Source organism: Caenorhabditis remanei, chromosome X (genome assembly GCF_010183535.1).
Source record: "Caenorhabditis remanei strain PX506 chromosome X, whole genome shotgun sequence".
Taxonomy (NCBI): Eukaryota; Metazoa; Nematoda; class Chromadorea; order Rhabditida; family Rhabditidae; genus Caenorhabditis; species Caenorhabditis remanei.
In genome coordinates this window covers 11647239-11760907 of record NC_071333.1, presented here as the reverse complement: position 1 = coordinate 11760907, position 113669 = coordinate 11647239, and the positions used below count along the sequence as shown (strand labels likewise).

Here is a 113669-nt window from a genome sequence, read left to right as displayed (position 1 = left end):
ATCAGTCTTTTTTTCTCTCTTCTCGTTTCATGGATAAAATTGTTAAAAACAAGCACTAATTTCTAAAAGCAAACAAGAATGTCACAAGTAAAGAAAAAACTACCCAAAAAAAGACATGGTGGGCAAAATTCTTTTTTTGGGCGGCCGAATGGATTGGCAGGCAGTCTGTGATTGACACTGGCCCAATGTATATGGTTATGAGTCGTGTGCTCACTACTGACAATTCGGTTCATCTTGGTGTGTCCCAAAGGGCTCTTCCGGAAAAAGAAGAACCCAATGCATCAACAATGTGTTTGCAGAACCGACAATAGTGTGGTCTTCCTCATATTTTTTGGGCAAGATTAGCGACTACCAAAATAGTTTTTATTTATTGCTTGAATTATGTTTGTTTCAGGACGTCCGAACTTTAAACAAGACGTTGTATATTTTCCGTTTTCTTATACCAATTTGAAGCTTCTTTGACATTCAGTATCAAAATAATCAAAAGTTGATTTTTCTATTTTGGGCAATACATGGTAACACTTTCAAGTTACACGATGTATTTTTCAACTTTCTGCTAATTTCTGGCATTCATTTGAATTGTTGTTGAATAAATTTTACTTTTAAGCTCATCTGTTTTAAGTGGCATCTGTTATATGAATTTGAAATTGTTAGCAGATAACTGAGATTACACAACTGGTCCATATTTAGTGTTCTAACTTTAACCTTGTCATTTTCCCTCTTTTTTCTTCTTTTTTCTTTTACAAAAAAACTGATAGTTTCAAAAAAGAGGAATGCAGCAGAGCAACTTTCTGATAAATGAGTTTTTGTCAGACAACGACGGAAAGTATATAGACAAGAAACAATGTTTATTGCCAGTTCATGAGGTTCTCATAATAGAATTAGAGCGATAAGGAAAGGTCCGATCCAATTATTATAAATCATGATAACAATCGAAGTAACACTCCGCGCGTGATTGCTCGTCGTTCTGTACATTACGTAACCGATCAAATAGTGATTATCGTTACGCAAATTTGTCAACTTTATTCTTACCCTTGACCTCTAATCCATCATATCCTAAGTCTTCCGTTGAACGGGTAGATATACGCAACGTCTGTACAATAACGAGTAAAAAGAGTCTTTTTAGCTTTCCTGATTTTCTATTTTTGCTGGTTCATATTTTTCCCGCATCTTTGTTGTTTCTTCTATGTCAACTTACTAAATCATTCGGCAACACCTGCACATATTGTTAAAGTTGTGATGTGCTCTTCCTCTCGGAACAAAAAAGATAGAAACAATATTGATGATATAGAGGAGGAGAGGAGACAGGAAGATTGAACGATGGTTTTTAACGCAACCAGATGATAGACACAGTGCCTGGGAGCATTCTCTGCACAAAACAACAAGCTCAGTAGCTTTCTTCACAGCTGACCCGTGTCTGCCAGCTCGTTTCTTGCCTCGTTTTCATCGGGAGTCTCGCTTCAGCGGTGTTAAATTTATGACACTCATTTAACCGATTCACGATGTGTTAACGTTTGTTTATTGGACCCAATTAACATCAAGCATTGTATCGTTTAGTTTGTTTTATGTCTTAAATTTGGGATTTTGGATTTTGGTAATGATGAATTCCTCTAATAGAGTTAGTTACCTTATCCACTATTTACCATATCCAATGTTTAATTTTTTTTTCCTTTGCCTTGTTTACAATCTATTTGGAAAAGCATATGTAACTGGTGAAGCGATTACTTGTTATTCCGCATTTCTCAGGGTGACCTTTTTTCTGAAATATTTCTTATCCGAGAGTCACTTTCTAGTTGAAAACATTTCTCTACAGCGAAATCAATCCTTAGTCCCACGACCTCGTCATAAACATCACCACTTCTTGTGCAACTGACTACCAGATTTTTAGCGAATCCGCGTGGCAGCTGTAAAACCATCATAAACAGCCGGTGTCCGGTACCCCGACACCGAGTTCCTCCGCTGTTCTAATCAAACTTTTACAATCTGCTACTAACGAACGTCACTTGTACATTGAGCAACTTTTTCTGAGAAGTTCACATCTGTTGGTGTCGATGTCGAGACAGTTCATTTCGACATGTGTCTTTTTTTCCGATTCTTTTACATCCGTTTTTTTCTTATTGCGAGTGACTCTTCATTAACATTTGCATGGACGGGTGGATGGTACCAAGAATTAATACAATAGAATAACATTTGTTATGCAAAATACTTTATTGTGCTGTGTTCTATTCATTTTTTCTCTCTTCCTGATTTTTCATTTTTCTATACTGCTCCACCAATATGTGACGAGGGCTTACACACGTCGTGCTTCTTTATTCTTCTTTTTCTATTTCCCCACAAATGATACACTGTCGATAGGAGGGGTGAAGGGAAAGAGCTTCTTGGGACGGACTCGTCGTTCTCCCTCATCAATCACTGACAATGCACTCGACACAAACACGTTACAAGACACTCGCGGCAGCTTCCAGCCCATTTTGTTGAAATATGTGCTTTTGAAACGCAACATTCGGAATGGTTTGTCACAACAGTCCGCTGATTAATGGACTCTCGAAATGTGAGGGCAATTGGGTGCTAACGAGGCAAGCAAAGAAAACGGGCGGTGGAGGGAGGAGCAGTGGGTTAGGGATTGGATGCAATGATTGACTATCTCAACAGATGACCTGTTTGCGTTTGGCACCTGTCTCATTATGATCTCATAAATTTCAATTATTTCCGATTCATTCGCTAGTGTAAAATCACTATTTTATGAGGTTCTAATAATTTTCGAATTAGATGTGTTCCTCAACTTATTTACCTTCCCTGAACTTTTCTATTGTCTTTATCAACATTTCAATATTCAATTTCCATTACTCATATTTTGCATACAATTTTGATCAAAAGGTCCGATTCACTAAGAAGACCCGCACAATGGTAGAATATTCAATGCCAAATAATACAGAATGCGCGAGGCGGCTGGTTGGTGTCTTCTTCTCGGTTCATATAAGGCTCATCTGTTCAATCACCAGATGATCGATGTGTTTTTGTGGCCTTCGGCGTCAGTTTGGAGCACTTCACCCCTCTTCATTGAAACCTCCCTTCTTTCCTTTTTTTCTTACACACTATTCCTGTTGAAGTAGTGAAGGTATTGTTTCCCGCCGGTTATCACTCTCTATTTCTCTCGTTTCCCGTTTTTTTTGCTCTTATCACAGAACATTTATTGATGATTTATTGCCAACGAGTAGGCTATTTCTGCATTTTTATTAATTCATTTGTGGTTTCACTGCAAATACCAGCAAACCAACAGTTTATTGGTAAACCGAAGGTGTGCCCTTTTTCCGCGAAAAAGGAAGCAATCAACCTTCATCAAATGTACATTATTCAGTCATTTTTTCGGAGTTACGAAATTTACTTCGGAACTTTCACTTTATGACAAAAAATTGAATATCAGTTGAAAGATAACATTTACAAAATTAAATGTTCTCAGAGAGTTTTCCACAATATTTCAAACTTTTTAGATTGAATTCTAAATCGATTATGTATTTTGTCCAGCTTTTCACTTTCAAAGACAGAATAGAAATTAGTATACATAGTTTCTCATCTAACTGCTATTTGTCTTTCAAAGTTTCAAAAATCAAGGTTCCCTTGTTCCCCATATAACTACCAAAACGGAAGTGGGCGGAGCTAATGAGCTCTTCTCAACTCACAGTCAATCTCTTCCTCTTCTTCTTCTACTGTACTCCAAAACCACCCCTCTTTTCCTCCTCGTCCTCCCTCCTCTTCCCCTTCTTTCTTTCTTCCCTATCGTCTCACTTGCCAAGGGAGTCATAAATCGTGCAACATGTTTAGTAGGTGCCGGTTTGAAATATTGCCTCCGTTTTTCTCGAACCACCTTTTTCGATGCTCTTCTTTTTTTGAGAAACAAGAACTTTGATTCTTGCGACCTCCGCAGCAGTCTTCTCAGATAGATTTACGTATTTACTTAGGTAAGGAGAGGTCAGTATGGCAGAGCGCACTTCATCGTATGCAAATTTGCTTTTATGATCTCTTTCCCTCAGTTCTTTTGTAGATCTTCCTATACAATCACTCAAACACCTTTTTCCTCTTTTTCTCCTTTTCTGGGTCATTTTCCGGTTCTCTTCCATCAACAACTTGGGTACATTAGTATGGTATCACCTCTGTCCACTCATTTGTCGGATTATTATTTATACTGTTATCATTCAAAATGTGTCAATGTTGTAATACGTTCTTCTTTCCAACTTTGTCACTTTGTTAATCCCTTTCTATTATCTTTATTAACATCAGGATTTCAGGTAATGCTAAAACTACTCTTACCACTCATAATAGTCCCGATATTATGGCCATCTCTATACGCTGAGCCTATTGCAAGTAAGTTCCGGAAAATGAATCACAATTTAACCGTATAAGTCAAATGTCTTTCTTTTGAATTCCCATATGAATCAGTAAGATGGATGGGAGTTGAAATAGAGAAAACTCCACATCAATTTATGGCAAAATCAGATAAAAGTATACACATTATGTAGTGTAGTAGCTTCCGTCCCCCCATCCCAGTAGACACCAAATTTGCATGATATATGTCTGAAGAGGAAACAAAACAAATCTATGTCTTTTTAGGTTTTTTCGATGGCCTGGATAGTAGAAACGAATGCAAAGCAAGATTGGATAGACGGCTCACTGGATTTTCCGGACTCTTATACTCCCATTCAAAATACGGACAAGAACCATACAACACTAGTAGAAACTGTGTGCTTATGCTGGTAGCCCCAATTGGGTACAGTATCCGAGTCAGAGCAATTCATTTCGATGTTGCCAGTACGGAAAACGCGAGAAATTGTGAAAAAGATACTTTGCATGTCTTTGATGTAAGCCGAAAAAACAATACCGACAAAGTCGGCTAACTAAGTTTCTTTTCAGCATGAGACGACACTTGATCCGGAAAGCTACGCACCTGCTCGCATCGATGACATAACATCGCCAGGTCCGATCATCGGTTGGTTTCCTCCCTTTGACTTTTCCCGCCTTTTGTTGCGCAATCCCTAAATCCACTTGACATGAACATGGTCTCCCCCCGCCTTTCTACCCCCATTTTCTTTTATCCCATACCGATTCCTATGTTTTTGACTTCTCTCAGGTTTTCTGAGTAGACTGGTTTCACGTTCCCAGTCTCGATATTCTCAAATTAATTTGAAATCCCAAAAAGAGGGGGTAAGCATGAGACACTAATCCAGATGGCCAGATGCATCTTTTTGACCAGTTCGAATTGGATTGAGAGGGATAAGATGATGATCAAGTGGTGTACTTGGGTAATTGCAGGACAATTCTGTGGACACTTTGAGAATCGCATTTTGAACATGAGCTCACACAATGCGTTAACACTTTGGTGGCACTCCAATCAGAATGGTTCAAATTCAAAAGGATTCAAATTGCACTGGGGCGCGTTCAGAGTATCGAAAACTGGTAAGTAGAAACTCGAGAAACATCGAACAAAAGGATCTTTTTCACAATTTGTATTGGAAATTCCCAGGAGTCATTTTCATAACATCAACAAGAATATTATTACCTTCAGATCTACCCGATCCCTACACAAAGTAACATTTTCCAGGAAACTGCGTAACCGGAGAATTCTCATGTGGCAATGGAGAATGCATTCCCATCGAATCCGCCTGTGACCGTTTTGCTGACTGCTCAAACGGAGAAGACTTAATCCACTCTCGTCAGATGGCTGCCAATTGCCAGAGTAAGTCATACCACTTGATTCTTATCTGAAGGACAAGTCCTCGGATTTTGCATATGAAATATAAAAACGGAGCATATGCATATTGAGATCCTCCTCAATTAACTCAATGTTGCAGATATTGAACTGGACCCCTTGACAACTGTCAGTGGTGTTTTTGTCTTATTGTTCTCGGCAACAATCATCCTGTCACTCTGTGGACTCATCATGTTCATCTGCTGCCTTTGCAAGTGTCTCAAAAGCACAATTCCAATCAAAGGTAATTGCCATTATTCTGGTTTATATATAAACATGATTTCTTATTCCAGGTGCTACCTCTCACACCACTACAACTACTACAACCGCATCTGACTACAAACCAGAACCACCTCAGTTCTACCCACCATCCCCACCAAAAATGCCACCACCATCGGCTGCAAGCAGTTACACTCCAAGATTGCACCACTATTTGTCAGTTTGACTAAGTATCACTACTCATTCTGAATATAATTTTTCTAGTGAGGGCCCGTTGGTACCAAGTGAGGCAAACGCTTTCCATTCTGGCCGTCTCCAGAATCACTACAGCGTCAACAGCGACATCAACGGAGACTACACCTATGTTCGAAACGATGTTCACCGCAATCTTCTCTAGGAACTGAAACATTTCCTTATAATACTCATAGAAATGCAACTTTGTCTTCCCCATCACTTTAGTATTTAGTTGTCGGGTTATTCTTGAGCATACTGTTGTGGTCGAATTCTCCTCTTTCTTCTTATTTGAGCTTTGTCATTTTTCTCTTCTGTTTTTTTGTGTTTTGTCCCGTCATTTTTTAACTTTTCCGGTTACGATGTGTTTTTATGTATCAACTAGGGTTTGTCATATTCGCAAGGAATGTATGCGATGCTGTAACAATATGTTTTCTTAATCAATCGTGATCTACATATATCTAGCCGCCTGTAATTTATGATCTTTATTGTCTAATAAATGAGTATGGTATGAATAAAAAACATAACAAAATGATTAGAATGAATGGCTAGAACAATTGAGGAACATTACCCGCCTACATCTCTAAAATGAATATTGTATGAAAAAAAGAACAGAACGAATAAAATAAAATAGAACGAAATGATTATTAAATATGACTGGAACTACAACTATCTAGAAGTCTCTGAAGTAGCGAGAGTAGCATACTGATTGTCCGGTGGTACGTGCTGGAACATCTAAAACTGGCCAGATGCAACAGGTTGAAGCATCCTGAAAAGCATTTCTCTTGTTTACACTTTTCTCGTTTAGAATTACTGTGATACCTGTGAAAAGCTGACTTTCACATGTGCGTTGGTGTGAGTTCTGGACTGAAATTCCATGTAGTTGTGTGTTAATTCGCGACGCTCGCATTCCGCCAGAAAACGTGTTTTCCAGGTATCATCACAGTTGTGGAACGATAGATTAAAGAATGATGCGATTGGCAAGCCAAGCCATTCCTGAAAATATGTCGGTTTCTGACAACGACTTATCGCGGAAAAAACTGTCAACTTTCTCTTTTCTTAGTCACTTATCAGCAAATAAATAACATGTTTCCTAAACGAGTGAAAGTTGCCAAATGAAAAGACATCAGAAATTGAAATCATGTGAGGTGATATGGCTACAAACCTCAAGGAAATCGCAAGCTGCTTCGACAGTGACAGAATCCATTTCAGCAAGGAATGATCTCTTGTTTACTGCAACTTTCATATCGTTTTGAAGTTTTCTGAGAATGTCAGTCGTTGGAACAGAAGTTGAACCAGACGAAGCAATCCAACGGAAGTGGTCAAACTTGGCCGGGTTCAAAGTCTTCATATCAAACGATAATGGGAGAACGGAGTTATCCACAGTCAGATTCTGAAAAATTCAATATGTGAACAATGATTTCAAGCTGAAGTGGTCTCTCGAGGCATCAGACTTACTTCGCATTGTTTCAATGCCATATTGAAAAGTCCCTCAAAGGAGGATTTAGTATTATCAGATAACTGAACATTTGTGAACACCATCTTTCTGAAAAATGCCGAATTGTTGCATATCATACTTATTCTCCATCAGTACCTCAATTGAGACTGTCTTGTTTTGACCATCTCATTAAAGACCAACGTGAATGCTTGCTCAACACATTCTGAATCACATTCCTTGATATTCTCAAATTCCATCACAACGATTCCAATCTCCCTCCAATGTTTAAAGTCGAAATCGAACAGATTCTGTAATCGTTGACTTTTACTATCACATAATTTCATTTCGTGAAATTTGGTTTTTCTGCCAGCCATGCCTAATGCACGTTTTGCTGCTGTCAGCGTTTTTGTGTTCACCGCTAATCTCCTGATAGTTCCTCTAAGAATTTCAATTTCACGTTTCCCCCTATAGATCACTCTCTTCCGAGTTTTCATGTTGGTGTGACAAAAACTTTCGATTTATTATCAGGGTCATTGTTGTACTTTCACTTTCAGTCGATCACCAATCGGTACCGTGCTACTATGTGAAAGGCACGTGTACTGTCACTCTCACTTGGAAAGAAAAATCATGAAAAGAGCATAGAGTTACTGGAGAATCGGCGACAGAGAATGGTCAATATGCATGTTTCGTTGACAAAAAAAAGACGGAGAAAGTGATAATCTGAGGGCAACTCTGATAAGCACCAAGAAATGATAACTTTGGTTTGTTGTCGAGTGAAATGAAACGAAAATGCGCTTCACTCGGATGAAAGCGAATTGAGTGGGTGAATAGATAAGAAAAATGAGTTTTCCTGATAACTTTTACTTGGGGTTTTCTACGGGAAAGTTCTCACAAACAGATACTGTAAACCAGGAACTAACATATGGATGGTTGAAACTGCGCACCTGTGTGCATCCGTTGATATCTCCCGACTTCATATTGGCGATCATGATTCGTCCGTTTTCTGAGAAGATTTTGACAAGATATGCAACACGGGGCAAGTAGCAGTAGTTGGTTTTGATGACATTGTTGAACTGAAAAATACTCGCATTCAGGGAAATTCTATAGAGATATAACGGTACCATTTGGCAGACATTTCTGAGTTTCGGAATATCATGAGAGTTGACGTTTTGGAAGACAGATCTGAGCATTTCACAGGGAAGATGATGAATGGACATGGTTGGTCTGAAAAGAAAGAAATGAAATATGTAGAAGGTTTGAGTAAGATCGGAGCATCAGGTCATGCACTTCCTAGACCTCATGACAAGAAACTGTTTGTTTTCTTCCCATGGCAAAGTCATCTTGACGTAATTCATAATACTATAAAATAATCGGTTCCTGAAAGAAATACTCACCAAGGAATTGAATAAACGTGGTTGAAGAAAGTTATAAATTCGAAATAAGGTCGTTCCTCGTACGAGAACTCGCAACACTATCTGATCGCAATGTTATCAGTAGCTTTTATATTTTGCACCCTCTCTAAATAGTGCTGCATTTGCTGTTTCGAGACGGTTTTCAACGAAACGCGGAGAACACGCCTCATTTGTCTTAAAGAGTGAAAATGTAAGAGTTAGAAAGTTTGACAATCTATAATCAGATGTACTATGAGCGATTATTGTTGGTCAATAAAACAGAAAGTTCTGGAAATTCATGTATAAGTGGAGTGATCTTTGTATGATTAAGACCTCAAAAAGAAAAGGCAGAATTTTGTACAAACAGAGTTTTATTTCAGTTTTATCTCAGTTTTATCAGAGTTTTATCTCAGATGGAGTCACAACAGTTTCATTTCACCTCACAATCCACTCTACAGTAGTTAGTTCGTACTTATCTTCTGGTACACGTTGTACCATATCAGTAAATTTGCTTATCAAATCTGTAGTTTTTTTCTAAAGGTTCCATCGAAATGATAACAGCTACGTTCCAACCATTTGCTTTTTTTCTTCCATAATCATTCTTTATTTTTTTGTTGGGAACAACCACCATTGTCACTTTGCTCCATGCCCTTATCGGTCAATTTCAATAGACAATATTTTTAGAAAACTGTTTCCCGTGGAGTTGAGGCGACGAAACTTTTCGAAAAAAAATAATACTGTGTTGAAAAGTTCAAAAACATGATTATTTTGAAAAGTTAACTTTTTTGAGTTTTTTTTGTCTATTTTCACATGAAATGAACATTCAGGGGATTTCCCTGAAAACAAAAAACATCCGTGCTGGATATCTCATGTCCTTTGTTTTATACAGTAAACAAAAGAACGTTTTTCAATTCCCCTGGGTGTCTGATATCTCCTTTTTCGATATATCTATTTTCTCAAAGTTTCGAGAGCTGCCACATGTAATGTGACACACCTTGAAATGTGTGCAGATTCCCAAAAGGCAAAGTTTCATTTTCTTTTTTTTCTCAAAATTCACCTCTGAGATTTTGATGGATAAGACCCATGAGAATTAAGCTTGCCAGAAAAACGTTGTGAGTTTCAAGAAGTGTGAGAGCCACCGTATCCGTGCCAAGAGCACTTCACTTCATGAATAATATCGCGATGGTGTTTGAAACTTCCCCCTTATCTTCCTATCTATGTTTTTTTTCTTGCCGTTTCCGACAAAAATATAACAAAGACGGATGTGGGAGGCATGGAATTGGAAAAAAAAGTAGTGAAGGAGTGTGCTTTGAGTAAAAACGTGGTCACCCAGCTGATGCTTTTGGTTGGTTACTTGTTTGTGTGTTGTTGTTATTGTGGGTGGTGTGAAACTTTTCGGAAACTTTTGAAAGTGCTACTAGTTTATTCAGCAATAGAGAAGAAGAGACGAGTGGGGGCGGAAAGGAATGAAGTAACAACACGGAAAATGAGCTTAAACACGACAGGATAGACAGGACAGAAGAAATGAAATTATGAAATAGCAGATTTGGCGAATAGTTAAAAAAAAGAAGTGTTTTCAAATATATGTTTTTAATTATTTCTACATTTTGGATTTTAGGAGATTGCATTCATTCTTGCATCATTTTGACAAATTCGAAGAATGTGATCTTTCCATCCCCATTCAAGTCGGTGGCTTTGAACATATCTCCAATAGCAGCACGATCTTCCAAGTCGGCGGTGCTTCTAAGGATTTCCGCCATTTCGTCTGCAAAAAAGGAAATCAGTTTTTGCAGGAGCAGAGGAAGACAGAAAAACGTATAATTTGTCTTCTCCTTTCCTTCCTGGCACACAGTTTTTTAGGTGGAGCAAGATGGAATAGCGCGTTCTATCTCCCCGCAATTCTTTTCTATCTATCTCTTTTTTTTTGCTTTGCTCACTGAAATAAATGAACTTTGGGAGACCGAGAGCACAAACTTTGTGGATTGGCTTAAGCAAGTCGGCGGCAGAAAAAGTTTCAAGAAATGATTGTGTGTCCTCTCTCTAGAGGATTGAAAACGAAAACGAAGAAAGGAGTGGGTGAAACTAACAAACCTTCAGTGATAGCTCCGTCACCATCCGAATCGAACTTGCGAAACTGAACTTCGAGTTCGCGAAGAGTGGTTCTATGAATTGGTGGAGACTTCATGTAGTTGACGAACTCTTCCTTGCTGATTTTTCCAGTCTCTGAAATAGATATGCATAGTGAAAGGATGGAAATATCAAAGTATGAGTGCTTCTTGTAAACGATACTCCAGTGTTCTTTGTATTTCCGGAGCGCCCACACGTTTTTGGGACAAAGATCCTATGAAAGAAATTTAATAGCTCATCATGTCAATGTTTCTTATGACTTGACTCTATTCTTCAACAACACAACAAAAATCAGAGAAAATTGCCAATTCTTGGTCATTTCATACGGCCCATTACCTCTGGATCTAGCAGTTCAACGACCAAAAATGATGTGGGTAATGTGAACAATGAAGAAAAAAAAGACAAAAAAGTCAAGCCACCTAGGGGACTCGAACCCCTGACCTTAAGATTAAAAGTCTCACGCTCTACCAACTGAGCTAAGGAGGCCCACATGTCGGTTGGTTGTGTTTGTATACACACTCCGATAGATTGTAAAAATGTCAGCCGCGGAGAAGGTAGAGTGAAAACCACCCTCGGCGCTGGTGGACTCCCCCGTCTCTTCAATATGTTGGGGTGTGACATCACTGTGAAAGTGAAAACAGGTGAACTTACTGTCCGTGTCCATCTCTCCAAAGATGAAGTCCAATTCGACACGAGTTGGCTCAACATTGATGGTTCTCAGAAGAGCAGCAATCTCGTTACGTGAAAGACGACCGTCTTTGTCGACATCAAGAAGGTCGAATGTCTCAGAGAGTTCTGAAATGTGCATATATTACTTTGATGTCTTTTTTCCTCCCAAAATACACTTGTTCCCACAAAGTGTTTTCTAGTTTCAATAAGCTTTGCTCTAGGACTACACAAAATAAGAGCAAAATGAGGACGTACATGAATGAATAAATTCATCTTCTTTCCCATTTTTCTTCTGCATGAAAAACCCTTCATGTTCTAAAAATCACGTCTTCCCACTTTCTTTCTATTCAGAAATAGCCTTGGATGTATCGATGCGTCATAAAGTCACCAAATTTCAATTCGATTAAGAAGGTTTGATTCGAGACCTTTCCGGGGCATGGGACTCAATTCAATTAAAATAAACGTTTCTGGCGCGAGCAAAGAATTTATGGCTAGTTTGTGTGACGGCATCAACGATCACAAATTGAAAGATGGAATCGAACAGAGGCCTACACATCAGGTTCTGATTTTTTGAACCAATCCCGATTTCCAATTCTCCTGCTTTCGTTTTCTTCGTTTGCAAAAGAGCACCCATAAAACAAAAGGATGGCCATTTGCTCTTTTGGAACCTCCTCTGTTTCACCTATAGTATGGCATTGGATAGGCGCACTGAAGAATGTGCCCCTATGGAATTGCACTACGCCTACATCCTTTCTTTAAACTAAAAGAAGAGCTAAAGTGGGCAATGAAGATGAAGAATACTGTTAGGTTTAATTAAAACAAATGACCAAAGTACAAGCAAACACATTTTAAATGAGGTTTCTTAGTAGAAATTCAATTAACGTCGGCCAGTGTGTTAACTCGGGAAAAAAGTTCCATGCTAGATGTGTAGTATGATCTAACACCTACGTACCAGAAAGCACTTCCGTGTCTGAGAAATGCACCTTTTACAACTTGTCAATCCCTCCATTCTCAGATTTAAAATAGACGAATAAACGTCATTCAGAATGAGCGTAACACAAAATTCAACTGCTTCAGATTTCTGGTTCTCATCTGCTTTGAACTGATTTATGGTATTACTTTGTCCTCCCTCCGCCCACAAAAAAGTGTCCGCTATTAAAGTTATTTGCAGACCAAATTATAGCAATTTTGTGTGTTGCACACCCATTCTTCGCAAAAGTTTCCCAATTTGGAAGAAAAGAGTTTCCCATCTAGAGGCACACTGCAGAGAATGCGATGATTGGCAACACATTCTCAAAGTTGCCCTTCTTTGAGAGAAAAAGATAAAAGTTGGTGTTGAAGGGAATGACGACACTAAGTTTTTTTTGGGTAACTTGACACTTTATCTGAGTTATGACTTCCACATGTTCCGAGGGGTTAAGAGGAAGAGAAGAAGAGCACATTATATAAATCCACGTCGCAAGAAGAAGAGGAAAGGCTCAGTGAATTTGTTTATTTTAGATGTTCGTCTAGAACTACTACAAAGCACTATACAGAAAGAATAAGGAAGCTGAATAGAAGGAAGTATTAAAAATCAAACAACATTGTGATGAAGAATATCAAAATCATTAAAAGCAGCAAAATTTGGAAAACGGTGTGTTTGATATTTTATCCTTATTTTCAATTACTACAGTTCATAACCTCTTACAGAACATTGTCAAACTTTAAGTGATCGTGGCAATCAGTAGATTTTCTGTGCCCTACCACCAATGCACACTTGTATCGGTTTCTACTTACGGAGGTCATCCAACACATATCGTTGACAGATGATGTCGTGATTAACCGGGCTTGCAATAGCAGTCATTATTCAAATGATGAAGTGATATTCTCACTCAGGAAATACACTCACAAACTCAAAGGGAAAGTTTGAAGGAGCTGAGGGCAGATGCTCTTTTGAGTATGTGTCGTGCCTATGTTTTGCTCAGCGAGCTGTGAAAATGGGCGGAGACATTATAGGCGGAGAAGGCGCGCTCCTCCGTTAGGGGTCCGGCCGACCACGAGAAGCAAAATGCATGGATTTATTGGCTCATTGACACATTCTTTGAGCTGAATGTGGCAGGCAGAATGAGATGTGAAGCTAAGCATGAAATATAGGGCGAGGCTAGGTTAATGTCTAACATTGCTTCCGGAGCAAAAGTCAAGTGAACTTTTATAGAACAAAAGCTTGTTCCGTTTAAAGTAAATACACGAGTTATTGTCTAATTAATATTAATATTCCCTCTAAAATGAGGACATCTGTTCTTTTTCACCGACAACCCTTGTAGATGTCAAATTGTTTCGTATCTTTTCCCCACTCTCAAAAAACATAAATATCAAAGTGTGAACACCTACGCCTGTTGATTTTTTTCCATGTATACAAACTTAGTCATTCAGCATTCTCTCCGATGACATTATCAAAATGTTCTGCAGTGTTTCATGAATACTAACGCCTTGCTGACATTCAACAAAAGTTTGACAAGAGACAAGATGACGCCGGAAGGAGAAAGCGACGACAGCTGTTGTTGAAACAAAAATTTCTGTCTTCACGTTTCCCATCTTCCCATCAAGAAATGATGAATTAGTGCATTTTTGCGTTCTCTCAATAAATCCTCTGGCAAAAGATTACTTGGGATTGAGGTAGGGGGGGGGGGGGGGAAGAAGAGAAAGACAGAAAAAACATAAAAAGAAGTACTTTAGATGAAATATTGCGGCCTATTATTTTTATGTTAGTATAATCCACACATTGCAGAACTGAATCCAGATGGAAGGGAAAGATTACGGTTTCTAGTTTTTGCTCTGTGCTTTCTCTATCAGGTTGCCATCAACTGAACGTTTCTATTTATAGAGCTATGAAGTCCAAACAAAAGGATGATATAGAAAATAATATAAACTTACGATCTGGAGTCAGCGACGTCATGTTCTCTTTCTAACCGAAGTTTCCAAGTGACAAACGAGACAAATCTGCAATGCTGACGAAAATTGTGAGAATTTGAAGAGACAACTCAAGATTCGATTAAAAAGGCCTATTGAAAACAGGTTTAATGAGGTGTGATGGTGTACAGGTGGAGACCGCAAACCTCGTCATGAATCAAACCGGCGGTGAGGAAACGAAATTCAAAGGTGGGGACAAAAAGAAATACAAAGAAGGTCAGATGACACAATGACTCAATTCGAAAATTTAAACTAAGTAAATACAGGTTGTATAACTGGCGCGCGGTATCATAGGAATTTATACAATGACTGTTTATTGCGAAACATCCAGATGCGGTGACTCGAAGAATTGACTAAGAAAAACAAGAAAGTGGAGTTGATTGGTAAGAGAAGACTGATGTAGTTGAGATTGGGTAAGTAGCTCTAATTTCGAAACTCCACAATTCGGAAATTTGATTTCTTCAGTAGACCAGAAGACATCCAGTTGTGTTTTGAAGAAATTGGAGGGCATAAGAAAAACATAGGATATGTACTTTCTGAATTTGCCTTAAATAATTAATTATCCTGTGAATAGTTTGGAAGGGATGTGGCATTTTTCTTCACTAATGTGGTTTTTGCAATTCCAACTTTCCAGAAACTGATTCTCAACGATGATCCGTTTACCCTTGATCAATGCTTCCAAGTTTCATGCCACCCATGTCTTGCGATCGAATGTCCATCAGAAAATAACTGGCGGCGCATGGAGAGCTGTCACCCAAGCTGTCAAATCGCCGGTCTCGATTTCTTCTGTTTGCTTATTGATATTGGTCTCTTTTTGATTAAAAACAAGATTTGCTTCTCAATTCCAATAAACTATAATCTATCTTTTTTAACATCTGATTATCTATTTTTTGTTTCATCTGGTTTGCGAGACTTGAAAAATGTGGTCCAGTACCACTTTACCACGACAACGTCCTATGGACCCGCCGCCACCTCCTCCTCATAATAAATCTTCAACAATGCTGAGAAATCCAGCAAAATCAGTAGATGTGAATAGGTTACGATCGGATATTGAAATTGTAACATTATTTTTCGTAATTTTTGTAACAGTTTCTCTTTTCCAGCTTTCTCAGCAACTTGAAATGGTAAAAGCTCGTCTTGAATCAGCACTTGCTGAGCAAGATGAGCCCGATGAGAAAAGCTCGAAGAAAATGCTATCAAGGTTTTGTTATTTCTTTTTTCCAAGACGAACACTCTTATTATATTTATTTCAGAGACAATTCAATAGACTCGCGGCTGTCAACATCGTTATTTTCAACCGGATCAAGAGAATCTTGTGCTCATACTCCGGTACCTCAGCCTGAGCAGCCAATTGGTAAGGGTTCAAATAGAATGTTCAAAAATAGAAGATAATTTATAGCTGCATTTCGCAGTGGTTCCAATCTGTCGAAACTAAACAAGCCATTATCCATGTCAACATCACATTTGGTGAATGCTGTTAACGATGAGCCTGTTAACAAGAGGTGATTTTGAAAGCTAACACTTTTATTCTTACCAACAGTTTTCCTCAAATCAGGTTGTCCATGGCACTTCCATCTTCTTCTACTAGTGGATTCATCACATCCTTGAGAAGACGGGAAACTTTTACGAAAGTTGATGAGATTACCAAAGAAATAAATGCAAGAATCGGAAAAGTTAAAAGAACAGGTTTCGAACTGAACAATCAGAACATCATACAATTATCTAATTAAGAAAGTCTCTCGATTGGGATTAATAGACAACAAGGACCTCCGGTACCGCCGCCAAAACCAATGCGAACGTTTCAAGAACATACAAAGAAGCCAATTGAGCAACTTCAAACAACTACACTAGGGAGGTTTAACACAAACCAGAAATTTAAATGTATAACTATTGTGATAAAGGACAAACTCTGTGATTACAGTAATTTTTAGCTCAAACTTCATCATTTATGTCATCTTCAGTTGCTTTTCTCTCAATGTGTAATCACCGAGAATTTGTGGACGCTATCAACAAAAGATTCACCCAGGGACAGTGTTGGGTTAGTCAAGTTATTTTACATTTAGGTTTTAGTAAATCTTACGTTTCCAGTTTTCAAGAGGTGGACAGTTATTCTTTGTGAATCCTTTCAACACTGTCTCTTCTCCAAGATGCAATTTTTATTCGGTTATCCCTACAATCACGTCTTCTCTATTCGAATCAAAAAGCTCCACACTATTCCTAAGGTAACTAAAATAGTGGAATTATCCTTACAATCAATAATTTTCAGGGGAGTCTCTGGATCAGGTAAATCCCATGTTGCTGAACTCATATGTATGGACATTGTAAAAAGATTGGATAGTCAGGGCCAACTGAGTCAAATATTTAAAACGTCTCTTATAATCCTCCGACCTTTTCTCACCGCCAATAACCCTTATAATAATCAATGCTCGAAAGCTGCCCTTCATTACGTGTTCCAAACGAAAGAAAATCGTCTACATCGAATTTCTCTGTCTCACTTCCCAATTGAATCAATGAGCAGAGGATGTCGGGCAAATATATTTGCCGTTGTCGCAAATGACTTAAGTGACGCCGAAAAAGATAAATACAAAATTGCTGGTTTTCGATTACGAGAAACATGTTACAACTATGGAAGTTTTGATGAAATCAAGATTGCATTGAGTTCAGTTGGTGTGGATGTAGCAGATGTGCTGAAAGTAAGAGTTCCGTAGTTTATTCCGAATTGAAGTACGCATATTTTCAGATTATTTCTGCTTGCATTTTATTGAATAACATCAACTTCAAGACTGAAAGTACTGCATCAGAAATTGACAACATTGCAGGTAACCTGATTTTGTGAGATTTCCATAAAATCTGCGTTTCAGATTTGGAAGATGCTTGCAGTTTACTAGGAGTGTCTGCATTAACAATGTATAGATTTATGGTTTCTGATGCTCTGATAGATGTGAGTCTTATAAAAATTCCCTCACTTTTTACAAAATGTTTTCTAAGAGCCGTTTGATGAGAGACAGTCTGGTGACAGCACTATACTCAAGAACAGTGAAATATATCATTGACAAAATCAATCTTCTTCTTGATATTTATCCGGATTCCTATGATCGTGGAAGTGTGGTGACGGACTCTGGAATCAGTGTAGGAACTATCAATGAGAACAACCATATCATTCACATCATTGATATTCCCGGATACGTGAGGTCTACTCAAAATTCACTGAGCGAATTAATAGTGAACGCTACTAATGATATAGTACAGTGCACAGATTCAGATATGGCAAGTCAAAAGTTTTGTTCGAAACGAGAAAAATTGCAAAGTTTCCAGGTTCATGAATTATTAAAAACTGTAGAAGTTGCCACAAGAACCGGTGAGGATTGGACCGAAAAGTCAGTTGATGGATTAATGAAATTCAGCTAAAAACAAGATTATTTCAGCAAAACTCCAAAAATGATCAAACACTGCACTGACTCATTCGAGATTCATTATGACTTGAGACTGATGATTGAGAGAAACAGCAATTATGTTTCAAGGGAACTGGTGAGAATATTTGTATTATTATTTTATTCAATAGTCACCATATTCAGGTCAATATGTTTGATTTTCGAACGTGCACCTTTCCTTTTGCAGTCAATATTTTTGCACAAGATGTTGAGTCAATGATAATTGATGAGAATTATTTCCCAAGTGCAATTAATTGGCCGAATAATGGGAAAACTGTTATTCAAAATGTCATGGAGTCGATTAGAAAAATGAAAAAAGAGATATCAGAGACTAGTTGTCAACAGATAATTTGTTTGAAGGTTGGAGCCAATCTTGGATTTAGATTCTTACATTTTTTTTTGCAGTCAAATGACGCGTTGGAATATGCAAGAGTCCATGAAAATGGGTTAGGATATCAACTAAATTTATATAGAAGTGTAATGGCAAGTTCATGTATATCATCTAACAGGTACATAATTTGCACATTCAATTATTCATCCTTTTTTATTTAGAGTGAACTCAATTTGTGATCGTTCACCGAGTATTTCCACTGAAACTCCAAAAGTATCATTCCACCGACAATATGCAATTCGAGAAGGACGGAAGCATTATTTCCCACAAAGACGGAGTGTCGTCATTGATTTTCAAGGTATTCCAGTTAAGACACACGATTAATTAGTTTTTTGCATCCTATTTAAAACGACTTTCAATCGAAACAAATTGAACAAAATTTCAATCAAAGTTCAATTCCGAAGCCTTTCAAACAATTACACCAAAGAGAAATTGCAATTTGCACTTTTCAGATCCATCAACTGGAGTCATACTGCGTGCCGGTGAAATAGTGAAAGCGATCGGATTCTCTGGAGAATGCTATTTGGTAGAGAACGGACGACGAGTCAGAGCTTCTATCCCAATTTCGTTCACCGAGAAAAGTGTAGTTATAGCACATAATATGAATAATTAAATGTTTCCTGCGCAAATGTTTCTTTTCTTTCCGTTGAAATGCAAAAAATGTGATGTATCTTATACACGTGAAAGTTATTCTGGCTTTCATAAGAGATCATAGCCAAAAGATGGGCACACCACACAAATTGAGTTGGAAGACGAGAAAGTTATTGCATTATTTTATAGTTTTCATTCTGTTTTATGGTTATGTATTGTGACGAAGAAAAAAAAACTTTGTTACCCTTACGCTTGCATATAAGAACATCTCAATTTTCAACGGAAAAAAGTCTCATATTCTCTCCTAGGACCCATTCGAATCGTCTCATTTTCAGCGTGTAACCATGTTTTTAGCAATCTTTCGCCTTTTTTCTGCAGTTTTTCTTTTCTAGAAGACATACATTTCCTTCTTGTCGACATCATACTACTCAAAAATGTTCAAAGAAAACTCTGAAAAATTCACGATCCAGTCGCGTTTTGATTCTAGATTCTGTGAAATTTGACCGAATGGAAGTCTAAGTAGTTGGTATCTTTTTTTAGATTAATCTAAATGAGGAAGACGTGGTGAATCATACATTTGATAAGTAGTAGAAAATAAGAAATTAGGAATATTTCTTCCTCACTGTTTGATTGTGGCGGTGTCTTAGACCGGACAGATTTCATTTTGATCTTTACTCTCACTTCAATACTCTCCGAAATACTATTCTCGACCTTTCTCACTCACCAAGTACTTCAAAATAAAAATAACTTCGCAATGCATTTTTCTCTTTTTGGATTTTGATATTTTTCGATAAAGAATGACCGGATAAGATAATATTCCGAAAACATGCCTTCCTGGGATTTTATATTTTCTGAGTGAACGGAAATTACTTATGCTGTTTTGTTCAAAACAAAAAAGTACACCACTTCTTCACAAGGATTTCTAGAATCGTCCTATTTAAATTTCCGTTCGTCTTGTCTTTTTCTCACGGGTTGTTCCCACTTCTCAACCTTTTTTGATTTTCCTAGTGACACAATAATGAATGCATATCGTTCTCGCATATTTTCTCAAAAATCACTTGGAGAGTCTCACTGAAACAAAAAGTGAGACGACATTCGAAACTATGGCGGGGGACATCGACGTTTCGGAATAAAAGAAAAAGTTTTTGAATGCATAGCTGTCCCTCGGTTATTCCTTATTCTGATCGTTTGCTCACCCAAGATCGTCGATTGTGTCCTTCGACGAAACATTGATGACCTCCTGCCCTTTCTTTTCTCCCGTTTTGTTTTTTTAAACGACGTTTTCCAGAAATCAAAACAAAACCGGATGTTTGTCACTTGTTTCACACGTTCTATTTGTCGGTATCTCATTTTCTTATGGCTTCAACACATTTCTCGTTCCAATTTAATTTAGCTTAGGTCGGAAGAAACAGAATAGAGAAACAGACGAAAAAACACAGATTTTCTTGAAGTTCAAAAAAGGGTTTTCTTGTTTTTCCACTTCTTTGCTCTCAATTAGTAAAAAACATTTCAAGGAACTTCTACTTTGTCGCGGGATTTTGACACTTCAAATTGACTTGCTTCTCAGTAAAGTTAAAGATATTCTCATTTTTGTATTCTGTTTGTGTTCCCTACATTTTCAGTATTCAAGCAGTAATCCACCATAAAGTTTGACGACTTCTCTATCTTCTTCGGTCTTTAATCTGAGGCCATAATTCTTGTCTCAAGTTTCTCTTCCTCAGTTTCTCAACTTTTTACTATTCACAATTTGTTATATGGTAATATGATGTTTGTTTTACTCACGTTTTTGACGGAGACGTCATTCTGGTGAGAAGGACTTTTCTTCTCCGTTTCTGCTCAGTTTTCTTATTCTCCGTTACGCATTCTCAAAGTTTTTTTTTCTCTTTTTAGGAATCAAAATAAAAAATAATAATAGGAAAAACTTGTTGAAAAAAGTTTGAAGAATAAAAACTACTGCTCGAGTCCAAAAAAATGAAAAGAAGGTGGCGGTGGGTGGAAGGGTACCCAGTTACCAAAAACATGTCAACCGCATTCTCGTGTTCCTTTTTAGTTTTTATTTCTTTCTGGTCTTGCTGTTATAAAACTGCTCTTGATTGTTGAGTTAAAGAAAAACAAGCACAAATCAAGATTACTCATTCATCCGGAACCAACAATTGGAACAATCAAGTGTCTGTGTTCCGAACAATTCAAAAATAGTCGTTTTTGTTCTCTTCATCCAAAAAAAACGTAGGCCACCAAAAACTTGTGCTCTTCCATAAACTCCTCATAGATTGTGATATGTCAATTCGTTATTGCGTTGTAATTCAATGTTTGACATATCTTTTCATAACCATTCAAGCCGATCCATCATGAGCAAAGTTTTGCATTTGGTAGACACCATTTCCCATATTCCACTATTGCTGATCAAAAGTTTCTCATGGAAAAGTGCAATATATTCTGAACATGGGAGTTTGGCTTTCATTCGATTTCATTCAATGCCAGATTACTCGGAATCTTTTTTTCAATTGAATAAGCAAATTGAACTTTTGAATAGAACTTTTACGGAGATTGTAAATATTTTATGATCCAATGAGGAAAAACTGTTGATATCCTAAAAGTCTAACCGAAATTCAGAATTTTTCACATTTACCCAATTTCCTATCCCCTGACATCAAAAACGGAAAAATATGGTGAAATTACGTAAAGGCAAAAAAATATTCATAGCGAGAAAACCGAACGCGTGAAAAAAAACAAGATGCAAAGCGAAAATTACAAGATTACAAATAAGCCAGTAGTGTCAAGATTTCCTGTTTGAATTTTTTGCATCTAATTCTGAATAAATAGAAAAGTCTTTGTTCTTCTGTGGCTCAGAAATGAATTATTAATGTTTTGACTTGGATCAAATCTCATCGTGTTGCTTCGAGATCTTCCTTTTTCTGGTTTTGCTTACAAATGTTTCTTCTTAATCCTTCATTTTTCTTCTATTATTTTTTATTACACAAAAAGTCATAGTAATCGTTCTGATCTTCCGGTGAAAGAAATTTGACATTATCGAAACAAGTAAACGAGGTTTATCAATCATTCTAAATTATTTCCATTTTCCGCCTACTAATCAGCTATAAGTGCTCTTAACATGTCCACCAATTTATAATAAGTCACGAGACGTTGAAAAATTCAGTGGCATGAAACATATAGCTGGTGTCTGAACACTTGACAAATCGCTTATCGAAAACGTTTGGTATAAATGACATAGTTCTTTAATACTAATTGGATTAGAGTTGATTCCAATGAAGCTGTTTAATTCTATGTGACTCTTTTCTGTTGCTCTTATGTTTTCGTATTTTTTCTAAGAGACTGTGCTACAAGTGATGCCATTCTAGACAGTGTAAACCAGGAATTTCGAATTTTACTCACTAATGACGTGATTGTTGTAACAAAGGAAAAAAAGAAGCCATTTTATTCCAAACTAGGCGTTATCAAACGAGCCCATGATGTGTCACCTCCCACGTCTTATTCTAGAGAACATGTCAATATTCAATGGATCTTGTTTTGGCTTTCTCTTACCTTCATTTGGTTTTTACGCTCTAAATTTCAATTCATCTTTTTTTTACTGAGAATTGAATATGAAAACATGATTATTTTCAAAAAATTGGGTAATTCTTCTGTTATTCTGAAAATTTTCGAGGAAAAAATTCTTCAAAAAATTTTACGTCTTTGAACTTTATAAGGCGGTCCCATACATATGTATAGCATTTCAAAGAGTGAGACATGCGATCCTAGACGTTTAACCGGAAAACTGGGTGGTATACCTACCTTTGCTGGTTCGAAATTTATTATTTTCATGTTTCAAATGAAATTGTTGATCTACGTTCTTAACGCTTGAAAATTGAGAATGTATGTGTCATGTTTCAAACTAGAAAATATTACTTGTTTTTTTTCTCTCAAAAATGTACTCCAACGTGAATGATCTATTAGCAAGGAAAGTTTTTGGAGACGCGGCTTTCAAAAGATCTATAAATTTGGTTATAGGTATTTGCAACTACGTGGAGTTCACACAAATGGAACCGCCCAGTAGCGTAAATGCGGTTCGGAATTCCATGTGTAAAAGCTTATCCACATTAAAAGTTTGAGAACTCATAACTCGGGTCGCAAATACATTTAGCTGGTTTTAATATCAGAAATGGACTCCCCATAGTCAAAAGTACCTATAACCAAATGTATAGATAGTTTGAAAACCACGTCTCGAAAAATTTCCTATCAGCACAGAGAATGAGAGTTGTGGTTTTTTAAAATGATCGTTTTCTTTTTAATCTTGATTCCACAAATTTAGCTTAAGCTGTAGTTCAGAGTTTGATCATAATAACTAAGAGAGGAACTATCCAACAATAGGTCGTTCGTTTTTTTAGAAGTTCTTCTCGGAAATTGGGTTTTGTCAATGAACAATCTTGATCTCACATTCTAAAAAACATAATGGTATTCTGAAAACTAGTTTCATTTTGTTCCGTTGATCCTAGATATTTTTGGGGGTTCTATCAAAACAAAGCTGATTCAAAAATAATCTCAACCTACGTATAATCCTTGTCTTTTCCCCTTTTAAAATTCCAATTTCCTGTCCTACCTTCAACTCGATTCACCCTCTCCCACACCTCCGTCCGCCCACCTCCAAATAGCGAAAAATCCCATAATAGAAATAATCAGACTGTTACCGATGTATCAGTCATTCTTTTTCCATGCATACCCATAGTCTTACTCAGTATTCATCCCTTTTGGTCCTCGCTCTATTTTTCATTAACGTGAACATGTCAACCATTTTTTCTTGCTTCATTACAAGCCCCTAAACTCGCATCACTCCTCGTGTTTTTTCTCTCATTTCACATTTTTACAAATTTTACCACACTATTTATTTTCTTCCTGCTTTTGCGACAAATCTCCCTCACGTAGGTCCCTATTTTGTGGTCAACTAAGGACGTCACGTTTCTTCGGGTGGAGCGATGTGACGAACATTTGGTCAGGGGCATCTAATCTAGCCAATTTCAAAATGTTGTCTTCAGTTATCCAACATCCCATTATTCCTTTCTTTTTGTGATCCTTAAGAAAATATTGCGGAAGGGCGGAGTTAGACAGAAAAGAAGAATGTTTGAGGTGCCCTTCCACTAAAGTTCTTTTTATAGAAGTATATAGACTGCTAGTAGAGAATCTGAGCTATTTACACAACCTTGAACTTTCGTTCTTTTCTTTCAAAACTCTAATCAATCCCTGAGGCAAAACTCAAAACCCAGCCACTTCAACTTTCCCGTCTTTCTCAACTTTTTCCTTGTTCTATCCTTGTTTTTATTCTCGCCCACATCGCATTCTTGACTGCTTTGTTTTTTCTTATTATCTTCAATCTTAAATCCCATAATTTTACATTTTTTCTTATTTATCTGCTATTCCAAGAAGCCATAATCCATGAGAATCTCACAGTGTAAGCTGATGGTAAAATGGAATTATAATTTGCGAACGAATCTTTAATCACTACACAAAAACTCAAAATTTTACGACTTCATCTTCGAATCTTATACTCTAATCTTACCATGCCATCCACCTTATTATTTTCTTTTCACTGAACATTTGTTTTCAGATATTCATAGGCCAAATGGGAGATGAAAACTTCACTGACTGTCAGGTTTATTGGAAAGTCTATCCAGATCCATCACAAAGTATATACGCAATCGTTCCATTTCTATGCGTGTACCTTTTTCTCTTTTTTCTCGGACTATTTGGAAACGTGACTTTAATCTATGTCACTTGCAGTCACAAAGCTCTACTGGTAAGGAATGTTTTCAAAAGGGGGGGGGGGGGGGGGTCAGAGTCTAAATTTTGAACCCAAAGCTCTATAAATGGCACATCGTCTTGTTCTCTTTAAAATTCAATAAGTATCTCGGTGCGAACGGGTTAACGGGTTAACCGCACCCAGCTAACGAGAAAAAAAAACGTAGGAGGGATAGCTGTGTCTAGTTTCTTATTTCAAAAGTGACGTACGCAGGGGTAAACTAGGAAACTCACTTTTGTTAAAAAGGTCGTTTCCGGTTTTGGCAGGAGCCAACGTTGAAAAAAGTTGAGTTTAATATAAGGGGAGCTGAACTCAAAGTTCAAAATATTGTGAAGAGAATCATTTGATATATGTCTTGCAGAGCGTACAAAACATCTTCATTCTGAATTTGGCTGCTAGCGATTGTATGATGTGCATTCTATCTCTACCAATTACGCCAATTACCAATGTGTACAAAAACTGGTATTTCGGAAATCTTTTATGTCATTTGATTCCGTGTATTCAAGGTAATATAGTTTTTAGTTCAATGTCTTATGTTGGATAATTTCAGGAATTAGTATATTTGTGTGTACCTTCAGTCTTGGAGCCATCGCACTCGATCGGTATATTCTGGTAGTGAGACCTCACACGACCCCATTATCTCAACGTGGTGCATTTTTAACAACTGTTTTGTTATGGATTTTATCATTTGTTGTCACTCTCCCTTATGCTTTCAACATGCAAATGATTGAATATACAGTAAGTTTTCTGAAAGATGTCAAAGTATATTTTTTCGTTCAGGAAGAACATATTTGTGGTTATTTCTGTACTGAAAAATGGGAATCCGCAAAGTCACGGAGAGCCTACACCATGATTGTCATGCTGGCTCAGTTTGTGGTCCCATTCGCTGTCATGGCCTTCTGTTATGCAAATATTTTCTCGGTCCTTAGCAAACGGGCCCAGACAAAGATACGTAAAATGGTGGAGAGAACAAGTGCACTGGAGAGTTCATGTGCATTCCCATCGCACGGTCTTGAGCAATATGAAAATGAGGTATCAACATTTTTTATTTCTTTCACTCAAGTTAATGTGTTTTTCAAATTTTAGTTGAACGAGTTCCTGGACAAACAAGAAAAGGAGAAGCAAAGAGTGGTACTTCAAAACAGAAGGTACCGTAGCATTTAATCGCGCATGAACCTCACCAATAACTTTTTAGAACTACATCGATTCTTGTCACAATGGTGGTTTGGTTCGGAATAACTTGGCTTCCACACAATGTGATTTCATTAATAATTGAATACGACGACTCTCAACAATTCTTTCGGTTGTATGGAAGAGACGACTATGATATAAGTTACCTACTCAATCTATTCACTCACAGGTAACATTAACTTTAGAATAAATAATAAAACAAATTATTCTCAGCATTGCAATGTCAAATAATGTTGTAAACCCTGTGCTCTACGCATGGCTCAATCCAACTTTCCGGCAATTGGTAATGAAAACGTACTTTGGTGATCGCCGCAAGAGTGACAGGTTTGTTGCACCTTCAAACAATAGAAATGAAATAATGTATCATCCTTTCAGAATCATCAATCAAACATCGGTTTACAAAACGAAAATTGTGCATGACACGAAGCATTTGAATGGACGGGTTAAAAATGGTGATAGTTGTCGAGAGGCTTTAAAGCAAAGGGAACTCAATTCATGTTCAGAAAATTTGAGTTACCGTGTGAATGGTCAAACGAGAACTCCGACTCCTGATGTTCAGCTCAACGAAGTTTCAAGTCCTGAAATAAGGTATTTTCCCAGTTTCTATCCTGACAAAATCTTATGAAAACTATTTCAGTAAACTCGCAGCCGACCCGGATGAATTGATCGAGTTCAGCGTCAACGACACATTGGTCTAAACGTTTCTTTCTGACATATCGTTTTCTGATTTTTCATTATCACCATTTCCAAATACGCTTTTTTTGCTGACATAGTCATTTTCCTGATCTTTCTCAATAAATAATACATAGGATGCATATAAGTGTTTTGATGACGTACACCCAAAAATTGATGATATGTGATCTCAAAAGCTAAAGGATCGACTCGTGTTTTCACGAGAAGGAAACGAACCAAAGTGCTTCAATAGAAGATGATGGAGTTCGGTGATGAAATTTTCTGGGAGAATTTTTTCCCCGGAAAAGAATATTATACTGAAACTGAGTTCACCGCAAAGAATGATTTCATTCAAAATGTGACATTAACTATAATACAGAAAACTGGAAGAGGAACTTCCGGGACGGAATTGGGGTTGTGCTTAATTTTATCAGAAATGTGTAACCAGGAGAACATTACAGACGTAGATTGTGCCAAAAGTATCTCGTATATGAGCATGTCAATCCGACACCTAAAGAAATTTATTGGACCATAGTCAGTACAAGAATTTTCGCCTTATGCCATTACATCGAACGCGACAGTTTCTCAATTTTTAGATACGAACAATTATTGTTAGTTGATTCAGATTTATGTAATGTCAATCGTAACAATATCTCATAATTGTACACTGTCAGGTTAATCCGTGCAGTATGTTATTGCACACCTTCGTCTTGTTCCGGTTGCTAAGGATTAACACCTCAGGTGTTGGGAGAATACAGTATCCACACATCGTGGGGGAAGTGGCCCCTTTCCCTCTAAATCGCCTTGTGTCCATCAACGAAATTGAGATGTTTGAGAAAGGAAACGTCTTTCTTAGTCCATTATTGTTAACCATATTGCTAATTTGACGTTTATCCAGTATGCGCATGCCACACCATCCACGCACATCTCATTCCAATAACACGACCCTTTTAAGTAATTGAGCTGCAAAGATGACGCCTTTTACACATTTGCCTTCTTGATCCCCAAATTAGTTTATGAAAACATTGAAAGCATGTTTAACGTCTTCACACCAAGAAAAATAGGTCTCATAGTGGATAAGTTACTAAAAAACAAAGTTTTGGAAAATGTGCACTAAATGTCAGGTCCTAACCTTTCCAAATCGCAACATCTAAGATCTATTGCAATTTGAAACTCAAACTCACATTCAAACTTTTGATCTGCGTTTTTTGCATTGGAAATACTTTATATCTATTCCCATTTTTCCATTCGCCATTAATGAGCATACGTTTCATTGTTCCCATTAGTACAGACAATACCGTCATACATTTGCCGCCCCGTATCCTTCGACAGGTGTGTTTTCTCCCTGCATTACCACGTTTTTAACCATGAGAGATTGTATCTAAAACATTAAAAACAACACAATCTTTGACACCCCCTGTCGGTGAATAATTTACATCAAGTTATCGGTGCTCTTTGACTCCCATTCACACTTATACAAGTTCACAGTAGTCTCGTGTATTAAGAATGTTATTGTGAAATCTTGAAATGGCTGGTGAACTCATCAAAGATAAAACATGTGTTTTTGATGAAATGACCTTAGTCGATATATTGTCCTTCCTAGATACAATTATTGAAGCATGAAAATTTTATCTCCACTCTACTGACCAATAATTTAGAACCCATGTTCTCCTATCTTCGTTCTTGCATTACAACAGGAGTGATAATAAAATATCGAAAGTCTTCCAGGTAGCAACTGTAACGTGGAAAAAGTAATCTGTATACATGTGATGAGAGATGTGGTATTAAGTGTGATTGAAAAAGGAAAAATTCAGTTATTTTTTTCGAATCTCTTTTCTCACGATCAAAGTTTTTTCATCGTTTTTCAGCATCACGCAAAATACTTATTGCCTCCAAGTTTCACATTATTCAAATCATTTTCTCTTTTTTCCAATTACCAAAGCTGAGGTTATTTCTTAGAATCTAGAGAATTCAAAATGTCGGTATTTTTGACTTGCATTAAAACACTCATAAATTTTGATCTGGTCGCATGTTGCAAACCAAACCTTTATTGATTTACGGTCGTCGGGAAGAGCAACATTCCGAAAACTTTTGAATTCCTCTTCTCTCATTCTCACACCTTTCTAACATTTGTGTTTCCAACGTAACAGGTGTCCATTGCATACCGGAAATAGGAATTCCCATGACGGACCATCTAGTGTTTGCGCAATCTGGCGAACAAACTGTTCAACAGTTCTTTCGTCCACACTTTTGTATCGTATGACCACACCGAAAGGTACTAAAACAATGGGCTAGATTGCGCTAATGGAGTAAATTTGTTAAGCAAACACTTCCGGTCGTTATCCTTAGATGTAATGGAGAGTGTGAGATATCTCGACATCGCACCTCCCACAGTGTTGCCTTTCTCACTCGAAAAAAAACATTGTCGGATATGTGTGATTAAATCCATGTTGATGATACAAAAACCCTTTTCTATTAAGAATGTGTAAAAACATTTTCCAATTTCATTCTTCTTATTCACTCATCATCTTCATTTTGTCTGCTCATTTCTCTGAACGCCGTTACCATCAACCATTACGTGTGCATGTTTTTCCAACCATATTTTTCTATACAAATACGTCGTCCGTCCTTCAATACGACCAGTTTTAATGAGATTGTGTTGAATTATTTTCCTACTTGATACCAAATGAGCGCAGACGCGTCTTGGGGCGGCGGTAGTTGTAAACGTCGAGGGTTCCAATTACCGTATATCATGGAAGTGGGTGGAGCTGAGTCTGTTCATTCATTACGGCGGTTGGTTCTATTCGAGAGATTGACGCCTCATTGCCGTTACACTTGTTATTAAAGCGAATTTAATTTGATCCTGCTTCTCTATCCGCCTGAAAACATTTGATGTCTAGTTATACTTCAAGGAATCTCCGAGATTCTTGTTGAAGTGCATATAGTCATAGCAGTCCATATTCCATATGACTGATTGTTTCCGATTCACTTCCATTAAACTGATGTGACTTTTGATACAGACGGATGACGTCTTCTGATTCTTCTATTTTCCAAGTTAACATAGATACATGATAAGATATCAGAAATCTGTTCGATTAACAATTTAAATTTTTTAAATGAGAAACACATCAGCTGAGACGTTTGCATTTAAATGAGTTCCGCTTACAGTAACCAAAACACGATGATAGTCTGAAAACGGCAAAAGCAATTATTATTCCTGTCATTTGACTCTTGACTTCTCTGAATTCCAATTTCTTGTATTGTCAAGTGTTGCTCATTGAGCATGTATCCCCCCTTCATCCTTGTTTCCATTTCGTAGGCATCACCTCATTATTCCGATTACCTTGCCAAACGGCGCACTCTAAATTTGACACTGGCCACCTATAAGCCGCTGCTTGACCCGAGCTCACGCGTAGCAACACCGATCTAGAGTCGCGTCAAATTTCATCTAATCTTCATTTGTGCACTAAAAGCATAATTTATGAATTCTGAATAGTTTCAAAATTATTTGTATTCGGACCAGTTACACATAGATTAGCAGCTATACTTTCGAACCCAACGCTTGAAATCATCAATTGATCACCCACTTTAAAAACAACTGCTGTGCAGGCAGCGGAAGAAAAAAAACAGTCAATTGTTGTGATTAATGGTGTTAGTCAAACATAGTAATCCACTTAAACGAATTAGGCATCAAGTTGGTCGGGGCGTATCGCCTAGAAACATCTCTGCTTTGCTTTATCACTTAACACATTAGCAGAAACCATGATTGCAAAAAGAGGTTCGTCGGGATCTGCAGATTCATTCAAAACCATCATCTTGTCCGCTCCAAACTTTTGTTCAAAACGTTTTATTCCACTCTTCTCCAATATGTGTTCCTATGTAACTCCTCCCTATTCTTCCAAGCACCCATTTATCCGCCACCGCTCTTCCACTACCATATTCTTGATAGTTGGGCGGGGCGATTCGTTAGTGTTCTCGTTTAGACCTCATTTGACTTCCGACCGCTCATCCTGATGATTTCAGCTATGAATCTTCCAATTGATATGACGACGATGAGCTCACAAGAGCGTCTTGAGAAAATGTCTCAAATTCCAAAAATTGACCTTCTCGAAGAAGACGAAGAAGACGATGAGCAAAAACCAAACTTGGAGAACAAGATGAAGTTCAATATAAATGAATTATTGGAAGATGATCGGAAACCGTAAGTTCTATTTTTCAGTCTACATCTAACACTATTCTTCATTTTCAGAAATAATCAAAGTTCTCCATCTGCATCGTCTGAAGATAGTGTTAATGATAATGAACCGCAAGCTTTCAACTTCAACTTTGATCCTAAAATCAATCCGATAGCTGCCTTGTTTCAACTTCAACAGTCTTTCATAAACATTGGCAGTTCTCAGAATCAGATGATGTCTCCGCTGTCAATGTTTCCATTTATGGGTCTTCCAACCGCCGCTCAAATGATGCAATTCAAAAACTTGAGTAATGGAGGTCAGTTTACATTCGTCTATATTACACAACTTCCTTCTGTCCCCCACTTTGTAATTAGGAAAGTGTGAAAGGCTGGTCATTTACTAATTCCCCATATTTCTCACTGAACAATACAACTCTTATTTCATTTACCCCTATAATTTCACTTTGGTTTCTGGTCGGGTCGGCACTTCTTAGAAATCGTCACTCTTTCTACAGTTACTCTCATCCTCCAATCCATTGTTATTGTTTGGTCTCGAATTAGCCCAGTCCGGACTCATTAACAAGTTGAACAACGGTATTGGACGGGGTAGATGGGGGAGAGGAGGAGGATGTCGGCGGATGTTGTCTCTTTTCTTAGGATAAGAATCAGTCAGTCTGTGTTGAACTCGACTAATTACCTTTTGTTGAGTAACACCCATGCGGCCTACAATAACTCTTGAAAGGATGCGCCTGTTCGTGCTCAATCAGCAAGAGGTTATGGGTTAATAACGTGAGAAAACAACATCTCTTGCGCTCAGTTAAGCGTGTCAATGTTTGATACTTTACAAAAATACAATTCTGGTACAGTAAGGGAGTTAGAAAACGGAAATATCGAAATGTAGAGTAAGGTATATCAGGAGATCTACCAAGATAAAGTTTCATAAACGGTACCAGTTTCAATGAGATCACTAAATTTGTACCAGACAAAACGTGACATACAATGACGTTATTGATACCTTATTTTGATCATATCAGTAAGGTTACACTAATTTGTTTTGAATATCAAATATTCTTATCTATAGTCAATTTTAATGAGCTGCTTTCACTTCAACAAGAAAATCTAGACCATGCTTCAACGAACATTCTTAGTTGTCAATATTCGTAACGTAAGCGGATACACTTCTCGTAATCAAGTCGCATGGAAGAGATTCGTTCGAACGTACTAAACATCTTAATATAGACAAACTAATATGTAACTCTCCTCGTGTGTGTAATATTTGTGTGCCATTTCGACCGACATGCGTGTCCACGGTAATCCCGTCCATCAAGATAATTAGCGGGGGACCAGTGAGAAGATGTGTTATAATTGTAACCTGCCACTGAAAGAATATCAATGCAATACGTCTCACAATCTGCCAGAAATTAAATAATTACTTAGATATGCTTTTACAGACTTGAATGGTCAATCAGACAATGGAGAAGAAAAAGATGGGAAGAGTGAGGGAAAAGACGGCGAGACAAGAGACTCCACTGGAGGAAGTCCGTTGGAATCAGACGCGGAAGATGACGACGAAAGTGGGACATTCTAAATATTCAGACGTTATCCTCTATTAAGCTTTTTCTGTTTCAGTGGGCCGTGGCAGTGACGACGAGACAAACTCCAGTGATCCAAATCAGTCGAGAAAGAAGAAGACAAGAACAGTTTTCAGCAGAACTCAAGTTTCTCAACTGGAAATGATGTTCGATCTCAAAAGATATCTTAGCAGCCAGGAGCGTTCAAACTTGGCTCAAAAATTGCACTTGACTGAAACTCAAGTTAAAATTTGGTTCCAAAACCGGCGTAACAAGTTCAAGAGACAAGCTCAAACCGAGGACCCGAATGCTTCTCTTCAAATCCACAGAGCCAACATTTTCTCAATCCCACCAAACCAAGCAATTCCATCTCCGTAAGCAATTCTTCCACTTTTATTCATTAAAACCACTATCCTTCAGAATCCTCTCCATCCCAACCACAAGTGCAGGAGTCAACATGAGGAACATGATCCCATCTCCAATGGATGCTTCTACTGCCGCTGCAAGATTCTTGTTCGGATTCGGAACTCTTCAAGCACAACAGAACATGGCTGCCCAGGATCAAAACATGTGAAGACTATCCATCGAATCAATATTTCTTTAGAATCTCTCCCCCTGTGCAATCCAACATTCTTTTGAACCTCATCAACGATTATCTCAACTTGCATTAAATCACAGTCGTTTTATTTCCGATTACTTGCCTTACGCAGATTATCAATTACTTCCATAAAATAACCCAAGTAAATGTATTATTATGTGTCATTTTTTATTGTACATCCATCTCCTTTTCATCACATGATAATTCATTTGTTCTTCTTTTCTCTTTCTTACAGTATTCATATTTATTGTGCGGAATAAATATTCAAACAAAAAGATACTCGATTGGATGTCACTTCCGAACTCAAAAATTTAGAAAGTTAAAAAAGAGCGAATTCGGAGCTAAGCACATTTTGCTGCTCGAGAGCAATTGTTTTATATAAAAATCATAAGATTTTCTCATAAATCCTCTGGTTCAACACATATCGCGCAATAGGAAAAACTGGAAATAAATCCTTCATTTCCCGTTGGTCCCCTTCTATTCTTCTACTACCCTTCTTTTTTTCTACACGCCATATTCGAATTTAGTAGGTGCGCTGTGCCTCCAGACCGACTCCGACGTCCTTTTTTACTCACTACCATTACTTTTTTTTATCACCCATTCAACCCCTCACTGATTAAACACCATGACCCCTTCATCCTTTTATCTTTCAAATCTTAAGTGACATCACTAACACAATGTACTATTAGCCCGGCGGGCGGTGAGTTTGAATATCATTTACCCTGTAATAAATCATGGGAACCGTCACCTTTGATGAGCCGACACTTTTTGAATTTCTTTTTGGAGAGAGAAGAGACGCAGAAAGATTTTATAAAGACATTCAAAACTCCTGTATTTCCCTATTTTTTGTTTCAACAAAGGCAAATACGAAAAAAGGGAAAAAACGAAACCGAGAAACGTTTGTGTTTTCGTAAGGAAAATAGAAATTTCGTAATGATGCAAAATTTCCTCCGAAACAGTGAAAACAAGGTTGTTATGATTGGAAGGTTGAAGTCTGATATATTACTTTTTGAAATCTTTGTTGTGGAAGAAGAATAAAACATTCTCAGAGTTTGAAAACGATGTTTACTTCAAAGTGTGTAAAAGCCAAAGGGAACTTTATAGTATCTTGTATTTTTGAAAGAGTTGTGATTTCTGAGCCAGAATTATTCCTACAGTTTCGGTAGAAAATGCATTCTAAACGTGTTCTAAAGTCAAGCCAATTTCAAAATTTGTTGAATTCCTCGACTTCTAAACATTCAAAAAAAAAATTACAATTGAAAACTATGAACTTTGATATGAACAAGTACGGAAGTCTTCCCAAAGAGAATTGAAATTTACTCATGTACAGCGAGTTTAATAGAACAGCATTATAACGACACCGCGTCTATATTCAGAATTCATGAATATGATTATCCCGGTGTTCTTTCTCGGTTCTGAATAGAAACAGCGTGATTAGTAACTTCTAGATCAACAAAGAGAACATCCAAAAAAACTCTTCGTTTGATTTTAATGAGTTTCTGGAACTACAAAATTTCTCTCGGAAGTTATTGAAAAATATAACTGCATTCCGTTATAATATAGTATTTATGGTGCTTTATACACAGTTGTAGTTCCCATTTCACTGACTTTTCCATGCCGCACGTGACGTGAGCATACCCAGACGCGCTTATCAGATAATGTATTTGAAGACTCTACGTTGCTTATGGCAAAGTAGAATCAAAAGCTTGAGCTAAAATTTCAACCGACAAGAAGATATTTATGAGTTTTAATTAAAATTTCTTCTCTGAAATCGAAAAATGGTTCATTGAATAATAAATGGCTCAAGATTCATGTAGTTTTCTTTCATGAATATTAGTTAAACCCCTCTGTATTGTGAATGAAACCGCTTTAGAACTTCGGTTTCTCACTCTTCTCTCCTGCATGATTTCAGTTTTCAATAATTGATATCACGACCTCTGTATGAATATCTCTGATAACTCTCTTCCCTCCCTGTTTTGGTTTCATTTTTGGCAAGATCCATTCAATCTTTCCATATCTCATTGATCTTTTGGAGCTGGATCAATCCAGTCTTTGATTCCCTATCAATTGAATTTCTATCTGCAATTGTTGAATTAACTCAGGCAACTTTGTCTGAGGCAAAGGGCACCTTGCAACCAAGAAGAGAATTGGCTCTAGTCACCTCACACTACTGTGGTGGGTCACTAGGGGCGATTCTCTGCTCGGAAGAAGATTGGGTTTGAATATTAGAGTGGAGAAGAATAAAAGACGAATGATAAAATCCATCAGCTCGCCCCCTTTTATAGTGCGAGGGGCGGAGCTAGGGAGACCTCAGAAAGGAGTGGCGTCATGGCGAAAGTTTGTTTGCCTACTTTGTACATGGGCGGGCAGATCGATCAATGCAATGACCTTTTGATCATCAGACCTTTTTTGAATTTCTTTTCGAATATGGAAGTAGTAATAATGAGGGAGAGTAGATGATAACAAATGGGAAGACTGAAATCTTTATCACTGTTGAAAAAGAAAGAATAGTGTTTTCAGAAAAGGATAAATAGGGGTTTTAACAGACACGAACAATTTGGAAAAGATATCAGTTTTCAACATCTAATTCCAAATATCATTGACTTTAAATGAATTTTGATTTCATTATTAAAACATGAGAAAATCTGATCCTGAGCGTCTCACATTGAAGATCCGCTAAAAATCCTATCAAATCAATGATAGATTTATTTTGCGTTGTCTTTACCGATTGTTGTCTTTTTTCGCCGTCCTCAGATGCTATTTCACCCACTTGCCTTCATCAACTCTCTGCTTGACATACCATCAAAACTCTCTGCATATTTCCATCTTTTCGATGTGTGTGGTCGCCATCGATTGTTAGAATACAGCCGACGTTTTGTTTCTGCTATTCCCATTCGTTTCCCGCCGCTTCTCCGTTTTTGCTACCCAAACGCGAACTATTTGACAACAACCACACAAAATTTTCGCCTCGCCATCGATACATCAAAAACACATTTACGTACATTTGACCTGACAATGGCACATTTGGGTGTACTCGGTTTCTGTTTTCTTTTCTTTTCCCCGTTCATTCAATTTGATAAATTGCTCTACTCTTCGCTTCTCAAATGTTCAATTTTTTGTTTTCAGGTGTTCGAAAAAGTTTGATCCCGATAATGAATGTTCTCCACGAAGCACTTATACGGGAACTTATACGGCAGAATCTGGAGGAATTTGATGTTGGAATCAGACATCTGGAAGACGAATTCACTTCTGGAAGTGGTTACCATTCCGATCTATCCATCAACAGCAATGTGACTTCTTCTTCTTCAAGCGATGATCAACAATATTATTTGTATCGGGATGACGGAGTGGAGACTGTCGATGAGGTGTTCGAAACAGACGAGGAAGATATTATTGATCGAATGAATAGACTGGAACGTGGCATAGCCGGTGCTGAAAGCGACTCGCCAGACAGTCTCGATGATCACGAGTCACATGACGGATCCATGCAGGTGTCGTCTATTTGGAGTAATGAATTCACGTCCGATGACGAGTATCAAGACGAACTTATCTCTTTCAATCCACTAGACGATCACGATTCTGGATACGATGCTGACGAGGAGGATGAGGATGGAAACCCAGATGAACATTTTGTTCTTAACATTTTGCTCTGATAGCCATGCATTTAAGAATATTTAAATATATTAACAATTTGTTTTTTTGAAGTGTATTTTATATCGCTAATAAAAATGAGCAAAATCTAAGTGACATGGAAAAAATGACCACAAACATAATATACGGGCGGAATAGAAAAAACCGATGGTTTGGTTACAATTGAATTATAAATCGATAAAAATACAAGAAAAACAAGGGGAAAAACTTGAGAAACAAAAATTCGTTCAGAAAGACTGAAAGTTTAAATAGATTTGCAGTTTTGAACAAAAGTGAACAGAAGATCCATATTCGAAAATAGTTTGGAATAACTTTCTATTAGTTATAAACAGTTCAGGATTTTAAGCAGTAAATAATAGATGCAAGGGTTTGGAATGTAATTTAACATCTACTTTTTGCTTTTTTTTACTTGAAGCACTCTGCTTTTGTGGTCCTGAACTTTCTCTTTTTGGAGCCGTTTTCTTCGCCATCTTCTTTGCAATCGGTGCGGCCTGTCTCTGAATTCCAGATTTGGCCATTTTCTGATTTGTTGGTTTGGCCTTCTTTTGATCTTTCGGCTTTGCTGTCTCCTTCGTTTGCGGAGTATCCGTTGGCTCTACAGCCAGGTTCGCCGTCTGCTTTTTCTTCATATGTATTGGCTGAATGTCTTGTTTTTCGAAGCCTGGAGATCCCTTTTCAATTGCTTCTTTAATTTGAACTGAAAATTTTTTTTTTAATTGTTCACGTACCGATGGTTCACCTGGATTCATTCGTTTTGCATTGCCAATAGCCTGCAGTCTACTCAACAAATCGCAATTGAATTCTTTTTTTTCTTTTCGCAGTCTACTATTTGATTGTCCTTCGAGGAGTTCGATCAATCCTGCTCTGTCTTCTTGAGTCAACGAGATCAACTGTTCCGCAGAATAACCTTCAATTTCTTGGAAGATCTTCAATCTGAAATGATTCAATTGTGGTCAGCTCACTTGATCTAACTATTTCTTACATCTTTTCTGCTCTTGCTTTGCGCGCAAACGTTTGAGGCTTTACATGGTCATCAAATACAAAATAAACTTGAACGACTTTTGATTTTCTCTGAAATCATGAAAATTAACTTTGTTCCAGTACCAATGCAACTTACTGTTAGAGCGGTTTGAAAAAAGTACTTCGTACCAGTTGGGCATGAGTGCAGAAACACTTTTGTCTCCGTTGGCAAAACATACGGAACAATGTCGCTGTCGAATGGAATGCGAAGAACAAATTTTCTGGTAACAAAGAATCGCCTAAAAAACTTTATATTTTCAGATTTCTTCAACTGGTTTTTACTTGATCACAAAAGTCTCCATTCTTTGATTGTTTATAGATCGTTCGAGATCTTGCCACATTTCTCTCTCAAAGCAATTGTAAAGCGCGACGTAGTCTTTTTGTTCTTGGTTAGCGTGGTCAGCCAAGTAGTGTTGAGCCAACTCATCAGTATTCTTGCATTGTGTTTCGCATTTCAAGCACTTGATCGGAATAGTCTGAAAATGAATCAATATGCCAACTAAATCAGTTTTGCCAAAGTGTTCTTAAAGGGGTTTCCAGATACGCGTTTTCACCAAATGGTTTGAGAATAAAAAACATCATAATGATGCATTCACAGTTTTTATTTTCTAAGATCCATTGATTCCAGGATATAGTAAAACCTGTAATAAAGGCGTTCCCGCTAGCAAGAGCGCAAGAGATTTGAAAAAAACTTACTTTCAAAATATCGTTTGGTTCAGAACCGGCTTCCTCAACAACTATTTTCAAACGATGGCCATCTGCATTGAGTATTGCCTGGAACTTGCTGAGCTCAAGTTCTTTTCGATTGCCCGTTTGTTCTTCTGATTCGCCTTCCACGTTATTTCTTGATCTTTGTGAAAGTGATTCGAACTGATTTACAGATAACAGAGAACTGCGTAAGTTCAAATCAGATCCTCTTTCTTCAACTGAAGGAATTCGACGACTTGAAGATGGTTGCTGATTCTGTTGTTGAATCAAGCGTTCCTCCTCTATTCCTTGATCTTCCAAGTTTTCTACTTCGGAATTCTTGGAGTTGTGACGCTTGAACTCAGGTGGCTTTGATTGGCCATCGTCATCTTCCTCCTCTCGATCTCGTTTTTTACGAGTTTGAGCTCTTGTGCCTAAAGGCATTGTACCCGTAGAGACAACCTGAAAATGATGGTTTTGGATCATTCGAAAAGCGGAATCAAGATGCCTTATGAAGAAAACAAAAAGGCAATAAGTATAAAAAAACAGAAACAACGATATTATGTTTCTGCAGGAATTGAATGCAATTGGGTTGAAAGGAACTGCCAGTTATCTAGTAATGCAAATTGTCTTGGCTATTCACGATACAAAAGTAAGAGAGAAAAAGAGAGGAGGGAAGAAAAAAAGACAACACGAACTGACGACACGTTGCCCGTTCAAATGACACTGTGAGCAGAAATGGAGGCATCCGGCCAAAAGAAAAGATGAGGCAAAAGAAGAGAACCGAGACATGCAGACAAAAGAACAACACTGCCAGATCGTGATCATAAGCGTCTACACTCCGGTAATTCTGGTAACCGAATAAACGAGCGGGAAGGTATGAAGAGACGAGGGCAATCGACGGTGCATGCCACTGAGGCGGGGTCGCCTACTGCCGTCGAGACCGAAGCGCTCCACTACCCGCACGCTGGCCCGTCGATATATCTTCTTAGTATTCGTGGTTTGAAGAGGACGCGGACTAAGGGGCAGCGATTCGAATAAGCTTAATCTAGCATTCTGTGTGAAGCCGTTGCAAAAGAGAAAACTATGGAGGGTGAATACGCGGCATTGCATTCGGTTTTTTGTGATAGCAAAGTATCAGACGAAGCGGAGGAACCAGAGAGATATCTATCAGACAAGAGAGAGTAAAAAGAAAACAAGCGGCCTTGGGGTATTCTTTGCTAAATTATTGATTCCAACGACCAAAGATCGAATGTAGAAATGTTCTTAGAAGGGTCCTATTTGCATGTTGCACCTACTTTTGCTGGTGTCCACAAAAAATCAATGAGGCCCCTCCCGACTCAAAAGACGGCACGTCAGCAATAGGATACATTCTCTCTTGCAAAAGAGAAAGGGTTATTGCCGAGGTGCAGAGTAATGCGCGGGTGTCATCTAGCGTCATTCACAACCTGGCTAATCAATTTGATTAATATCACGCAGAAGCTTAGTCCTCAATTACATTACAACAAAAGTACAATGCTTGATATGTTTTTCCTTGAAGATGAAATTAGTCAACTTCATGTTTGAAAATACGAAGTGTCTTAATTTATCTTCATGAAGTAGTCTGAACGAGAATAGGGCTATGCTACATCACTGTTTGTCAGGATTGGAGAATGATTACTCTCCTGGTTAGTGCCCAAACAGTGATATCCTGCAAGTCTTCGAATGTTTCCATACATAGTTCTTAGCCAAATACACGAGATTACAAATCTTTCATGGATCAATTCACATACATAAGCGACCAGAGAAAATGTTTGATTCCCATCATCGTCAGAGCTAGGAAATAAATTTGACAATGATGATAATCCTTGAGAAAGTTAACACTCTATGGAATGAATGATACAATATTACAGTAAGAAGCAGATATTCAATCGTTAGGCTATATTTCATGTGAACAATAACTAGCTCAACTCGTTTGGCTCAATTCCCAAGCTCCCACCTGACTACGATTTTGTGGAAGAATATACGAAGAAGAAGAGGTCCAATGCAGAAAACAAAAGCTACTCTAATGACTAATGAAGCTTGAATTGAACTGAGTCGCTACGCAGGGAAATATGAGAAACAGAGATTGCTCACACTGGTGTTCAAATGAAAAGATGTTGCTGGAATTTCTTGTAAACTATCAGATACTCAGTCAAGTAAAAGACGAAATTCAACCGGTAAAGGCAGGGTTTATGCAAAGTTTTGAAAAGACTGAAAAAAAGTTTTATAAACTGATGGAAACATCTGAATCTTTGAAACTCTTACGAAAAAACAATAAACTTTGTTGGAGAATAGTTTGACTGATGAGTCAGGCAAATTGTGATAGTAGATTCATTCTTAGATAAATAAATTGTGCATCAGTTAAATAGTTTGAGTTTGATTGGATTGTTTAGAGTAGAATGAAAATATTAGTGGCAAATAATTCATTCAATTAGTGATGTGGTACAAACATGGAGAAAACACTGATCAATATTCCAAAAATGGTTAAAAGCTGATAAAATTATGAAGAGAAAAAGGCTGCGCCAAGGCATTCGAATTCATTTCGCGGGAGAATTAGAGGAGCGCTTTTGCATTGTTTCACAAATAGATCTAGCTGCTGGAGGAAATGTGAGGTATCTATTGTGGAGAGAAAAAGAGAGCATTGGGGTGAAGTGAACACACAGTTGGTTGACTGAGTTTAAAGACGTCTGGCCTTGAAGATATACGAATTATATTTATCTGATTTTGATCTAGTCTCAATAAACCGTGAGTTGAGCAGAGCTCTCTAATCACTACGTCGAGGGCTCGACAGAATTTTCTAGTTCATCAAAAATTAAAAAAAACGTTTTATCAGAAAAAAATACCAGGAGCAAAATCAACAAAGTAATCATTCGACTATGTTATTTAAAAAAATCTCAAACCATAAATTTCATACTTTGAAGAGGATACATCATTGATAAATATGAGTGTAAGAATGGAATGTGGAAAGAAACTAGGTATTTTTTGATCGCAAAAGAAAATACGAGTAAATTATTCAAACTATATAGAATATACAGTTTGGTTACATTCATGCTCATATCAACATCTCAAGTCATGAAATATTTGTTTTTGGTGATTATTCTTGATTTCTCTCTTGACACAAAATCGTGAAAAGTTTTTTACTATAATGATTCTGTAGTGACGCTCAACGATTGTTAACGCATTCCAGAACCGCAGCGTTCTGGGATGTGGAGTTTTAGATTGAGTTAAATAAGGTATAATCCTAGTAATTTTATCATTATTAGAAATTGAGAGATGTATGATCACTAATTTACAGGAGCTGAATAATGTTTACTCACGAAGTTCTTAATAAGACCTCGATGGAATAATTCAAACTAATTGTCGGAATGATCTATCGTTTTCAGATCAGCCAAATAAGAGATTATCTGCTAATGGTATTCATCGTTTTCAATAATCGGCACTGAACATCTAATTCTTTAACGTCTTTTAAAGCCTTGCGCGCAACCACGGAACCAGACGACTGTTATTGCCAAAAACTTCTTAACCCTAATTTATATCGATCAAAAACGCACAAATACGTCTTCAAAAACCCTCAATGCAAAATACTCATAGTCAGAATACAAATAGTCAGAGTTTTCCTGAAGAACCAGAGTTTGTAAGAAGCTTAAAAAATATTAAGGTATCGGGCATCTAAATTATCTTACATAGTTTTCAATACATCCAGAAACTGTTCTCAAAACAGTGAAATACGGCAAAAAGTATCACTGTACAGTATCGGCCACAGAAATATGAACACTCGCAGTTACAAGTACGAAATTAGCACTCTCCCATGATTGGGTAAGAAATGACGAGCTAAAAGAGTTATATGACTGTGAGGGACATTCATGAAACTCCACTTTAACAATTGACAATTTTTGTGAAATTTCTTCCAATATGGAAACTTTGTGTGGAACGCTGGAACCACTTATTTTTCTCCATTTTAGTAAAAACGGAGAAAAATGAATTTTTTTATAACAAACGTCTTTCTATGAAATCATTATACAAAAAAGTTGTCAACTACAAAAATGACGCTCCAGGATTGATCTATACAATCAAGGTGTGTGATTGAGAAATAATACAGATGAATTCGATCTAGCCATGGACAAATTCCTTGTGTTAGTGAGACTACATCGACTTTTTCGACTTCTTATTTTTTTAAACAAAGCACATGTATTTCATTTGAGAATTTAAACCAATAAGAATAGCAATTTTTAAACTCCGTCTCGAGTATTTTTAGAGCCACGATATGACTATGAAAGATTATTACAAAGTTTCGGAATGTCATCTAGTTATCCATATGTTTTGCGTTTGTCTGTTTTTTCAACCAATTTTTTATTTTGCTCACTAATATTTCCATCGGCTTGTAGCTTGCATGGCCATTCTCGTTTTTCATATAGTAGAACTTCTTCAACATTGCTTCGGCAATACCAATCTTATCAATGTTCTTTTATTCCTGTACTTTAAGGTTTCGCCGTTTGATTCTTCACGTTTTGCTATAAAAAATTTTTTCAACTTTCCATGAATAAAAATGCATATTTCATTCAATGTACGCTCTGTTCTTTTGAAGTTCACAAGCTAGTATAAAATGAGTTTTACAGATTTTACAATTCAAGTTGTTTTCATTGTAGTCATTCATACAAATTTAGCTTTCCTTTTTTGAATGCTTTCAAGTCCGGGCCATGTAGGCATCCATCTTTCCCTCCAATTATGAGAACATTACCTTAATTGTCCAAAAAAAAAGAGGCATTACCTCCCATCGAGAAAGGATTATACCTCAAACGTTGGACAACATCTGGGCTCTTGCGAGGGGTCAATCCGCAGTGGCGGCTTCTAAGAGACTATTTTATCTAGTCCATCAATCATAATTGTGGGACAATTGAATCCCTGTACACATTTTTGATTCCTTTCAAATCTCATTATATGAGAATCAGTTTAATGGTAGAATTGCACTCTTTTCGAAAGATTTCCTTTTTTTAGTTGGATAGTCTCCAAAAAGAGTATGTTGACAAAAAAGGAAAAAAAAAGTTCCAGGTGCAAGACCCACCAGCTGCGTTCTTGTACTAGTACCTTTCCGTCTCATCATTGAGTAAATGTTTTTAGGGACACGCCCCCATTCGACAACCATTATAACTATCAAAACATAATTCTGCTTCAAATCATGAGAAAAAAAATTTCTCATTATATTCTAGGATGCATACATATCCATGGTCTAACATGCAATACACATAATGATCATAATCGACCGAGATCTAATCGGTGACGATTGTGCAATTCATTCTCGCACGTCGTTTCTCACCCAACAAGCACCACAAGCAACACGTCAGATAAATACAATGTTTTGCGTTCTATCTTGATCTGCTCTATCATATTTTTTTCATTCTTTTTTTTTCATAATTCTCATCTATTCGTCATGATTTTCAAATTTCGACAACTTGGGGAAAACCAAAATTTCTGTTTCTATTAAAATGTTTCAATTCACTTCCGTGCATGTTTTCTCCCGCTTCGCCGAATCAAATGATAGGTTTTCGAGAGTGGATTAGCAGTTACTCAAGAGGCCGAGTTTGAATGGCTGGTAACCCATCTGCAAACAATACCAGTCGATGGTCCTGCACCTCTTTTATCGTACCGCTTCTGTTGTACTGTCTGTCCGTTCTCTACGCTGTCTCACCACATTCACAGCCCTAGTCTTTGTCGTAAACGAGCACTGTGTGTTTGTATGTAAAGGTATGAACGCCTTCTGTTTTATGGTGTGCGCTCGTAAATTTCCTCGGATCAAGTGAATGTTGGGAAACAATTCGGATTGTGTTCCTCTTTTTTTCTGTTCGTCTGATGAGTACTCTGTTTTGTTGGAAGTTTTTCATGGTTGGAACACAAATAGTTTTTGTCGAGTTGCCTTTTATCAACACGCTCGGTATTGCATATTAGTCAGCATCTTTTTTGGTGTGAACTACTTTTTTACGCCTAAAAATTATTTTGAAGAACGTTTTTAGTTGAAAAACGATGCTGTCTGCATCTAGCAATCATATCTTCATCTTCTGTTCTTTTCAATATTCATTTGAAAAAATGATGCCAGTTATCTCTGGACCATCACTTCCGGAAAAAAGAGTTCGGTCTTATGACAACCGAGAATTTGAAAAATTGAACCAGAGACAAACGGAAGCAAGAGTCTTGTGTTCAATGAGTAAAGACATTTCTCATTTTCTGCTTTGTTCGCCCTGCCACAACGATCAATCTTCGCGTTCACCAGCTGTGCACTAACCATCGTTTCATTTTTTTCTCACTAGTTTTTTTCCGTTTCCGATTCTCACCTGGCCTCCAATCGAATAATTGTTAAGGTTTGTTAGTGTACAACGTTAGTTTCTAAGGCGTTAAAATTTTTACGATTCTTCCTGACCGTTATCAAAATAATGGAATGTGGGAAATATTAGGCTATAATAAGAAACACTATTAAGGCAGGAAGTGTATATATTTTAGTGTTTTTCTGCATTTGTGTATTTTCATAGTGCTTCCTTCTAAATATAGAAACTAGCTTGCAAATCTAAAGTTCCGCCAAGTTTCATGTTCCCATCGTTGTTCTCCGTCACCGCCAATTTCACTTTTTGTCACCATCACTCAGTCCCTCCCTCTAAATTACGTCACCACAGTCTTCTTTCCAAGGAGAAAGACAGTGTGTCACGTTCTCGTATTCATTTCTTCTATATCCGCCCCGCCAAGACTTTATCACCTTTTCCATCCGACCGCCCACTTCCATCCGGCGAGCCCCTCATTTTTTTCGATTCCACTTGCAATCAGTTGTTCGAAGAGTGACAAGTGATGGGTGGAGAAGATAGATACAGACTATGACATAACTTGTGCTCCATACTTGCTGATAACTCTATTTGTCGATTGTACATTTTTTCTCGTTTCTCTCTGATTATCACACTATTTTGATCGGTTTGGCGTCAGAAACTCTGAAGTATTTTTTCAATCATATTGTCTCCTATTTTTCTACTGTTTTCAATTTTCTTTCACTATGTTTTTGGATTTCAGCATGAACTTTCGATGGCTCATTCTGCTGGTGTTATTATTTCGGACCGCTCTGTCCTCAGAAGAAGTTGTTGTCGTTGACATTTTGACCAACTCAACATCATTGGAGGAACCCACAGTGAGTTTATCTTCCTCGTTTTTCTATCTGTCCTCAATCTTCAACATGCCGAAATATAAATCTATGTCAGCTAATGACTGAGATTTATCAACAGAGTTTATCTAAGCAGGCGGACCCTTTCTATCTGTTGAGTCATTTCTCATTAGCTTCTGTCAACTTTCAATTGAATTGAATTGAATCACATTGAACTGAATTGCAAGGGAAAATAACACTTTTGATTCACCGGAAATCTCTATCAAAAAAGAATAAGATAACTGTAGACAAAAATGAAAAGTGATGAAACGAATGGAATGAACATTAATCTTCCTGTCATGACGATATTGGAGAGTCATAAATTTCAATTACACATGCGGCTTCTTTTTTTTGCTTCCGTAACTTGATTGATAACGCCGAATAGTGAAATATAACTGTGATAATTAATGATGATCGCAAGAAAACAGAGAAGTCAGGGCAGATTTTGATTTACTGATAGTTAGAATGAAAGTGACACTGTTTCGCTCAAGAATAGATGTGGTTCTGGCATTCCAAGAATAACAGAGTCGAACAATTGGTAAGTCAGAGACAATGTCATCGCCCATTTTTGGGGACTTCGAATTAGTACACGTTGGAATTGATACAAATATTTACCGAACGAAGAACAGACTCATTAATTAAGTGCTATGTGATTTAGGATGAATTCACATGTGAATGCGATGCAGAGGATTTGCTTGAAAAGGGAAACTACACGCTGACAGTAGAGCTCAGAAATATGCAAGTTCGACTCGTAGAGCCGTTCCGAGATGCCATCGCGTTTGTTGCAAGTGAGTTTGTTTGATTATGAAATGTTTTACAAAATAGAAACTTGTTAACCCAAGTAGTCCATAAAATCGAACAGTGACGGAGAAATAGTAATTTTGTAACCAGGTCTGTAATACCTTTCTAAAAGAAAACCTGGGTGAAAATGTCAAATGTTTTAGAGCTTATCATAATTTCCGATCATCTGGCTTGCTTTTTCCATTATTAGATTTTCAAACATGCAATTTGAATTTCAGGTGAGAAAACGCATCTTCTCGACTTAATCAAGTTTGTCACGCTTCGTGACATTCGATCTACCTACCCATTGCTTTTGAATTATACCGAATTCTACACAAATTTCGACGATCTGATTGGAACATTCAGAAATATTCTTACAACTGAAAATGTGAGACTAACTATTATAGAAGAGTCGAATCAGTATTATTTTGTTTCAGGCAATCTCACTTTCTGGTATCAAATATGAAGTCACCACTGCTGTTCAAAAATTTTTGAGCGCTCTTCTTCCTGATATGTTTTTATGTTTGTCAGTTGGAAAGTGTCGGACTGTGCCGCTAGAGTACCATAACTGCATGATGACTAGCACCGAGCATTGGTCTGAATACATTGGAAACACTCCGAACAAAATGGCGATGACGTGAGTATTCGTAACTTTTTATAAATTTCGAATGTAAATAATTTTCAGAATTGCCGATGCAATCTACCGGTATCGAAAAGTGGAGTTTGTTCTGGTTGATATGCATAAACAACTAATGAATGCACATTCTTTAACAGTGACTGACGGATGTCTCACAGAATACGTGACCACTCTTCCATGCAATTGCACAATGCTTGGAATTGTTCGATGCCAGTAAGAAATTATAGTTTCATAACATATTCGAATAAAATTATTCCAGCACATCATGCTCAGATTCTATGGAAACTTGTTTTGGAAAGTATTCTCGTGAATGGGCAGCAAAATTGCATTTGATGAAAAATATGACGAGCACGAAGAAGTCATTTTTAGAAGAATTTTTGACGGTAATCATCTTGAAATTAACGCAAAATTTTTTTGCGGCATCTTCATGTAAGGTTCACTCATCCGATAATATTTTACAGCTCAAAAAGACCATCTTCTCCGTCATACGACTTTTCATCGAACGAAAATCGTTTTTGTACGCCGAACAGGTGTTCAAATCTTGTGGACCGCTAGGAGAGATGATAATTCACCCATCAAAACATGTCGCTCAAATCCACTCGCCTGGACCGTTCGTTTCCCGAGCAGACAATGCCGTGAGAGAGGTTGGTTTCTGCTGTCGGCGAGCTCTTTGTGCAGTCCGTATTTATTGCATAATCACTCCGTTCCCTCCTTTTGATGTTTTCAACTTTCCAATTTTTTACAGCTTCAACTTTCGGCAAAGTCGTGGGACCGGTTTGGAAGAAAAATTTGTGATCATACAGGCGTTGTTCTGCATCCAGGATATTGCTTTGATGGAACCAAAGTAATTAAGTAAGTAGTCATGTTTTGTTGTCTGTTAGGAACAAAATATGAAGGGGTGCATGGATAAGGTAAACATTCGGAACACAAGCTGGTTGAACACCTGCTAATTAAGTAATGAGGATATGCTCATCTCGGCTCTTTTTGAATTTTACCGGATTGAGCAAATAATTTGGTTTTGAACAGGACAGGAGCGAAGTACCTTACATGATTTGACAAACAGCACGTTTATGTTCCCATGTTTAATAACTTATTTCAAATTTCGAAATTTCACAAATTTTCACTGGCAGAATCTTTGTTTGCCTTTACCAATTCTCAAAATGACACTTTCTAGAGACAAAGAGTTTTTTCTATCTTTTCCTGCCTATGTTGAGAGATAGATGACAGTGTTTATTTCCCAATGAAGGAATTTTTATTCATGTTCCCAGAGGGCAAATAGATGCATAAATCTCAAGATATGAATCAGGTGGTTTTACGATTGGTTGGTACTAACCAAGGTTGATGGCCGGTCATTCAAGTACTAGAAGTTTCTTATTGAATAGTGAATGAAGGGATAAGGGTCAAAAGTAGACATTGCATGCCACTCGAGAGCACATCTTCCTTTTTCTTCTCTCTCACGTAATTAACTATTTCATTACGCAGCTCACGTTGTTCATTGTCATAAAAGAGAGAAATTTGAAAAGAAGGAAAGGAAAAGATAATTGGAGATGGGCTTTTCAAAAGTGAAATAGTTCAATCAACCACGGAGAGACTGCATATTAGGTAGTTCCGGAGCTATTTCGAAAATGTTTCATTCATTTGAATTAATTAACCCTCCCCTCCTTCCACGTTCACCCTTTTGAAACCTGTCAATTTCAAATCGAAGTACTTTTTCCATCCTATCAGTGCTATCAAATGACCAGTAAAGGTTTGGTCTGTCAAAAAATTTACATGTCCGGCACCCGCCACTCACGAGATAGTGTATGAAACGTATGAAACGCAGACAATGGCTCATGCCGGTCGAAAAAGAATTGAGGGAAGAGGGGCGGGGCGACGGGAGGAAGACCGACGACGGCGCGGTCGGGTATGTTCAGCCAGTCGGTCGGAAACGAAGAAAGGGCCTCACCATGCACTCCCTACTGATTATTCTGACTTCATGTTTACTTTTAAATGGACTCGTTCAAACCGCCAAAAATTCCAGAATTCAACATGAACTGGCACCGATTACCAAAGATGTCCGACCGAAGTCAATGGTGAGTAGTTTCAATCTTTTTGGACTTTACACTCTTTTTCCAAAATCTGTTGTGGGGGTGTAAACGGTTTTAGCGGGAAAATGGTTTTTTGTTGATATACGACACCCCAATTTTTTAATCAAATTTTAGTTTAAAAGTGTATTGCACTTTGTCCGCTTGGCCACTTTTACATTGTTTTAAGTGCTTTTTGTAATTCCATTTTTTTAACAGCAGTTTTTTGCAGTTTTCTGCTGCAGTTAAAAAAAAGAAAAAGAACATTTTTTCTCCGAACTGAAAATGATATTAGTAAAAACTGGTTGCTTGAAAAATTCTAAATTCGATTTGAATACTCCACATGATGCTTCTCATGCTTGTTGCTCGCAATTGGGTTTAATTAGTCGTTGAATGTTTGTTTTACACCTTCTGCTTAATGTATATCCAATAGCCAATAGGGCACTTCAATACGTTCCGTACTATACATGTAAGGCATCTATATTTGTACATTTTCTCTGAAGGGCAAGCAAGAGGTGAAGCAGAAGCAGATCCATTTGTAAAACAACTCGAGTTTGATAAATGTCTTATGGCACGCGTGCCGTAACCCCCTATGGGGTTTTGTTGAATCATATCGCAACGCTCTCCTTTCCAATAAAATTTCACCATCTTCCTTGTCTCACCTTGAACATCCTCATTTTCACATGTGATAATGGGCTACGAGGTGAAAAAACAGAAGGAATTGGTGAATTTCTGAGATAGGTAAAGGTTGTGATTTGTCAACCGAGACGCAAAAAAGAATTCATTCCCTTTTTTTGACTTCAGTAGTTTTTTCTTTGTATCTGCGTTTTTTGTTGCATCTTATGGTGACACAAAAGAGCGTCTGATTGACTCAACGAACATGAAAAAGGGCCAAAAAAGGAAGCAAGCAGTGTTTTTTTTTCCAGCTGTCATGTCCGTGACAACAAGTGCTTGAGAACAAGAAGCATCATAAAAATGTCCAAGTTGTCAGCACCATTTTTACGATTTCAGTAGTGGTCCCTTCAGTTTCAATGCGTACTGAGTCGCCACTAAGAAAGGAGACAACAAACTGGTCACCCGAAAATCCCCAAGAGTATCGTTTGCCACCGCGGCACTCGAAACCCACACAAAACTCTTTTATGTACTCCATGAGAAGACTTTGATAATTCGTAGAGACCCACAAAGACAATGTGTCAGAAGTGAATGATGATTTTGTACATCTTTGCGGATATAGAAGGGAGATGAGAACATGAAAACGAGGAGGACCGGAAATTGCGAAATGGCATATTAATGCTACGATTCACTCGGCAAAAAAGCGTCTGCCTTTGAATAGCTAACTAGCAGTTATCTTGAGATCCCGAGAAAACAGAGCTTTGTATGTTTCCCTTAGATGGATTCGAAATTTTGAAATATTTGAAGAACATTTTTCTTGAAACTTTAAAACTACTGAAAATTACTTGGAACTTCAAAAGTATCGGGAACTCGGACACGTTTTCTTGTAACGTATAGTTTCTTGTTGTTTTCTTCTACATAATCCATTTCCATTCTCTCAGAAACAAGTCAAGTCAGCCTGAACCAACGCGTTCTTTGTTTTCTTGTCCCATTTCGTTTATAAATTAGTTCTCCCCTTCTCCTCCTCCATTTCTGGCCTTTTTCTCATCTGTCCATCTTAGTATTGTTTCCTCGTCTTCCATTTTTTGTTCAAGATTCTGACTTCAGGGAATCATTTTGATGTGTCCCTTCTTTGAACATACACCGCCGCACGTCAAAAAGACGAACAAGTTCGGAGCATGAAAGCGCAAGGGCACAAATAATTGCTGTGTGCCTGCGCCCATTAAAAAAAAAGAATTGGTGGGAGAGGATAAGGCGCGCGTGAGGAACAAGAGAAGAAAGAAAAATGAGTGGCCCATATATACGTATAGTTGTTTATAATTTATGAGGGCCACCGCTTCAGGAAATCTCTTGCTTTCCTTTTTTTCTGTTTTTTCATATTGTGCTCATTGAAAGTGCATTGCAGAAGACAGGATTAAAAGTATTACATTGTTAAACAATGAATTGTTGAACATTACACAACTGAGAAAAACACAACACAGCTCCAGTAGTTTGTTTGCATTGTTTTAGCCTTTTTGTAACATTTTTGGCATTTAGAGTCGAATAATTTGAGGCAATTATTCATTGCTTCCAGCTAAGGACCAATTGAAAAGAGTGCAAACATTGAGTCACAAACCACCCTCCAAAATCTTTTGGGCTCTTTTCTTCTCAAAAGGGTACCCTTCCATCCATCATTAAAAAGAGGGATCACTTGACACACTTAAGCTCTTTTTTTCTGCTTCCCATGCCAAGGTGACACGAAGAAACTAGTAATTTCGGATAGCACATGAAGATTTTCTCTTTTTTTTTGGCTATTCCTAGAAGTATCATGACATGCTAAGTATCCAGATGGTCGCGCATTTCGTTTTTCAATGTCGAGATAAGATCTGACAGCACTCACTGAAGTTCATTAACCGGGGGCATTGAAGAATAGGGAAGTGTGGGGATGTGAAGAATGAAAACACCTTGTTTAATGAGGTCGCAAGGTGATATATTCGTGAAATTCATTGGGTGGCCAGTTGATTTAATGACTTTTTTGGTTAATTGCAGATGGACTGGATCGAGAAAAAGAATGAGAAGAAAATTGCTGTAGAAGGGTCGGCTAGTCCGTTGTGGGATGATGAGGACTCTGATGGATTTGAAGGATCGGGATCTGGAATGCCACCAAATATTATTAACAGAAATCCAGTGAAGGCTGTAATTCAACAAGATCATCCTAAAAATATTGGTACGTTTTTCAATTAGAAAGATTTCTTATGCTCCAAAACTAAAGCTCTCACCCTGGACGCTTATATAGATTTTTGTGTCATATACCCAAAGGACAATGACTTTACCAACAAAGCCAGTCGGACCCATTTTCTCATTCTTTCTTTTCTCTCGGCGCTCTCGCTTACACTTAATCCCGGAAAATTACCTCGTAGCGCACTTTTTGACCACAACTTTTACGAGCCGAAATAGTAGAAGATGAATAGAATACAATGGGATGAGAGAAAAATGGGAACGAAATGAGAAGAACTATTAAAATTTACAACTGTTAATTTCAGATCTTTCAACAAACCCGAAAGGACCATCAGTTATTGTCACAGAGCAAGGAGTGCAACCAGATGGCTCATCGACTCTCACTATCTTCACTTCTCTTATCTTTATTGCAATTATCAGGCTCTTCTGAGTCACTATTTTCCTTGGTTATTAGTCTCCGTTCTCCGTTAGTGATAGTCAAACCATCCCGGTCGTGTTCGTGCCCTTTTCCTTTCCTGTCATTTTTGTGCTCATCGTCACCAAAGTTTTCAAACCTCCGACCAATACTTGATGCCACGTTTTATGGGTATTACAATTTGTTCTGTTTTCTCCACTTCTCGAAGTTTTTTATCAGGTTTTGGCTTGTGAATCAACCTCGGGTCAGATTCGCAGTCAGATTATTCCAATTCTGGTTCCCGATTTCTCTTCTTTCCAAGTTTTATAAGCCTATCGATTCGCTTTTGTACCTCATTATTAAAATAATAATTCATTGTTCTTATTATCCAACACCAAATTTGTATTCCCATCAATGCATTTAATAAAATTAATAGTGAGTAAAATATTTAATTTCCTTTCGTTCGGTTTCAATCTCAAAAGTGAGAATCTCAGATGGACGAATTGTGAACGATCCGGTTTTAGATACAGCAGATCCTGAAACATTAGTGTGGTGTACCGTTTGAGATCCGGATGACTCACTTAAACTTCCTTTTTGTTTATTAGCTCCCAGCAGCAATGGTTTGAAGGAGAGAATGTCCAAGTTTGCAAACAAGTTCTATAAAACATTAATTAATTATTCTTAAATAGTTGTTATAATACCTTCGGATTAAAACTTTCAGCAACTGCGAATTGCTTCGATTCAGGTCCATCGTTATGATAAATATGCTCGAATCTAACCAAACTATTCTTCTTGTGCCATCTCTCCAAGGTGAGAAGATTAAGATACAAAGGTAACTCTTGTGTAAGTCCGGAGTACTCTAATTTTCTATTAAACTCAAACTTTTCTGAATTTTTAGAAAATGCCAACACTGGTTGGTGGAAGTTTTCAGAAACAAGTGGGCGAAGTTGAACAGCAGAAGCCTGTGAAATCAGTTTATGTTTTTCGTTTGTCCCAATTCCAATAGAATCAGATTACCTTAACATCCGTGAATAAAACAATATGCTTGCCCATGGCTACAAGACCATTGCCGTCTTTTCCAGGTTCGTCTAAAGCTTCTTCAACTCCAAAGTGATCATCATAAAAACAACGGCGATGAAGCTTAATTTGTTACTCAATAGTTAGATGATGATAAAAACGGTTACCATAATTTCAACCACACCATCTGTTGCCATCATTCCTTGGGCTCTGTCAGTGATCAAACTAAACTGATCATTACCATCTTTGATGTATCCAAAACTAGTTAGTGGGTAGTAATTTCCTGCAATTGGTTCAGTATCCAAATAATCAAAGGAAGTAGCTCCACCAAAGCTAAAAAACATAAAGTTATAAAAAATTCAGCATCAAAACCTACAATCTCTTCATAACTTGGCGACCATTGGAATCAGTGAACGATACGTTCTTTGACTGTACATCGGTGATGTATCTTGTGATGAACTCTTTGGTAATAGGATTTCTGGAATCGAATCATTATTTTTAAATTTTTTCCCTATTCATCAAACTTGGTCTCCTTTGGAATTGGTCCGACAATCCATTCGAACTCCAAGTAGTTCTTTCCTTTTGGAAGTCGAATCTGTTGAGAAATCCAGGGGTTCACCTTCTGTCTCACTTCATTCGTGATGCCGCCCTATAATATCGATTAATACAGTGTTTGATAAGATACCAAAAGTTTACCGTTACAACTTCTAAGGCAATTTTTGATGTGAATGCAATTGGTTGCTGAGTTTTCGGACGGAAGATGTACGCACCAGATGGCTGATCGTCTTTTGAGTCAATACCTTCGTAATAGAAGAACTCTTGGCGAATACTTCTCCTCTTATTGGTTGCTTTTTCAGTTACATATGAAAGATATCCTTGAGCATCGAATCCAGCAATAAGATGCTAAAAAATGATAGAATGATTAGACAATCTGAAATTACAATAATGTTTTACCTCATTCTGAATCTCAATTTTTGCATCTGCCTTCTTTTTGCTTTTTAAATGAATATTAACAATTGAATTTCCTTTCGACACTGTAATTGTAGTGTATCCTAGCGGTGGCACTCTAACCAAAACGTGTATCTCATATAAAGACCTGTCGGCGTTTTTCAATTGGTCAACTTTGAATGTCTCAACAACCTGAAATTCAAATGTCGACCACTATCATAGTCTGTTGATCAACCTGGCTTTCAATAACATTCTTGTTCGCATCTCGAACTGTTGCAGATTTTTGACCGTATGGAATGCGAATTGTTCCGTTGTAATATCTTCCATGTGAGTTGAAAATGACTATTGAGAACTCTTCCTGGTTACTATAATCGCGAATACAATGTAACAAATGTTCTGTCTCATACCTGATTGGTTTGCAAATAGTTTCATTAAGAAGAGGGCATATGACCAACTTTGGCTCAACTCCATTCGGATTCATTGCGCTCATAAAATCGTTGATCACGGCCTAAAATTAATGAAATTGATATGGAATTATCAATCCTAATTGCTATAACTTACCTCAACTTCAGACATTCCTCTAGCCAATTGTTTTTCATAATCCCTTGTCACATTTTCTTTTGCAGTTCCTCTGAAAACGGTTATTATCAAATATAACAGCTGATCTAAGATCTAAACTAACGTCACAGCATCGTGATGTTGTACCAATGCAGACGCTTCCCGAAGTATATTCAAATCAGACTCATCTTCTGGTCCCAAATCAGCAATAACATCGAGTTGTTTAGCCAACTGCAACATTGAACTTGCCTGTCGGATCATTCCTTTAAATGCAGGTCGGCTGGTGAAATATCCTGTCCAATACGAATGTTTTCCAGATGCATACGGGAAGAAATCATCGTTTTTCACAGATAGTTTGGGAGACCGACTTTGAACAGCTTTGGTATAACATGCTGGTGTTGAATAGATCACTCGTATGTTTTCAGAAGACTGAAATATTTCTTGAGATTGCAGAAAAAACACTTAGAATAAGCTCTCACATAAGTTTTCATATGTTTGATCAGTTTATCCAAGTTGACGTACCAGGAGTTAGCATTGGTGTATTGGAAGTCACTACCCATCAATAGCATGACTTGATTTGTTTTTTGATGAGCAGCCTGAATAACCCAACAGAATATGGTAAACTTTTTGATTATACAGAAATATCACCTGTTTCTTGATATGCTCTGCAAAAGCATTTACTTTCTGCTTAACATTATATCCTTCGAGGTCCACATTATCCATGATTGGATCATCTCCACAGAGAGAATCAAAACAGAAGCCTTCCGGCGGTCCATAGTTATCATTGAAAAATGCGCCGGTGAAAATTTGAGTGCCTGAAATAAAATTTGGAATCAACTAGACAATCAGACGCATACCCAAATCATCTGATGCGTTCCAGTTGAACTCCAAAGTTTTATTTTTCAAGCGTAATTCTTTTTCGAGATAATGAATACGAGCAAAGTAAAGAGAAGAGTAACCCATCTGAACAAAGAATAAGTGAAAATGACGTGAATGAGCTGAAATTGAATACCTGAGCATAAATATTGGCCATTTCACGAGAGTGCCCAAATGGGTCGATTTGCCATCCGGATACTGGTTTTCCACAATCTCCAAATATTTGCTCCAATCTCTGTAAATTTGAAACCCGTTGTTTTTCTCAAAAAGGTGTTCCCCCTTCTTTGAACCGAACATTGTATCCAATTGAGTCATAACACCAGGATACAAAAATTGAGTAAGAAGAAGAATACAACTAACTTGTAATCCAAGAGTCATTTGATCAATGATATCAACATAATGCGAAGTGGCTTCGTCGTTTTGTACCCATCCACCTCCAATTATTTCAATTTGTCCATTTTTCACGAGCTTTTGTAATTGGTGTCTCTCATAGTCCCCATTGCTTGTATACCATCTCCACAGGAAACCAGTTTCAGCGAAAGAGAATCTAAAACAACTTTTTTCTATTATAGAATAATATTCTATCGTTTTATCACCTTCTATCCGGATTTTTCAATAGCTCGTCTATAACCGTATTATATATGTATTGCACGCCAACAGGAACTAACTCGGGTTTTGCTATAATAAACAAAATTAGAGGATACCCTAAGGCAAATGATGAACTAGGAACATAAACAACTGACAAAAAACATGCCTCCCCAGTAATACTGATCAACAGTCTTGATCCAACCTAGATCGTCATGAGTATGAGGAATCAAGTGAGCCGTGATGACATCTGGATCGGGATCTATTTCATGACAGGTCTGAATCATTATTCCTTTCCTCCATAATTTTGCTTTTCACTCACGTCCCAAGCACAATCTTGAAGTGATTTCTCAATCTGCAGATATAGACAGAGAATAAGAAGGAAAGGTAGCGCCTTCATTGGGTTTGCCAACGTGAGTGATAGTTTGAACGAAGGGTATTCTGAATGGGGGGAGTTGTCGAGGTCAACGATAAGAATGTGATGTTTACTTTCCCCTAATCACCCCTTATATAGTTGTGTATCTGTAACCCTACACCATATAAACGATTGAGGTGTCATCTATCAGTAGAGAATGAAGATACTTGCAGAGATCTTGACAAACAAAATTATAAACAAAATTGAATTGTTTATGAGGCGAACTATTTTGAAGTTGAAAAATCAAAAATCATCAATAATCCAGTCCACTCTTTTTTTCTGGAAACATCACTTGAGAAACTTGTCATTCTTAGCACTCAACATAGTAAAAAGTTCATCGGAAACAACAACGAGTGTATTGGGTACGCGCGTTCCTGCATTGCATTTTTGCCACAAAAGTCTTTCTTTGGGATTAGTTTGACGAAGCGATGGTTTGCGTTTTTGTGATATGCACCACAACTTCCTTCGTTTCGGTCGCGTCAGCCGCAGAGCACGTCGGCAATGAAATTGAAATTGGAGTGCTCCATTGGCAGATGTTCAGCAAATGTCCTTCCTGCTCCAGTCGTATTTTCGTTTTTACCGAGATTAGGGTAATCGAGACATCACAGAGCATTCATTACTGACTCTTCTTCTTCTTTCTTTTTTCCGTCATTGCTCTTCCTGGTCCCCAATAACATTGAGATCCTAATCAAAAACGCACTGAGCACAAACCACCCGCAGGACACCAGAATTATTTGAGATTTTTCAGGTTTTCTCAGAGATTTACCCATTTTATTCGTAACGAAGCCAAAGCAATTACTTAATTTGGAGTCGTATATACGGGAATCTTGGTGGAAAATCTTGTGAACCTATTTTTCTTTAACTTGGCCTTTTGAAGTTCCTCATTAATTTTATGAGGACCTCTAGTACTACCCATTGCTTGCTACCGTAGTTCATTCAAGAGGCGGAGCTTCGAAACCGCGCATCTTTTTTGGGTAACTGTTTTATTAGTAGTACGTGCAGCTGTGTACGTGAACATTCGCCTACGTTTTCTCTGGAATAAAACGGAAACATGTTTTCATTTTTTAGTCAAGCGGATCAAATTTTTTAGTTGACCAACTTAAACCAGCATATTAGCACAAAGAAATGCAATGCAAAACTGGGAGCAGTGTCTTGTCTTGCATGAAACCACCCAGAAAAATGTTCGCGGACTCTCATTCTTGATCCATATTTCCCCTTATACTCAATCCCATTCTGTGGCTTCTATCTTGCAATTTGTTATGTGTTAAAGTGTCGAGAGCAAAAAACTGACTGCTGTTTGAAGATGATCCTCTCTCACCTCGTGTCAGCTAATTTCATTACGTTTGACTCTGTTTCGTGCTCCCACACACAAAATCATTCCCCTTCATATTTCATCCTCAATCTGCTGGCCATGAAGTAGTTAGAGCGAGCGTCGTGTGAGTGAGTGCACCAATTGTTTGAATTATGACCGTTATACAGGAAAGTAAAAATATTATTGAGCACCTTTTGCTTGATCTATTTCAGGATTTAGATCCTATTATTTGAGCACATTCCTCCAGTTTATTTTGAGGAACTGGTTGGGCTAGAAACGCAAAAGTGAAAAATTCCAGAATTCAGCTAAGAACCTATGAAATAGTGATTCAAAACTATAACGCTGTCTAGATTTATTTTAACATTCTAATTTGCAAACTTCCAATTTCAAATTCCTGAAAAGGTAATCCATAGCATCCCGCATACCATGAACCGCAAAACGACATCATCCAGTCATTCAAGCGCATCACACTCTTCTTTTTTCTCTTTTTCCTTTTTCTAGAGTGCAATCCAATCTTCTCAATATTTCTACATCGTCTTCAGAAGGTAAGAGCATTTGTGATGTTATTCGAAATAAGAGAAAAATGACAAGAGGGTTCTTCGTAGAGTCAGTTTCCCTGTTCTTCTTGTTTTTGAACTTCTATGAGCCGTGAAAAAAATAAAAGTCACATCCTTTCTTCCCTTTATACAATTTTCCTCCTCTGACATCTTCATCTTCAAGAAAATATGAAATACATCTCATATGTGTTCTTTTCATATTCTTCATGTTCCCATATGTTACTAATCACCAGTTTCCTGTTGCTTACTAGCTTGTCAGCCGTTTTTCGGATTTCTCTGCCTATACCACAACTCCTTAAACATCATAACCCAGATCGAAAAAAAGAAAAACAACAAACATCATTTCTATTTTTGTACATTGGACCCCTCGATTATTTTAGCACTGTCCACCACACGCACCACCTCTCTTTCCGTTTCCCTTAGTTCCATCCAGGAATCGGATAATTTTCCTCTCATCGAGCACCACGACCACCACCAAAAAGTGTGCATGAGCGGTCGCAGCTTCCCGTAATCAAGGTAAGACACGTAGGCATTTTATGAAAACATGATTGTGTTTTGGAAATCGAGAAGAAAAACTGGTCTTTATAAAAAGAGAGTGCACCTTGAGAAGAAAACGGAAAGAAGCTGAACGGAGGAAATTTTTAAAATGGGGGGGGGGCGAGCTTTTCAAAGAAAAATATATTCAAATTGCACAACGATCTTGTCTTGGCGTTGTCGTCATTGTGGCCCCGGATTGAGAATGCCAGAGATTTTTTGTTTTATTTGCTCTTTCACCTCTCTGCCACCTCTCAAGGACAATCCAATTTCCATCAAATACTTGAGATCTTCATATACTTCATGCAAAGATTTGTTCCAATTCTTTTTTTATTCTCTGGACTTTTTGTTGATTGCAACATTTGTTTTGTTCCTAACTGTGTTTTAAAGTCAATTTTTTAACTTGATATTTTTTCATATCGTTGGTTGTTAAATCTAAGATTTTCATATCATATATGCACACGATTTACACCAATATTTTAAAATTTAAATAAAAGTTATCTTGTTGCAATCATCAGCAAAACATAATCTAAATAATTCAAAAATCTCTTCTGTTTCAAAATGATGAATTCTGCAAAATAAGCAATGAGAAAAAAGATGATAAACTTTTTCTCGGATTCGCTCACTTTTTTCTGTCATGTTTAAGTAGTTTCCATATAGATTTTTCTTTTCCAACAACTCATCCCATTTGCAGTTTCTTGACCTTTCCTAGCCCATCCCAACTGTACGAAAGCTTTTATCCTTTTTTGAAATGCTGACACCTAATTAAAGGGACATTGTGGCTTTGATGAGAAAAAAAGATTCCGGTGGCCCGACCCACTCGTCAAATGACTTTCGTTTTTTTTGTCGTCAGTGAGCGACGTCCGAGGTGTTAAACTACCACAAATCACTCGAATGTCTATGGGCCAATTTGCCTCTTATCTCATCGCCGTATCATAATAGCTCGTTAGAAAATTTTGCTTTTTCATTGGTATACTTCCGATGGCTAATGCCCTTCCTGTCAGAATTATTCCAAAACACTTTCATATCTAAATGTATCCACCATTCTATTCAGATTTGCAGTTTAATTGATCCCCCCGGCAACTCTCTCCTCCCCCTCTTCTTATTACTCCTTACATGAACCTCTTTTCTTCAGATCATATGTTTCCGCATAGCAATTTTATTCTTCGCTCGTCTCAATTCGCAATTGTTAGAATTGCGTATTTATCACGTGTCATGAATTATGAATCGACCAATTGTCTGATCCATACATTTTTCGCTTCTCCCTACTGCTGCTCCATTTACCTCACCAACACTGCCCTTTGCTTCCTTTTTGCTCAAAAGTGTTTATTGAATACAGAATGTGAAGTCGTTAGGGTTTCGAAGGTTTCGAGGTTTTTGGCTTGGGGTTTAAACGAAAATTGCTCTTTTTCTCTATTGCTCTGAAACGTATGGATCAAATGTTCACGTGCGCCTATCCAGTCAAACAATTAAATTCACTTCTCTTCCAATTTTTTGGCCTCCCAATTGAAATTCCATTGAAATTTTCAATACGAATTGTTATTACAGAATCCACGGAACTAAATCATCGAATACTTGGGGACATTGTGCATTGGAAACATTATACAGTATGTTTTCAAAACTGAGAAATTATTTAAAAAAATTAGATTTACTTTGTTTATCAAGGATCACAAAAACTCCATTTAAATAGACTCATTCATAAGTTTTGACCCAATTAAACTTTTTATTCGTTTTTTATGGCGTCAAAAATAAACATCAGCTTATTCTTAATGAAACTTTTGATGACTTCACAACTTTTCTATAATTACTAAATTGAGAAAACTTCACTTGTTGTTTTTTGTAGGGTTGAGATGAAAGGTCTTTTCTTTATTACCCTAGGAGGTAATTCTGTAATTGGAAAAACACAGTTGTTATTTTTTGAACCTGCCTACATATGTCTGACATGCTCGTTTCATATAACATTTTTCCACATCCAGAATTAAGAAATTGTTGGTCACAACTGCAAAGAAGTAAACGAAAATGATGCCATCCATCTATTTTTTTCACTTCCCCTTTTTTTGGACATCAGTTTACTTCTGCAAGAAATTAATAGATTTCTTTCAATTCCCATCATCTAATTTCCTTTTTTGCAGTTGTCATCGAATGTATTCGAATGATTCGAACACGGCACGTCTTCCTGTTTGCCGTTCTCTTGGCTTCTGCTAGCTCACAGAACCTGACACCGGAGACACGATCTGAAGAACAATCATTGGAGGTGAGCAGAAATTAAATGTCTGATAACATTGTCAAAGAAGTTTCAGAGTTACTATTGGAAACTTTACGTTCAGAATAATCTGATTCTCAGTGAATTGAGAGAACGATATAAAGAGGTGGTTATGGGTGTTCTCACACATATTTTTGCATGTACTAAACCAAAATAGTGTTTGGTTTTGAGATATCTGATAACAGAAACTACCACTTCTTATTTCATTAAACCACTTCTGCACGTTTTCAAGTTCCCCGACTGAGTGAATATACCCTTAACTTCTGAAAACTGTTTTAGCTCTGCTAACAATCTTCTAAACGCAAGACAGGGATAGTTTCCTACAAAAGTCCTTTCTGCATAATGCATCAAAACTTTTTTACTCTGCATAAAATAACATTTGGATGTTTTTTTAACTACTCATTTTTGATATTTTCATTCAACATTCCAAACCCTTTTTATTTTTTAGGAAAACAAATTTTTCCCTCTACCGCCCACAACTCCGTTACCCACCAATGCAGTGGTAGATTCAAATTTGGTTTTCTTATCCCAATAATTGTTTTTTTTCAGGCAGCTACCGATGAAGATGGTGAAGAGCAGTGCACATCGGACAAAACAATTATTGAGAAGCTGCTCAATAACTATAAATCGTTCAGAACACCGTCGGAATCTGGAGTTATAGTATGGATTGAAGTAAGTTGATTTCCTAATATCTTTTTTTCTAAAAACACAACATTTTAGGTATGGGTGCAGGAAGTGAACTCTGTGAACGAAATCACAAGTGACTTCGACATGGACATTTACGTCACTGAGCTTTGGATGGATTCTGCCCTTCGATATGAACACTTGAATCCGTGCAAGTACAACTTATCCCTCAACTCTGAAGTGAGAACTTGACTTTTAAGAAGGGGGAATCACGTACTTTTATTCTTGCAGATCCTCGACCAAATCTGGAAACCAAATACGGTTTTTATCAATAGCAAATCAGCAAATATACACAAATCGCCTTTCAAAAACGTGTTTCTTATGATTTATCCAAATGGCACTGTATGGGTCAACTATCGAGTTCAAGTCAAGGGACCATGCACAATGGACTTTAGTGCGTTTCCAATGGATCAACAGTCATGTCATCTGACATTAGAATCATTTAGTTATAATAATCAAGAAGTAAGACTATTGAGCAGCTCAATAAAAAACAATATAATGGGTTTATAGGTTGATATGCAATGGATGAATTGGACAACACCCTTGTCACTCCTAAAAAAGGAAATAGTGCTACCAGATTTTGTGATGACCAATTACTCCACTTCTTTGAAAAATGAGGTTTATTCATTTTCAATATTCTGTTCATTCCACATTTTTCAGATATATCCTGCTGGTGTATGGAATGAGCTAACAATGACATTTGTTTTCAGTAGACGTTACGGGTGGTATATTTTCCAAGCATATATTCCAACATATCTGACAATATTCATAAGGTAATGCGACTAAAGAAAAACATGTTTTCTGATACATATCTCAATGTTTTCAGTTGGATCAGTTTCTGTTTGGGACCAAAAATGATACCTGCTAGGACAATGTTGGGGGTCAATTCTCTTCTAGCCCTAACATTCCAGTTTGGAAATATCATGAGAAATCTGCCGAGAGTCAGTTATGTTAAAGCGCTTGGTAAGAATTTCCAACTTTCTACTGAACTTCGACAGTTTCTTTTAGATGTTTGGATGCTGGTATGTCTTACATTTGTTTTCTGTTCTCTTTTGGAGCTGGCGATCATCGGCTCGATGGGAGCACGTTCTGAAAATCGGCAAGCTCAACAACAAAAACAACAAGATGAAGAAACGACGAAACAACAAAAAGGTCGGGAGAATAGTACATGTTCTCATTTAATATCTCCATCGTCTTGTCCAAATAGTCCGAGAATATGTAGGAATCATGTTCCAAATGATGTACCGCAATCATTCAAAAGCTATGGATCAACAGGTGAGAGATCAACAAGCCCAGTTCTTAGAAAAATATATTCTCACGATAATAATTATTTTCAATCTATTCTCACACTTATTTATTCCAGATCCAAGAATGAGGAAACGGCTAATTATCGCTTCTAGCAGTACGATTTCCCATGCACCAAATGCCAACCGAGCTGAAAAAGTGTTACTGCTGGATGGATTGGAAGAGACACAGTTCTCTCAGGTTGACACTAAATACAGTTCAATGGCATCGATAAAAATGAAAAAGGTACAGATATTCCTCTGACCTAAATAGAACATACTTTCTTTTAGCACTGGACAACTGAGGAGATTGACCGAATGTCGATGATAGTGTTCCCTGGATTATTCACGGTGTTCAACATCATCTATTGGACGTATTATCTGACTGTAAACACTTGAATTGCGTATCAAACACATATGTTTCTTCCTCGAATGTGAACCCAACCATGTCATAACTTCATTCTAATTTTCAATTTTATTTTCAATTTCTGTAATATTCAACACTTTCTTGTACGTGCCTGTATTTTCGAACCACCTCCTATCTCTTTTCTTTTCCTATTTTTTCTTTTTTCCTTTTATCTCATAAAATATTCCCATTCTGTTTGCAATCTCCGACCCATATGGGAACTGAAGAAGGAAATGTCGCTTCTATTCATTCATTCATATTCTGAAACAGAAACAGACGCACACGCGCATTCTTTTACATTCAGTTTTTGGTCAACAACAACAACCATTTTTAGTAGGACGAGTGTATGTGTTCACTAGGTCACAAGGGTACTCTGAAGTGTCTCATTCCCATTTTTCCTTCTGACACACCATGTAAAACTTTGTCGGCCGTTCGTGAGAAGACAAGAAAACCAAACAGCACTCCGTTTGTCGTTATATCTCTCTCAGACGGTTAGATGTTTTCGTAGAAGGCCGACATACCTCATCATGTCATATCAATGATAATAAACCTGGATTGCCGGCTATTAACAGAAAGCTGAACTAAGTAGTGTATTAGAAATATCTTCGCCATTCACCATCAACCAAGCTGATAAAATAAAAAAGTCTGAAGTATGTCTTTTCTGGAATGAATCTTACCCGTCAGCAAATTAATTTTTCTATTTTCAGTTTTTCCTGGAGTCTTTCTTTTATGATGTTTATTTCACATTCCAATAAGTTGTAATACGTGAGCCACTCCTTCATTTCCTTCCCTTTCTTCCCTTCCCAAAGACGTTCGTCGTCTACCTATTAGAATGCCGTCTTTGTCTGAAAACCGAGTGGCTGAAAGGCTAGGTTGATGAGGAACGCCAAAGAAAATGGAAAAAAAAACGCGTTGCGGGGCGGCGAGAGCAAGAAAAAACACGAAGAAATGGGCGGAACTCAATAGATGAATAATCGATGTCGAAACGAAGAGGCGGGCAGAAGAGTCGACAGGAGAGGGCCGACCGAGGCGCCGCTTGCGCATTTTCAGTTGGTCGAAAAAAAAAGAAAAGTGAGTGTGTTTGAGAGCAGAGCGACGTTTTCCTTTTTTCCTCAAAAAAGGTTGAAAAGTTGGTGGAGCATGAAGGGAAGATGTATGTGCATGTGTGCTCCACGCATTTGCTCTCAATCAGGGCACTTCTTCCAATTATCCCCCGTCAAAGTGCTTTGCCTGTGTCCCTCTACCGACGCTCCTTCACCGCTTCTCTTCAGGACGCGACTTATCCTGTCTGTTTTTTTTCTTCTTTGACGCGCTTTCTCTCCTTCACTTCTCCGCCGAATCTCTCAACCTCTTGAAGAAATAGTTTTCCAATCTCACTTCTTCTTCGTTTTCTTCTTCTTTTCCTTTCTTTCATCTTTTTCTTCTTTACTTTGTGCATACCTTCCCGTTTTTGCACCATCATTTGATTCACATGCACAAATATCCGTTTTGTGACTTTCATTGCATTTTTACTCGAAATCATAAAGGTTTGATCTTACGAAGTTTTGGTTTTTTCTCCAAATTTTGATTCCTCGTTCTGCCCGTTCCTGGTAATACTTCTGGCATTAGTCTGAACTTGCGTAAAATCAGAGCATGAGTTCACTCAATCAACCGCTTGAATGATTTTGACACTTCCCTCTCCTGTCTCCAGACACTTCCGCAGTCGCCATACAAATCCACTCTAAATTTTTGATTTTTCAGTCATTTTCTCATGATGTGGTTGTGGACATCTTCCCTCAACTTCGTCTTGGCAATACTCCAACTGGGTTTCAATCTACTCGTTCTGATTGCTGTTGCATCTGATCGTCGTCTTCACACAAACATCCATCTACTTTCAACAAGCTTGTGGGTGTGTAATAGTATCACTGCTATAGTTACCATATTCTTCTCACTGAACCCTTCACAATGCCTTGAAGTACCATGTTTTCAACATCAACAACTACCAAAACAGGTGAGAATACCTAAAAGTGTTTCAAATGACGTCTTCACTCTTTTTTCTTCCTAAGCCTCCCGATGTTTGATGTTTCTTATCCCAGGATAAGAACGCAACTTGGTCATTTTGAACAATTGTCTTTAGAAGTAACACGTAGACCGGAAGTGCGTGTACACTGTCAATATAAAGAACTATTGAGAGGAACAAAAAAAAAGATCCTCGACATCAAAAAAATCTGAGCCCCTCGTGACTCATAACTGCCGGGGAAATTGAATGTGCTTTCTTAGGAACTTTCTGCATCCACTCAGTCATGCACATAAAATAACAGCATTCCTCAGAAGCTCTTTTTCTTTGTCCACAAAAAAGATTTCTTTGTATAAGGAGCTCGTACTTTTTATAGTACTTCTTTCTCATCAAAGATGAAATGAAAGTTTTGAAGACTACGAGAAAAAATAATATTTTGGCGAACTGCTTGTAACGTTACTTGTTGTTGATTCATAAGGAGCTTGTTTTTAAAAGGCAGAACATACTAATTTGTCTCAAAATCATATAGATTCTCAACTACACATGGCTTGTTGATGGAGATGTTAAAAGTCAGAAATGCTGGAAACAATCCATCGGAAGGAACTGAAATAAAAAAAACCTTAGATGCAATCTTTTGCAGCCCAATTTCAGTTAATTGAGGGAGCAGCGGAAAGAAAATGTTTGTGTCACAATTGTTTCTCTTTTTCCTCAAAAAATCAGACCATGGTCAAAGTCCTTGTTTCATATGCCTCATCGAGCACAAAGTGGTTGAAAATTCTCTTCCATTTTCCATAATTGTAAACACATACGCAAACATTTTCAAGAATTTCGAGTCGTGGCTCGAGTATTATGAATATTAGATGGAGCGATTGAGTGAAGAAAAATGAAATGGCTTGTAATTCAACGATCACATTGCTAAAAATGCAACCGAGTTTTGACGAATTGACGACGGGAACACAAAACCTGAAAACATGAGCAAGTAGAATGTTCATTTATTTATAAAAGTATTTGACAATTTAGATATGAAAGTTGTCGTACTTATCTGTATCTGAAAATGAGTTTTATAAAAAAATTGTTTTTAGAACAAAAACCAGTTTTCCATTTTTAAAAATGTATGAGCAATCTGTCACTTTCAGCTTGTCGATATGAAGTCTCGCTCGTTTGCTGAATTGGAAAAGTTCCCAGCGCTGACGACTGCTATTTTGTTGAACTCGACGATTAGCTTGCTGACCTTGCTCACAATTGGATTTGTGCACGCGCTCGCCCGACACAACTATCATCTGTCGAGGTGGGTTTTAGGGAAAGAAACAAAAATTTTCCCATTTCTCTTGGTCTGAGAACATATCAGGTGCACTACCAAAACTTTGCTCTTCTCAAGGAAGTCAATGAACTTGATGGAGAGGAAGGAAAGGGCAAACGGACCGAATGTCACATTGCATACATGTTTCTCATGTGTACGTCACGTAAAGGAGTCTCTCGAGATTTTCATTAGTGTCGCTGTTGGATATTCTATAAGATAGAAAGCAACATGAAACTTTTTCTTGTGGTTTTCTGTGTTTGTGGAAAAAAACAAGAGAAGAAGAGAAAACGTTTTTGTTTTCAGCCAAGGGTTTTTACTAATGAACACGACTCTTAAGAAGAGGAACTAGACGGAGTTAGATGCAAAATAAGGGAAGCTGCTTCTCAAGTTGATAGAGTCTTTTCAGTTTCCAAGAACTTAAGGAATAGAAATAAAAGATATTTGAGGCAAATAAGGAAGAAAGCTCACATTCAAAAGTTTTGTCACAGTTCAATTGCTCTTTTCATTCATCAAATACAATGAAAATTATTCAAGTGTAACATCTGTATATGGGCATAAATAATATCTTGGTTCTGGGAGCATAATTTGGTTTTAAAAATGAGAGAAAAATTAGTTGAGCCTTAGAAAAGTGCAAGTTTCAAAAATCTTAAAATTAAAAATTGATATTCAACGTATTGTACTTGAGTAGAAAAGAATTATATGTATGTAGTGTGACCATATTCTATCCTTCAAGATGATTCTTATTCAAAACAAAAATATTCAGATCTCAACTATCCCGTCTTATCGGATCAACATGGCTCTTGGTGACGTTACTTCTTCTATCCGACTTCTTCTTAATCCGTCTTTCTCGGTCCTTTGTGTTAGCAGTACCTTTTCATCTTGCACTCCTATCCGTCTTCCTCGTACTCAATTTGATTATTCACCCTCTTAACTTAATCCAACTCATCATTTCTCAAAGACTGAGTCCTGAGGTGAGTGAAGTAGAATGCTGCGCAGGGGTCCTAAATTTGAACATTTTCAGTTGCAAGAAAACAGTCAAACAATTAGATTAAAAAAAGATTGCGCAACAGCGTCACTTTGGTTATTGTTAAACAGCTTATCCTTCATTATCATTTTCATGATGGTTGCATGGGAGTCAAAAGAAAAGGTTTGCTTAAAAATAAAGTTTCAATCAATTCAATAACTTTTTAAGGACCAATACAATTCCATAATGGGTATCGAAGTTGCTGCGTTTTCAGTCCATTGTGTTGCAAATCCTTTGATAGCAGTTATACGAGACAGACAACTTGAACGGAGTCTCTCAAGAATTATAATGAGAAACAAAAGGTAAGAAATTATTCCGTTGAAAACATTTTACCCATCTCTTATTTCAGACCACGTACTAACCATGAAGAAGATCTGATTATTGCTCTGATGCGTGACCCACCACCGCCATATACAGAGTGAAAACTGATTCTTTTGTAAATTCATTTGTATCAAAATCCCGGTTAGAAACAATTTCTGTCTAGTTCTAGTCCACGGTTTTTGTATATCCCACTTTGTTGGATGTAGTAGTTTATTTTGGTATTCTACCCTAAACTTTGTCTTTTCTTTCTTTGCATTTTCCTACTATCATATGTTTCAGTTTTGATCTCGAATCACACCTCTCTCTAGTGGTCTATGTGATCTATTTGACATACTCCTTACTGATCTATTCTAAAATGCTTATTTATTTTTTAATAAAAATGTTGTCTCTAAAATTAGAATATCTTTCCAACCAACTTGCTGGTGAACGAAAACTCATAAAGCTTATGTTTCAATAACAGATTGTTTATTGATCAAACAACGAGCAAAACAACAATTTAGATGACTCCAATCTTGTTGGCAACGTCGAGAGCATCGTAGTCAGCGGTAAGGCGGACGTAGGCCTTCTTTTGTTGGAGTGGAGTGATGAGGGTGTTGACCTGTAAATGACACGTTTAGTATTCCAGTTGTCTGCAATTTATTCCACTAACCTTGAGGGCCTGAACGTTGTACAGCTTGTGGACGGCGTCCTTGATCTGGTACTTGTTGGCGTCGTTGCTGACGATGAAGACAAGGGTGTTGTGCTCCTCGATTTTCTTCATGGCCGACTCAGTGGTCAATGGGTGTTGGATGACGCGGAAGTGGTCCATCTTGGATGTCTTTGGGGCAGACTTGCGTGGGAAGCTGAAAATTATTTGTTATCCAACATTGATATGCTATTATCAATCTGCTGGTCAACTTACCGAGCTTGACGGGCAGTCTTAAGGGTGACTGGGCGACGGAAGTGAACCGAGGTGCGGACTTGACGCTGGTGGGTGGTGCGTTTTCCCTTCACGACCTTCTTCTTGGCGTCGAGAGCCTTGGCAGTCTTAGCTGGAGCGCTTGGAGCCATTTTACCCTGGAATTGATTGATATTAGATAAAGAAAAGCAATGAGAAAGAACGGAAAATATAGAGGTATTTCACGGTATGGGTAACCGGTAGAACAAGCGGAGTGATAGTATAAATAATTGATATAAATAAATACACGATTATATTATTTTTAAGTAAAATGCAATGAATGAAATTTGATATGACAGTAATAGCGTTTCACAACCTTAAGGCATCAATGGTAGACCTGAGATCACAATGGACCGATTAAAACTCGTACTAAACATAAAAAATAAAGGCATGAGATTCTACATGTTAGTAATTATTATGTTAGTACTGAAATCAATAAATTAATTATATACATATTATACATTTGAAATTCTTGATCTGGGGGATCGAGTTCGAGAAGAAACGTCGGACGTGGAGTATCCGACAAGTTGATGATTTTCAACTTTATCGGCTGCCGCTGCTTCTTCATTGTTTCCGAACACCATGTATCCGAATGCTCCAGCCAACACAATCAACAGTGCAATGATGATCACATTGACACCGGTGATCCACTTGAAAACTGTTATCTCCCTTCGATACGCAACATTTTCAGGTGAAAATGTTGTTGTCATGTAGTTGACCAGCGCTGGAATGTATTCATTCCAGAACGCCACATCTTGATACCGGTAGTCCCTTGCGATGGTCCCAGGAACTTTCCAGTCTTCTTCATGTGAGTAGTTGAAGTTCATATACCAATGACGTCTTGGTTCGTAAGCTACCCAACTTCCGTCATACAGAAAATTAGGATTCTGATAGTATGTGAACCTCCGGATGATGTTCGAGAAGGTTCGACTGGCATTTCTATCCATATCAGTAAAATTGACGCCTCGTAGTCCAATTGGTCGTAACTCATCGGGCAGGAAAGGATATCCAAACATCAAGTACAAATCACAATCACGACAAACACCCATCCAATCAGGAATAAATTTCAGATCCGGATGCTGTTTACTGAAGTTGTAGTTGTTCACGTATTGGAAGACACGAGAACCGGAAGCACTGTGTAGATGAGCTGACAGTTGCATTGGGGCGGTGTAATAGGCATCTGTTGCAAACTGGATGAAGTTCTCTTTGATTGCCCAAACAGCAGCTCGGTCCGGCCAGAAGGTGTACTTGGAGAGTATCGCCTCAGCTGTTGCTTCTCGGTTCATAGAGTAATTGTGACGGTAGCAGTATTCCAAGGAATAACTCTTCAGGTACTCATGATCAACGTCGTTGAATTGACTGAACTCTCCCAGTCGTCGATCTTCCAGGACCACTTCACTTCCATCCTGAGCATTCATTCCAATCAGCATTGGGACTGGGCTCATGATGGATGTTTCTCCACTGGGTGCATTCACTAGTGTCCATAGTGGATTTCCAGGTAGGTGATTTCCGTCAACAGTTGGCATGAAGAGGTATCGGTTGTATCTAAAAAACAGAAACTTAGATTTTATGATCTCCGTGGCTCATTCTTACTCGATAGGAACGTTCTGTGTTGCATAGACAATATCATTGGTAGATCGAGTGAGAATGCAATTCCACATGTTCTGAGGCACCGTTTCAGTACATCCGACGTAGTGTCCTAACTTCATGGTGTTATTGAATGCCAGCGCTGGTTTTCCAATGTACGAGTGGTATGACACATCAGCTCCAGACATTGTCGCTGCTGATCGGAAAAGATGCCGGGATTGTGGTGCTTGCATGTGATATCCAATCGAAGCAGCTCCAGCGTCGTGTCCTACCACAGTTATCGCTTGTGGATCTCCTCCAAACGTAGCAATGTGGTCCTTAACAAATTGCAATGCAAGGCGTTGGTCCTGTAGTCCGTAGTTTCCAGTTTCAGAGTCTCCAAAACTCATGAATCCAAAAGCGCCGAGTCGATAGTTGACGGTGACCACGACCATTCCACGAGATGCCAATCCATGAGCAGGCCATTCGTTTGCAGATCCTGTTTGGAAGTTGCCTCCATGGAAGAACACGATTACTGGATACGTCGTTGGAGCATTTTTTGAGATCTGGAAGCATGCAGGTTTAATTTGCTAGAGATCAGTTTCCACTTACGTCAGGAGAGAAGATGTTCAGATAGAGACAGTCTTCGTCGACCATGAATGGGTATGGATGATCCACAAATGGACTCGGAGCTTTCTCGACATCTTGTGCACAGGAAGCTGCATAGTTGAACGCTAAGAACGGTGGTTTTCCAGGAAATGTTGTCAGTTGTTGAGGTGGCTGCAATGGTCAATTTGTTCTCTGCTTGATTTTGTGTCAAGTTTTACCTTGAATCTTCTTTGTGACGTCGGTGGTTCTGCATATGGTACTCCTAAAAATGTGAACACGGTGACAGTGTTGTTTGGCTTCAAAGGGTTTGGGTCGAAGTGTGTTCCATCTCGAGGCAGCTCTTCCGTCGGATCTTTATGTATGGTCCAGGGCAGGTTGTGTAAATGTACTTCTTTGCCAACAATGTCTCCGAGAGGGAGACGAACGACCACTTCATCTCGGTTTAGCCCCTGCAATGCAAATATATGTTGGTAGAAGAGGTGACGAGAATCGATAAAACGTCAACGCAAATAGTACGATATGGGCAACGTGTTCCTTGCTTTCTACTTTCCTAACCGAAAAAGTAGTACGATTTGAACAAAATTTGCATCATGGACGTCAGAGAAACAAAACTTGCTATGCAATAGAATTTCAGTACGAGATTCGAGGTTTTCAGGCAGAGTTTTAGTATTTTCGCGTGGAAATTTGCCTATCTTCTCTTGAAATAAAAAGAAAATAAATGCTTACTTGGTTTAATCCTGAGGGACGTGGTGTTGTTGTTGTTTCAAAAGGATCCCACAAGTTTACTGGACGCGTTGGTGGAGGAATAAATTGTGAAATGACCAGCGGAATTGTGAATAAACCATGAAAAATGGTGCCGAGGAACATTCCATGTGTCGCGACCTCTGAAAAATTTACAAAAATTAGAATAGTTTTATATTTTATTTATAAGTGAAAAAACTGCAAAATCACAGTCAAATTTCAAAAAAATTGGCAAAAAAACTCCGAAATTTTAGGAATCGTCTGATCAGCAGTTTGTCGTACGGTAACACTCGTTTGCGCTGTGTCGACTAGCAAATAGAGCGCGTGACGAGACCTTGGCAGTGCGGTGGAGCGCGGCCGCATCGTACTTCTCGCAATGTGTCACCAATGTCGAATAGAGAGAAGAGGGGTTGTCTCTATTGACACTCTCTTTTTCTGCCGTTGTCTCTCGCAATTTTCGCGCTCTCGGCAATGGCTCATAAGTGTTTTACATATTGATTTTGACTTGTGATCTGAACTGTTCGACAAATTTTGTGTTAAACTGCCGATCGACACCCCAACTTTCCCTCGTATTACCCGTATTTGTTGAATTGACATTTATTTGTTTTTTTATTTGTTTCGTTTTCTCGTTTTTCGCTGTTAACTGTGTACTGTTCATTCAAAATTGAAATTATTCTTGCAGGCAAATGAGCGGAGACGGACTACGAGAAGCGGAGGAAGGAAGAACGGGTGGTCAAGCCCCTCCTCGGGAAGAATCTCCTGCAGCCGCAAATATGGATGCTAAAAAAGGAACCCATTTATATAATGTACTGGGCATACAGAAGAACGCCACTGAAGATGAAATCAAAAAGTGAGTATTTTGTTATTTGTTAAATATGCCATCGGGCATTAGGGAGTATTATTATATTTGACGGAAAAAAGCCAAAAGACATGGAATTCGTTGCATTTTGTTCATTCCTCTTTTGTTCGAGGCAATGTATAGTTTGGGTGTGCCTTTTCAAAAATTCCTATTTTTCTTTTTGCTTAGTAGAGTCAGTTCCGTATGGCATCAGTCCAATTTAAAACTATTCGGCGAATTTTGATCTCTCAATTATCACTGGTCAGCAGTTTGAAAACACATGAACTTCTGTCCACTATCAAAATGAATGTAGTTTAAAACGCGAAAAACGAAATACCTTTTTTCAGAGCGTACCGCAAACTTGCTCTCAAGTACCATCCCGACAAAAACCTTGATGGGGATCCTGAAAAAACGGAAAAGTTCAAAGAAATCAACTATGCCAATGGAGTACTCTCGAATCCCAATAAACGACGCGTTTACGACGAGATGGGAGAGACCGGACTGAAACTGATGGAACAGTTTGGAGAGGATGAGAAGATTCTGCAATGGATGTTGAAACCTTGGTTCAAATGGACATTCTTTGCATTCGGACTTCTCACATGTGGTTTCTTCTTCTGTTGTTGTGGTTGTATGTGCTGTTGTCAATGTTGCTGTAACTTCTGCTGCGGGAAATACAAACCGAAACATGACGACGACTTTGGAGATGAGACTTCTGATGGGGACGTTATCGTGGATCAGCCAACAGCTTCTGACTCCCCTCCAAATACCGAAAGACAGACACCAATTGTTATTGCTATGCCACCTCCACCGCCTCCTCAAAAGTATGGGTCTGTCGAGAGCAATATTTGAAGCCTCAATACTCGTTATTTCAGAGACTAGTTGGTTCACTGATTGAATATTGTTTTCGTTTTCTTTTATATTTTCACTTCAATTTTCCTCTGCCGGAAAACACACTTTCTTCCATTCGGCCCATTTTTCCCCTACGATTCCACACAATTTTAATGCATGTCTTCCAAGTTCTTCTTTCTTCCCAATGTTGTTTCGATAGTTAATACTGATGAATCAAAATCATTTCCCTTCTTGTTGGAAGACTTTGATTCCAAACATTTGCTCATTTCACCACTCCCCCTTCCCCCAAATTGTGTTCTGTATTGGTATTTGTTAAGTAACGGTTTTTTCTCTAATTGTGCTCCTCCTTCTCCTTCAACCTCTATACATACTTCTACATAATCAAACTTTCATATCATCCAACTGTGAATATACCAAAAATGTGTGTTTTCGATCGTCGTAACCGTGTTGAATTTTTCTTTTTGATTGAAGAATTGTTAAATTGATAAGAAACAATACAATACACTTTTATGAATCGAAAAATTCAAGCGAATGCAATGTTATACGATTGAGATGCTGTTTGTTGAGTTGAGTTTCAAACTTTGACAGTGAGCGGAAAATAAAATAAAAAAGGTTATTACATACACTCCCGTACGCGATTGAAACATAAACTAGTTCTTTACAATGAATAAAACGCAAACACAAAAGAGGTGAGAAAAGTCACAGAACTTTGCTCCTCACGCGGAAAAGACTATCGGAAATGGCTGGAGTGAGAACCGGCAAGTTCCATGTAAGTGGGATCAGGAAGTTGAGGGCCCAGTTCTTGCCGAAAACTAATTGCAGCCGTTCCTTTAGGTTCTCTCTGAAAATGTTAGATGATTAGGATTCAGATTTCATCGGAATTGTCAAGCTTCACAGCAAAGCAATCCGCCACTCTACTCACCCATCTCCTTGGAAAGTTGCCCGAACCGTCAAATTGTTGTATTCGTACATTGTGTATCCTTGAGTAGTGTACCAAACCTGTAAACCGTTTTTGATCCGTTTTTGATCCGTTTCAATTTGTCACGTTCATTTTATGTTTGCTCTGGTTTGCAATGCCACATCAAATGTTCGCGTAAAACTTTTTGAGTCACGCATGTTGTTTGCGCAAAAGTGAGGGATACTTTCTGACTTGGTATGTTGCTGAACTCAGTCTTCACAAACGCTGCTGAAAAAACGCACCTGCAAGCAAAAAAAGCCGCCCGCAGTGATGAGTGAAGCTCCCGCAAATGAAAAGAGAGTTGAGAAGCATGCGTGAGCAAATGGGACGTAACCGAACATCCAACGGAGCACGGCGACTGGTCCAATGTAGTGAAGAAATCCGAATGGGTACCTAAAAATAAAGTATTCCAGATGACCAGAGCTTAGTAAAACTGACCAATACGCAATTTGAGTATTCATGTAGAAAAACAAGTGAGGCATTGCAATTATCAAACCAATTGAGCACCAGAACAGAAAGACCATGAAGTATCTCTGAAAACAAATGTTATTCATTGCAGCAATCATTCGAAAATGTATAGTACCTGATTCCCCAACCCTACACAGGCTCCAGTGATGAAACAGTGATGATCTTTCCGGAGAACACACATTTTGCACAATGGACAGTGATGACTCCTGAAATTTGAATTGAAATTACTCGCCGTTGCCTCTAAATACTGTATCATTTTTTCAGATATTTTATTGTAGGTTGTAATAAAGTATTTTGTTTATTTTCCAATCGTTCACTATTAAATGTTCTTTTTTCAAATACCGATTACTTCTGGGTGGTCAACAACATTTTTGGAAACTGTTACGACATCAAAGTATACTTGATTGTTGTTTCTTTTACACACTTCCCATTCAATTTGGTGGTCAGAATTGTCACATTACAAACCTCTGAGGCGCTTCCTTATTGCATTGGAAACAGAATTTACTTCCGCTCTCATTTGCTGGTTCCCAGCTGAGATGCTCTTCAACTCTCGGCTGGGCACATGCATATTCAATTTCTGGTTGCGCTGAAAAACTTCGATTATCAGTTTATTGGTCATTTATCTTATCTCCAACCTTCACTGTCTTCCGCGTACACTCTCAGGTCAGCTACACACGACTTTCGATGCCAATAGGTCACACTGTTATATCTGAAGAGAAAAATCATGAAAAATCTTGTCATAAATCAGCATTCTAATGAGTTTACCGTGCATAATAAACAAAACAGGCCAAATTGACGGCGATTTCCAAAATGATGACTCTTGCAACCAATGTCAACCAAAAAATCTGCGCCTCGTTATCGTACATCTACAAAGTTTTATTGTTTTGTATTCGAACGAGAGGAAATTCCAAAAAGGGAACTAACGTCTTTCGCTATAATATGTACACAGGAATAATATGTGCTGACGAGTACAAATGACTGAAAATTATTGATTTTTTTTCCGGAATATCACTTTTTCAAAACTCACCACAAGCATTGTTCCACCCCATTTCACCATAAATTCTCCGAATATCGCCAATTTCCGGTTAACCATTGCCAAGCCCATAGAATTTCTGCAACAGAAGTATTGATGAGGATGATAATAGAGTAAAATCATTAACACTCGAGTGTTTCAAAGAGGAGTCAAGAAACGGAACGATGATTCATAACTATGATGAAGGAAATGAATCTAGAACTGAAAAGTAAATATGCATAGAAAACCCAATCGTTTTCTCCTGAGGGTGCAAACACCATCACGTCAAAATGCACCATTGGCACACAATAATGTCTCGGGCAGATGGCGAGTATGCTCGAGTTGAGTGCTGTGTGCGGAGACCCCACACAATCGCATTGGAAATTATGAGGAATTGGGGTTAACCAGTGAATTATGGCATTGTCTTGTTTGTCCTCAGAATTGGAATCGAGAAAAAGAATCATGAATGTGGAGGTTTTTGGAGGAGAATGCTTACAAGCTACTAGGATTGGCAGGTGTTTCTGGTTTTGATTATGCCGCTTCGCACCGACTTGATTACTCCAGAAGACACATTCGTGGTGACGTAGATGCTTTATAAAGCAAAACCAGTGAGGATGAATTAAGAAACCATGGCCTCCACCAAGAAATAGAGCAAAACGGATTTGTTCAGACGGTTCCCACTTTATTTGTTTGTACATCCTAGTAAATCAGTTGTCTCTGTTTGATATCAAGATGTTTTTCAGGATTTCAATGTACTTGATGTGTCTTATCTTCTACGTCAGCAACATTTATCCTGCAGCCCCAACCTCAAAACCTCAATTAGTCATAACATTCGTCCAATTCGTTAGTCGACTGTTACGTGGTAGCTTCAGGAAAAAAGTGTTGGATCTTGGTGCTGAAGTGTATCCGGACAAAAATGAGCTTCTTCACGTACATGTACTTAACAATTATCAATGTCTCCGGCTAAATAAAAAGTGGTCGGTACTTCGAGTTTTATCACATGTGACCTTCAATAGTTATTTCCGTCAAACATAAAAATCAAATACTCATGAAGATTATCAGAAAATTATTGTGGTTGAAGACACTTCCGAGAAGATAAAGATCATTCAGCTCAAATGTGGAATTTGCAGTTTTAAGAGTACTGAAACAGTAGAGTGTATGGAATATGGAACATTTTGCACCCCTTTTTTCTGACCTTTCAATTTGTTGTGTTTTGACACGGCATACAAATACTACACAGTGAAATACCGAGTAAATTTTTAGTAAATTTAGCACTTTGTCCACTGTGTGAACACAATTTTTTGCAGAATCAACCTCTAATTTGCTTGAATTCCCTCCCTAATTTTCAAAAATCATACGTTCAAGATAATGACGATGATTTCCAAAATTGAAATTGAGAGAGAAAACTAACAGATACGATCTATTTTTGCGCAATCTTTGAAAGTAACGGTTTCTTGCAAGATGATAACTGACTTTCAATGTCAACTAATTGTGATTCTTTTTCTTTTTATGGAGGGCGTTTTTCTCGACAAAAATGAGTGACCTCCGGCAGATTTACTGTTACTCATTATCATGCACATGACCAGTTTTGAAAAATCTTAAAGAAAAGTTCCGGGACAGGGGGAATTCATGGTCACTTGGAATTGATGTTCATTGGCCAGCAGGAAGGAAGAAAAATTGAAGTACCTGTATAATGAAGTAAAACTCATTGTCAATCACACTATCATCAATGAATAGTATATTTGAATTGAAATAGTTCATCACAAGAGTCAATTTTCAATTTTCAAACTTCGCATTCCAGAATTCACATAAATTTCAGAATGCATCACATGTGCCTATTGTACAATATACTGTAAATAATATTCACTCAAACTTATTATTCAGGTATTCAATCTTGTCTGATGACGTCGAAATCAGCCAAAAGCTTTTTCCAACTTAGTTCATAAAAACAAGTTGAAAGTGAACCCAAGAATGTTGCGCATAATGTAATTTGCTACAAAAAGTCATGTGAAAACTTTACGACAGCGCTCTTTGAAAATTACTATAAGTCATACTTCGGAATACAAATTCAATTATAGTCTTCTGCTGATAAATGTTTCAGAGAACTCAGCAGTATGTTCCCTGGAAACTTTTTTGTTTTATTCAGACATGAATCACTGCACAATATGTCATGACAATAACTGTGTAACCATGAAACTCGGAATTTGCATACCAAACTCAATTGAGACCATCAACCAGGATTATCATAAGTATTTTCATTTTTCAACCGGTGAAACCCGCCTCCGACGCATTCGTATCTTCTCTTAGTTTGTGTCACCGGCTACCGTAACATCCCGCCCATTCTGAAGTTTCGCCGTGTCCAGTTCCCTATTTAAAATGAGCGCACGCCTTCTAGATAAGGACATTCTGCGTCCGCCACTCTTCTTTTTTTTAATTCTTAGGAGATTTTATTTCAATTTGTGAGAATTTTCAGGTTATGGGTGTCTTTCAAGACAAGGTAGCCAACATTCTTCGAATCGAAGATCAACAGTTCACAAGAGAGCTTTTAGCAGAATGCATCGGAACCTTCTTTCTTCTGGTTAGTTCCCTCTTCAAGTCTTAAATCATTCAGAGAGTATTCAGCTCATCGGAAATGCTGCTAATATCCAAGCTGCAGTCGCAGTTGGTGGAAATTCAACTTCAGCTCATATCGCCTGGGGAATCGGCTTCATGTTCGCAGTTTATCTGGCTGCAAGTGTTTCCGGTGGGCATTTGAACCCAGCCATCTCTATTGCACAAAGTATTCTCGGAAATCTGCCTCCATGGAAGATTATTCCATATGCCATTGCTCAAGTTATTGGAGCATTCCTTGGCGCTGCTGTTGCCTATTTTGGACATCATGGTAAGTTACTCGCTATTCAGGTCGTTGTGCTCAAACGCTATCCTTGGAAGCAGTGCTTCAAACTAAGCGAGTCATTTATGTTTCAGACGATCTGTGGAAGCTGGACGGTGGAATCCGTCAGGTGACTGGAGGTCAAGCCACCGCTGGACTGTTCACCACGTTCCCATCAGATCACATGTCAGCATGGGGAAGTCTTCTTGATCAGGTCAGTTTTATTTTTAGATGTGCCTCATTCATCTTTATAGAACACAGTTCTCGATATAGAAATATCAATGTCTTATCAAAAGTAAACGCTGCTAATTTGTCCGCATCGCAATAAGATGGATGCTGTTGATAATTGATGATAGATTGGTTTAATTTTTAGAGGACGCTTTACTAAAACAGAAACTACAATGGTGATATGAGTTACTGTAGTTTCGGGCATCCATCAAAAAACTTGATCTCTTTCTGTAATCAAATTATATGCGTTTGATGCAAGTAGAACACTTCACGCTCCTCCTTCAAGAACATTGCTGATCACAAATCAAAAAGCGACATTGAAAAAGTTCCTTATGAGTAATTGAGGTTGTCAGGGTAGTAGTGAATAAACGTTTTGATGAAACATCAAGTACACCGTCTCTCTTCTTGCAGATTATCGGAACGGCCATGTTGTCTGGGTTGGTCTGTCTTATCACTGATAAGCGCCATCAAATCCCAACCGGAGTCGTCCCTGTTCTTGCCGGAAGTATCATGACCATGGTATATCATGGTGAGAAATATGAAGCATTTTTCGAAGTTTTCAGGTTGCAATGACTTTTGGAGCTAATGGAGGATTCGCTATCAACCCAGCACGTGACTTTGGACCACGCGTTTTCTGTCTTTGTGCTGGATACGGATGGGAAGTGTTCAGTGCTCATTATTATTATTTCTGGATTCCAATTGTTGGTGCTCTCATCGGAGCAATTATCGGAGCATGGACTTACAAAATCTTTGTTGGTCTCCACGGAATGAATGAGAGTCTCGACATCCAGCCAACAAAGGGATTCAATGTTAGTGTCAAAGTTGATAGAGAGTACAGTAATAGCAGTGGCAGTTATTGAACGAATGATAATAATATTTGAATGCTTTAACTTTTGTTTTCAGAACCCGGCTCTCTGGGAGCCAACCATTATACGTTTTTAACAACAATACTATTTACCCGGCTACTAACAAACGAGTTATTCAACCAGTCATTCTTAACTTGTTGCATTTTTTATCGGTTTTGCATCCTGAATGAGAAAAATAAGTGTCGAAATCGGTTTCCGAATAATAAATGATGTACATATAATGTATTCAGTTTTCCGTTTTACATTTTTGCTTTTTTCATTCAGAATTCCATTTGCATATAGCATGGTCTGCAAAACGAAACAATGAGACAGAGAAGCGGACAGATGAAAATATATTGAATATGTTGCAGGATATGAAAAGAAATTCGGAAGGCATCCTGATTGGATACGATAACACTTTGTCCAGGTAAGACAAGGATCAATTTTGATAAGATAGGAAAGACAGACAGATCTATTCAGAAAATTTTATCGGTTTCCTGTCTTTTCAATTCTGTGAACCTTCTCACACTTGCAATTTCTAATAAGTTTTTTTCTCTTTATGAAAAAGTAAAGTCTTTTAGAAACCCCCAGAGACTACACTATTATTATCCACATTATTATATATTAGTGTCAAACCACTTGTGATCAACAAGTTTTCTCTATTGCTTAACCACTACTACTACCACCACCATCCACATTCAACACACACTTTTTTCTCGTTTCCAGGGCCCGCGGAGAAATTGCAGCACCAAGAACATACACTCCCAGCTATCAGGTTTTCGAATCTAGCCGTACGCAAGTTACAACAGCAGATCGTCGATATTAGTAGTGTTTGTCTTGTTTTCTATTGCCTTTTTCATATTGTCCAATTTCGATTTAGCTCCTTTATATTGATCCACACACTATACCCCTATTGTCTTCAAATTTATGTGCCTATTCTTCCAACGAACTTTCCGTTAAAAACGCCTTGCTTTGTCACACTATTTGTGTTTTTGGTATTTATCTAAATGTTCAATTTACGTTCAATGCTCGTCTGATCTTTATTTGAACTTTGCTTCAGTTGTAATCACTATATCGTGAACAAAAATTTCCTGTTAACGTTTGTTTGATGTGAAAACAATGAGTAATAAGTTTTCTTCAGTGAAAAAATACTCCTGAAGATTCGATATTCTATAAGATTATTCTTTGCAACGCCGAAAATGAAATTTGAGAAGATTCAAAAAGAAAAGCTTCACAAATGTTTCACATGTATTCCACGAATTTCCATTTCATTTTAGTACCTTTTAGAAAAAGTTGCAGAATTCCGTTTATGGTAATTTAAAATCCATAGTTGCTACTATTGCTTACGGTGTTTATAACTTTGCGATTTCTACTTGTGTTGATAGAAATGACAATCGAATACAACTATTCTTGCATTCGACACCAAATCCGATTACATTTGAACCTCCTGAACTAGCCCACTCTAGGACAGAGTCTGCGCAATAGTTCGCCCTCCTTCTGGCGTAACAACGCAAGTGTGCAACAGATGCCCCTTGGATAGGCGGCTCGTTGTCGCCTTCTTCTCCTCTTCCATTTTCTTCGACATCTTCTACGCTCACCCTACCCGCCTTTCCCAACACTCTACAATACTCGTTTACCCTCTCCACGACAATTATCGTTCGATTCCTTCGCTCTTCTGCACTCCTCTGGTTTTTAGTTTTTGTCGGGTGAGAAGGACACCGGTTGAAAGAACACATGATGCCTATCTTCTATTCATTTTGGAAAATGTGCACGTCTACGATCCTATTATCAGTTAATGATAAGAGGTCTCTAGAAAACGGCGCTCACAACTCTCATTCGACAACAGTTGCTTTTTGTCGTCTACCACCCTCGTTTTCTGTCTGTTTCACCAACTGCGCCATTCATTTTTCTCTTTTTTCATTTAGTATACAAATGAAACTGAAAGAAGCAAAAACGGAAATGGAAAAATGAGCGACGTTGATGTATTAACGAACCGCTGCCCCTACAACCGCTCACTGGTAATCTCCTATACGACATTTTCTCCATTTTCCCTGTCCCCCCCTCCTTACTCACACAAATACCAACTGCTATACTGGAGATACAGGCAATTGTGTCTGCATATCTTTGAAGATCTTCGTTTTCTTATTGTCTACGCAGAAATGTCCGTCGTCATCCCAGCGGTCACGAGCGACAATGTGGAGAACAACGGGTGGAAAAGAATATTTTGGGGGGGGGGGGACACACACACATTGAGTGTGTCGGCCCGCAGCCGTCGCACAATGCAACACTGCTCTACTGATAACCTCTCCGAAACATCTTCTTTATCCACTCCGTTTACGTTTCTTTTTCCCGCCATATTTTTTGCAGTTTTAAATACTCCGAGTGTCACTGTCTGCGCAAATATTGCGGCCCCGTTTGTATTGCGTTGTTTTGTCACCCCGCGTTGCGTTCCGTTCCTTCTAAATAAAAAATGATTCACCTCTCGGCAGTTTTCAATTTGTGCTGACTGCCAACACCTTTCCCAAATACTTTTATTATGCTATTCCGTTCCCCCCACTATCAGTCGCGTCAACTTTCAAAAATTTCAGTCATTTTTTCTTTCAGCAATGCTGTGGTGGTGGGATGCTCTGTATTGGCTGCCACGTGGCGTCTCTTGGGTAGATATGTACAACACAACAACGGAACCGGGTTACATGTATCCACACTATTCACATTTATGGATGACTGTTCTTACTGGAATTTCTCTCATTGTAAGTTTCCATTTTTTAAGCATCCCGGTAGAAACTTTTAAAAAAAGTTTTGAGCCTTATTGGGTAGAATATTCAAAATTAAATTCAATTTTTCAGATTTACCGATTTGTTTTTGAATCCTACATCTTTGTTCCACTTGCCTACTTCCTCAGCAGAAAGAATCCACCAGAGACGAGGCGTGAGTTTTCTAGATTCTGAATTCAAACCCAATAATCTCATTTTTAAAGAAGGTGTGTTGGATCGTGAAAAGAAGTACACTCGAATGGCGGAATGTGCAATGAGAGCTCTCTACTATTTCATTTCGTTTTGCTCCGGGTGAGGTTTTAGTCTTGAACTTTAGTAACATCGATTAAAAAGAAAACTGCGGTTTTTCCTTATCGCGTGATTCTGCCATTTTTGGTTGTCCAAAGGTTGTCTTAGATAAACATTGCCCGTTTCAATCGCTCATTTACAACGGTTTTAAAGTTAATTACGTCTTGGGAGACATACGGAGAGGCAGATGTTCTGTGAACAAATATGTTAATTTGATCTCGGAAAAAATAGTGTCTAAGAAAATGCCGTTACCTCACGTTTTGCTATCTTTTTGCGTCGGAGCCTACAATCGAGTCATGATAAAATTTTTGTGACATGGCCTTATTTGGGGCTCTCTTATCAGTAGTCGAAACATGTAAATTGACAACTTTCAATGACAGAAATCATTGATATAAATCAAGGCAGAAAATACACTGTACAACTGATTAATACTGTTTCAGATTGTACCTTGTGTCGAACGAGTCACACTTCTACGACATCACGGAATGCTGGAGAAAATGGCCGTTCCATCCAATCCCAACAGCTATTGCATGGTACTACTGGATTCAAGGAGGATTTTATATTGCACTAGTTTTTGGGTAAGGGAATAACTAACTTCTTCTTTTAGTCAAAAATCTTTTTTCAGAATTCTCTTCCTCGATGCCAAGCGAAGTGACTTCTGGCAAATGCTTGTCCACCATTTCATTACCCTCGCCCTGGTTGGAACCTCGTGGATCATGAATATGACTCGAGTGGGTACACTCATTCTTGTCAGTCACGATGCTGTCGACATATTGATGTAAGTTTTGTCATATTCATTCTGAAATGACGATCCTTTTGTTTTAGTGACGTTGGAAAAATCTTGCGCTACGAACAACTCGACACTGCTCTTGCTGTATGCTTCGGATGTGTTCTCATCGTATGGGTGGCCACTCGACTAGTCTATTATCCATTCTGGATTATCAGATCAGTTTGGTTCGATGCTCCCGCCTTGATTCAAGAAGACTATGAATGGCTGAACTTTGGACAACAACCACAGGCACCGAGATTCATCATGTTCCTCTTGACAGCACTTCTGATTCTTCATATCTTCTGGGCATACATTCTTTTCAAGGTAAGCCTAAAGCGGTGTAATGGAATGATACAATGTTAAAGTTTTCGGGTAGCAGCATTACTAAATAAGTTCATTTTTAGATTGCCTACGATACTGTCAAGTATGGAGTTGTCGATGATGTCCGTGAAGACTTTGATGAGAACTCTGCGGTCAACCGAGAAAAAGCCAAGTTGCAGGAAAATAAGAAGGATGATTAGACCTCTAGGAAATTTATCACATAACCTTTATTGCATACAACACCTCAAGTTTTTCGCCTCTGACCCCCCGAGAGATTTACATTCCGGAAAGTGCCTTTAGTACATGTTTACTGTAAATTAGTTGTCATCCTAAATATATTTCTCCCCTCCAATCAGCACCGTCATTCAGTAATTTAAGTTTGTTTTCATTTTTTGCCAAATCTATTCTACCTGTTCTCTCTGAACTATGCTTGTTTTCTTTTCATTTTGCTCAGATCATTTACGCATGTGGACGATTGTCCCAATCACTCCTCGAGTAAGAACCAAAGTACTCTCACGTAATCGCTTTGATACGGCGTGCCAAAAAAGTGTTCCGTACTTCTTGCCTTTTGTGTTTTGTTATTTTGCTTTTAATAAATGATAATTTGAACTCCTTCCAAGTGAAATCCTCATTTTCAGACAATTTTAATGCGATATCATACTGTAAAATGTTTTTCTTGAAAACATTTTTCTTGAAAAACAACAGCAAGAACGGTCGGATCGATATTCATCATCTCCCAATTTAAGAATCATCATTTCCGTACTAAAGAAAACAACATTTTCACAAAATAACACGTAGATTCTCTTGAAAACACCTTCTTATACTCTGATTTCCCTCTTGACCAATCTGTTGTCTTCTTCTCACAAGATTTCAAAATATTTTGTATATATTTGTTATTCCGGCAAAACGGAATTGAAAAAAAGCAGTTCATTCCTCAGCCACACTTGTTGTGAACTGTTCACTCACTGATGAATCATTTCCAATGGAATTTTCGAGAAATCTTTCTGAATTTTTTTATTTCTCTGATGCTTCAGTTTTATCATAGTTTATGTAGCTGCTTGTCAATCTGAAGACCACTAGGCGTCTTCTTCGTAGAAAGTTATCTTTATACATGATCAGTTGGGGCACTTAGTCAATCTAATCAGTCACCTCTTCTAGTTGTCTGCTTTATAGAAGTCATTGCCTATCTTCTTGGCTATCTCTCATTCATTTATTCCCCAAAACGTTAGGCTGTTCGTGTTCGTCTCGCATTTGTCCCATCCTTATTCGTTTCGCGTTACTTCCTCTCTTCCTTTCATATTCTAGATTACTCGCTTGACATTGAACAGAAAAGAAAAAGCAAAAGAAGCAGTTGTAGAAGCTAGTAAAGAAACACACCATGCGGCTATTCTGAACGATATGTTGTTTTGAAGTCATCCGAATAGGGAGGGCGCCTCTCATCTTCTGGTTGTGTGCGTTCAGGAAAACGAGGATGCGAGAATGGATGCGACGCAACTAAATCGCTTTCATCTAGGTCACAGTTCTCGCTATGCCAGAATTCCTAGTGTTTCGTATTCAAATATATCATAAAGACTTTAAAAAGCTTTCTTTCCGACTTGTCGGGCCCCCCAGTTTTATTTTCGTTTTCGGCAACTTTTACATCTATCTTCTCCGTTGTTTTAACGTTTCGGCGAACAAAAAAAGCGTGAAAAAGAAAGAAGTTTTGGGTGTGTGTCGATTCGTCCCTCATGTAAGTTTATACAAAACCAAGAGAACTGGCTAAAGCTGAACGGAGTAACAGACACATCTCCGCTCATTTCACCCGCTAACGTTTCGAACATCATCTTCACTATCTGATTGACCTTGATGCAGGGAGGTATTGAGTTGAAACATCTCTTCATGCATTTTGTGAGAAGAGGACGCATTATTTACTTCCACTTCATTTCAATCAACTTTTCTCGTCGTTTGCTAAAAAAAAAGAAATTTGTTTTTTTTTCGGAATTTGCGCTTGCCTGCAAAATAAGAAAACTCTGGATTCATTTTGTCTTTACTACAAACCCATAGTAGTGAACATAAAATAACATCACATTATTTCTTTTTAGTTTTGCAATTGAAATCAAATTATAGCCACTTTCCACTTCTCCAATCCATTTTCTGTCTCTTGTCCTGGTTCACTGGTTTGGTCATTTTTTCCGGTTTTGACGTTTCCCTTCATTCTCAGCAATTCAAAAAGTCATAATGACGCTGTAAAGAGTTTCTATAATCTTTATATAAAAGAATCAGATAAAAGTCTAATAATCGCCCATATCTTATCATGTTGCTAGATTTTGTTTAAGTGATATTGTGATAAATGTCTTTGATTTTACAAGTGGTGAAGCCAGGAAGTTGTTCTATGATATACAAAGCTGTTTCAAGTGATTGTTTCTACTTCTAATTTATTCTTGATAACTACTTTCACCAATTCACAGAACAGTCACAAAAAACTGTTTGTACAAAACACTTACGAAAGAAAAGAGAAAATTACACCTCATTCAAGGGTTATAAAAAAGACGTGTAGACCAGTATTTGTGGTTTTTTGAAGACACTTTCTACACGTTTTACAACCTTTTACATGACGAAATGTATAAGAAAGTAGCAACACATTATATTTCCGTTCATGTTTCCGAAACTATTTAGCGAAGTGTAATTCCCGTCTCAGAGCATCTTCAAGATTTCTCTATTCCTGTAAAACCTTTTCTAACGTTGTTTGTACCTGACTCGTATTTTATGCACGGTCCATTTTCCGGTCGATAAAATTTGAATATAATTCAACTCCTCCCTGCGCATGTTTTTTTCGTCATTCTCCCATTCCAATCTGGTTTCTCTTCTTGAGTCAATTTCCAAACTTTTTTCAAAACTTGACGAACAAACTATCAAGAAGATTTGAAAAGGAGCTGTTGGAGCTCAACGTGCTACGTGCTTCAGAAGACAAGTCAGTTTCTTTTCATGCTCAGTCCGGAAATTGGGCTCCGAGAGATGTAATTTATGGCATCAAATCCGACTTTTCACATTTCTTCTTTCAACTACTCCCCCCCCCCCCTTTTCAACATGGCAAGAATCATTTTTGGCTTACTTGAAATTCAACATGAAAAATACTATTTCGGTCCTAGAATTATTGATAATGCCACCCTCAACATGAATCTTGCTAAAATATGCAAAATTCAACACCAAGTTTTCACGTTCTTCAAGAATGCACGCATGGAGGTTCGAAAAGGCATTTGAAATGTTTAACAGAGAATTTACTCGGTACCTGGTATTCTGTCAAAATATATAACTCATCATTTAGTTTCTAATAAACTTTTCAAAATAGCAACAGATTGTAACACTTATAGTCAAATTTATGACTGAGATCTTACTAGAACATGTTTGTATTCCTAATATAGGAAAACGAAAAATTTCCTTTTCTGACTAGATGAATGGATAGAGCAGAAAAAAGAAAGGAATGGAAAAAGGAAAGAAGAAAGCTGTTTTGGGGGGACCGAGTCAAATGAGGGAACACACTGAAGAATGTATTTGTTCGTGCCAAGCTAACTAGTATTTGAAGAAAGAAAAGAAGAATTGCGGCGATCCTATTCGTTTCCCACATCCATTCATTTTCTTTCCCTTCTCCTCTATCCTCTTTGATCATTTATCCGTCTTTTTTGTGCTGTTCATAAGCGTGCTCTTCAAAAGTTCGACTTTCTTTCATTGAGTCCCGCTTGTGTTGGTCCCTTGCGGGGGCTTCCATTGCTTCATCGCGTCGGTTTTTTTCACTTTTTGCTCCATGTCACTCGTCAAGTTTTCTTTCACTTTTCGATAATCATAGAACGTTCAAATTCTTTTTATTTTGTTTTTTTTTTCTATTGAAAAATTAACCGCAAAACGAAGCCTGTTTAACATCTTTGGTGGGAATTATCATTCTACATTTCTTAGGAGATATCCGTATTTTTAAGAGTTCCCCACTGTCTAGTACTATTTTTCTTACTCTCACAAAATGCCCATCTGGATGGTCATTGTATTAAATCTCACAAGTTTTAGAAAAACAAACAATGCCAGGTTTGCAAAAGACCAACATATTTACATAATCTGAAAACAAGAACTAGAATATTGTAGTGAGCGAGCGTTGTTCAGTTTAGAACTGACGGCTAGATGTGGCAGAGCATAGGTGTCGTTAATGTGGCAGAGAGTAGTTCCGGTGAAATGTCTTCAAATAGATTATTGGAATCTTCTGACACGTTTGTGAACTTTGAAGTGTATCTTATTATCTTCTTTCTATATACTTTTTCAGCATGGGTGAAGCCGATGAAACACAATTTGGGTTTTGGTGGTTTCGACCGAAGAGCCTACAATGGCTCTCTAATTTTATTCCATTCATGTCGATTCTATCAGCAAATGCACTTTTACAAGGTGCAATTGTCAATGGATTAGTGTCTGTTTCTATCAGTTCTATTGAAAAACGGTGAGTTTATTTATTTAGTGAAAACTACTGACTCTGTTGAACAAGTTAAGGTTCAAACTTACTTCGACGCAAAGTGGAATTTTCGCGGCCACGTATGATGTTTTTGTTACAGTTATGCTTATTCCACTTGCACTTTATGCGACGAAAGGCAACAGTTTTTAGAAATAAACTTATTTTTGAAAGATATTATTTCAGTGAATAAAGTGAAATGCATTGGAATTGGTATGATGATTGTTGGTATTGGCAGTATACTGGTTATCATACCAGAGTATACCGCAGGTGCTTACTCCGTCGGAGAAGCACGTAAAGACGTCTGCGTAACTGGTGGTCCCGATAAAATGTGTGCAGAAGATAGCAGTAATAGTTTTACGGCACACAGGTTAGTTTTCCAGACTCACATTTTTTATGATGTGCTGAGTTTTTAGGGAGCTGCTGCTACTGCTTCTCTCCCAAGCATTTGTTGGAATCGGTGCAAGTCCTTTGTTCACTTATGGAATCACTTGTCTGGATGAGTTTGACTCACACAAAAGAACTGGTAGAAACCTTGGTGGGTCTTTATTCTACCTCACATGCTGACTATTACAATGGAATTACAGCTCTATACATGATTGCATCAACTGTCGGACCAGCACTTGCATTTGTTGGATGTGGATTCATGTTGCGTGTGTGGGGAGATTGGAGAACATCTCCAGCAGAGTGAGGGAATTTTGTAATTATTATTTCAAAATATTTTTATTTTAGTATGGGAATTGATAGCAGTGCAGATCCTCGATTCATTGGAATGTGGTGGATTGGTTTTGTTGTGTGCGGATTTGTTGCTTTGTTCACAGCGTTCCCATTAGTGATGTTCCCAAAGAAACTCAAAGGTATTTATTTTTTGATAATATTTACAAGTAAGCAACAAAAAAAATATTAAAGACACTGGCATGCGAAAAGCAAACGATGTTCATCGTACCGATGCCTCGTTGGACAAAGACTTCTCTGACCATAAGTACGAGTTCTTCAAAATTATATTGGTGAGTTTCACATTCATTACGTTATTCAATAATCATAACTCAGATGCTTCTGAAAAACAAAACATGCATGTGCGTCATTCTCATGCAGACTATTGAAGCAATGTTGATGAATGGTTATATTACTTTCATTCCGAAACTTCTGGAAACTCTTCTCGGGTTCTCAGCAGGAAATGCTAGCTTGATTACTGGTATGATTTGATACTATTTTTCTGAAAAAAAATCTCTTATTTTTCAGGAGGAGTGGTTGTTCCAGTTGGAATATGTGCAAGTTACATTGGTGGAAGAATTTCAAAAGTGTTTGAGAATCGCTTTAAACCATCAATGTATTTTGTCATGACTTTTGGTCTTCTCGCTGCAGGATGCAGTAGCTGTCTTCTGATCCGTTGTGAATCTTTAAATGTGTTCGAAGTCAATGTTCCAGTTAAAGAGTGAGTAACAGCAATTGAAGCCAAAAATATATGTGTTCTCTTCAGGCTTCCAAAGTTTGGCGCTACCGAGGCATGCAGCGAAAACTGTCACTGTGATGCATTCTTCAACCCTGTCTGCTCTGAAGAAAGTCAACTGACCTTCCTCTCTCCTTGCCATGCTGGCTGTATCGACTCTCCGGTATCTCGTACATGTTAGTTTTCCAAACATTCTCTTATTTTTAAGGATATCAAATTTGGCGCTTCTAATTGGACCAACTGCGGATGTTCCAAGAACGCAATTGTCAAGAAAGGATACTGCGACGCGTCATGTCAAAAGCAGATCTATCAGTTCATCGCTATGTTCATTGGCCTTTCTTTCTGCATTTTCGTCGGAGCACCAGTTCTGCAAAGTGCGTCTCTTCGAGTTGTGAATCCCAAGCATCGTGATCATTTCACCTGCTTTGGTTGGTTGTGGATGAGAATTCTTGGAAGTATTCCTGGAGCGATTGTCTTCGGATACATCATCGATGTCAATTGCATGTACTGGCAGAAAGATTGTGTATCGCAGAAATGCCAATACTATAATGCTTCAAATTTGGGATGGGCGTTCTTCTATTTTAGTAAGTTTAATGAAAATGAATTTTGAAACAATTTTGATCTCCACTTGCAGCTATTGCCGTCAAACTCGCTGGAGGAGCATTGCTGTTCCTGGCCGCCTACTTCTATCAAGAGACAGACCGACCGAGTGGCAAGGAATCATGCCGTACCTTAGACACGGATGCTTCCGAATCGGTTAAGATGTCATATGAAAAGGTGCAGCTGTGAAGAAACCAAAATGTATACGTTTGACTAACCATGTGTGTTTAGAATCTGCCAACTGGATTGTCACCACAAACCATGGTATACTAGTATTTGCGGGGAACCGTGTATTCGTTCAGTTATTCAATGTGTTATCTTCAGTTCACGGGATATTTTCATCCACTTTCAAATTCGTCTTTAAATATCCGGGTGTTCAAATTTTATGAAATTCATTTGTTCCATACCAATAATTTTCTTTTAATTGTGATAACGATTTTCTTCCCGTTACATTTCTTTGAGAAATATGTGTTGTTTTCTTTCTTCATAATTTATTTCGAAATAAAATTTTCATCAAATGAATTTAATCGGAAAATCTTCCATTCCTTCCAAAATCTTATCGATTCCGACAGTCTCAGAGTCGTCAATTTATAATTGATTTTGACTTATGCAACCCCAATAATTATGCAAAGCCGGTTTAAAATATCTTCATTTCGGGAACAATTCCGAAATCCGAAGCAGATTAGATATGATGACATAATTTTCCCTCTTTGCAGTGTTTCTATCCGTTTGTCAGTGAATTCATCTGCAGATATTATTGCAGATTTATCCAAATTCCTTCGATAAATAACTGACATGCAAATCTGAACGGTCGTGTGACAACGTATGTTCACAAACTGGTCCAATCTATTTACTTCTTAATAATCTGCTTCTTTTGCCGTTCTCATTCAGCTACCAAATAAGTCATTTATCCAAGAATCTGAAAACGAAAGTGTCATGTGTGTGATACGGTTTTTAGTGCAAAGCTGATATCTGATAAAATATAGATAATAAGAAATTGTATTATTGTGGTTTCCTGAGCGAATAAGCCAGATCCTTTGAATGATTCTCTGAACACGCTGCATAGTTTGTAGTTTTATACGCTATACACTGTTTTACATTATTGTCCCCATCTGTGATAAGCCTACATTTTTCTACATCACACCTTTTTCTGTAGTGTCGCTAATCGCCAAAGTTGTTCCGAATCGGCCACACATATCCTTATCATGATATCATTTCCACGTAGTCTCTTTTCAGCCAATTATAATCACTCAAGACACAAAACTATTGCAAACACTACCGTTTCATATGTTGTGTCTTCTGTTGGAAAGAGATTTTTCTCACCTTCTGCGTGTTATTTAATATATAAACTTTCTATTCAGGAAGAAAGATTCGTTTTCTTTTTCCTCCTTCTTTGTTTCCATTTCTTCTTTTTTTCTAATACCGTAAGCCAGTGTCTAATTAGATTTCCGCTGGATGGAACGATACCAGATTAGTCACCCTTTCCGATTTTTCGTTTTGTTTCCGGTCGTTCGTTTCCTACCCTACCGCCCTTGAAGATCCCCCGTTCACAGAACTCCATTCAAACTAGTCAACATTTCTCCTCACAAATGTTTCCTTCATCCTCATTTAAAATTACTATCATCTGCAGCATGTTACGCTAAACTACAATTTACAAATTAAGCCTAAACCACAACCTTCTGCACCACATGACATAAATGAACATAGGTTTTTCTCTCCAATTATTACACTTTTGGATTAGAATATTACAGCACTCTCGATTAAGCCAATTGTTTGGTATTCGAGAAGAATGAGCTTAATAGTTTAGTTTGGTCTACATTGTTACTGTCGACAGTCCAAGGCTACACGGAAATTGAAATTTGTGCAAAGGTCATCATGAGAAAAAAAAAAGTTTACTGTCGGTCACAGTTTGTCTCAGATCTACTCGACACCGGTGGGTCTGATGTGAAGATAGAAAACGAAATTGTGTTCTTCGGGAGAAAAGAATCTCACTGAACGTGATCTATCTTATCAGCCAGTCATGTTGGTTCAAGATGCAATTTCAAAGTTAACGTGACAGATCGCTGTATATGATTTGATTCGATTCAGTTGATACTTGATACAGTTTCCCTCCAACCATGTGAGTCGTTTTGGAGAATGAAAAAGAATGGACGTCACCAGTGTCCAGCAAATTATCATTAACGCTAACGATAGTTCTATTCTTCCTCCCAGCGTGATTTATTTCTTCAGGACAGCTTGACCTCCAACCTCACCCCCTTCTGCTTCTTCAAAAATATAGCAACTGTACACTATACTTTTACTTCCAAGACTAGAACAATTAGTGGATAACTTAACACACAATGCATTTTCGTTTTCACCTTATTCTAACCCTCAACTTTCTCGTCACTTTTTCATTTACCACACCCATTAGAAATCCTGCCCTTCTTTTGTTGAAGGCAGAAGTGTTACGCAACACTATCCACCAAGTGAAATCCGGTTAATAAACGGAAGCAGAAAAAAAGTATTTACGCTTGAATTCAGAATATTAGCATCAATATGAATATGTCCTCTTCTCTATTCTCCGATAGTTTTGATATGTTTCGGAAAGAGAAAAAAAGGGAAAGGACTTGCAAATCACATATCATTTCACACCACATCAATCATACACACGATGTCTTACAAATCATTTTTTGGCGGACTGCTGGTTTTTGCAACCGATCCCTTTCATTTTTGCAAAGTGTTTGGATACTCATTGAGATTGCGAAAAGAACACAATAAACAAATAGTAAGGATGAACTCTCGGAATAAAAGAAAAATGACACATCACATCACAACCACTTTTCAAGACGTCATTTGTAACACATCATCGTTCAGCGAAAGTTTATGAATGAATTAAAGTTCATAAAGTATTGAACACTGGAATCTAGAATACAGTTTGATGAATTCTACTTGAAACATCAACCCATTCATTCATCCACCTCGGGTATCGAAGCCTTAATTATCCACATGTGATTTGAAACTTTCTCCAAATGACTTTAGCTCCCCATTCGTTTTGTCGCTAACCCGTATATTAGATCGTTAGCCGTCATCGTCTTTCAAATGTTTGAAGTAAAAATAGGTATGCCGATACAGGATAGACAGCTGCATTATCCTTACAGGGTGGGCTAACTCAAATTCCAATCTATGATTCACTAAGGAACTGATGTCACTCATCACTTTATTCACTTAACCACATAGTGATTCATCATATCCCACTATCGTTCTTGTCATGCCGCCAAACCTATTCCCCTCGTCCTCAACCCCCCTTCTAATGTCTCTCATCAGCTTGCAACGTTCGAGAAAACTAGGCGGTGAAAGTGAAGTAGAACACTATTGTGAAAGAAAAGAAAAGGTGAAGCTACTACTATTTCTCACCTCCTACCGCGCCTCTTTTTCGCTTCCGTCCCACCCCCATCAGTATCTGAACTCCAGTATGATGGACAAGAAATCGGGGCGAGGCTTCTCAGAAAAAAGTGAGTCATTTGACAAACCGTCGACCCCCAATGCACTCATTTCATAACCTTTTCTCACAACTCACTCACCTGCCCGCAGCTGTCTGTCTCATCATTCACAGTACGTCCCAGTCATCTCGGCCACACCCATAAAAGCGCAGCATACTGTAGAGAAGACATCGTCATATGTAAATGCAGTGCCCTCTTCTTTTTCTTCGTCTTCTGCTTTCACGACCAGTTATTATTTGGAGGGGGATCCTGACTGTCTAGAAGTTTAGAACTATGTCGTCACTTCTACCAGATAGGTGACTCTAGATTCATTCCAGTTGGGCGAATGATGTTTCTTGGAACTTTATAACAAGATCCACATCATATTTAATATCCAAGCCTACCTAGTCGTTCTTCAGATTTCCCAACTGAAAATTCAGCATGCAACAACTAGAGAATAGACAATAGGAACAACTCCCTACAATTTGTTTTGTTTATCTATTTGATTCGATTAACACCATTTTGACATGCAGTCTGGCAATTAAAATCTAGTGTTTTCTGCAGCACCGTGTTCCTTAACCTCCATTTCTTTTTTCCTTTCGCCTTCCGTTTCCCACTTCTATCAAAACTTTCGAGACAAGAAGAGGGCATTCTAGCATGATCTGGTTGCCCGTGCAGAAGCTGCAAGTTCGAAACAATAAAAGACGAACCGCTTCTCACTTTCTGTGTCCATAGTGTCCGAGTGTTTTGGCCACCGACTGCTTCATTTCATCACACCCATTTTCATCAATTTTTCCCACAAAAAACAATCAACTTTCTGTGCCTTCTATCTTGTCACTTATAATTATTCTCAAGTTATCATTTTCAATTATTATAGTTATCATTTTCAATTATTATCCTATTCTTGCAGTCTCATAAACAATGGTGCTCAGGATACGGTACCTTGCTATCCTCCTCCTCCTCATCGTGCTGATGGACTTGGCATTTGCCCATGAAAAGTGAGTTTGAACTACTTCTGAAGTCGTGAAACACTTTGGGTTCTGATACCAGACACAAGTGTCTTCAATGAATAAAACAACTGTTGGACGTTTATGAGTTGAAGACGCTTCCGTTGCCAAAAAAAGCTAAATTTTTACGAGTGGCGCTCATGAAATTGCTTCTCTCGTGTGTCCGTCTTGATCATCAAAAAACGGTTGTAAAATGTCGTCGTTTTGTAGATTCTTGGTGAGGAAAGGAGGCCGACTAGATCGACTGCACAAGCGAACGTTACATGACTGGAAGAACGCGGTCCATAAACATCGCCACCGAAGACACAGGTACAGTACGACGTTTTGATGGGTGAAGACGAATGGGGAAAGAGGGAAAGGAAATTAAGAGATCACGCATGACTAATGGTTCTATTAATCAAAAAAGTCGGAAGAGTTCACTAGATTTATGTCCATTTTATAATTACATCGAAGTTTATTCCAATTATAGATTGAGACAACTACAGTAGTCCGCCGATCTTTGAGAAATTCCTTGTTTTTTGTTTTTTTCCGTCCGATCCTAGTTTCGATGGCTTGTTTTTAAAAATAAGGACATCACTTGATTCCGGGCTTAACCCAAGTAAGCCCAGTTGTACTACAACCATTTATCATATTTCTGTGCGTGCTCTTTGAGCAGGACTAGTCAGATTCTCTAAGAAATTGTCAAGAGACTTCATGATGTTATATATACATTTCTTTTATTTCTAGACACAAAAGGCGACGTCACTACAGAGATGGTGGTTTCCGAGTTGACAACATCCTTGCTCAAATGGACTCTTTTGTGCGCCCTCGCTTCGGCAGATCTATCGGTTACGCCGAGTGGCGGAATCATGGTCACACAGGAATTGACGTGACATAGAGGAGGAAGGAGACCAAAATTTTGACTGAAGAGCGTCAAAGTTCAACAAATGTTTGTGAATATGAGTATAGAGAGCAGCCTTTTCCATATCCCCCAATGACTTATCCCTCTTCTTTCGTTTCACAGCTTTATCAATCACTTTACAACCAACTCGTCCATTCCTTTTCTCTCCACACCCACGCTTTCGGCTCTTTGACTTTACTATTTATAGTGACCTACTGGTCACAAACTTTTCTCATTTTTCTATGTCTCATCCCAAGATTTTCATTCCTCAACAGAACCATACATTGTCTTATCCATATGCACTTCCTCCTATCTTTCACTATTTATTCATCTCATTTATTTCTTCACTTTTTGTTTCCATTAGTATGTGTTCTGTTTCCTTTTAATCCTACTTCATCCATCTGTAAATGAAGTCATTCGATGTGCTCTTTACTCATTTTAGAAAAAGGAAAAGTTTCGGGATCTCACACTACACGTCATTCAACAAGACCTATGGGGCCGATAAAACATAAACCAGTTGATGATGTGGGTCCTGGTTTTTTACGATTCTGGAAGAAAGATAGACTTGAAAAGCTTAGGGAAATGAAAAATGGGTCACAACCGTTTAGAAGTGCATTTACAAATGAGCTGGTGACTTGGCTCAGCACTTTTTTCAAATGATATGCTCCTGAAAACCTGAAGATTTCTTTTCAATTTTTTTATCGCAAGAAACTACAAGCCAAACGAATCAACATCTAAATTGGTATCTGATATATATGGCTGGTGTTCAGAAACGGATCTTTCGATTCTAGCTGACTCAAGTTTCATTTTATTTCATCGTAAATTTACAATTCTACCATATTATTCTGATGACTGATCCTTCTGGAAGCAATAATATTGCATAATTAGTGTTCTGTTGTGAAACTGGAAAAACAAAATTTCATTGTGGTCGGTCTGGACATGATGTAGGTTTCAGAACAATACTCATGTTTTGGTTGCAATTTATTAAACATCCTGGTTCCACATTTGACATTACCATCTTTTCATATCAACTGTCATTTGCATCGATGTTTGATTCTTGGAAGGTTATGCTGTATTGTATTCTCATTCCCTCTTCTTCTAACTTTGATGAACCATTGTAAGTAGTAACCCGTTTCCTTAAAATCAAAAAATAAAGAAAAACAAGTATCCCAGAAGACACCAAAAAAGCTTTTTCTGGAGTCGGTGAAGTTGATGAATGGGGTGAGAGAGTTAACTAGAGTTTGAGTTTTACGACCCATCAGTTCCAATAAAGTTCCCTATGTCTTTTCGCACTTTTCTTCCTTTCCTGATTCTCATCTTTTAGGACTTCCTTTACGAACATTTACAAGCTTCTGAATATCAGTTTTATTCCACCCACAAACTCCCACTCTCTGACTTTTTGCATTTGGTCTCAAGAATAAACAATTTTTGGGAGATTGAAGAAAAAACGAAAAAGATGCAAAATTGTGACGAAGCATCTTTCCGATTACCTGTTGACGTGTCCTCCTCTCAATAAAAGTTTCCGCGTTTTATCTTCGTGGGCCCCACTTTTTTTATGAATTAATCATGATCGAACCTCGGCGGACGTCTCCAAAGTGATGCGTCATGTCGTAGAACAAATTTAGGAAGAATTTCAATTTTTGAAAATATAATATTCATGATCGTGTTCCGCTTGAAAAACTTACTGTGTCCATTCACAAATATTGTCCTTTTGCTAAGCATCATTTTCGATATGAAAGAAGTGCAACTTTGCAGAAGTGCAAAAGAACAGAGGTATAGATCAAATCAAGATAAGAGGAAACTTTTGCGAAACACAAAACGACAACATTTTGCTAACTTCCGAAATTTGAAACACACTGATTTTAAGATAACACGCTCAAAATACACGTGAGATCCTTTGAGACAAACATTGGTTTTATTGGTTTTTTGGTGATACTTTTATCTAAAGTATTGGCCCCTGTTTTTGTTTTTTTTTTAACCCTCCTATCTCTCACTGGACTTCACTTTCGAAATGACATTTCCCTTATTCTTTCCTATTTCTCGTCTCTCCCGGGGCACCATAGCCAAAGGGGCGTGGCTTTCGGAACGTTTCAGAGCACAGAACACCTGCGTTTGACCTATTCATTCCTTTAAAAGGCCTTAAAGCCAATGCACCATCCATCCTTCTGTCCCTCCAACTTTTTTATTGAAATAAATTTCATTGACATCATTCTGTTTTTCTCATAAGATTTTCATTATAAATCTTGAAAACTCATCAAAACGTTTGTAAATAGTAATAATATGTAGCTCGCGGCTATTTACCCTTTTCTTCGAAATCGTAACGCCCCCCTATGCTAATAATGAGAGTTGGTTACAGGTATAAAAGACTGCGCTTGGACGCTTGTCTCACTTTTTCCAGTTCATACTGAATCATGACTAAACTCTCTGCATTGGCACTTCTTTTGATCGTCTTCGTCGCCGCCACCTTTGCTCAGTCGTATGAAGACGTCAGGTAAGTTCATAATGATAAGTAAAACTATTTTCTTAAAATTGATATTTCTAGTGCGGAGAAACGCGCCATGCGCAACGCCTTGGTTCGTTTTGGAAGAGCTAGTGGTGGAATGAGAAATGCTCTTGTTAGATTTGGAAAGCGGTCTTCATTGGATGAGGAAGACTTTGCTCCAGAGAGCTCTCTCCAAGGAAAACGTAATGGAGCCCCTCAGCCATTCGGTAAGAATCTTGACCATCTTTTTTTGCTTCATTTGCTCTTGCTTTATGTGTTGTGATTTTGCTTTGCAGTTCGCTTCGGCCGATCTGGTCAACTCGACCACATGCACGACATTCTGTCGACTCTTCAGAAGCTTCAGTACGCCGGCAACAAGTAATGACCGACGATGACCGCATCCTTCTCGAACAACTGCTACGGCGAATTCATCAGTTATAATTTAACAAAACACTAAAAAACTCTCTCGTTCTCTTTTCTCATTCTCTCTTGCTGTCTAGTATTTGATTGGTGTCGCTTAACCTCTTTTTTGAAGGAAAATGATCTCCAGATCTCTCTTGGTGTATTATCATAAAACAACACACACTTTTCCTATATGTTATGCTCTCTCTATGAACAATAAAGGCGTTGTTAATTAAAACAGTGACAGGATTTGTAACGAATGAAAAAATTCAGAAAAAGAGGATCTGAAAATCTGATGTGTCTATAAAACACATCCTTTTTTCACATCGTGTGACGATTTTAGACTCTTTCAAACGTTTGATTTTCCAAATTCAATAGAAAAGTCGAAAGAAAAACCAGTTCATTCAACAAGAGGCATATAAAGCAGAGGGTTGATCATTGCGTGCTTATGATCAAACTCGGGAATTTTTGTGTAGATGTCACGGGAGATATATCCAAAGTGGTCGTAAAGTCGTCGATTGAATAAGCCGATTCTAAATAAAAAAGTTAGGGTTAAAGGAGCTCGTAAAGATTTTATCTTCTCACTTTCCACCGACTAAGCCCGCAAGGAAGTTCAGATAGCCTCTCCGAATTGCCCTCGGTTCAATGACTGCGTTCCATAAAACATATCCAGTTGTTATTGAGTACAGAATCACTTCAGCATTCTTGATTTTTGGCAGGTAGCCTCGATCCACAAGATCAAAATACACAGTCTGTAAGAATGTTCGGAATAATTCTTGACGCTGATCAGAACAATGTCGCTGAACTGTTGCTATGGATTCCCGCCCGCTTTCATTCAAAATTCCACCTCTGCGGAACAAACTCATCAGAATTCACACTTCTTTTGTCGAGAAAGAGTTTATTTTTGGTTTCTTTCTACTACGCATTTGCACTACGAAAGAACAAAAAAATTCCAAAAAAGGATCTTTAAGAAACACACCTCAATAGCCTTCCAGAGACAATACATTGCGATACTGACGGTTGGATAGAATGCCATAGCAATAGAAGAAAGACCAGCGGAAAACATGTTATTCACAATTGGTGGAACTCCTTTCACTCGGTTTAGTAAACACCGTGAAACCTAAAACAATAATTTATGAAATATAGTTGATTTCCATTTGAACTCACATTAAAAATAAATGGAAGGAAACCGGCGAACAAGGGAAGTTTCACATTTTGCTTTGAAATTATAAGTGTAATCAAGTTAAATGGGTTTTTCAATATTGATCTGTAGTTCCGGACAACAGTTAAGGCAGAGCTAGCAAACAGTCCAAAAGAAAAATTCTTTGCAAAACTCTGAAAATAGATGTATCCGATTAGTCTGTCTAACTTTGAGTTACCTCTACAGAATGGCTGACACAGGAATGAGGATGTTGACATAATTCTGTTTTTTCATAGTCTTTCCTTAACTTTTCCAAAAATGTCTTGAAGGTTTTTGGAATTTTCTTCTCGTTTATCACATTATCCGTGACATTTGTTTTCAGAGCGGCGCTGAAAATTTTCAAATTGCGGAAGTTGACCAATATAATATTTCTGTTCTCAACATTTTTGATTTATTCGAACCGGCGAAACTTTTTGTACAAGATGAATTATGCCGTGAGGAATTCTCAAGTGTCCTACTCCGATTTCAATATTCGGAAGAGCAAACTAGACTAAGAATTGAAAATGCGGAATGTTGCCTCACAAGGGAAGTCTTTGGAGACGCCACTTTCAAACGTTCTATAAATTTGGACATAGATACATTCGACTACGCAGATTCCATTTCTGCAGTCAAAATCTGCTAAATGTCTCTGTGAGCCGAGTTATGAGCTCTCAAACTTTTCATATGGTTAAGGTTTTTACACGGAACTCCAAATCGGCGAATACTGAACGCAAAAGTGTTCACCTTTTTTCAACGTACGAGTGGTTCAGTGGTAGTGGGTCGGTGTGGGGGGAAGTAAGGCCATGGTTCGGACTCGATCCTCTTTTTTTCTTTTTTTGCTTCTTTATTTTATCGCTTTTTTCTCTTTGTATATGAGTTTTACGGCGAGATTGATTACATCATTTTCAAAAAGTATAGAAAAACACATTATCAGTAGCAAAGATGCCAGTTTAATGTTTTTTCCAAGGATGACGAATATCATACGAAAAATTACACAGATAGTTTCCATATTATTAGAAAAATCCTCACAAAGTTCACTGCAGTTACTTATGAAGTGAGAGAACGATAAAATAAAGAAGCAAAAAAAGAAAAAAAGAGGGTCGGGTCCGAACCTTGGCCTTTCTTCCCCCTACACCGCCCCACTACCACTGAACCACTCGTACGGTGAAAAAAAGGTGAACACTTTTGCGTTCAGTATTCGCCGATTTGGAGTTCCGTGTGAAAAACCTTAACCATATGAAAAGTTTGAGAGCTCATAACTCGGCTCACAGAGACATTTAGCAGATTTTGACTGCAGAAATGGAATATGCGTAGTCGAATGTACCTATGTCCAAATTTATAGAACGTTTGAAAGTGGCGTCTCCAAAGACTTCCCTTGTCAGGGTTAAAGTTCGGTGCAAATTTTGCAACTAACTTCATGAATCCGTTAAAAGATTTGGGGAGTCTTCCTTTAGTCTGAAGATAGGTGAATAGCATGAGCCCAATTCCAAATGGGACACACTCTCCATATGTGTACATTTTAACATATCCATGATTTGCTAAGTGGCGGTAGTATGTTTCAGATGCCTGAAATGGGTATATTACTATTATTGTTTCAATATATGAAATAGTTCTTACCAAATTAGTTAAATATAAAGCAAGAGCAGGACGTCGTGTCTTTTTCTCTACCATAATTGCTATACCAGAAGCAAGAATACTCGTAATAAGTCCCATCGTGACAGGAGTGAAAAATCCTAGTGCTTGCCTAAAAAATTGAATTGAACAAGTAGCTTTGAGCACACTGAATACCGGAATTTGCACAGCAAAATCAAAAAGAAGCACATATTAGTAACCAGGAACAGCGCGCTCTGAAAGACATCTATTCCGAACTTCTTCCAACTAATTTTGTCGATTCTTCCACGTTTTCCAACTATATTTGTAATCTGAAATTAATTTTTCAAAACATTAGCTTCTAGAAAATAGAAAACTTACTAAATAAAACGATGCATATGTTTTGACCGAAAAATATAATCCAACACCAAGAGCATCCTGAAAACGAACCATTGAGTTAAGCAAGTTTAATTTTGAATAACAAGCAAACTTACCCATAAAGCACCGTAACAATCCGGGTTCCACGTGTGAATAGTTTCATAGCATGTTGCAGTTGAGATGGGTTGCCCCAGTGCGTAAGCAAGTTTCGAAAAAGCACCCATCTAAATAAAAACGTATGATTAATTTAAAACGAATGATGTGAAAAAGCACACAACTCTTATCGCAAATGATTTATGATATTATCAGACGGAGACTGTTTTTGCTTAATTTTTGATGGTCAGTTTCCAGCTGATTTTCATAAAACTATTTGGGGAAAAAAAAAGAATTAAGAAGAACGCTCAAAGAACTTATGAGAATTGAAGAACAGTTTGGTAAAAAGATCATGCCATAATCAGACCACATACAAAAAGAGATCGCAACAATTTTATTGTTATTTAGATAATGCTGGTAATAAAAAATCAATTTCGTGGAGTGTATTTGATAAGGTGAGAAAAAACTGTTCTAATAGCTTCTAAAACAAGACAATATGTGTAAAAATTAATCGACGCAGAAATTTAAACGTAGTGCAGCGTACGTTGTGTTCAAGTCGCCCTATCCTGTCCTTATCATACCATATGTCTATTTGCCTCCGTCTCCGATATACGCAACCATGTAGTCGTTTTGACCTTCTTCTGCCCATCTCTGCGTATCTTCCTATCTCACCAAAATATCGAAGGCCACAAGTTAGTCGATAATGAAGTTGCTCATTTATTTGTATAGTTTATCATTATCACAAGTTTTTTGGAAATTTATTAAAATGACAAGTTTGACTAGCACTAATAAAATCAAACTAGACTATGTGTCCAGAAATAATTTTTGATTATACACCAGAGAAGAATCAAACGGGAGAATGTTAAGAGATATCACAGAACAAAATTAATGCACAGTAGAGTTTTTGTATGACCGTTTCGGAAATGATTATGGAAAAAGTGATAAATTATTAAATCATTAAAGCTATAGTTAAAGTTTATGCAGAAGTGATTTCCGGGTATGCATCGTCATCTTGGTCGTCTAGAATAGCTTGCTCGTCATCTGAAACATAATATATGAATGTATTATTTCTGATTTCATATTATGTATACCTCTAACAGGACGTGCTCTTCTCCTTTCTCCAATTGTGAAAGGAGCTAGAGATAAGAGAACCAAAAAGGCAAGGACCAAACATGTTCCGGGTACGAATACCATCACTCGTCGATAAAAAATGGCGCTCGCTTGATGTGGTTTGAAGGCGCTGTAAATCATAATCCTCAATTTTGTCTCACATCACAGACACAAACAACTTAGTACTTACTCATAAGTGGGAGTCCACAATTCAATGATTTGATAAGCGACTCCGTTTGAAAGTTTGTCAAAGAAGCTCATTGCTCCGTAGACGAAAGCACCACTTTCCTGAAATTTTATGAAAAATTCGTGAGAAAAGAGGGATTCTTGTTTGGCATATCTGAGATAACTTTTTTATATGTTAATATATTTTCTTTGATAATTTTCTATTTACAAAACGTGATTTTACTCTCTCATTCACACCTGTTCCTTTCAATAAGAACTCACTGTATTTTTGTTGATCAGATCAGCTGTGATTGACAGTGATGTTATCAGTAAAATGGCTTGTGCTATTCCTATTCCTACTGCCAGCCCGTAAATTCTCCATCCTGGTAGGTCGAGCAACATTGTAGCACATGACATCAAACCAGCTGCTAACCCAATTGTATATAGAATCTAAAAAGTGGCGATTTCCTACCATTTAGATTATAGTATTACCTTTTTGGATAGTTTGCTAACTAAAGGTGTACTGTTGATCATTGAAACAGAGAATGAAGATAAATATGATACCATTGGTAGGATTGCAACGTAGGTCTATAAAAATAGATTTTTCGTTGGTCCCCCTTTATTTCACACTCACTTTTTCGTAATTCTGTGTCATAGTGATATAAAATGGGAAATAGACTTGTGATATGTTTATATACAAACGAGATAGCATATAGAGCAGAGCAATCTGAAAATCATTAGATATCAAATTACAACTTTAATTGAAAATTGGTTTACCTGATAGAATTGAATGTGGCCAAACCAACTTGTCCAATGCATACGGGCAAGCTCACTTGCATCCGAGGAAAATGAATTGAGTCTACTGTAATCAAATTTTTGATTAATAATAAGTATTCTATTGGCAATAAGCTAACCTTATCCTTCGCTGGTTTGTTGGTTCTCTGGTGAAAGCGTAAAACACAAATGACACGGTGATACCAAGAATCACTACCAACCATCCTGCGATCTTAAGTCAATTAAGATTATTTTCAAAAGTTCAAAAATTCTAGCTTACCCTAAAATGACTCAAATCCCACGGTCCAATAGTTGAGTGACCTGTAGATTCTGATAATAACCAGGCGAGTGCAAAAAATACCGAGAGATTTGCTATCACAGTGAATGCATACCTGTAAACTTAAATAGAAATACATAAAAGGAAAATTTACTACCTCAATGAATTCATAGTGGCTCTGCTGGAGGGTACAGAAGATAATTCAGGAATAAGGGCCAGATGAGAAATCTAGAAAAAAAATTTTTTTCCGTTTTTCATGTCTAGTACGGTAACTTACTTGTACAGAGGCCCATCCAAACTGAAAAACCATAATAAATGGTACAAACCACAGTACTTCGTACCATTCTGACGTATCACTTTTACATAGGAAGCATCTATTGAAAATCATGGGAAACGATATTGATACCAATATGGTACCGATTAGATGCCATGATATCCTCCTTCCAATTTTATCAAACCACGAGGGTAGTATACTTGAATCACTGAATATTCCTACAAGTGGAGTGGAAATTGCATCAGTCACCTAAAGATAATTACAATTTTGGTTTTTTCTCGAAAAAAATAGATTGTTTACCTGTCCAATAAGCATTAACATTCCGGCTCGACTACTTTGTAATTTCAAAACTTTCTCCATATATATCATCAGGTATGTAAACCACATACTTGCACACAAATCATTGTAAAAATGTCCAACTCCTGAAAATTTGAAATTATTCTAAAAAATAATTAGTTGCAAAACGAACCATATGCAATTTTCCTATAGAAACTAATGTCATGATCTGGGCGAACATTTCTTCTGGGAACTACCAACTGAAAAATGTTGTGAAATATGCGTTTGATATTTTACCATTTAAAATAAACTTACTTCCTCACATGGACGTACTTGAATAACGTCTCCTTCCGGTTCTTCTTCATTCATCCTGAAATGAAAGCACGTGGAGTAAATTGTGTAACAGTTTGATTGAAAATATAAACATTTGATGTTTGAAACTGAACTCTATTTCTAAATAGCGGTCAGGTCGAAATCAATTGTGTAAACACATATCCCTAGTGAGTCAGGGCGTTGAGTGTCCGTAAAAAGCGGAAAGGGACGCAGAAATTCTAGGCCATCTTGTGTTTGTTATGAAGGGAGCGGGTGCAACCTTGCTTTTCATTGTATATTTTAGTATGATAAACAATCGGAAACAAAAAGAAACAAAGAAAGTATGCCTCTTTTCGAAAACAAAACAAAACTATAAATGCAAAAAAAAACCACGTTCATACATCGGTTTTTCATACTCACCTTTTTTGTGTCTAACCGAAAACCAACAGGAAAACTTTTGAAAGAACTATTGAATATATTTGTAATTTATATATCAATAGTCTGATGAGGAAGAAGTCAAATCAAAGATGAGAAATCAATTCAAAAAATTTCACATCGTTTTCTTCCTGCGCGCCATAAAAAATCCGGTTGTTAATCTGCATCGTATCCTCTCTCTAGGTTCCCTTGTCGTTTGTTCTATTTTCTTCCTCACGATTATGTTTTCTTCCTCTCTACTTATTTTGTTTGACATCCCATCTTTCTCAAAGCACTAAGCAATTTGTGAGTCATGTTTTGAATGGTATCAGCCATTGTTATGAATAGTATCTTAACTGATAAAGATTTGATAGAATATTGTGTAACGATTGAGTTATTTTCTTCTGCTATTATTCTCATGATTCATTGTATTTCTCATAAAATTTCATGTGCCACGAAAAGAAAAATAAAACACTCACTTATTCCTCCTTTCTCACTTTTCTTTTCAAAACCCCCTTGAAAGAAGATGCAAGTCTTTTCGTCATTTCTGAATTTTGAAAGCTTCCTCCTACGCAGAATTTGTTAGAAGTAATATGAAAAATTGCTCGTTAGTAGCACTACTCACATTACATTATGCAAACGCAGAAGCTGTGACGTGACGTAGTTCAATGACTACGTTTTTTCCTCACATCCCACGCACCATTCTCATCGAACTTTTTAAATATTCGAACATGTATTGGGTTTTAATCACATTTGCGAAATTGCCATATTCTACAGCATGTTTCAACGAAATAAACTGTGCTGTATGGAACCAAAATAGAAACAGAACTATTTGATGCTTCACGTTCAGTTTTGTGAGATACGCTTTCCATTAATCCCCAGAATGTCCTTGTCGGCTTGATCTGTATTTTTGTATTCCTGCTCGTCGCCATCGAAAAATTAATATCTTCCTCGGTTTCACTTTATTCACTCCGCCCCTTTTCCGATGAGACGAGAAAGCATTCGTTTCTTGCTCATATGCTTATGTGGGCATCTCCATAGGCAACTCGGATGAAATACGCGCTCATTCCCACAAAACACAACGTTTTATTTCTAGACACTTGTCTATATTCAGGGCTAATAATGCCAGCTGTTGTTATATGTGTACAATGTTGTTCAGTTCCTCAGCACTCATTGCGAAGCGTTGAGGACCTGTTCAACGGTGTACACAGATACTACAACAAATATTAATTTTTCGTAAACATGTACAAGTCACCGGTAAGTTTTCTAAATAATGAATTTCTGAGGTAACTAGGCAATGTGATCAAGATATGTACGCTGAAATATCGCGCATCAGTTTGATTTTCAGGGATGATTGAAACCAGCTACCGGTGTGAAATTTTTACACCTCCCGAGTTTACAGCGATTGTAATTTGATGAAGAAGTGTAAGAAGAGGAAATGTCATGAAAATGTCGTTGTTCACTACTTTTTCAGCTTTCCAAATTCTTGTTTTCCACCTATGCAATTTCAAGAACTGAAGCAAATGTCATACTTCTTTTAACCGGAAAATGCAAGAAAAGGCAATATCATTCACAAAGTATTTTTTTCCAGTTCTCAACTCTTTCCTCCGATATTTCCTCAAGTTATTATTTTTTCAAATCCAAACAAGCCACCCGGCTCTAGCGCAATCGTCATATTTTTGTTTTCGTATATCCTTCGAAAAGAGATTAAAAATCCGACGCGCGAGATTATAAATTTTGAAAAGTGCACATGATAGACATACTCCAAGCAGAGGGCGGAGCTAAAATATTCAGTCGACCGAGAAGGAAAAGACATTCTAACATCAAAGCCACTTCTATTCACATCATCTACTTCTCGCCTTATTCTCCTATCAGCTCTGACTATTCCACGTTGTTATATGTGAACGGCACTTGCAGGTTTCTCAACACTCAAGACGTAGCGTTGAGGACCTGTCGAGTTCCGTTCATAGATACTACAACGAACTTGATTTGAAACGTTACCAATAAAACTATTAAACTGGTAGGTTTTTGAGAGCAAACCGTGCTCTGAAATAACGAGTTATTCTAGATGTGAAACATAATTGAACAAGAGCCTGATAAAAAGATGTGACAGCTCAATTGACATCGATAAATTTCATGTAAAAAAGAGAGCTGACAAGAAATTATCTACATTATCGCCAACATGGCATCACACACCACGGAACAATTGATTTACAGAAGAAGATTGTCTATATAAACATATTCAAGGAATGTTTCCAGACCGCTATCGCTCTATGGGTAAAGAGTCAAAATAACATAATCAAAAACAAGGAAAGCGATGCAAAGCACACTGATAGAAAGAACTCATATTTGGAAAGAAGTGTTCAGTACCTGTTGAGGTCCAGTCACAGTGGATAGAAAGAGAAAAATCTACAAGATTCAGTAGTTCACTTTAAAAAAAAGATGGACCACGGAATTATCGAAACACTTTAATCTGAAATGTTTTTGTCTGAACACTTATTACTGAAAAAAGTAAAACGCCTCTGACTTGATGAATTTTGGCTTGCCTTGATAAAGCTTTTTGGGCATCACCCAGCCTGTGGCAAATACGTTTTTGTTGATGAACATGTGGTTTTTTTCACAAGAACAAAAACTGTTCAAAGTTTTGAGTATTACTCAACGACCAGGGCTGGGCAAATTATTTGAATTCCTGAATGCTTGATATCTTTGGTGAAAGTTGACCAATCTGTTCAAAACTTTCTCGGGTGTTTTTGATTACCAATTCTTACATTGGGTGACTCAATTCAGGGAACAAGGTTGTGCGGTCACGGTGAACTAAAAACGTGGTTGAATAATGTTGGAGACACTTACATATTTACTCCTATTCATCATCTACTGAAACTTTGTTTCAATTTTTTGATCCGTACATACGTTCTTCCTCTATGCTCTCAAATCGTTTCATACTTTTCCCGTTCACAGAATATAATATAAATTTCTGAGATTGATTTGTAAATATACAATGACACAAAATGATATATTTGGTCTATTTAATTTGAATTCAACATGAATGCATCACAATTAACCTGAACTTCAGTTTATAGAGAGACGCGTTGCAGATCTACATGTTCCTCTCTTGAATGTGTCACTCAGTGTCTTCTCATTCAATGTTGTCTATACAGCTTTATCCGCCACCGCTATTTTTTATCAATAGAGATACAGCCTACAGAAGTGTGTTTTCATTTATCCCAAACCTCCTCGTTGAGATTAAAAGTCCAGCTCGTTTGATTAGAAGTTTCGAAAACAAGGCGTGTGTACGAAAAGCTCAAGCCTTATCTAGAGAATGGGCGGAGCAAACGAGTTTTTTCATGCGAGAAGCAAATTTTATTCAAACCACAAAACGAAATGTACTCTCTTCATTCCATTCTCGCCTTATTCTCCAATCAAATCTAACTATTCCACATTGTTATATGTGAACGGCACTCGCAGGTTTCTCAACACTCAAAACGTAGCGTTGAGGACCTGTAGAGTTCCGTTCATAGATACTACAACAAACTTAATTAGTAGTGTTCTTGAAAAGGATTTGTCATGGGGTAGCTTTGAGTGACGGTGTCTCGATGAAATTTGGTTTTCTGATCGAGAAAATAGACATCATACGTCTCTAGGTTTTCAGGTACGACAAAACAAAAAACCGATTGAAGTAATACCACGGAACAGGCCCACATTTCCAACAGAATTGAGAAAAATTGTTGGAGTTGAAACAATTCAATCCAGCAGATTCTCGATACACACACACACATTAGTTTTCTTCTCAAAAACAATTGCAATTAAGAGCCGTTGTAATAGTTTCACACTTCTCACAATTACACAAGTTTCGATGTGGGAGAGAATGATTTTCATTGATTTTAATCCTTTGTTCACTATGAGCTTGCAAAACATAGCAATCCAAAATGTCGTTTGATATTTCCTCAAGTCATCCAGATTCTCCTATCATGAAATGATCTTTTTTAGCCCTTCATCACTTTTTTCAGAATGAATTGTTTTTGAAAACCCTTTCCGAGAGATTAAAAATCCAAATCCAGTCATAAGAGATTTCGAAGCGTGCACATGATAAACATACTACAAGCAGAAGGCGGAGCTAAAACATTTAGCCAACCGAGACGGAAAACTGATTCTAACATGAAGGCAACTCCTATTTACTTCATCTACTTCTCGCATTATTCTCCTATCAGTTCTAACTGTTCCACGTTGTTATTTGTGAACGGCACTCGCAGTTTTCTCAACACTCAAGACGTAGCGTTGAGGACCTGTAGAGTTCCGTTCATAGATACTACAACAAACTTAATCAGTATTGATGTAAGTTAAAGTAAAGGTTTCATGTTCAGGTTAAATGAAGGAAAGAGATTGTATAACTAATATTCCAGGTTTCTGATTCAGCGGATTCGAATAATTTTATCCAGGTACTCGTAGAACTTTCTCCCGGTTTGAAAAAATACTACCCCATCCAAGCACTCTGAAATCAATCGTTGGGTTTCAAAACGATTCCGTGGCAATCCAATTTATGATCGCATCTTTCTTACCGCATTATCTCGCATTTCTTCTTATGTAAAATGAAACAAAAACCGTATGCATCAGAATCCATTTTCAAGTACATACGACTAATGATGGAAAAATGGCTCTAGTTGCAGGATTGACACAAATTGAGCTATATTTTAATGAAAACATCAAAGACAACAAAGATCAATGCTACATTCCCTTACAACACGCGCTGAGCTCTTTTGATCAAAAATGCTTTTTGTTCAGTTTTCTCAAACTAATATACGAAATACATTCTGCTCAATACATGTTCTAAACTACCAGATGTCGTGTCTTCTGAGTGAGTACTATTTGTTGTAGTGACTACCAAAATTTAGAATAATGAATGAGTTAGTATAATGCTGTGTGTAGAGGTCTTTATTCTAACCAAAGACATAGTGAACAAATGAAATATTTATCGAAAGTGTGATATTAGGCTTATGATGAGTCGAAACTAATACTACATTCCTTCTTGTCTCCGAAATTGAGGTTCAATATTCGAGTACTTCAGTTGACCTTTTTGTGGTTTTCCCATGACAACCAGACGAAAAGAGGGAGTGAGAGATTGTGCCGACTTCCGTCAACTCCCTACACATTCATATTTATTTGAAACTGAACGAGTTATGCTCCTTATTTGGTTCTGCTATATCTCTACTGTTCTATGTTCACAGTTTTCTCAGGGCTTTGAACGCTCACTGAAAAACGTTGAAAGACTGAAGAGTACTGTGAACAAGTATTACAGTAGTACGGTGTACACTCGATAATACTCAATTTCGTTGTGTTCAACTGTCGTGTCACCTTCATTTTTACCCAGAATCATTTCATCACAATTTTGGGATGTTAAGATATTTAGCTACAAATGTACCGTGTTCCTTTCTTGACAAATGTGTTGGTTCGTGGTTTCAGAAAACTATCACAACAGCCTGTTTTGTTTTAGCTCCGACATGAAGTCCGTAGGCGTTTATCAATCATGGAAAAAGAAAGAATTTAAAGAAACATAAGCTTTTTATTTCGATCTATCTCAGAAAACAACATTGTGAGCACGTCATTTCAGCCACCGTCATGTCATCCCATTTCTTGTCTTCTACATATTTTGTCAAAGACATGTATTTGATCTTTGTACTCCAAAATCTATATAACTTCCTTATTCTCATTTCCCTTGTAGAAGCGGTGGAGCTTTGTCAGTCGATGAGAGCAATACGAGGACGGCCTTCCAATGTATCCCGTGGCAACCACTCCAAATGAGAGTAGAGGAGTGAGCACGAATTATGCTCCCACGTAACCCAATAAACATGTTGAAACATCATAAAAGCTATATTATATTTCTATACTGCTATTTTACTGTTGTTATATGTTCACAGTTCCCACAGGGCTTTCCACACTCATTGAGAAGCGTTGAAAGACTGATGGGTCCTGGGAACAGATATTACAACAACTTTGTTTTTTTATGTTTATTAGGTAAGTTTTTCTTGCAAACAAACTCAATGACGTTAATAAATGGTACTAATATTGACCACTTATACTCTGTGGATTCTATATCCCCAAACAGAGTCAGATAAATCTCGCTAGGAATATATTCATAGATTGGCAAACTATGTGAAAAAGGGAGTGCTGCATTATGCTCTGAAACCAGCAAACTTTGCCAAGCCATAACTCCGTCTACTATACGATTAAACATTTTTGACTGCAGTAATCTCAGTTCGAAGATACTTTGCAGCTGTTGCGCATGGACTTATGCGGAACAGAGGTTCAGTGATTAATCATCTTGCAATCTGTAAAAAAATGTGAATTTTTTTTGTCTTATTTTTCAGTAAAATTTCCGGGCTGAAATTCATGTAGGCACCATCCACATTTCTTCTATTTGGCTCCGCCCTAATGCAATTGGCAAAAAACACGAGGTTCAGTCATGAGTACGGATTATATTGTGGGCGTGAATATTGTGTTCAGAAGCACAACGGAATACAAAAGTCATCTTTGCTTCAGCGAGCCACACACTTTTTCTCACTCAAAGCTGACTGATACTCATATTCGTTGCTATACAACTACTATTCATGAACGTTGTTATGTGTTGACATCACTACCAGGTTTCACAGCGTTTCAATGGAAACGCTGGGAACTTGTAGATTGATGACAACAAATACTACAACACACATTTTGTTTTGAAAAAGACGGTAACTTTTTTTAAAGTGTAGTTATAGATTGTTAACCATTTCACTAAAACGCATTATCTTCAGAGATACATATCGCTTGCTCTACGTCTTCCTTTCCCAGATAGGATTGTACAACGTTACCCCTGACAACAGCAGGAAATAGAGGAGAGCGATGCAAATTTTTTCATTTATCATCATTTTTATTTCATAATGAACGAGAACTATACTACTCTCTTATTCGCCCATTTGTTGTCATATGTTCACAGAACCCACAGGGCTTTCCACTCTCATTAAGAAGTGTAGAAGGACTGTTGGGTCCTGTAAACAGATGTTACAACATTATATTTTCTTTGAGAAAAGAGTCAATTCAAAAGGTAAATCCAGTATATTTCAGAGACAGAGACTATGTTATATTGTTTAACTACGCGTTATGAAGTGTTAAAGATGCTCTTCGTTCACAAGCTTAGTTTTTATACATGTTCATTTTGAGAAATGAATGACACTGGTCTACAAAGTTGTACCAATATATGTTAACACAAGCCCATGACTTTTAATAAAAGCAGATATCTTTCAATAATGTTTCCTGATTTACATTCATGATAATCTTTAGATCCGCATTTCTTCAATCGGAAAAGAGAAAAGTTCATTTTTATAATTCGGTTAGACACGTCTTCCTTGTTAGTATTAAAACAAAAAGCAAGGATTGGATCTCAATCTTGGATTAAAACGTATATATGAGAATTGCCTATGACTACCGAGCGGAATAGAAAGAAGTTGTTTATTCTTTCAATGAA

General features: G+C 37.7%; 22 protein-coding genes across 22 annotated transcripts; 13 read left to right on the top strand and 9 right to left on the bottom strand.

Moving 5' to 3' along the window:
• Positions 1-4289: 4289 nt before the first annotated feature.
• On the top strand, positions 4290-6359 carry GCK72_024319 (uncharacterized protein; the record flags this gene model as incomplete). Its single annotated transcript, XM_053735827.1, has 7 exons — positions 4290-4362; positions 4609-4856; positions 4909-4984; positions 5597-5731; positions 5847-5987; positions 6037-6178; positions 6227-6359. The coding sequence occupies 7 exons, from the start codon at positions 4290-4292 to the stop codon at positions 6357-6359; spliced, it is 948 nt and encodes a 315-aa protein (XP_053579393.1).
• Positions 6360-6866: 507 nt separating this feature from the next.
• Positions 6867-8848, bottom strand: GCK72_024318 (uncharacterized protein; the record flags this gene model as incomplete). The annotated part of the gene is made up of 7 exons (XM_053735826.1): positions 6867-6962; positions 7016-7189; positions 7359-7586; positions 7652-7739; positions 7788-7939; positions 8552-8704; positions 8753-8848. The coding sequence occupies 7 exons, from the start codon at positions 8846-8848 to the stop codon at positions 6867-6869; spliced, it is 987 nt and encodes a 328-aa protein (XP_053579392.1).
• Positions 8849-10650: 1802 nt separating this feature from the next.
• GCK72_024317 (uncharacterized protein) lies at positions 10651-13661 on the bottom strand (the record flags this gene model as incomplete). Its single annotated transcript, XM_003118187.2, has 4 exons — positions 10651-10787; positions 11114-11245; positions 11801-11944; positions 13595-13661. The coding sequence occupies 4 exons, from the start codon at positions 13659-13661 to the stop codon at positions 10651-10653; spliced, it is 480 nt and encodes a 159-aa protein (XP_003118235.1).
• A 2026-nt stretch (positions 13662-15687) lies between these two features.
• Positions 15688-19202, top strand: GCK72_024316 (uncharacterized protein; the record flags this gene model as incomplete). Its single annotated transcript, XM_053735825.1, has 17 exons — positions 15688-15825; positions 15871-15968; positions 16021-16121; positions 16167-16269; positions 16323-16453; positions 16499-16648; positions 16699-16805; positions 16856-16989; positions 17034-17460; positions 17508-17586; positions 17629-17708; positions 17756-18144; positions 18193-18295; positions 18343-18558; positions 18604-18707; positions 18751-18887; positions 19042-19202. 17 exons carry the CDS (start codon positions 15688-15690, stop codon positions 19200-19202), a joined length of 2658 nt encoding a protein of 885 aa, XP_053579391.1.
• Positions 19203-24794: 5592 nt separating this feature from the next.
• On the top strand, positions 24795-26860 carry GCK72_024315 (uncharacterized protein; the record flags this gene model as incomplete). Its single annotated transcript, XM_003117529.2, has 9 exons — positions 24795-24968; positions 25333-25477; positions 25522-25709; positions 25752-26003; positions 26058-26119; positions 26167-26331; positions 26376-26486; positions 26538-26750; positions 26800-26860. 9 exons carry the CDS (start codon positions 24795-24797, stop codon positions 26858-26860), a joined length of 1371 nt encoding a protein of 456 aa, XP_003117577.1.
• A 3999-nt stretch (positions 26861-30859) lies between these two features.
• GCK72_024314 (uncharacterized protein) lies at positions 30860-33153 on the top strand (the record flags this gene model as incomplete). Its single annotated transcript, XM_003118363.2, has 5 exons — positions 30860-31035; positions 31084-31325; positions 32460-32582; positions 32638-32953; positions 33000-33153. The coding sequence occupies 5 exons, from the start codon at positions 30860-30862 to the stop codon at positions 33151-33153; spliced, it is 1011 nt and encodes a 336-aa protein (XP_003118411.2).
• Positions 33154-36329: 3176 nt separating this feature from the next.
• GCK72_024313 (uncharacterized protein) lies at positions 36330-36830 on the top strand (the record flags this gene model as incomplete). The annotated part of the gene is made up of 1 exon (XM_003118310.2): positions 36330-36830. One exon carries the CDS (start codon positions 36330-36332, stop codon positions 36828-36830), a length of 501 nt encoding a protein of 166 aa, XP_003118358.2.
• A 339-nt stretch (positions 36831-37169) lies between these two features.
• Positions 37170-38979, bottom strand: GCK72_024312 (uncharacterized protein; the record flags this gene model as incomplete). The annotated part of the gene is made up of 6 exons (XM_053735824.1): positions 37170-37525; positions 37568-37761; positions 37811-37899; positions 37946-38087; positions 38131-38324; positions 38545-38979. 6 exons carry the CDS (start codon positions 38977-38979, stop codon positions 37170-37172), a joined length of 1410 nt encoding a protein of 469 aa, XP_053579390.1.
• A 7247-nt stretch (positions 38980-46226) lies between these two features.
• GCK72_024311 (uncharacterized protein) lies at positions 46227-52469 on the top strand (the record flags this gene model as incomplete). The annotated part of the gene is made up of 11 exons (XM_053735823.1): positions 46227-46268; positions 46389-46518; positions 46750-46898; positions 46948-47147; positions 47196-47360; positions 47407-47530; positions 47609-47791; positions 47893-47999; positions 49168-49219; positions 51851-52028; positions 52345-52469. The coding sequence occupies 11 exons, from the start codon at positions 46227-46229 to the stop codon at positions 52467-52469; spliced, it is 1455 nt and encodes a 484-aa protein (XP_053579389.1).
• Positions 52470-52862: 393 nt separating this feature from the next.
• On the bottom strand, positions 52863-56817 carry GCK72_024310 (uncharacterized protein; the record flags this gene model as incomplete). The annotated part of the gene is made up of 21 exons (XM_053735822.1): positions 52863-52969; positions 53015-53090; positions 53135-53395; positions 53451-53573; positions 53618-53783; positions 53827-53928; positions 53975-54099; positions 54147-54353; positions 54405-54590; positions 54634-54763; positions 54806-54906; positions 54960-55029; positions 55081-55385; positions 55436-55552; positions 55605-55771; positions 55814-55919; positions 55969-56067; positions 56193-56379; positions 56429-56510; positions 56623-56695; positions 56740-56817. 21 exons carry the CDS (start codon positions 56815-56817, stop codon positions 52863-52865), a joined length of 2868 nt encoding a protein of 955 aa, XP_053579388.1.
• Positions 56818-61387: 4570 nt separating this feature from the next.
• GCK72_024309 (uncharacterized protein) lies at positions 61388-63864 on the top strand (the record flags this gene model as incomplete). Its single annotated transcript, XM_053735821.1, has 10 exons — positions 61388-61489; positions 62048-62170; positions 62219-62362; positions 62414-62644; positions 62693-62800; positions 62843-62955; positions 63009-63145; positions 63191-63457; positions 63546-63712; positions 63757-63864. The coding sequence occupies 10 exons, from the start codon at positions 61388-61390 to the stop codon at positions 63862-63864; spliced, it is 1500 nt and encodes a 499-aa protein (XP_053579387.1).
• A 1757-nt stretch (positions 63865-65621) lies between these two features.
• Positions 65622-68613, top strand: GCK72_024308 (uncharacterized protein; the record flags this gene model as incomplete). The annotated part of the gene is made up of 6 exons (XM_003118167.1): positions 65622-65861; positions 67004-67155; positions 67931-68138; positions 68189-68314; positions 68360-68493; positions 68541-68613. 6 exons carry the CDS (start codon positions 65622-65624, stop codon positions 68611-68613), a joined length of 933 nt encoding a protein of 310 aa, XP_003118215.1.
• Positions 68614-69008: 395 nt separating this feature from the next.
• On the bottom strand, positions 69009-72491 carry GCK72_024307 (uncharacterized protein; the record flags this gene model as incomplete). The annotated part of the gene is made up of 8 exons (XM_003117928.2): positions 69009-69110; positions 69162-69354; positions 69414-69568; positions 69911-70994; positions 71043-71581; positions 71628-71795; positions 71843-72073; positions 72351-72491. 8 exons carry the CDS (start codon positions 72489-72491, stop codon positions 69009-69011), a joined length of 2613 nt encoding a protein of 870 aa, XP_003117976.2.
• Positions 72492-73051: 560 nt separating this feature from the next.
• On the top strand, positions 73052-74052 carry GCK72_024306 (uncharacterized protein; the record flags this gene model as incomplete). The annotated part of the gene is made up of 2 exons (XM_003117845.2): positions 73052-73215; positions 73551-74052. 2 exons carry the CDS (start codon positions 73052-73054, stop codon positions 74050-74052), a joined length of 666 nt encoding a protein of 221 aa, XP_003117893.1.
• Positions 74053-74751: 699 nt separating this feature from the next.
• GCK72_024305 (uncharacterized protein) lies at positions 74752-76583 on the bottom strand (the record flags this gene model as incomplete). Its single annotated transcript, XM_053735820.1, has 10 exons — positions 74752-74893; positions 74975-75051; positions 75253-75403; positions 75449-75543; positions 75594-75684; positions 75944-76064; positions 76114-76187; positions 76244-76344; positions 76403-76456; positions 76506-76583. 10 exons carry the CDS (start codon positions 76581-76583, stop codon positions 74752-74754), a joined length of 984 nt encoding a protein of 327 aa, XP_053579386.1.
• Positions 76584-78966: 2383 nt separating this feature from the next.
• On the top strand, positions 78967-81261 carry GCK72_024304 (uncharacterized protein; the record flags this gene model as incomplete). Its single annotated transcript, XM_003117934.2, has 7 exons — positions 78967-79068; positions 79113-79371; positions 79458-79576; positions 80002-80109; positions 80154-80399; positions 80807-80862; positions 81162-81261. 7 exons carry the CDS (start codon positions 78967-78969, stop codon positions 81259-81261), a joined length of 990 nt encoding a protein of 329 aa, XP_003117982.2.
• Positions 81262-83041: 1780 nt separating this feature from the next.
• GCK72_024303 (uncharacterized protein) lies at positions 83042-84787 on the top strand (the record flags this gene model as incomplete). The annotated part of the gene is made up of 7 exons (XM_003118336.2): positions 83042-83185; positions 83282-83363; positions 83413-83500; positions 83938-84075; positions 84123-84275; positions 84323-84590; positions 84671-84787. 7 exons carry the CDS (start codon positions 83042-83044, stop codon positions 84785-84787), a joined length of 990 nt encoding a protein of 329 aa, XP_003118384.2.
• Positions 84788-89270: 4483 nt separating this feature from the next.
• Positions 89271-91375, top strand: GCK72_024302 (uncharacterized protein; the record flags this gene model as incomplete). Its single annotated transcript, XM_053735819.1, has 11 exons — positions 89271-89422; positions 89469-89590; positions 89640-89739; positions 89785-89909; positions 89962-90059; positions 90103-90247; positions 90295-90487; positions 90533-90665; positions 90711-91086; positions 91137-91279; positions 91334-91375. The coding sequence occupies 11 exons, from the start codon at positions 89271-89273 to the stop codon at positions 91373-91375; spliced, it is 1629 nt and encodes a 542-aa protein (XP_053579385.1).
• Positions 91376-98858: 7483 nt separating this feature from the next.
• On the top strand, positions 98859-99311 carry GCK72_024301 (uncharacterized protein; the record flags this gene model as incomplete). Its single annotated transcript, XM_003118036.2, has 3 exons — positions 98859-98938; positions 98990-99156; positions 99226-99311. 3 exons carry the CDS (start codon positions 98859-98861, stop codon positions 99309-99311), a joined length of 333 nt encoding a protein of 110 aa, XP_003118084.1.
• On the bottom strand, positions 99064-99330 carry GCK72_024300 (uncharacterized protein; the record flags this gene model as incomplete). Its single annotated transcript, XM_053735818.1, has 1 exon — positions 99064-99330. The coding sequence occupies one exon, from the start codon at positions 99328-99330 to the stop codon at positions 99064-99066; it is 267 nt and encodes an 88-aa protein (XP_053579384.1).
• A 401-nt stretch (positions 99331-99731) lies between these two features.
• Positions 99732-102703, bottom strand: GCK72_024299 (uncharacterized protein; the record flags this gene model as incomplete). Its single annotated transcript, XM_003117723.2, has 10 exons — positions 99732-99864; positions 99917-100083; positions 100311-100451; positions 100499-100666; positions 100711-100861; positions 101926-102077; positions 102129-102255; positions 102300-102433; positions 102483-102539; positions 102596-102703. 10 exons carry the CDS (start codon positions 102701-102703, stop codon positions 99732-99734), a joined length of 1338 nt encoding a protein of 445 aa, XP_003117771.2.
• An 845-nt stretch (positions 102704-103548) lies between these two features.
• GCK72_024298 (uncharacterized protein) lies at positions 103549-105817 on the bottom strand (the record flags this gene model as incomplete). The annotated part of the gene is made up of 14 exons (XM_003117548.2): positions 103549-103613; positions 103664-103812; positions 103873-103970; positions 104130-104297; positions 104340-104435; positions 104482-104574; positions 104625-104709; positions 104762-104853; positions 104902-105013; positions 105056-105126; positions 105176-105421; positions 105473-105594; positions 105642-105708; positions 105764-105817. The coding sequence occupies 14 exons, from the start codon at positions 105815-105817 to the stop codon at positions 103549-103551; spliced, it is 1518 nt and encodes a 505-aa protein (XP_003117596.2).
• Between the last annotated feature and the right edge of the window lie 7852 nt (positions 105818-113669).